This window comes from Pongo abelii, chromosome 12 (assembly GCF_028885655.2).
Source record: "Pongo abelii isolate AG06213 chromosome 12, NHGRI_mPonAbe1-v2.0_pri, whole genome shotgun sequence".
NCBI classification, from domain to species: domain Eukaryota; kingdom Metazoa; phylum Chordata; class Mammalia; order Primates; family Hominidae; genus Pongo; species Pongo abelii.
Window position 1 is genome coordinate 76,634,800 of NC_071997.2, and position 144,179 is coordinate 76,778,978.

The 144,179-nt window shown below is 40.9% G+C and overlaps 2 protein-coding genes and 1 long non-coding RNA gene across 25 annotated transcripts in view; all 3 read left to right on the top strand.

The window, feature by feature from the left end:
- Positions 1-58,284: 58,284 nt before the first annotated feature.
- On the top strand, positions 58,285-116,344 carry PNPT1 (polyribonucleotide nucleotidyltransferase 1). 2 transcript variants are annotated; one of them, XM_009237290.4, is made up of 28 exons: positions 58,285-58,534; positions 64,413-64,473; positions 65,713-65,787; positions 67,129-67,234; positions 68,369-68,418; positions 71,225-71,288; positions 71,381-71,428; positions 72,348-72,461; positions 78,744-78,930; positions 79,778-79,829; positions 80,446-80,503; positions 83,870-83,966; positions 84,728-84,830; positions 90,257-90,327; positions 92,011-92,047; positions 95,795-95,861; positions 95,945-96,034; positions 97,215-97,268; positions 102,811-102,917; positions 103,769-103,840; positions 103,933-103,996; positions 104,817-104,900; positions 105,527-105,610; positions 106,821-106,927; positions 107,033-107,088; positions 109,572-109,650; positions 112,781-112,828; positions 113,982-116,344. In XM_009237290.4, exons 1-28 carry the CDS (start codon positions 58,374-58,376, stop codon positions 114,135-114,137), a joined length of 2,352 nt encoding a protein of 783 aa, XP_009235565.2. In that variant the 5' UTR covers positions 58,285-58,373; the 3' UTR covers positions 114,138-116,344.
- A 22,272-nt stretch (positions 116,345-138,616) lies between these two features.
- The window catches only part of PPP4R3B (protein phosphatase 4 regulatory subunit 3B), a 75,658-nt gene continuing 70,095 nt past the window's right edge, over positions 138,617-144,179 (top strand). For 20 of the 22 annotated variants that reach the window (XM_054546253.2, XM_054546260.2, XM_063713260.1 and 17 more), the window contains exons 1-2: positions 138,743-139,082; positions 140,730-140,785. In XM_054546253.2, coding sequence (XP_054402228.1) covers positions 138,941-139,082; positions 140,730-140,785 — 198 coding nt within the window. In that variant the 5' untranslated portion in view covers positions 138,743-138,940. 22 annotated transcript variants of the gene reach the window in all.
- The window catches only part of LOC129057538 (uncharacterized), an 8,422-nt gene continuing 5,311 nt past the window's right edge, over positions 141,069-144,179 (top strand). The window contains exon 1 of the long non-coding RNA XR_008522130.1: positions 141,069-144,179. This exon is cut by the window's right edge and continues 1,473 nt beyond it. This is a non-coding gene — a long non-coding RNA (uncharacterized LOC129057538).

The window sequence follows — 144,179 nt, forward strand, 5'->3', positions numbered from 1 at the left end:
GAGGCAGGAGAATCGCTTGAACCTGGGAGGCGGAGGTTGCAGTGAACTGAGATCACCACACTGCATTCCAGCCTGGGTGACAGAGCAAGACTCCATCTCAAAACAACAAAAAAAGACATTTAACATTAACATTAAAAAGATGATATTTCTTCCCCAATTTATGTAAGACAAACAGAAAAATAACGACAAATGATTTGAACAACACGATTAACAAACTGACTTACTAGACATACCAGACATACATAGAACCCTGAATCCAACTGTGGAACTTACACAAGAAATATTTACAAAAATTGCCCATATACTGAACCATAAAGCAAGTCTTAACAAATTTCAAAGGACTAAAATCTTAAAAGAATGTTCTATGACCACTATACATTTTGGAAAGATAACTACAAAAATTGCCATTTTTTGAGAAATTATGAAATGGGCCAAAGAAAACAAATAATGAGAGAAATTAGAAAATAATTTAAATTGAATGATAATGTACAAACCTGAACACCAGAACTTTAAGATACAACTAAAACAATACTTGGAGGGAAACGTATAACTTAAACTGAAGATGACAGGAAATTATAAGGACTAAAAATTAGTAAGCTAAGCATTTGTCTCTAGAAATTAGAAAAAGAAAAAGAAAATTGAAGAAAGTAGAAGGAAATAAATAATAAGGAGAGAGTAGATAGATATTAAATAAAAAACAATGGAGAAAAGCCAATAAAGTCAAAAGGGCTTTCTTTGAGAAAAACTAACAAAATTGACAAACCTTTGGTGAAACTGATCAGGAAAAAATAAAGAAGGAATGAATAACAAATATCAGAGGTAAAAAAGGGAACCACTACTAATGCTACACACATTAAACAAATAAGAGCATATTATTGACAGATTTTGTCAATAAATTTTAAAATTTAGATGAAATTTCATAAAAACCTAGAGGAATATCATATATAAAACTGATATCAGAAGAAATAGAAAATATTGAATCCTATAAACATTAAAGAAGTTAAATCAGTAGTCAAAGTGTGCCCACAAAGAAAACTCCAGGTGCAGATAATTTTACTGCTGAGTTTTAAGAAACACACAAAGAATTAATAATTCCCATTATATACAACCTCTTCCAGAGAATAGAAAAATAGAAAATATTGTCCAACTCATCTCTTATGGCTAGCATAATTGTGATACCAAAATCTAACAATGATATTATAAAGAAAAGAAAATTACAGGCCAACCTCACTTATGAGCTATGATGGTTAATTTTATGTGTTCATATGAGTGGGTCATGGAGTGCCTGGATTAAACATTGTTTCTAGGTGTGTCTGTAAATGTGTTTTTGGATGAGATTAGCATTTGGGCCAGTGGACTCAGTAAAATAGATTGTCCTCCCCAATATGGTTGGGTATCATCCAATCCACTGAGGGCCTGAGTAGAATAAAAGGTGGAGGAAGGAGGAATTCACCCCTTTTTCCTGCCTTACTGGTTGAGTTGCCACATCTCATTTCTTTTTTTTTTTTTTTTTTTTTAAGATGGAGTCTCACTCTGTCCCCCAGACTGGAGTGCAGTGGCGTGATCTTGGCTCACTGCAAGCTCCGCCTCCTGGGTTCATGCCATTCTCCTGCCTCAGCCTCCCAAGTAGCTGGGACTACAGGCACCCGCCACCACGCCTGGCTAATTTTTTGTATTTTTAGTAGAGACGGGGTTTCACCGTGTTAGCCAGGATGGTCTCGATCTCCTGACCTCGTGATCCGCCCGCTTCGGCCTCCCAAAGTGCTGGGATTACAGGCGTGAGCCACCGCACCTGGGCTGCCACATCTCATTTCACCTAATCTCATCAGGCCTTTGGACTCAGACTGAATTACACTACCAGCTTTCCTGTGTCTCTAGCTTACCGACAACATACTGTGGGATTTCTCAGCCTCCATAATTGCACGAGCCATTCCACGTAATAAATCTCCTTTTGTGTATATATTTGTCTTGTTTCTCTAGAGAACCCTAATATATGAGCATAAATGCAAAAATCCTGAGCTAATAGTTTTCTCTACTGGATTGGCAAATACAATCTAGCAATCTATAAAAATAGATCACGATCTATTGAGATAATCATGTGGTTTTTGTCTTTGGTTCTGTTTATATGCTGGATTACATTTATTGATTTGCGTATATTGAACCAGCCTTGCATCCCAGGGATGAAGCCCACTTGATCATGGTGGATAAGCTTTTTGATGTGCTGCTGGATTCGGTCTGCCAGTATTTTATTGAGGATGTTTGCATCAATGTTCATCAAGGATATTGGTCTAAAATTCTCTTTTTTGGTTGTGTCTCTGCCAGGCTTTGGTATCAGGATGATGCTGGCCTCATAAAATGAGTTAGGGAGGATTCCCTCTTTTTCTATTGATTGGAATAGTTTCAGAAGGAATGGTACCAGTTCCTCCTTGTACCTCTGGTAGAATTAGGCTGTGAATCCATCTGGTCCTGGACACAGGAAGGGGAACATCACACTCTGGGTACTGTTGTGGGGTGGGGGGAGGGGGGAGGGATAGCATTAGGAGATATACCTAATGCTAAATGACGAGTTAATGGGTGCAGCACACCAGCATGGCACATGTATACATGTGTAACTAACCTGCACATTGTGCACATGTACCCTAAAACTTAAAGTATAATAATAATAAAAAATAATAATAATAATAATAAAAATAGATCATGATCAAGTTGGATTTATCCCATTTATCCCAGAAACGTATGGTTGGTTTAATATTCAAACATTAATTAATGTATTTCACTATGTTAACAGATTAAAGGAGAAAAAAGTCATATGGTCATCTCAATATAGGCAGATAAAAGTACTTAATACACTTTAACATCTATGATTTCATCAAATAAGGCTCTGCGCAAACTAAGAACAGAAGAAATCGTCTTCAATTTGATAAAGGATATTTGTAAAAACATACAATAAACATCATACTTAAATGCTGAAAGTTTTTCATTTGAGATCGAGAACAAGACACGAAAGTCTCCTATCACTGTTTCTAGTCAACATTTCACTGGAGGGCCCAGCCATGAAGGAAAAAAAAGCAAGAAATTAAAGTAAGAAATTAAAGTAAAGGAAAAAACATAATTATGATCATTTACAGCTGATAATGATTATATACAAAAATCTAAAAATATATATAAATAAGTTGTTGGCATTTAGAACAAGAAAGTTTAGCAAACGTATTAGATAATAAATCAATATATAAAAATCTATTTATACTAGCAAGAAATAGAAATTTTAATTTTATAAAAGATACCATTTACAATAGCATTAAAAAATTACCAATTACTTAGGGATAAATCTAATAAAGATGTTTAAGACCTTTATGGAGAAAATTATAAAACCTTGTTGAGAGACCTTAAAGAAAAGTAATATAGAGGAGACTGTCCAAGGATTGGAACAGTCAATATTAAAAATATGGCATTTCTTCCACAATTTATGCATAAATTCAAGGCAGCCTTATCAAAATCATAAGTTTTTATGGAATTTGACAAACTGCTTTTAAAATTAATACAGAAATGCAAAAAGCCAAAACAATCAAGACATTCATATTAGTTTTCTAGGGATGCTATAACAAAGCACACCACAACCAGGTCATACTGGCTTCAAAAAGAAGTTTATTGTCTCACAGTTCTGATGGCTACAAGTCCAAAATTGAGGTATTTCCTGGTTGATGCTTCCTCTGAAGCCTGTACAGAGATTCCTTCCTTGCTTTTTCCCAGCTTCTGGTGGTTTCCTGGCAGTCTTTAATTTTTCTTGGCTTGCAGCTGCATAACTCCAACCTGCCTTCATCATCACGTAGTATTCTCCCTGTGTGTTTCTGTCATCACATAGCCCTCATCTTACAAGGATATCATTTGTGCTGGATTAGGGGCCCACCCTACTCCAATATGTCCTCATCTTAACTAATGAGGACATTATCTGCAATTACTTTATTTCCAAATAAGGTCACATTCTGAGATAAGAAAACTTCAACATATCTTTTTGGAGGAGACACAATTCAGACTATAACAAAACACTTCAAGACAAAGAACAAAGAGGAAGATGTGTGTTACCAGACATCAAGATATATTATAAAGCTATAGTGAGCAAGACAATGTGGTATTGGCACATGGATAGGGAAATAGATGAATAGACACAAAAAGAGAGCTCACAAACAGCTCAGAAACAGACGTGTGAAATTTGATTTATGACAGAGATGGCATTGCAGAGCAGTGGAGACGGAATGGACGTTCCAATAAATAACACTGCACAATGAAAAAATGAAATTAGACCCCTCTTTCACAGCAAAAGTAGAACACAATGGATTTGAGAATAGAATACATACAGGATTGTTTCTTCTTGACCTTGGACTAGGGAAGGATTTCCTAAATGAATACAAAAAGCACTCATAATGACGAAAAAGGCTGATAAAATTAATTTTAGAACTTCTTCTTATAAAAGGCAATACAGAAAGAGCAAAAGGTCAACCCTCAGAGTGAGAAAATATATTTGCAACATATATACGGGCATAACTTTGGAGATACTGCCAGTTCAGTTACAGACCACCTCAATAAAACTGATATTGCAATAATATGAGCCACACAATTCTTTTAGTTTCCCAGTGTATATGCAGTTGTATTTATATTATACATAGTCTATTGAGTGTACGTAGCATTATGTCTGAAAAAAACAATGTACATACTTTTATTTTTAAAAATGCTTTATTGCTAAAAAGTGCTAATGATCATCTAGGACTTCAGCAAGTAATAATCTTTTTGCTGGCGGAGAGTTTTACCTCAATGTTGATGGCTGCTGACTGATCAAGGTGGTGGTTGCTAAAGGTTGGGTGGCTGTGGCAATTTCATAAAACAAGACAACAATGAGCCAGGCATGGTGGCTCATGACTGTAATACCAGAGCTTTGGGAGGCCAAGGGGGGAGGATTATTTGAGACTAGGAGTTTGAGACCAGCCTAAGCAACGTAGTGAGATCCTATCTCTATTTAAAAAAAAAAATTAAATAGCTGGGTTTGGTGGTGCATGCCTGTAGTCCTAGCTACTTGGGAGGCTGAGGCAGGAGGATTGCTTGAGTCCAGGAGTTTGAGATTACAGTGAGCAATGATCACACCATTGCATCACAGCCTGGGTGACAGAGAGCAAGACCCTGTCTCAATAACAACAACGACAACAACAAAAAGACAACAAATGTGCTTTGCTGCATTGATTAGCTCTTCCTTTCACAAAAAAAAAAAAAAAAATTATGCAATGCTGTTTGATAGCATTTCACCCACAGAAGAACTTCTTTCAAAATTGGAGTCAATCTTCTCAAACTCTGCCACTGCTTTATCAAGTAAGTTTATGTAATATTCTAAATCCGTTGTGGTCACTTAAACAATTATTAACAACATCTTTACCAGGAGTAGATTCCATATCAAGAAACCACTTTCTTTGCTCATTCATAAGAAGCAACTCTGCATTTAAGTTTTATCGTGAGAGTCCAGCAATTCGGTCACATCTTCAGGCTCCACTTCTAGTTCTCTTGCTATCTCCACCATAACTGCAGATACTTCATCCACTGAAGTCTTGAACCCCTCAAAGTCATCTATGAGGGTTGGAATCAACTTCTTCCAAATTCCTGTTAATATTGATATTTTGACCTTGTCTCATGAATCACAAATGCTCTTAATGGCTTCTAGAGTGGTGAATCCTTTCCAGAACATTTTGTTTTCTTTTTTTTCTTTTTTTTCTTTTTTTCCAGTGTCTGATGAGAGCTACTCTTTGCTTTAAAGGTGGCATCTTCCTGTTGCATCCTTGCATGGCAGAAGGGGAAAGCAGTCTCCCTACAGCCTCTTTTATAAAGGCACTAATCCCATTTGTGAGGGCTCCATCCCTCTGACCTAATCACCTCCCAAAGGCCCTACCTCCTAGTACCATCACCTTGAGGGTTTTATTTCTTTTTTTTTCTCTCTCTCAACTTGTATTTTAAGTTCAGGAGTACATGTGCAGGATGTGCATGTTTGTTACATAGGTAAACGTGTGCCATGGTGGTTGGCTGCACAGATCATACCCTCACCCAGGTATTAAGCACAGCATCCATTATTCTTCCTGATGCTCTTCCTCCACCAACCCCCCACAACAAGCCTTAGCGTATGTTGTTCCCTGCCATGTGTCCATGTGTTCTCATCATTCAGCTCCCACTTATATATAAGTGAGGACATGCAGTGTTTGGTTTTCTGTTCCTATATTAGTTTGCTGAGGATAATGGCTTCCAGCTCCATCCATGTCCCTGCAAAGGACATAATCTCATTCCTTTTTATGACTGCATAGTATTCCATGGTGTATATGTACCACATTTTCTTTATCCAGTCTATCATTGATGGGCATTTGGGTTGATTCCATGTCTTTGCTATTGTGAATAGTGCTGCAATGAACATGTGCATGCATATATCTTTATAATAGAATAATTTATATATTTTGGGGTAAACAGTAATGGGATTGCTGAGTCAAATGGTATTTCTGCCTGTAGATCTTTGAGAGGTTGCCACACCATCTTCCACAATGGTTGAACTAATTTACACTCCCACCAACAGTGTAAAAGTGTTCCTTTTTCTCTGCAACCTTGCCAGCATCTGTTGTTTCTTGACTTTTTAATAATAGCCATTTTAACTGGCATTAGATGGTATCTCATTGTGGTTTTGATTTGCATTTCTCTAATGATCAGTGATGTTGAGCTCTTTTTCATGTCTGTTCATGTCCTTTGACCAATTTTTAATGGGGTTGTTTTGTTTGTTTGTTTGTTTTTTGAGACGGAGTCTCACTCTATTGCCCAGGCTGGAGTGCAGTGGCGAGATTTTGGCTCACTGTAACCTCCACCTTCCAGGTTCAAGTGATTCTCCTGCCTCAGCCTCCCAAGTAGCTGGGATTACAAGCGTGTGCCACCACGCCCAGCTAATTTTTGTATTTTTAATAGAGACGGGGTTTCACTATGTTGGCCAGGCTGGTCTTGAACTCCTGACCTCAAGTAATCCTCCTGCCTTGGCATCCCAAAGTGCTGGGATTACAAGCGTGAGCCACCATGCCTGGCCTTGTTTTTATCTCGTAAATTTAAGTTTCTTGTAGACTGGATATTAGACCTTTGTCAAATGGATAAACTGCAAAAATGTTCTCCCACTCTATAGATTGTCTGTTCACTCTGATAGTTTCTTTTACTGTGCAGAAGTTCTTTAGTTTAATTAGATCCCATTTGTCAATTTTTGTTTTTGTTGCAAATGCTTTTGGCATTTTTGTCATGAAATTTTTGCCTGTGCCTATGTCCTGAATGATATTGCCTAGATTTTCTTCTAGATGTGTTTTTTTCTTTTTCTTTTTCTTTTTTTTTTCAAATGGAGTCTCGCTCTGTCGCCCAGGTGGCTGGAGTGCAGTGGCGCGATCTCGGCTCACTGCAAACTCTGCCTCTGGGGTTCACGCCATTCTCCTGCCTCAGCCTCCCGAGTAGCTGGGACTACAGGCGCCTGCCACCATGCTCGGCTACTTTTTTTTGTATTTTTAGTAGAGACGGGGTTTCACTGTGTTAGCCAGGATGGTCTCGATCTCCTGACCTTGTGATCCACCTGCCTCAACCTCCTAAAGTGCTGGGATTACAGGCGTAAGCCACCGCGCCCAGCCTCTTCTAGAGTTTTTATAGTTTTGGGTTTAACATTTAAGGCTTCAATCCTTCTGGAGTTAATTTTTCTATGTGGTGTAAAGAAGGTGTCCAGTTTCACTTTTCTAAATATGGCTAGCCAGCACTCCCAGCACTATTTATTAAATAGGAAGTCCTTTCACCATTGCTTGTTTTTGTCAAGTTTGTTGAAGATCAAATGGTGTAGGTGTGCAGTCTTGTTTCCGAGTTCTCTATTCTGTTCCATTGGTCTACGTGTCTGTTCTTGTACAAGTATCATACTGCTCTGGTTACTATAGCCTCATAGTATAGTTTGAAGCCAGGGAGCATGATGCCTCCAGCTTTGTTCTTTCTTTTTTTTTTTTTTTTTTAAGTATTTATTGATGATTCTTGGGTGTTTCTCGGAGAGGGGGATATGGCATGGTCATAGGATAATAGTGGAGAGAAGGTCAGCAGATAAACACATGAACAAAGGTCTCTGGTTTTCCTAGGCAGAGGTCCCTGAGGCCTTCTGCAGTGTTTGTGTCCCTGGGTACTTGAGATTAGGGAGTGGTGATGACTCTTAAAGAGCATGCTGCCTTCAAGCATCTGTTTAACAAAGCACATCTTGCACCGCCCTTAATCCATTTAACCCTGAGTTGACACAGCACATGTTTCAGAGAGCAGGAGGCTGGGGGAAAGGCCATAGATCAACAGCATCCCAAGGCAGAAGAATTTCTCCTAGTCAAAACAAAATGGAGTCTCCTATGCCCACCTCTTTCTACACAGACACAGCAACAATCTGATCTCTCCTTCCTTTCCCCACACTTCCCCCGCTTCTTTTCAACAAAACCGCCATCGTCCTCATGGCCCGCTCCCAATGGTCGCTGTCTCTTGGGAGCTGTTGGGTACACCTCCCAGACAGGGCGGCCGGGCAGAAGTGCTCCTCACCTCCCAGACAGGGCGGCCGGGCAGAGGCGCTCCTCGCTTCCCAGACGGGGCAGCTGGGCAGAGGCGCTCCTCACTTCCCAGACAGGGCGGCCGGGCAGAGGCGCTCCTCGCTTCCCAGACGGGGCAGCTGGGCAGAGGCGCTCCTCACTTCCCAGACAGGGCAGCCGGGCAGAGGCGCTCCTCACCTCCCAGACGGGGCGACCGGGCAGAGGCGCTCCTCACTTCCTCCCAGACGGGGTGGCAGCCAGGCAGAGGTGCTCCTCACCTCCTAGACGGCGCGGCCAGGCAGAGGTGTTCCTCATCTCCCAGACGGGGCGGCCGGGCAGAGACGCTCCTCACTTCCTCCCAGACGAGGTGGCGGCCAGGCAGAGGCGCTCCTCACCTCCCAGACGGGGTGGCCGGGCAGAGGCGCTCCTCACTTCCCAGACGTTGGGCAGCTGGGCAGAGGCGCTCCTCTTCTCCCCAATGGGGCGTCTGGGCAGAGGCGCTCCTCACTTTCCAGACGGGGCGGCCAGGTAGAGGTGCTCCTCACTTCCCAGATGGGGCGGCCAGGCAGAGGCGTGCCTCACTTCCTCCCAGACGGGGTGGTGGCTGGGCAGAGGCGCTCCTCACCTCCCAGATGGGGCGACTGGGCAGAGGCGCTCCTCACCTCCCAGACGGGGCGGCCGGGCAGAGGCGCTCCTCACTTCCCAGACGGGGCGTCCGGGCAGAGGCGCTCCTCACTTCCTCCCAGATGGGGTGGTGGCTGGGCAGAGGCGCTCCTCACCTCCCAGACGGGGCGGCCGGGCAGAAGCGCTCCTCACTTCCCAGACGGGATGGCCGGGCAGAGGCGCTCCTCACTTCCCAGACAATGGGCGACCGGGCAGGGGCACTCCTCACCTCCCAGACGGGGCGGCCGGGCAGAGGTGCTCCTCACTTCCCAGATGGAGCGGCCAGGCACAGGCGCTCCTCACTTCCTCCCAGACGAGGTGGCGGCCAGGCAGAGGCGCTCCTCACCTCCTAGACGGGGCGGCCAGGCAGAGGTGCTCCTCACCTCCCAGACGGGGCGGCCGGGCAGAGGCGCTCCTCACTTCCCAGATTGGGCGGCCGGGCAGAGGCGCTCCTCACTTCCTCCCAGATGAGGTGGCGGCCAGGCAGAGGCGCTCCTCACCTCCTAGACGGGGCGGCCAGGCAGAGGCGCTCCTCACCTCCCAGATGGGGCGGCTGGGCAGAGGTGCTCCTCACTTCCCAGATGGGGCGACTGGGCAGAGGCGCTCCTCACTTCCCAGACGGGGCGGCCGGGCAGAGGGGTTCCTCACATCCCAGACGATGGGCGGCCAGGCAGAGACGCTCCTCACTTCCTAGATGGGGTGGCAGCGGGGCAGAGGCTGTAATCTTAGCACTTTAGGAGGCCAAGGCAGGCGGCTGGGAGGTGGAGGTTGTAGCGAGCGGAGATCACGCCACTGCACTCCAGCCTGAGCAACATTGAGCATTGAGTGAGCGAGACTCCATTTGCAATCCCAGCACCTCGGGAGGCCGAGGCGGGCAGATCACTCGAGGCCAGGAGCTGGAGACCAGCCCGGTCAACAGGGCGAAACCCTGTCTCCACCAAAAACACAAAAATCAGTCAGGCATGGCAGCGCGCGCCTGCAATCCCAGGCACTTGGCAGGCCAAGGCAGGAGAATCACAGGAGCCCGAGGCAGGGAGGTTGCAGTGAGCCGAGATCACGGCAGTACAGTCCAACAGAGGGAGACCGAAAAAAGGAGAGGGAGACCGAAGAAGAGAGGGAGAGGGAGAGGGAGAGGGAGAGGGCCAGCTTTGTTCTTTTTGTTTAGGATTATCTTGGCTATTCGGGCTCTTTATGGTTCCATATGAATTTTAAAATAGTTTTATCTAATTCTGTGAAGAATGTCAGTGGTAGTTTAATGGGGATAGCATTTAATCTATAAACTACACTGGACAGTATGACCATTTTCATGACATTGATTCTTCCTATCCAATGAATTGGAATGTTTCTCCATTTGTTTGTGTCCTCTCTGATTTCTTTGAGCAGTGGTTTGTAGTTCTCTTTGAAGAGGTCCTTCACTTCCCTTGTTAACTGTATTCTTAGGTATTTTATTCTTTTTGTAGCAATTGTGAATGGGACTTCATAATTTTTAAGGGCCCTAGGATTTAGGGAATGGTAAATGAGCACTGGCTTCAACTTAAAGTCACCAGCTACATCAGCCTTTAACAAGTGAGTCAGCCTGTTCTTTGAAGCTTTGAAGCCAGGCATTAACTTCTCCTCTCTAACTGTGCAAGTCCTCATGGCATCTTCTTCCAATAGAAGGGTGTTTTGTCTACATGGAAAATATGTTGTTTATATGGCCACTTGCATTAATTATCTTAGCTAGATCTTCTGGATACCTTGCTGCAGCTTCTCTATCAACACTTGCTGCGTCATCTTGCACTTCATATGTTAAGGAGATGGCTTCTTTCCTTAAACCTTATGAACCAACTTTGGCTGGCTTACAACCTTTCTCCTGCAGCTTCCTCACCTCTCTCAGCCTTCTCAGATTTGAAGAGAATTAGGGCCTTGATCTGGATTAGGCTTCGGCCTAAAGGAATGCTGTGATTGGTTTGATCTTCTATCCAGGCCACTCACACTTTCTCCATATCAGCAATAAGGTTGTTTCACTTCCTTATCATTCATGTGTTCACCAAAGGAGTACTTTAGTTTTCTTCAAGAACTTTCTTTCAATGCACAATGAACTGTTTGGCACAAGAGGTTGGTCTATCTTGGCTTTAAGCATGCTTTCCTCACTAAGCTCAATCATTTTCAGTTTTTTATTTAAAATAAGAGATGTATGACTCTTCCTTTCATATGAATACTTAGAGATCATTGTAGGGTAATTAATTGGCCTAATTTCAATATTATTGTGTATCAGGGAATAGGGAGGCCCAAAGAGATAGAGAGAGAGAGAGAGGGGAATAGCCAGTCAGTGGAGCAGTCAGAACACACCATTTAACTTATATCTAACTTATTTATCAATTAAATTCTCTATCTTACATGGGCATGATTTATGGTGTCCCACAACAACTACAATGTACCATTAAAGATCACTGATCACAGATCACCAAAGCAAATATAATAATAATTTAAGTTTGAAATATTGCAAGAATTACCAAAATGTGACACAGAGACACAAAGTGAGTCCATGCTGTTGAAACACTTGCTCAATATGGAGTTGCCACAAACCTTCAATTTGTAAAAAAAAAAAAAAAAAATGCAATATCTGTGAAGCACAATAAAGCAAAGCTACAATAAAACAAATATGCCTGTAACTGACAAAACATAGTATCCAGAATATGAAGAAACTCCTCCAAATAACAAGGAAAACCAGGAGTAAAACTGGTGAAAAGACTTGAACAAACACCTCAAAAGAGAAAATCCCAACAACCAATACCATATTTTTAAATCTTCAGTGTCATTATATGTCAAGGAAATGTATTTTAAAACCACAACGAAATACCACTACTCATCCATCAGATAAAAAATATAAAAGTCTAATAATACAGACTACATTATACAGATAGAATTAACTGTATTAACTGTAATAACTGTTGAATTATCCAAAATATAGAGCATCAGAAACTTACATAATGTGAATGATGTAAATTGCTACAAATTATTTGTAAATGTGTTGCATTATCTAATCAAGTTGAAGATATGCTTACCTTATGACCTTGAAATTCTACCCCCAAATCTCTATCTTAGAGATTGTATATTTAAATGTACCAGGGTATATATACAAGAATATCCACAGAAGCATTGTTTGTCATCACCCAAAACTGGAAACAATTCAAATGTCCATTAGCAAAAGAATGGATAAATAAAGCATGATCTTTTTTTTTAGAAACAGGGTCTCACTATGTTGCCTCTCTCTGGCCTCAAATTCCTGAGCTCAAGTGATCCTCTTGCCTCAGCTTCCCGAGGAGCTGTGATTACAGGAAGCTCCTCTCCACCCAGCAAGTGTGCACCACTCCACCCAGCAAGTGTGGCTTTAATCAGCAATGAGAAGGAACAATCCATAACTATAAATAATAATAGGAATAATTTTTTTTTTGAGATGGAGTTTTGCTCTTGTTACCCAGGCTGAAGTGCAGTGGCATGAACTTGGCTCACTGAAACCTCCACCTCCTGGGTTCAAGCGATTCTCCTGCCTCAGCTTCCTGAGTAGCTGGGATTACAGGTGCCTGCCACCACGCCCAGCTAATTTTTGTATTTTTAGTAGAGACAGGGTTTCACCATGTTGGCCAGGCTGGTCTCGAACTCCTGAGGTAATCCACCCACCTCAGCCTCCCAAAGTTCTGGGATTACAGGCATAAGTCACCCATCTGACCAGGAATAATTCTTAAAATAAAGTCAATAGAAGAAAATAAAAGTCACACAGAGAATACGTACAATAATGACTCCATCTATATAAACACCATAAACAGGGAAACACAAACTATATTACTCAGGAGTATATACCCAAGTAGTCAGATTATAATGAAAAACAAGAAAAATACTTCTATAAAAGTCAGGAGAGTGATTTTCCCTGGAGAAAGAAAAGGAGCTTGGATTGAGAGGACAATTGGGAAGACAGACACAGGAAGCTTCCTATGTGTCAATAATGTTCCATTTCCTTACCTGGGTGGTAGTTTTCATGGATGTTCACTTTACAGATATTTGTTAAACTATACATATGAGTTGTATGCACTTTTCGTATCCTATATTTCACAATATTTAAATTGTTTAAAAAAATTTTCAGCCCAAATTGTCTGGAAGAGAATAAACAAGTCAATCTTTTAGTCAAGAGAGAAGACTGTGATTTTGAAAAGAGACCCCTCTAAGTGCCATAAATGGATATATCATTGAAGATTTTCTGAGCAGGGAATAATAATATCAGACTTGGGCTTCAGGAAGCTAGAAATGGGATGGTAAGCAGTCTGAAGGCAAGAAAATTGTAGAGAGATGGGGGCTCAGAATTGGATTGCATCTGTTAGAATTGGGTAGGTATGAGAGCTTTTAGGGAGATAAACTATATACAACTTAGCAACTGGTCAGCAGAGCAAAGAATAAGACAGAGAAAAATTAAATATGGCTCCAGATCCCAATCCTAGGTGACTTGCATGGATGGTTCTATCATTAACTCAAAAGGGGGTCATGTAAGGAAGAGCAGATTTAAGCATGTAGATGATGAGTTACATTTTATACATAATGATGCAGAGGTACTAGAAAATATCCCACTGCTGATATTTTGCTGACCATTAAAATCATAGACCGGTTAGATACTGGATAAATATGGAAGAAAAATAGGGAGAGAGATTCATTTAGTAGAGAAGGCTGGGCTGTATATACAGATTCAGGAGCCAACCACAGACAGCTAACAATGGATCCCCATAGACCAGATAAGTCTGAAATTGAATTAAAATGGAGAATAACAAGAAAACAATGCCAAGATGAGATCCTTGAGAAACAAGTAAAGTTATAGAAGAAAGATGAAACAGAAAAGGGGCTAGCAGAGAGATGGGAAAACCAGGAAAATGTAAAGAAGCCAAAAGAGAAAATAAGTGATATGGTTTGGCTCTGCGTCCCCACCCAAATCTCACCTTGAATTGTACTAATCCCCACATGCCAAGAGTGGGACCAGGTAAAGATAATTTAATCCATGGGGGAAGTTTCCCCCATACTGTTCTCATGATAGTGGGTAAGTTCTCATAAGATCTGATGGTTTTATAAGTGGGGGGGGTCTCCCTTTGCTCAGCACTCATTTTCTCTCCTGCCACCCTGTGAAGAGGTGTCTTCTGCCATGAATGTAAGTTTCCTGAGGCCTCCCCATCCATGTGGAACTGTGAGTCAATTAAACCTCTTTTCTTTTTAAATTACCCAGTCTTGGCTGTTTCTTCATAGCAGCATGAGAATGGACTAATACAATGAGTTTCCAGATTTAGACAACAGCAGGGAAGAGAACTGAAAGTTCATTGTACTTAGTCACTGACCAATTCTTAGTCAACTTTATGAGAGTGGTTTGAGCAGATGTTTGGGGGCAAAAGCCAGGCTACAAGTGATTATGGAATTTCAGAATTCTTCTAGATTAAAATAGACGATTCTTTCAAGACATTTTTAATGCCAAGGTGAACTAAAGGAAAGTAACATGAGAGATGAATAAAATCAAAAGAAAGACATTTGTGGTTTTAGGCAGATAGGAAAGCTACCACAAAGAAATATTAAAGAAGCAAGATGGGGTCAGAGTAGATAAGTGAAGAAACAATATTCTGGGAGCTGGAAGAACACAAGTACAGGAACTAGTATTTGAAAGGAGGAAGAACACACCCTTGTCTGAAGCAGAAGACCTTGGATATTAAAGCGTGCAGTGTGAAAGGAAAAGTCAGAGACAAAAGTGTTAGTAATAGGAAAGTATTTTTACTTCTAATGTCTTGTAATGAAGTCTAGTCTAGTCTAAAAGAATTGGCTCCATAAACAAAGCAAACAGCAGATATTTAAGGGGAGAGATGCAAAGTTACCAAGATAACAGTATGCCTATTTATGGCAAAAGCAGCCATTTTCTCACATGGTTAGCATATCAGCAAGGATTGCCACCTATCTATAGATGGCAGAAGTTGGGGTAAAATTGCTTCTAAATATGAACTTTACAGAAAGGACTCAAACAAGGCTTCACTATTTCAGGGCTTATGTTAGACAAAGTGTTCTTGCTTTTTGCTTTGTTTCGGTTTGTCTTTTTTGTGGTTCAAGATGTACTGTTCATGTTGCTCTCAGAGTTGAAGTCATCTGCAGTAAGTATCACATTGAAAAAGTGTTGAGGAAAACACAAAATGCTTGAGAAGGCCAGTGTGAGAAATATGAGAGAGAGTAATTATAGATTTCAAAGATTCTAAAATATCAGAGATGGCCTGTAATTACACCTGTAATTCTAGCATTTTGGGAGGCCGAGGCAGGTGGATCACTTGAGGCCAGGAGTTCAAAACCAGCCTAGTCGACATGGTGAAACCTCGTCGCTACTAAAAATACAAAAAAATTAGCCAGGCGTGGTGGTGGGTACCTGTAATCCTAGCTACTTGGGAGGCTGAGGCAGGAGAATTGCTTGAACCCAGGAGGCAGAGGTTGTAGTGAGCCAAGATTGCACCACTGCACTCCAGCCTGGGTGACAGAGTGAGACTCCTATCTCAAAAAAAATAAAAAATAAAATAAAATATCAGAAATGGTGAAAACAGGAAAGTCATCCAATCCATCCTTATAGATATATGTTTGGGAAAAATGAGGCCTAGAGGAATGACTTACCAAAAAGCAAAGTTTGAACTATAGGGCTATCAACACATAGGACAGTGTTCTTTAAGCCTTACCATATTGCCATGTAAAATCAAAGTCCTTTGGAGCCCAATTCCTTCTTCGTGAGTTATGTAATACATGCATAGGAATGGAATCCTAGCATGAGCAGTAAAACAAGCATTTCCCATGCTTTCAAATGCAAGTGAGGTACCTCGGATTATATTTCTTTTGGTCTTGGCCAGACTTTCTGGTGTGGGGGGTTGGGGAGAGGAACACAGTATTTCTTTTTAAATTGATTTAAAAAGTTAGAATGGATAAATTTAGAAGAAAAAATTGCCTAATAGTATAGCATTTTATATTAAACTGGTATTTTAAAAAATATCTCTAGCTTCCTAATTTCTAAATTAATCAAGAGCTCACTTTGCATTAGATAAGTTAATCCTAAGAATGGCTAAAATAAATGTACTTATTTAATCACAGAAGTTATTAAGATACTATTAAGATATGGAAATTTTCAAATCTCTTGCTAATATCAAATCACATTATTAAGTTGTTTTGATAATGAAAAGAAGTTTAAGTGCAGCTTGAAGACAAGACTAAAAGGATAAAGAAGCACTTTACTAGTCTTCTACCACATTTTAATCATGCCAGAGAATAGTGAAATCTGCTAATATGTGTAAAATGGCCAAATGAGGCTAATCAATTCATAAAAATGAGGAAGCCACAGAAAATATCTGTCTACTTCTCATTTATAGAAGAGCAATCTGAATGTATATTTTAGGAAAAATTGTAATTAGAAAAGGCCCATTTTCTTAGTTACACATTTTAGATTCAAATGTGAAGAATTGTCAAAAATAATATGAATGCAGCTGTTTCCAATTATACTTATTTTGACAACTGAAAATGAGTAAACAAACCAAAAATAGTTTAATATTTTAATCAATGTAGCTTCTTAATACTAAACAAAATAATTATGCTTTATATTAATGACCAAATTAAGAAACACATGTTAATGTTTAAATAGAAAGGAATTATTTTCCTAAGTTCTCAGAAATTCATTTTTATACAAATTGAGGTAAACAAATTTAGGCAGACAAAGTATATCTTCATAAACACAAACATTCCAAAGAAGTCATGCCCAGTCTCTAAGTCAGATATTCAAATTCACTCAACGCAAGTTCATAAAAGGTTTCCACAATATTTGTTATTTGAAAGATAAGTCAAAATAGAATGTCAATACAATAATAGTGTAAATGTGACTCAACTCTCCTAAATATTTTCCATTCTGCCAAAGGTAGATTTCTCCCTAATTCTGAAAAAAAAAACAGCAAAAATAAACAACAAAACTCTTTTATAGTAGGAAAACTTCAACTTTCTTTCTATTTGGAAGGAACGTTTTTTCATATATCAAAACAAACGTACAAATAATAAGGACAAGGCAAAAAGAAGGGAAACATAAGCAAGAGAATTAGTTGTCAATCATATAAAAGAGCTAGAGTAATACTGCAGAAACAATACAGGAATCTGGGTTTTTCTTATCTAGACTGCTATGAAATATTTGGAACAACATTTAAACATTTTGTATTTTTTGGTTAAAACATCTTTCTAATAAGGACCCATCCTTCTTTCATTACAAACCTGCATGTTTCTTTGAAGCTTTAATTAAGACCTTTCAATAGAAGGAATAGGTATTTTTTCTCAAGAGAGAAGAAGTGAAGATTCAAAGGCAGCTCTAACCTTATATATAATATATTATGGGACACTAGAAAACCTGCCTGCTCCCAGACAGGCAGGTTCAATTAGCCTGACATCACCTAAAATTTCCACAAATTTGTTATATTTACAGAATTTCTTTGGGTATCAGAAATTAATTCTAAAAGATTCCTGTTATTAAAGTGCAAAATGGTATATTCCTGCTATTTATCTTTCCAGCAAGCTAGCTGGCTATGCCTAGCTGGGAGCGGATACATAAGGGAAGGGGACACTCAACTATTTCAGGTCAGTGCCCGGGCACGGTGGCTCACACCTGTAATCCTAGCACTTTGGGAGGCCGAGGTGAGCGGATCTGCTGAGGTCAGGAGTTCAAGACCAGCCTGGCCAACATGGTGAAACCCCGTCTCTATTGAAAATACAAAAATTAGCCCATCATCTGGGAGGTGAGGAGCGCCTCTGCCCGGCCACCCCGTCTGGGAAGTGAGGAGCACCTCTGCCCAGCCGCCCATCGTCTGGGATGTGAGGAGCGCCTCTGCCTGGCTGCCCCGTCTGGGATGTGAGGAGCACCTCTGCCCAACCGCCCCGTCTGGGAAGTGAGGAGTGCCTCTGCCCGGCCGCCCCGTCTGGGAGGTGTACCCAACAGCTCCCAAGAGACAGCGACCATCGAGAACGGGCCATGATGACTGACGATGGCGGTTTTGTTGAAAAGAAAAGGGCGAAATGTGGGGAAAAGAAAGAGAGATCAGATTGTTATTGTGTCTGTGTAGAAAGAAGTAGGTATAGGAGACTCCATTTTGTTCTGTACTAGGAGAAATTCTTCTGCCTTGGGATGCTGTTGATCTATGGCCTTGCCCCCAGCCCCGTGCTCTCTGAAACATGTGCTGTGTCAACTCAGGGTTAAATGGATTAAGGGCGGTGCAAGATGTGCTTTGTTAAACAGATGCTTGAAGGCAGCATGCTCTTTAAGAGTCATCACCACTCCCTAATCTCAAGTACCCAGGGACACAAACACTGCAGAAGGCCGCAGGGACCTCTGCCTAGGAAAACCAGAGACCTTTGTTCATGTGTTTATCTGCTGACCTTCTCTCCACTATTATCCTATGACCTTGCCATATCCGAAACACCCAAGAATGATCAATGAATACTTAAGAAAAAAAGAAAATACAAAAATTAGCTGGGCGTGGTGGCAGGTGCCTGTAATCCTAGCTACTCAGGAGGCTGAGGCAGGAGACTCGCTCAAACCCAGGAGGCAGAGGTTGCAATGAACAGAGATTGCACCACTGCACTCCAGCCTGGGCGAAAGAGCGATACTCTGCTTCAAAAATAAATAGATAAATAAATAAATAATAAATAGACTGTTTCAGGTCAGTGGCTATCCATCCTTACCAAGGACGGTAGGGTGAGGAAGAGATCCAGAGCAAGGGGTATGATCTAAAGGCAAATCTGTGGGGGCTTTGAGGGGGATGTCCTTAAACAAAGCCATATGGGAATAGTCATGTTATACCAGAAACTTGGGGACAATAAGAGAACAAAAAAACACCATTTTCCTACTTTACCATTTGATTTCCTAAATACTTTTTGTTGCCAGAGGTGGCTTCATTCACAGTATAACGGTATTGGTTGAATGTACCAGAAAGAAGCAACATGTTACCGTACTGTAAGTTTTGTGTTTCTCCATATTTGGAGAAAGGAGCTGTTTCTTCATATAAATCTGTGCCTTGTTTTCTGCCTTTGAGTAATAATTCTGCTTTTCCCTAATTCCTTATCTGCCTAGTCCTACAGCAGGTCAGGCATAAAACACAGGACCAGTCAGGATCATTCCACCTTAACATTAAACAATCAGGCCAAGGGCAGGATGGAGCCAGGAGTAGCCATCCTTGCATATTTCTAAAACGAAAAGCCATGACTTTGCTTATTTAAAGTGTCAAGCCATCTCATGGACTAACATTAGGATCAAAACCAGATGGTTAGCCTGTTTAAAGATTACCCTGTTTTTCCTAAGAAAAAATAACCCTAGTTAGCTTAAAAAACTATAATCTAATTTTTATCTTAAAAAAATAAAAAGCTCTTGAAAGTAAATTATTTCACACACACAGACCCAAAAACACCACAGTTTACTTGGGTGGAAGGGAGGGGAGGGAAAGAAAAAGAAAAGAGACATAAATTGAGGTTTGTGTGGAGCATAAGTAATTTGAACCCTGGACACAGGCATAGATCTTTACCATTAGTAATTCTTCTGCTATTCCGGGGGAGAGGAGAGATAAAGCTAAGGTTGAAAACAATTCAGGATTGACCAGAGATTAAAGCAGTAATTCCAGTGCGGGTGGGGGATCAGATTCAGAAATACTGGAAAGCTTTGTTTTCCTCACCCTGTGTCTTGGAACTGCCGGATCAGAAGTTGGCAACTCTAGATTAAACATCATAACAGCTGGGATGAGGAAACTCTTCACAGAAGGGCCACCCCAAAAGTCAGGAATGAAAAAATGCTAGAGGAATAAACACAAGGAAATCCCTCAGGAAAACATATCTGGCCACTGGGTGGGTATCAGCTTTGTGTCATATTTGGTATGCACTGGAATTTTTTTTTCCTTTAAAATAAAGATTTTTTTCCTTTCAGAAAATTTTCTCATTTTTAGGTATTCATCCATCTTTCCTAGAAACTTCAATTCTAAGTATATATTGCTTATAAGGCTTTATTTTGAGGTGACCTCTGAGGCTCTTCAAGTGATGTGAAAACAGAGCACTTAGAAAGTATAGCAAGGTGGGAACCAAACCCATGAACAGATAGTCAGAGACCCTGGAAAACAATCCTTGGTCAAACAAGGATCAAAATCAAGGGCAGAGAGAGGGTCTAGAAAGATAATAAAAGATCCTTAATTTAGCTTTTTAACCTTGAAGAGAAATCCAGAAAAACAAAGCTTTCTATATAGTATGTGCTTTTCCCCCATTGAACAACGAATTCTCTAGGTAAATGTCAGACAAACTACCAGAATACCTTCACTTTAGGTTGCCACATAGACAGATACATTTCTTCTGTATACTAAGGAAGAAATAGAGCTCTAGGCCGGGTGTGGTGGCTCACGCCTGTAATCCCAGCACTTTGGGAGGCTGAGGTGGGTGGATCACCTGAGCTTGGGAGTTCGAGACCAGCCTGACCAACATGGGGAAATCCCACCTCTACTAAAAATACAAAATTAGCTGGGTGTGGTGGTGCATGCCTGTAATCTCAGCTACTTGGGAGGCTGAGGCAGGATAATTGCTTGAACCCGGAAGGCAGAGGTTGCAGTGAGCTGAGATCACACCATTGCACTCCAGCCTGGGCAACAAGAGTGAAACTCCATCTCAAAAAAAAAAAAAAAAAAAAAAAGAAAGAAAAGAAATAGAGCTCTAATACAATAGACAACATTGGTATTAGACTTTTTTTTTTTAACTGACTTTAGGGAAACAAGTCACTGGAATATGGCACCAAAATATCTTCTCTGGAAACTTAAAGAATCTAAACTAATAATTGGACAGGGCTACCTGGAAAATCTAGGTGAGTGCTCCTTTAAGCCAGGGAAAGACTATATGTTTTTTAACACTAGCTTGGCAGTCAAGAATATTCTGGATGTGAATTATGCTTCTACCAGTAGCCATATCTGTGATCTCAGGCAAGTTGGTTAGCCTCTAGAAGCAAAGGTTTCCCAGCTATGAAAATGGAGCTAATACTAAGCTCCTCAGCAGGGCTGTTATGAGAATTAAATGAAATGATATATGTAAGTTCTGGTACAAGAAAAACAAATAATAATAAAGCTAAATTGTATCTAGTGATAGCTAAGTATCAGGCATTGTTTACCCGTATTCTTAATTTAAACTTCACAGCAATCCTATATTACATGCTATTAGTAGCCACATTTCACAGATGAGGAAACTGAGGTTTAAGTAATTTGTCTGTGGTCCATCAGTTAGGAAGTAGTAAAGGTAGGACCCAAATCCAACTACTCTTACCCACTATGTAACTACTACCTTTCAATGATCATCAATACCCCCAGTACCAAGCACAAGCCTAGCATATTAGGCATTCAATAAATAATGTCTTGTATTGAATTTAATCTCTCCATATTACTTAGCACTGAGACTGGCAAGCAAGTGAACTGTGCAGGCCAGGCGCAGTGGTTCACACCTGTAATCCCAACACTTTGGGAGACCAAAGCAGGAGGATCGCTTGAGTCCAGGAGTTCAAGACCAGCTTGGGCAACACAGTGAGACCTCGTCTCTACAAAAAAATCCAAAAATGAGGCGGGAGGATCACTTGAGCCCAACAGGTGGAGGCTACAACGAGCCATGATCATGCCACTACACTCCCACCTGGGTGACAGAGCAAGACCGTGTCAGAAAGAAAGAAGAAAGAGAGAGAGAGAGACAGAAAGAAAGAAAGAAAGAAAGAAAGAAAGAGAGAGAAGAAAGAAAGAAAGAACTGTCCAATCAGCCAAACAAATTGTATTCATATTTACAATACCAAAAGGCATGATTGTCATTTTCTTCATTGCTTTTGTTTTTCTTAAGTGAACTGAATGAGAGTTTGGGTAATACAGTACACTCTAATGTTCATGAATGTTACAAGAAAACTATAGACCTGGCAAGGCGCAGTGGCTCACGCCTGTAATCCTAGCACTTTGGGAGGCCAAGGCAGTCAGATCATTTGAGGTCAAGAGTTCGAAACCACCCTGGCCAACATGGTGAAACCCCGTCTCTACTAAAAATAGAAAAATTACCTGGGTGTGGTGACAGGTGCCTCTAATCCCAGCTACTGAGGAGGCTGAGGCAGGAGAATTGCTTGAACCCAGGATGCGGAGGTTGCAGTGAGCCGAGATCATGCCACTGCACTCCAGCCTGGGGGATAGAGTGACACTTCATCTCAAAAAAAAAAAAAAAAGAAAAAATGAAAAGAAAACTACAGACCAATATTGCTTATGGAAATAGAAATAAAAATCATCAACAAAATACTAGCAAACCAAATCCAGCAACATACAGAAAGAAGTATATACTATGATCAAGCGAGATTTATCCCAGAAATGCACAGCTGAAAATCGATGTGATAATCATGAATAGCCTCAAAGATATGACATGCAGCATTTTGTCATTTTACTAAGAAGCAGATTTAAATCACACACAACACAAGACTCGTGTACAGACAGGCATAGGAATGTGCTTGGTGTGTGCACTGAGAAAGGGCCCACTTGGAAGGCAGATTTGCCCTTTTCTATAGGTCATTATCTTGGTAATAATTCCTATGAAGTTGTGGCAGGAGAGGCTTCTTTATGGAAAAGTGGGCCTGAAATGTTAGCCAAAGACAGAGCTATAGCAGTATTCATGAATTTGGGAATTCAAAAGAAGATGGGGAAAATCCCTAGTAGATATCACATGGAATTTGACAACCATGAAAACTAAAATCAGATCAAGTCAGAGCCACCCAGTTGGAAGACCAAATAAATTATCTAACAATTACCCAAAAATTCTGAGGCAAACTTTCAAAATCCAGTTCCTCTTTCTTATAATTTTTCCATAGTTATTATATAAATATGATACATTCATGATTTCCTATGTAATTATCTTCAGAAACTTTTTTAAAAAACTGTTACATTTTTGCATTTTCCATATAGCACAAGGAATCAGATATCAAACCAACCATAATAAAGGATTTAAAACGGACATAAAGAAAATATGAAATTGCTTTGCATTGTAACATGAACTTAACCACATTCCAGAGCAAATATTGTGTTCCCATCCAGAATATCATAAGAGTAAACTAATGGCTCAGAAACAACATGTGTGATCTGACTAAATTAGTGTTACTATGGAAACGTGATATTTTCCATTTCCTGACCCTTAAGGTTAATTTCAACACAACAATATGCTGTGTTTTCCATTTTGCTGCTATAGTTTAGTACAGTAGAAATGTGCACCGCAAATCAAAGTTATTAAACACTCCAAACTACAACCAGGAAATAAAAGTAGGAACAACTATATTCCCTTAAAAAGTTCACTCATATGTCATCTATGGTTCATTCCATAACCCAAGTCCTCATCTGGCTTGTCTTTATTTTTCCCAACAGTTTGCTGGCAGATTAACAAACTCAAAATAAATAGAATTTTTCCACTATCTAATTCTGAATTTGGCAGAGGAACTCAATGATGAATCTATTCCTACCTCAAAAAATGTTTTCTTTTATACATTTCACTCACCCATACTCAAGTCTGTAGACTAGAGGAATAACATAACTTTATTATAGGGGTGTTTCTATCATGATTTTCAGGAATAAGTCAAATGCAAATTAAACCATAATATCTGAAATTTCAAATAGGAATACTCAGTTTTTCTACCATTTTCCATTTTGGATTTCTTCCAGGCCATCTGAGAAAAAATCTCATAGGCTTTATTCCTCATATCCTAAACTAAGAAAAGCCCCTCACGATAGCAGGTAATGCAATGGCTCACAGCTTTACCTATCCCACAACTTGATCCTGTTTAAAGTACAAATGTTTCGCAGCCCATACAAACTTGTAGCTAGCTAACTTATGCAGGACTTACAATAGTAAAATAATTAAAACAATTTTTTATTATTTCCTTCACTCTGCATAAGTAAGTGAAGGATTATAGCTATCCAAAAATGCTTTCTCTAGTAATTTTTTTCTCATTTTTTCTGTTTAAACTTAGTCCCAGTCACTCTCCACCTACCAAGTCTACTTCTATTACAAATCTTTTCAAAAGAGCTTTAAAGCTTTTTCATTCTAGTTCGGAATTAATACCAAGGAAGTGACACAATGTGAACCACCCTGCTTGTTCCACGTAGGTTCCTGGAAACAACTTATAATTTCTATTTGGAAAGAGACAAACCTAGATTATACATGGGCTTTTACTGTGGAATCAGTTAACGTTTCTGTGTCCCCAGGGCATTATTTCAAGGGGATTTATTAATTTATACTGGATAATGCCTCCAAAATTAAGTTTACCAAAATCACGTCATTACCCTATGCAAAAACCTTGAATGATCTTTCTTCCTCCATTGCCTACAGGCTAACATTCCAAAAGGCCCTCCACAATGTGGCAGCAATTAATGATGGGGACCCTACTTTACTCTTGCTACCCAGACTCTCTCTTACAACCAGGGTAGGGAGAACTTAAAATTCCTTTCCAGCAGGATGTAATATATGCTGTGGACCAGGGAAACTGTGTATTGTGGTCCATCCACTCTTCCTAATGAGCGTTTTATTGAAGTTATCCTTTTCTTTATTCACAATTCCATATTAGTTCTGTTAGAAGTGGAGGCCAGGCGCAGTGGCTCATGCTTGTAATCCCAGCACTTTGGGAGGCCGAGGTGGGTGGATCACAAGGTCAGGAGTTCAAGTCCAGGCTGATCAATTTGGTGAAACCCCATCTCTACTAAAAATACAAAAATTAGCCAGGCGTGGTGGTGCGCACCTGTAGTCCCAGCTACTCAGGAGGCTGAGGCAGAAGAATCGCTTGAAGCCGGGAGGCAGAGGTTGCAGTGAGCCAAGATAGCACCACTGCACTCCAGCCTGGGTGACAGAGTGAAACTCCATCTCAAAAAAAAAAAAAAAAAAGAAATGGACTCCTGAAATCATTAGACTATGAAGAGTTGTATCCAGACCTGATGGAGAAGAAAGAACAACACCCAGAGAGCCTGGACTTGGAACTTGAATTAGACTTTGGATTGCCTCATTAGAGAAGAGTTGTAACACACATGACCATGTGACAGTCTTTGGGTAAGGAGGAGGATATAGATGTAGCAAAGTGCTGCGATTACAGGCATGAGCCACCGTGCCAGGCCTGATAATGTTTATTGTGGCCAGGCATGGTGGCTCACACCCTTAATCCCAGCACTTTGGGAGGCCAAGGCAGGACGATCACTTGAGCCCAGGAGGTAGAGGCTGCAGTGAACCTGTTCATGCCACTGCACTCCAGCCTGGGTGAGAGGGTGAGACACTGTAACAACAACAAAAAAAGTTTACTGGCCGGGTGCAGTGGCTCACGCCTGTAATCCCAGCACCTTGGGAGGTCAAGGCAGGAGGATCATTTGAGGTCAGGAGTTCGAGACCAGCCTGATCAACATGGTGAAACCCTGTCTCTACTAAAATACAAAAATTAGCTGGGTGTGGTGGTGGGCGCCTCTAATCTTAGCTACTCAGGAGGCTGAAGCAGGAGAATGGCTTGAACCCAGGAGATGGAGGTTGTAGTGAGCCAAGATGGTGCCACTGCACTCCAGCCTGGGCGACAGACTGAGACTCTGTCTCAAAAATAAACAAATAAATAAATAAATAAAAATAAGAAAGTTTACTGCTTGGCCGGGCCCAGTGGCTCACGCCTGTAATCCTAGCACTCTGGGAGCCCGAGGCGGGTGGATTACCTGAGGTGAGGAGTTCGAGACCAGTCTGGCCAACATGGTGAAGCCCCATCTCTACTAAAAATACAAAAATTAGCTGGACATGGTGGTTCATGCCTGTAATCCCAGCTACTCGAGAGGCTGAGACATGAGAATCACTTGAACCCAGGAAGCGGAGGTTGCAGTGAGCTAAGATGCACCATTGCTATCCAGCCTGGTTGACAGAGTGAAACTCTGTCTCAAAAAAAAAAAAAAGTTTACTGCTTAATCTGCTAAATTTGAGGGTTTTTTGTTATGCAGCAATAGATAACCAATACACCCAGGGAGCCATCTAACAACCAAGAACACCGGGCTGAAGGTAGAGAGGGCAGTGAGGCTCACATAGAAACAGAGCTACAACGCAAATTAACCCACTCCTGCACACTCTACCTCTAGTTCTCTTTAGTTATATGAACTAATAAATTCCCTAATACAAGCCAGTTTTAGTTGGGTTTTCTAGGACTTGGAAAGGATGCTGTTACAGAATTTCTTTGAGGGGGACTCAGTGTCCCCAAATGTGACTTCCCAGCTACCCCGATCTCTGCTCATTTGCTCATGTAGCAGTCGTTTAGTCTTTGCCCTCTTATTCTCACCCATCCTTCATGGCACCATTCGAGCCTCACCTTTTCCAATCAGGCAACCAGTGCAAGAGGGTCTCTAGGTAATCTAAAGTCATACATTACCTTTGCTGTCACTTTGATTCACTTGGCACTTGTCATATGCTGCCCTATCTTTAATGAGTATACATTTATCTAGAGTGTCACCACCTTGAAAGTCGGGAACTTTTTGTGCATGTGTGTGAGATAGGATCATACTCCATCACCCAGGCTGGAGTGCAGTGGCATGATTATGGCTCACTGCAGCCTCAACCTCCTCGGTTCAAGCGATCCTCCCACCTCAGACTCCTGAGTAGCCGAGACTACAGGTATGTACCACCAAGCCCAGCTAATTTTTTGTATATTTTGTAGAGACAGGATTTTACCATGTTGTCCAGGCTGGTCTCGAATTCCTGGACTCAAGTGATCCAACTGCCTCAGCCTCCCGAAGTGTTAGGATTACAGGTGTGAGCCACTGTACCTGGCCAGGACCCTTTTTTATATACTCTTTCATTCTTATGGTATTTGCCATGGAAGGTACTAATTGAATACTGACTGTTTGATTGAATCTATCAGTCTGTCAGTCAGGATTTCTTAGCATCCTGGCAGGTCAGATGCCAACACATCGGCTGGGGCAAAAGGAAAACTCAGAAGAAAAGAGGAGGTTACCTTTTTTTTGGCCCATGTTTTCTTAATTTCATCACTTGGATATGCAATAATTTTTTAAATGCTACTTGGTTCCTGATAACATCATCCCATAAGACTTTCTGCATATTTGAAAAGGATGCAAAGCTATCCATAAATATTGGTTATTATATTTATATATAGACAGAGAGGCATATGTAATGTCTATTCTACACAACCTGAATTCAATAGGGTACAAGTATAAAGTATCCTTTTTTCCCCCAATTACTATCTTAACCGTGCTCCACTGAACCTCCCTTTCTCACCACTTAACAGCATTCTGGGCAGCTCTCACAGCTTTGAAATGAAGAAGTCCAATCCTCCCTTCCTGTAGACAGCTCAGGCATTTGTGGCCAGGACCTGAAATGGAAAAGGGGTCCAGTCTCCACCTTCCTTCCCTCTTGAGTTGTGGGCTTTGAGGGTGGTGGCTTGTAGTAGATGCGGAGACAGAAAGGAACAGTGTCTCATTCAGTGCTACAGCTGTGGTCTTCTCTCGGCTGGTGCCGTCGATTAGTCTCTATGTGGTGGGTGTCCCAACACTGGCTCTTCCATGGGCTACATTAGGGACTTGCAGGAGTCTCCCCAGGGCAGAGTTTCCTGCTGTGGGAGCACCCTCCACCCGGCTCTTCTACTACCCCCTCAGTTGCTTCCCCTGGCATTCCCCCCGACTCATTTTGAGTAGAGTACTGGCAGGTCAGCTCAAGTCCGGCTACTTCCATGGTGGCTTCTTGACCCCTGGAATACCCATACAGCACTGTCATAGCACCAGATGGGTGCAGCCTGCTCCACTGCCTCACTTCTCTCTGCCTCATTATCTCAATTCTCCATTCCCTTACTCTCATAGGCATGTCAGATCAGCTGGTGTGAGCTAAGAAACAAGATGTCGTTCTTCTCATTTAATCCCACTTTCTGTAGGTGGTCCTCAGGGCACCCAGTCTTTGGCTTCAAAGCAGGAGCCACTGTACTTTTCACCAAAGACTTGAGACTCTCATCACATGCCTGTCTTCCCTGTCTAGTCAAAAGTGTAAATAGATTGGGCACGAGGAGTGGTTGAGTCTCAGACGATGATTAGGGGAATGCCCAGTCAGTTTGCCTGACTCTTACTAAACCCTGGAGGAGGTACTTGGCCTCCAATACTCAGAATATGAGGTTCTTGGTGCCTCTTTGTCCTTAGCTGTGGATCCAAGTCACTAATTGCCCACTCCACATTCTGAGACACATCTCAGAGAAAAGGAAGCTAGTGTGGTGAAAAGAACTGAATTCTTGGCTCTGCTCATCAGTGTCAGCTAGCACAGTACTACTATGGGAGTCTTTAATTCTCCGTGTCCATATTTTCTCATCTGTAAAATGAGAATACTATTTACTTAACCAATCAACATCATACATACACAATGTGATACTATCCTAAATGTATAAAATCATACTGATATTATTTAATATTTAGGTTGTGTCTATAGAAGAGCATCCAGGAAAAAAAAAGTCAGTTATGCCAGTTTCTTAGCACTGATTTATAATGCTAGCTTGTCACATATTATGTAAGAGATAATAACACTATTGTGCGGATTAAATGTGATCATGCATGAGGAAGGCTTGGCATAGAGTAAGTGCTCAATTAATATTATCCATCATTATTATGTTTATCTCTGTGACCTTAGATAAGTCATTTAAGTCCTCTGAGTCTCCATTTCCTCATTTTAAATTGAGGGTAATAATAGAGTTCTCAGGATTCTATGAAATCATGTTATCTGGAAGCAATTGTAAATTTCTTTGTAAATGTTAGATATTATCTATGAAACAAGGACATTGAACTTTTAAAGTATTTTCCTCTTCTAAAATGCTATGTGTTTACTAATTGGTGTTACAAAGAAAGAAAAGAAAAATGTTTCTTTTTCAATACAGTGTGTTGGAGTTATTAAAAAATAAAATCAGCAAACACTGCCTCATTTTATCCATGAACTCACAAATTTTCACAGATAGTAAGAGACTGGTCTTTTTTTCTATCATACTTTCAATTCTTACCTGTTCTCCAAGATGTTTTACGTCCTCAATGTATATACATTCCAAGCACCATCACATAACCTAAAACAGAAAGGAAATTATTTAAGATACAATGGAAAACTACTAAAGAATCAATCAATAAAACTTAGTTATAGGGGTTACTTATTCTAATTCTTGGCATCTAAGACCTTGGTGGAAAACTTTCTTTCATCCAACCTTTAAATATGAATATTAATCATATCACAAAGATATTAGCTCCATTTTGGAAATTCCAAATTTTGCCATATTCCTTTCTTGTTGAATAAGGTATAGAGTATATTCAAAAACTAGGGTTTGAGTGGGTTCAGTGGCCCAGGCTTGTAATCCCAACATTTTGGGAGGCCAAGACTGCAGGATCACTTGATCCCAGGAGTTCAAGACAAGCCTGGGTAACACAGCAAGATTCGGTCTCTATTAATAAATAAATAAATATAAATAAGAGAAATTTAAAAGTTGACAATTTATAATTCTATATACGTAACATGATACCAAGTGCTATTATGGTCTTTGAATACAATGTGAAATAATTGAATCAACCTAGCTAACATATACATCACCCCACATATTTAACATTTCTTGGGGTGAGATCATTTGCAGTGTACACTGTTGGCAATTTTGAAATGTACAATGTTCTATTATTAACTATATTCACCATGATACGCAATAGATCTCAAAAATAAACATATTCCTGCAGTGTAAAAAAAAAAAAAAAAAGAATAACACACTATTGTTACAGGCAACAAAAACGGATGAATAACTGAGTAAAAGAAGCCAAGCATAAAAGGTTACAACACAGTGTATGGCTTCATTTGTAAAGGTTTAAAACCAGAAAAACAAGTCTCTGATGACAGAAGTCAGAATAAAAGTTTTCTTCCTGGGGTGATATCTGGAAAGGCATAGGGGGAGGGGCTTCTAAATGCTGGGCATGTTCTATTTTTTTATCTCACTGTTGATTACATTAGGCCTATTTCATTTGTGAACATTCCTCAAAATACTGATGATTTAAGCACTCTTTTGTATGTACACTATACATCAGTAAAAAGCTTATTTTATTAAAAAAAGAAAAAATTGAAAACTAAGGTTTGTTTTTAAAATAATCTATGTCATTTACATTCATTGGCTAGTCTGTCAAAAAATATCTTGACTACCTCAGCACAACGAAATTTGAAAGAAACATAAATCTAAGCTTCTATTGTCACAACATATCATAATTATTTATTGCAATCTTTACAAAATTGGAACAAACTCTACAATATCTGCCCTTAAGAAATAAAGTAGTAGTTAATGTATTTTGGCTACTAAATACATTCAGACTCACAATTATTTCTAATTATTAAGCTTTGAAACGGGAGATTGTCTTGGAAGCAATCAATTTTAAGTTTTAAAGTTAGCGCCTCAGTGCAAATTTAATTAGCAAGTGGCTCCATTTATCTATAAAGCAAAGTATCTTTTGAACAACCTTCTCTACATATTTTTATGGACCTTTGCAATTGAGAAGGGCTTTGTCATGCACTTTTTTATTTAATGTGTGAGATTCTTTGGGAGAGAAGCAGAGTAACTAAGGAAAATGAGGCTCAGTGACTTGCTCGAGATCAGAGGAACTGGTAAAGCAAAAAGCAGAACTTGGGTTTCTTCAGTCCCAGAGGAGGAATCCTTCCGCCATAACAGGCTGCTTCAGACATCCATGGAGTTATCAGAAATCCTGAGAGAACACCTCATCTATCCCCGGACATCCACCAGTTAAAATCACGTCCAAAATAAATAAATAATAAAATAAAATCATGTCCAGTGTGGAAAAAATACTTACAAAATTCTTCATTTACTTATTCACTCATTGAAAAATGATTTGTCGCGGGCACACTATGTGTCCAGCATTGTGCTGGCACTTGGCATCCGACTGTGAGTAAATCAGACACAGCTCCTACTCTCCCAGAGCTTGAAGTTCAGCCACGGACAGAGACAACTCACACCATCACACAGGTAAATGTATAATTACAGACCATGAGGAACGCTGTCCAGAGTGAGCACAGCACACTTTGAAAGCGTCTAGCAGGGAGACCTCACCTTATCTGAAGCATCAGGGTGGGCTGGGATGGGAGGAAAGGGTAGGGAAAGAAGGAGTAACGAAAGCCAGAGAAAGCCGTGCCCGGCCAAGAGAATCACATCTGAAGAAGCCCTGAGGCAGGAAGGAAAATTGAACGTGCGTTATGATAGCAATTTTATATAAGCAAAGGGGGAAAAGTCTAGAAGGAAATACTCCAAAACATTAATGATGTTTTCTTCTGGAGAAGGACTGGAGATGTTCATTTCCTTGTTTATGCTTTATTGAATATTGCAAGTTTTCTGCAATAAAAATATAAGCTTTGTGATCTGGAGGGGAAAAGAATAAAAAATCTCGCTCAAAAGACCCCTGTGTGACAAAAGGAGGGAAAATAGAACCCTCTGCCAGCCACTCCAGAAATCCAGGAGCTGGAGTGTGAAGCTGGAAGTAAACAGTACAAGAACATAATTCACTCTGATGATTTTTTATTTTTTATTATTTTTATTTTACTGTATTATTTTATTTCATTTATTTATTTATGTATTTTTGCCTAGGCTGGAGAACGGTGGCAACAATCACAGCTCACTGCAGCCTTGAAAACCGGGGCCCAAGCGATGCTCGATGCTCCCACCTCGACCTCCCAAAGTCCTGGGATTACAGGCATAAGCCACCAGTCCCACCCCACTTTGACAATTTAAAAGGGTCCTGAATACTCAAAATGTACAAAGCTTTGCAAGAAAGGGAACTAATGTGTATCTAGCCCTATTGAGAGGTGACAGCGTGCTGGCAGTCCTCACAGCCCTCGCTCGCTCTCGGCTCCTCCTCTGCCTGGGCTACCATTTTGGTGGCACTTGAGGAGCCCTTCAGCCCACCGCTGCACTGTGGGAGCCCCTTTCTGGGCTGGCCAAGGCCGGAGCCCACTCCCTCAGCTTGCAGGGAGGTGTGGAGGGAGAGGCGCGAGCGGGAACCGGGGTTGCGTGCCTTCGCTTGCGGGCCAGCTGGAGTTCCGGGTGGGCGTGAGCTTGGCAGGCCCTGCACTCGGAGCAGCCGGCCGGCCCTGAAGGACTTAGCAATGAGGGACTTAGCACCCCGGGCCAGCGGCTGCGGAGGGTATACTGGGTCCCCCAGCAGTGCCAGCCCACCAGCGCTGCGGTCGATTTCTCACCGGGCCTTAGCTGCTTTCCCGCAGGGCAGGCCTGGGGACTGCAGCCTGCCATGCCTGAGCCTTCCCCCGCCTCCGTGGGTTCCTGTGCAGCCGTATCCTCCCCGACGAGCGCCGCCCCCTGCTCCATGGGGCCCAGTCCCATGGACCACCCAAGGGCTGAGGAGTGCGAGCACACTGCGCAGGACTGGCAGGCAGCTCCACCTGCAGCCCAGGTGCGGGACCACTAGGTGAAGCCAGCTGGGCTCCTGAGTCTGGTGAGGACGTGGAGAGTCTTTATATCTAGCTCAGGGATTGTAAACACACCAATCAGCACCCTGTGTTTAGCTCAAGGTTTGTGAATGCACCAATCCACACTCTGTATCTAGCTGCTCTGGTGGGGCCTTGGAGAACCTGTGTGTGGAAACTCTGTATCTAATCTGATGGGGAGGTAGAGAACCTTTGTATCTAGCTCAGGGATTGTAAACGCACCAATCAGTGCCCTTTCAAAACAGACCACTTGGCTCTACCAATCAGCAGGATGTGGGTGGGACCAGATAAGAGAATAAAAGCAGGCTGCCCGAGCCAGCATTGGCAACCCACTTGGGTCCCCTTCCACACCGTGGAGGCTTTGTTCTTTCGCTCTTTGCAATAAATCTTGCTACTGCTCATTCTTTGGGTCCACGCTGCTTTTATGAGCTGTAACACTCACCGCGAAGATCTGCAGCTTCACTCCTGAACCCAGGGAAACCACGAGCCCACCAGGAGGAACGAACAACTCCAGATGCGCTGCCTTAAGAGCTGTAACACTCACCGCAAAGGTCTGCAGCTTCACTCCTGAGCCAGCGAGACTACAAACCCACCAGAAGGAAGAAACTCCGAACACATCCGAACATCAGAAGGAACAAACTGCAGACGCGCCACCTTAAGAGCTGTAACACTCACCGCGAGGGTCCGCGGCTTCATTCTTGAAGTCAGTGAAACCAAGAACCCACCAATTCCGGACACGCTATCATGTGGCTAGAACTACCCTATAACTCTACAGCATTTCCTGAAACAGTAATATACAGATAATGGTGCCTTATTTCCACAATTTACCTTCTGATTGTATTCCTTTCTCTCACACTAACTCTGTTAGATGATTATTATCACCCATATTTTACAAATGAGAAAGAAAGTGAAATTTAAAGAGAGGTTAAGTGACTTGCTCACAGTCAGTCCTATTAGGTGGGAGAGCTGGGATTAAAAAAAAATCCCAGGCTGAGGTGCAATGGCGCAATCTTGGCTCACTGCAACCTCCACCCCCCACCCCACCAGGTTCAAGCGATTCTCCTGCCTCAGCCTCCCAAGTAGCTGGGATTACAGGCACTTGCCATCATGCCTGGCTAATTTTTTGTATTTTTAGTAGAGATGGGGATTCACCATGTTGGCCAGGTTGGTCTCAACCTCCAGACCTCAGGTGATCCTCCCACCTCGGCCTCCTAAAGTGCAAGGATTACAGGTGTGAGCCGTTGCACCTGGCCATAAATTCTTAACTGACTCTCATGGTGCTCTCTATATGTGAATGGTCTATGGACCCTGCTGAGACTGGTGAAAGACAAGTTCTCTTTAGAAACTTGAAGCAGGTAGAAAACCACCTTGACCCTGACTGCCATTTGCCTAAGGGTCTGAGACCTAGCCTGGAGGGAGCCTGTTCCTGATTCTTAGAGAGGGCACTAACTGATAAAACCTGGGCTCTGATTGCCCAAAAGCAGTTTGCCCTGTAAAAACCAAGTATCTAGCTTAGTAGGTCTCAAACTGTAGCATTCATCAGAATCACTCAGAGAAATTGTTGAAATGCAGACCAATGGGTCCACCCTCAGAAGTTCTAATTCAATAGGTCTGGGGTGGGGCCCAAGAATTTGCATTCTAACAAGTTCCTAGGTGATGCTGATGTTGCTTGGTGGGGGGACTGCCACTTTGAGAACCATTAACATAGTCTAATGTAAGGCAGGACTCACAAGAGTGTCAGCGCCTTGCACCAAATTCTGAAACTGAGAGTTTATCTCACCCTGGCCAACCCACCCCACCTCCACCTTCTATAAAGTGGTTCTAGAGTAGGTAAATAATGGAGAAGAAACCGTGCCTCTCAAACCTGTGATGAACCAGGACCAGAAATGTTTGCTGGAAAACAAAAACAATTGATTTGGGGGATGGTGGAAGTTTATTTTTTATTTTTTTCTTTTTGGAGGGAGTTTTGATTGCTGTCATTTGGGTAATTATTTTTAATATGAAAGGAAAAACAAGACACCCCAAAGCTTTAAAATGTTGTTGCTACATTAATCCTAAAGTGTTAGTTAAGTTCACCCACAAATATAAAAATTAAAATTCCATTTTACAGTTTGAGTTTAAGGAGGTCCCAAAAACCTGAAGAGGTGAATTAAGCAACACCTGAGCGCCCTCTAGTGGGAAATGAATTCTCCTAGTGTCCAAAGGCTGCCAGTATGCTAAACAATAAGTGAGATTTCCATTACTTTCTTTTAAACCTTTGAAGCTGGCGAATGGTTTGTGCATTATAAACAAATATAAAGAAAAATAGAAGAAAGCTAGATTTTATATCGTGTAAATATCTGTTACTCTTCAAATTTTCACCCACTAGTTTAAGCATCCACTGATGATTCTTGCTTGCCTCAATCATTTGTGATGGCAGAAAGTATCTTTACTTACATTATAGAATCCAAAGCACTTTAACAATATATTAATTTATTAATATAGAATTCTAGTAAACTCTTGAGATTACCTCAAGTTGTAAATATTATGCTGGTCTCATTTGAAAACATGTAAGACTTTTGTAAAAATCACTGGTCTTGTGGCCGTGCACGGTGGCTCATGCCTGTAATCGCAGCACTTTGGAAGGCCAAAGAGGGTGGATCACCTGAGGTCAGGAGTTCAAGACCAGCCTGGCCAACATAGCGAAACTCTGTCTCTACTAAAAATACAAAAAGGTAGCCAGGTGTGGTGGCGGGCACCTGTAATCGCAGCTACTCAGGAGACTGAAGCAGGAGAATCACGAACCTGGAAGGCGGAGGGTGCAGTGAACCAAGATCGTGCCATTGCACTCCAGCCTGGGCAACAAGAGCAAAACTCCATCTCAAAAAAAAAAAAAGAAAAGAAAAGAAAGAAAAAAAAAGAAATAACTGGCCTTGTTTCCATTTACTTGTCGTTTCGTAAAGCTAACTTTTGCACTTTGTAAGGTGTCTTGACCCACTACATGGATCTCTCTGGATTCAAATTAGTACAGCACGTACCTAAATGTTCAGAGCCAGATCTAGGGGTTCAGTATAAACCTGTTTTTCTATTAGACGCCTTTATTTCTATAGAGGCAGTACCATCTTCTCAATCCCTTGTAATCCAACCATCTTTAACCTTTGACCTGAGCCACACTCTCAAATGCAATAATTTCCCGCTCTTCTTCGTCACTGGTCCCTCCTCTCCATTCCTGTTTCTGGCATCCTGGTGTAGTGTCCTGACTCCTCTCTGCCTTTAATTTTTCTACCTCTAATGTATCTTATATAATACCTGAGATTATTTTTCCTAAAGTGTAGTCCCATTCACAGTATTGCCTAATGCGAAGCCCAATGCAAAGCCCAGTGCTCATTAGAGACAGAACCCCAAAGCCTTTCAGGACTTGGCTCCGACTTACCATGGTAGCCACATCTTCCTCATCTGGCTTTAGCTTACTCTATAGTCACAAAAACAGGAAGTCTCAGTTGTTCCCAAACAATATCCTGAGGGTGATTGTGCCTTCACTTGGACAATTCCCTCCCATCATATCCCCATATCCAAATCTTAGCAATCCTTCAAGGCCTAGACCAATCCTTCTCTATGATTCTATCTTTCCTAATTCTGCAAACCAGAAATTAATTATCCTCTTCTGAGTCCTATTTTTATTTTATTCCTCTGAGTTCTATTTCTGTTTCCTCTGTGTCATTTATTACTTTCAACCTTGTGTTACAGGACAAGGTGGTTAACAACTACCTCAGACTTGGCATGACCAAAAACTGACATCATGGCCGGGTGCGGTGGCTCACGCCTGTAATCCCAGCACTTTGGGAGGCCAAGGCAGGTGGATCACCTGAGGTCAGAAGTTCGAGACCAGCCTGGCCAACATGATGAAATCCTGTCTCTACTAAAAATACAAAAATAGCCAGGCGTGGTGACAGGTGCCTGTAATCCCAGCTACTTGGGAGGCTGAGGCAGGAGAATCACTTGAACCCAGGAGGCAGAGCTTGCAGTGAGCCAAGATCATGCCACTGCACTCCAGCCTGAGCAACAAGAGCAAAACTGTCTAAAAAAAAAAAAAGACATCATTTTCTCTCACACGCTAAATCTCTCAGAAATCTGGGAGTCATCCTGGAGTCCCACCTTCCCCTCAGCCTTTACTGTAATCATAAACCAAATTCTGGATGCCCTGAACATCTCTAACATTCACACCCATTCTGCCCTCTTGCAATGCTCTAGTTCTTGTCATCCTCATCACCTCATCACTCACGGAACTACAGCAACTAGTCTCTTTCTTGTCTTCTGATCTTACCCCCTCAAGTTCACCCTCCACACTACCACAGGAGACATCTTTTGGAAATTTAGAGTTTTACATCTCTCTCCTACTTAAACCCACCTATAGTTCTCCACTGCCTACAGAGTGCAGTCCTGGATCCACAGCACAGAATCCCCCATCCTGTAGTTTTGCATCTTACCACTTTCCACCTACAGTTTACAGTACGGTAATAGCAAACTGATTCCAGTTCCCTAAACACACTCTGCTGTTTTACAATTCTCCACCTCTGTTCTGCCTGGGCTGATCTTCCCTTCAAGACCCCTCTTCCAGAACTGCCCCCATTGCATTACCCCAGGAGCGCTAGTCATACATTATACAATGAGTCGGGCCAGGAGTGGCCTTTGGCACCCACAGCTCCACTTCTGTACCTAGTGATGTCATTCTGGTTGAGTTCAAAATTCATCTTTCTCAGGAAGCTTTCCTGGAATTCTTCAACAAGCAGAAGTCTGTGCACAGGGCTTCTATCATAGCACCTTGCCATGTTTTTTTGTTTGTCTGTTTGTTTTGAGAGTCTAGCTCTGTCGCCCAGGCTGGAGTGCAACGGCGTGATCTTGGCTCACTACAACCTCTGCCTCCTGGGCTCAAGTGAGTCTCCTGCCTCAGCCTCCAAGTAGCTGGGATTATAGGCACCCACCACCACGCCCAGCTAATTTTTGTATTTTTAATAGAGATGGGGTTTCACCATGTTGGCCAGGCTGGTCTCAAACTCCTGACCTCAAGTAATCTGCCCACCTCCACCTCCCAAAGTGCTGGGATTATAGGCGTGAGCCACCATGCCGGGCCGCCATGGTTTCTTTTGAAGCTACCTGGCTGTGTGTTTGCTTCCTTCATTACCAGAGTTAAAGGCAAAGTCCATGACTTACTAATCTTTATAGCTCCAACTCCTAGCCCAGTGTCTCATACATTCAATAAATGTTGGTTAAACTGAAATGTTATATTCATGCCATCTCACTTTCAGGACTGATTTGCTAGAGAGGAATTCTGACTTATATTACATATCTTTACATCATCTATAGTCATCATACACAAAGCTGGCTAAATATCAGAATCTCCTGAAGAGTTTTTTTGTTTTGTTTTGTATTAAATATAGCTTCCTGGGCCAGGCACGGTGGTTCACACCTGAAATCCCAGCACTTTGGGAGGTTGAGGCAGGCAGATCATTTGAGGTCAGGAGTTCAAGACCAACCTGACTGACATGGTGAAACCCTGTCTCTACTAAAAATACAAAAAAATTAGCCAGGCGTGGTGGCACACACCTGTAGTCCCAGCCACTCAGGAGGCTGAGGCAGGAGCATCGCTTCAACCTGGGAGGCAGAAGTTGCAGTGAGCTGAGATCATGCCATTGCGCTCCAGCCTGGGTGACAGAACGAGACTGTCAAAAAACAAAACAAAACAAACAAACAAACTATATATATATATATATATATGGGAATTGAGTGTATTACAAAGATGCCATTTCATATCATGGGGGAATGGATAGCAACCATTTCTCCAATAGTGCTAATTTTAATAATTTCCCTAGGCCATAATGTGATCAGTAGTTTAATAATTTGATTGTGATAGAGAACTAACGCTGACTAAATAGACAACATGTATACAAAGCATAGGACACAGAGCCACTTTGCTGGAATGAGTGGCTACTCTCAGGTATTTATTCACCTGGGCAATGCGTTTGCTCTTACGTTTACCTTTGATGTTTATGAGGTATGCTGCAAGTAAAATTGCCAGGTCAAGGCCAAAGATTAAAGAACAGAATAAGTGGAGGGAGTGGAATGTAATGAAAGTGAAGAAGTTTATTTTGTCAGTTTTAATATAATTTATTATTTTTAGCATCTAATAACTAAATATATTTATATTCAAAATTCCTTTATTATTGAAATCCCTGCAGCAAAAATAACTTTGATATTGTCCCTCTAAAAATTCTAACTCCTAATTTCCTTAATCTCCGGAAACAATGGTTTTGATAATATACTTTTCGTAGTGATAAGCATCTTAGGAATGATACTATTGGCTTACAACAGAATAAGTTATATTTAATAAATAGTATTGCCTGACCTTATGGAACTTACAGATGAAGGGAAGAAGAAACCATTAAACAACATCAACATGACCAAACCTAAACTCACCTTTTTTCTCCCAAATCCAGACTTCTTCACATCTGTTTAAGAGAAGCATACCATGTCTTACTCAACTCTGGCCACTACATATTTCTCCAGCCTCATCTCTTGCCACTTTTTCCCTCAAACATTCCTTTCCAGGCCATGTGCCGTGGCTCACACCTGTAATCCCAGCACTTTGGGAGGATGAGGCAGGTGGATTACCTGAGGTCAGGAGTTCGAGACCAGCCTGGCCAACATGGTGAAACCCCATCTCTACTAAAAATACAAAAATTAGCCAGGCATGGTGGCAGGTGCCTGTAATCCCAGCTACTCCGGAGGCTGAGGCACAAGAATAACTCAAACCTAGGAGGCTGAGGTTGCGGTGAGATGGCGCCACTGCACTCCAGCCTGGGTGACAGAGCAAGATTCCGTCTCAAAACAACAACAAAAATTCCTTTCCAGATACAATAAAATCACTTCACTTTTCTCACTTCCTGGTTTTTATATATGTGTTGCCTCTGCTTTAATCACCCTTTTCTACCCCTTTGTCACTTGCCTACTTAGCAAGCAGCTCTTCACCCACTCTAGGAAGCTTGACCTGACACCCTCCTCACTAGTTTTTGTTGGCCTCTTATCTCTCTGCTCCCTATGGCACCTGCACTATGCCCATCATAGCTGCTACTACGCTGAATTGTATTTATCTGTTTACTTCTCTCCTTCACCACCAGACTATAAACTCGCTGATGGTAAGGATTGTGCCTATTATGTTTACTCCTATACCTCTAGGCTTAACACAATGCCTGGGACATGGCAGGCATTCAATAGTTCATTGGTTAAATGGATGGATGGATGAATGAATGAATGAACAGTGTGATAAGTGTTATAGAAAAAAATTATCAAAAAGTGTCAAGATCACCTTCAGGTTTGATGATTCACTGGAAGGACTCACAGGACTCAGAAAAGCTATTACACTCACAATTATGGTTTACTACAGCAAAAGAATGCAGACTTAAATCAGCAAAAAAAAAAAAAAAGGTACATAGGGCAGAGTCCATGAGAAACCAAGAACAAGCTTCCAGTTGTCATCTCTCAGATGAATCTCACAAACAGCACTTAATTCCCCCAGTTAAACAATGCGTGATAACAAGCGCAAAGTGTTGCCAACCGGGGAACCCCACCAAAGCCTTGATTCAGAGGTTTTTATTGGGGTCAGTCACATAGGTGTGGAATACCTGCATGACCAACTCTAGTTACTCTATCTCCAGCCTTCATCCAGAGGTCAAACTGATACAGCGTGGCCCAGGGCCTCAGTCACACAAAAACAGGCATTCATCATAAATGACATTGTTAGCGTAAACTATCCACGTAAACCAAAGTCTCAGGTACACAAAGACAGTCTTATCAGAAAGGATATTTCAAGGGCTCAGAGGTTACCTCCCAGGAACCATTCAAGGACCCTTCCTGAAGACCTTCGGAATGTGCAGAATTTGAAGAACCCAGGCCTACTGAGTTAACCCTTTACTTATTACAGAAACTTGGTAGACTCGGGTAGGCTAAAGCAGGCCTCCCAACAGAAACATCAGCTGAGCCGCATACAAATGTAGAAGCCGCATACAAATGTAGAAGCAGCATGAGCAAAATCACTGAGGCACAAGTGAATATGGCTCTTTGGGGGACTGAAAACTCATTCAGCTCAAGTCTCCTCTATTACAGATCCTCAAGTTTCAAGTCCCTATGACCACCCCTCCCCAACCTGCGTTTATCTTCTCTCTAGGATGTCTTTTCAAAATACTGGAAAAATGCTCCTCACATCATTCCGTATTCTTCTTAATCTAATTTTTATGGCATGCAGAACTTTATGCCCCTTGTCTCACAAAGCATTTCTTTCAAAATATGGTCTGTATCTATTTTGAAACTCAAAAAGTATTTATTATTTTCTTTCTTCTTTTTAACAATCTCTCCTAGGGGCACTTAAAGTACCCTAGTTACTTCCTAGGTTAGGGAGAATGGTAGGATAGCATAAAATATTAGGAGAGAGGAATAAGTTTATATCTCAAAATATAGTCTCATTATACTCATATGTCTCCTTGCAAATTTCTCAAGAGAAAACAGTCTTGCCGGGTGCAGCGGCTCACGCCTATAATCCCAGCACTTCAGGAGGCCGAGGCGGGTGGATCACCTGACGTCAGGAGTTTTAGACCAGCCTGGTCAACATGGTGAAACCCCCTCTCTACTAAAAATGCAAAAAAATTAGCCCAGTGTGGTGGCGGGCATATGTAATCCCAGCTACTTGGGAGGCTGAGGCAGGAGAATCGCTTGAACCTGAGAGATAGAGGTTGCAGTGAGCCAAGACCACACCATTGCACTCCAGCCTGGGCAACAAGAACAAAACTCCGCAAAAAAAAAAAAAAAAAAAAAGAAAGAAAGAAAGAGAGAGAGAGAAAGAAGGAAAGAAAAAAGAAAGAAAGAAAGAAAACAATGTCTTATATATCACTTGAATTCCCAGTTGCACATTGCTCATGAATTTATATTAGGCCATGTCTGCATGGCCATGCTCTACAATTAAATAAAATGATAAATGTGAATAGTGCTGCAATGAACATACATGTGCATGTATCTTTGTAATAGAATGATTTATATTCCTTTGGGTATATACCCAGCAATGGTATTGCTGAGTCAAATGGTATTTCTGGTTCTAGATCTTGAGACATGGAATCAACCCAAATGCCCATCAATAACAGACTAGATAAAGAAAATGTGGTACATATACACCATGGAATACAATGCAGTTACAAAAAGGAATGAGATCATGTCTTTTGCAGGGACATGGATGGAGCTGGAAGCCATTATCTTCAGCAAACTAACACAGGAACAGAAAACCAAACACTGCATGTTCTCACTTATAAGTGGGAGCTGAACAATGAGAACACATGGACAAAGGAGGGAAACAACACACACTGGGGCCTGTCAGGGTGTGGGGTGGGGGAAGGGAGAGTATTAGGAAAAACAGCTAATGCATGCAGGGCTTAATAACTAGGTGATGGGTTGATAGGCACAGCAAGCCACCATGGCACACGTTCACCTGTGTAACAAACCTGCACATCCTGCACATGTACCCCGGAACTTAAAATTAAAGTTAAAATTAATTTTTAAATGATAAATGTGAAAACAACATACTGCCTACATTCAACATATTCAATAAATCATTATTGAAACCAAACCCCAATATTTTAAGCATCATTTCCAAATTTACCTCTTCATCAAAAGGGATAACAATTTCAGTGTGTATAGACCTCAAGTCTTTTTTTTTTTTTTGAGACGGAGTCTCGCTCTGTCACCCAGGCTGGAGTGCAGTGGTGTGATCTCGGCCCACTGCAACCTCTGCCTCCCGGGTTCAAGCAGTTCTCCTGTCTCAGCCTCCCCAGTAGCTGGGATTACAGGCACTGGCCACCATGCCTGGCTAATTTTTGTATTTTTAGTAGAGACAGGGTTTCACCTTGTTGGTTAGGCTGGTCTAAAACTCCTGACCTCAGGTGATCCACCCTACTCGGCCTCCCAAAGTGCTGGGATTACAGGCATGAGCCACCACACCCAGCTAGAGCTCAAGTATTGAGTAAAGTATACTTTCTTAACATTCAGAGTATTTAAAAAATTTAATTAGGAGGTCATTAGGCTGAAACAACTCCGGCACCTTGGGTCCCCTACTAGTAAACCAAAACCTAACTCAATGTCAACAGTAAAATGAAACTTAAGCTTAACCAATCAGAAACCACCAACTAACCTCTAACTAGGAACTTTCCACTTCAACCAATCAAATATTTTCTTTGTCTTGCTTCCACAAACACCTTATAAAAGTTTTCCCATCAAACCCCCTTAATGGAGTCCTGGACTGCTTAAGATCTGGTGCTGCCCAATTCATGAATCTCTGCCTGCACAAATAAATTCTTCCAAATTTTAATGTGCCTAAGTTTATCTTTCAACAAAAGCAACCAAATTTTACAAAAGTTAAAAACTAAAACTAAAACTAAAATTTTCCACAAGAAAATACTGGGGCAGGGGAGGTAAATTAAACTGGGCTATGTAGCTAAAGCCAAAACCAAATTAAACGAGGCCTAATGAGAACCAGGCAGAAGCCTAAGAAAAATCTCGTACACCCTTTTCACCCTGGCATTGCTTTGCTTAGAGTCCATCAGAGTCCGTATTTAAAGGGATAAAACGTGAACACATTTACTAAAGAAATTGCTCTGCTTTCTCACATAATGATATAGGCTCCATGCATGGTTAGTGATATTGAGAATGATGCATATGAGAACCAGGAAAAAAAAGAGATAAGGATTGCTAAAAGAAAGAGAAACTGCAAATGTGGGTGAATTCCTGTGAACTCAATAATTTTTGAAAGCTATATGAGAGACTGAAAAGGACAATAAAATATTAAAGTTGACCAGGCACGGCGGCTCACATCTGTAATCTCAGCACTTTGGGAGGCCAAAGCGGGCGGATCACCTGAGGTCAAGAGTTGGAGACCAGCATGGCCAACATGGTGAAACTTCGTCTCTACTAAAAATACAAAAAAAATTAGCTGGGAGTGTGGCGCGTGCCTGTAGTCCCAGCTACCCGGAGAGGCTGAGGCAGGGGAATTGCTTAAACCCTGGAGGTGGAGGTTGTAGTGAGCCAAGATTGTACCACTGCACTCCAGCCTGAGCAACAGAGGGAGACTCTATCTCAAAAAAAAAAAAAAAAAAAAAAATTAAAGTTGATATTACTGCTCAACTTCAAAGCCATCTCTCTCATAAGATTGATTCACAAGAATAAGCAGAGGCTTTATTTATTTATTTATTTATTTATTTTTTGAGAAGGAGGCTCACTCTGTCACCCAGCTGGAGTGCATTGGGGTCACTGCAACCTATGCTCCCCAGGTTCAAGCGATTCTCCTGCCTCAGCCTCCCAAATAGCTGGGATTACAGGCAACTGCCACCAGGTCCAGCTAATTTTTGTATTTTTAGTGGAGGCAGGGCTTTCACCATCTTGGCCAGGCTGGTCTTGAATTTCTGACCTCGTGATCCACCCGTCTCAGCCTCCCAAAGTGCGGGGATTATAGGCGTGAGCCACCCTGCCCGGCCCTCGAGGTTTTATTTTAAATGTAAACATTTCAAAGACTACAGCATGACCTTGAACATCATCTCTTTAAAAGAAAACAAGCTGTGAGAAGCTAAAAGCTTGTGATTTTAATGAGGGTTAACGATGATAATGTAAAGCTTCTTTGCATATAATAATCCATTTATTACAACAGCTCATGCTTGTCTGCTGAGCCACCTGTTTCATATCCAAGACACAGTAAGCATATTTTAGTAGAAAGTCTTAAGTTACTCTAAGACATTCTAAATTTGGCTCAATGTTATCATCTTACACAATGAGCCAAAATTCAAATGTATGGATTGCTTCTCTCCCAATCAGACTTATGCCAATTGTCAAAGGAAACCAGAGAATATTGGGTGAAGGATGGTTTCCACATTATCCCTGAGCTAACATTAAAGATAGCCTATTCCAGCTGGGCGCGGTGGCTCACGCCTGTAATCCCAGCACTTTGGGAGGCCGAGGCGGGCGGATCACGAGGTCAGGAGATCGAGACCATCCTGGCTAACACGGTGAAACCCCGTCTCTACTAAAAATACAAAAAATTAGCCGGGCGAGGTGGCGGGCACCTGTAGTGTCAGCTACATGGGAGGCTGAGGCAGGAGAATGGCGTGAACCCAGGGGAGCGGAGCCTGCAGTGAGCTGAGATCGCGCCACTGCACTCTAGCCTGGGCGACAGCGAGACTCCATCTCAAAAAAAATAAAAAATAAAAAAAATAAAGATAGCCTATTCCAAAATCAGGTCAAAGACATAATTATTCTGTTAACAAAACACAGAAACACAAAACAATTTTAAGGAGCAAGAGAAAATGTTAATATGTTCTGAAATTCCCACTAGCATAATTGACCAAAACAATTCCAAAATTCCCCAAATTTTAATTCACATTAATTACAAATGACAAACACAATGAATATAAACTGTAATGGTCTAAACTAATTTGACTAAGCATGCAATGCACTGTTGGCAAGGTCAGGCTTTTGTGCTCAATTACTGTTCATTCATCCTGATTTTAAAGAAACTGTTTTGTTTTGTGAGAAGAAACAACGATCCCACTATCCTAAGAACAATTAACCAATGTGAAAAGTTACACAACAATCCAGTGGCATGGGGTGTGGAGGGGGGCACTGCATTTAGTTAAAATCTAAAAACACACAAGTAAACACCAAAGACTACTTGTGAATTGATTCTGTTTATCACAAACCGTAAAACTTTCTCCGTAGCAGTTTGTGACTGAGTTGCATGTACGAAAGCATCAGGAGTGTGGTCAGCACAAGAAAAATCTATTCCCTAGGAATAATGACAATGATGGGTGGTGGCAGAAGTAGCAAATAACCAAAATGGTCATTGGCGGTGGCAAGACACAGAGCAACACTTATGACACTGAGGGTCTAGACATTGAACCTTGCTGTTTTAAGATCTGGAAAAATTAGAGGTGATCCTTTTTGGAGGCAGACCCTTTCTGATTCTCTTGTGTTGGAATGAAGGAAATGTTCAGTATACCAAGAGACAAAAACAGGCTGAAACAGATTTTTACTATCCCTTATTGTCAATTAAAAACAAAAAAACTGCAGCAGCAAGTATCATCCAGGCATATCTAACCTGCTGCTACCTTCTGCCTTAAAGTGGGAGTTTTTAGTTATCCAATTGGCCCAGAACCCCAGAAATGTGCAGTTTGTTCGTTCTTAGGGAAGATACAGAAGAGATATCTGCTACCTGCACCAGCAGAGCTGGGTGACCATTCCAAAGGAGGGAAATGTTCTAACCTCTGTTACTGCTTTCCTCAGAGCAGAAACTGTGGGCCAGCGGTGCCATCTAGTCACAGCTTTCTTACTGAACCCATGACAATGAGGAATAGGTGTGTTTGTTTCTTAAAATATATATATTAAAAAGTAAAACACAAAAATTAAGTAAGAAAGCATAATTTTTAGATAAATGCTTACTTTTCACAGACAATGAAAAGAGCAGTAGCAGATATATTTTCTGTATCTTCCCTAGGGACAAAGAAACTGAGCAGTTCTGGGGCTCTGGACCAATTGGATAACTCAATGTGTGAATGTACTCTTCCTTGATTTTCCCAAGTACACAGTCTGTATTCTGGATAGTGCAGCAGTGTCCATTATATATATAATCCCTATAAAAACTCTGTGCAATTGACATTGTTATGACATTCACACTCACCAGTATGTGAAACTTTTTTAACTGCAAATGTCAGAAGCCCAATAAAAATTAACTGTGCAAAAAAAAAAAAATCCAATAATTCACATTTCTGCAAACAAACTAAATGTCCATCAGCTGATAAGTGGATAAAGAAAACATGGTATATCCATCCAATGAAATATTATTCAGCCACAAAAAGGAAGAATGTAGTGATATATACTATAACACGAATGAACCTTGAAAACAACCACCACCTTTTTATCCTCATTGCTATAATTCAACATTTGATCCATTGGTCCCACCATTTCTCACTATTCATCAACTTTCTCTTGGCTTCATGTACACAGCGCCTTGTCTAGCCTAGATTTCATGGTCCCCTCCTTATACTCACTCTTCTGCAAACATCCATAACTCCTTTGCCCCTCTCTCCTTCAGTCATCGTTGCCTAGTGTATTAGTCAGCTTGGGCTGCCATAACAAAATACCGTAAACTGGGTTACTTAAACAACAGAAATGTATTTTCTCACAGTTCTGGAAACTAGCAGTCCCAGATCAAGGTCTGGCAGAGTCTGTCCTTGGAAAAGGCTCTCTTCCTGGCTTGTAGATGGCTGCCTTTTCACAGTCCTCACGTGATGAGGAGGGAGGGAAAGCCCAAAAGCTCTCCGGTGTCTCTTCTTATAAGGAAACTAATCCTATCAGAGCTCCTCCCTCAAGATTTCATTAAACTTAATTACCGCCTTACTTCAAACACAGCAACATTGGGGGTTAGAGCTTCAACATACAAATTTTTTTTTTTTTTTTTTTTAGACAAGGTCTCGCTCTGTCCCCCAGGCTGGAGTACAGTCACTCAATCTTGGCTCACTGCAAACTCTACCTCCTGGCCTCAGCCTCCTGAGTAGCTGGGATTACAGGCATACGCCACCTCAGCCAGCTAACTTTTTTGTATTTTTAATAGAGACAGGGTTTCGCCATGTTGGCCAGGCTGGTCTCAAACTCCTGGCCTCAAGTGATCCTCCTGCTCAGCCTCCCAAAGTGCTGGGATTACAGGCATGAGCCACCGTGCCAGCTGAGCTTCAGCATATGAATTTTAAGGGTGGAGGGACACAATTAGTCCACAGCACCTAGAAAACCCCAACCCCAGATGAATCCTACCATTCGCTTTTTCCATGCCTGCACCAAACAGGTACAATTTGCTAGAAAAAAAAGTCACCCAACTGAATAGACTGGTTTCTCTTGAAATTCATGATCACAAACTTCAAAGGGCATGTAGCAAGGCACCACTGTCCAGCAATCTCACTGTGTTTCTTGAGTGGACTTGCTCTTCCATCCCCCAAAATAACTTCTTCCCTTAACTTCACATACCTTCTTTCCCCCCTTCCTCTCAGCTGCTCCCCTTGCCTCAAAATTCACTAGAGACTGAAGCCAAATAAATTTTTCCCATCCTCCCTTAAGCAAATCTTCTAATTCACCTGCATCTGGCTGGGCACAGTGGCTCATGCCTGTAATCCCACTACTTTGAGAGACAGGTGGATCACCTGAGGTCGGGAGTTCGAGAACAGCCTGGCCAACATGGTGAAACCTATCTTTACTAAAAATACAAAAAAAAAAAAAAATTAGCTGGGTGTGGTGGCACACACCTGTAATTCCACCTACTAGGGAGGCTGAGGCAGGAGACTAGCTTGAATCCAGGAGGTGGAGGTTGCAGTGAGCCGAGATCGTGTCACTGCACTCCAGCCTGGGCAACAGAATGACACTCTGTCAAAAGAAAGGAAGGAAGGAAGAAAGAAAGAAAGGAAAGAAGGGAGGGAGAGAGGGAGGGAAACTAATTCACCTGCATCTGTTCTCAGCCTTACACTCTCTGCCATCCCAGTGAAAGAAATTTTCCTCCTCCTCTGTGTATAACTGGATGTTGAATGAGTGCTTTTCCTATGGTTTCAGAATTTGAGTTAAGGCTCTAAAACTGAAAACAATGAGTAATAATTGCCCCAACACTCTATAAAATCTAAGATAGCAGAATTAGTGCATAATTATCAACTCCTATCACTCATTCCAGCCAAAAAGCAGAATAGTAGAAATTTGGAACACAGATTGATGAGAGGCATTGAGGTAGAGAGTTGCCAGCCTAGTTAGAAATGATGTGACATTTTTCTCACCTCTCTGTAGAGGAAGTTAGAGTCTCTCTTCCCTATCTTCCCCTCCAAACTAAGCAATGGGAGCCTAAGAGAATCACAGTAGAGAATGAGGAAAAGATTGGCATCTCCCTCTCCAACTAGACATTTATTAAGCTGTACAATAGTCCTGTGCTATCATGAGTTAGAAGCCAAGCCCAGGCCCAGGAAGAGAGTTATCAGGAAGTCTTGCCATATGTCCCCTAGAGCTAGACTAAGCCTTAATAGAGTTTAAATCCATTTTTTGATGTCTGATTCTTGATCATTTTTAACGCTCACCACTTCCTCTTCCCCTTGTGGCCCCCATCTGGGCAAGCTGATAAGAAAGCTCAGGTGCTCCCTCCTTTGGCACTTGTGGGAGATTCTAACCACCGAAGCCTCTGCCTACCCATACTCAGGGACCGTCTCCCAACCCCACCCAACTACCAGAAGAAAAACTCCAAGCCAATCTCCTTTTCCTACTCTCTAAAGTCACCTTTAGACCAGTTTGTGAAGCCTGTCCTGCTCTCCCCAAAAAGCCTCATTATGAAAGAAATACACCTGGCCGGGTGCAGTGTCTCATGCCTGTAATCCTAGCACTTTGGGAGGCCAAGGCAGGCAGATTGCTTGAGCTCAGAGTTCAAGACCAGCCTGGGCTACATGGTGAAACCCCGTCTCTAATAAAATACAAAGAATTAGCCGGGCGTGGTGGCATGCGCCTGTAGTCCCAGCTACTCAGGAGGCTGAGGCAGAAGAATTGCTTGAACCCAAGAGGCAGAGGTTGCAGTGAGCTGAGATAATGCCACTGCACTCCAGCCTGGGTGACAGAGCGAGACTCCGTCTCAAAAAAAAAAAAAAGAATACACCTTTTCACACCCTTTTGATGTGTGTGTATGACATCATCAGTCTTGACATCGAATAAGAATGTTGGGTGAGAGTCTATCCTGCTATTGCAAAGTGGCCATACCAGGAACATTTAAGAATATGGACACTATTGCCTGCTTCCCACAGAGAATTTGGAAGACAGAGGCTACCTGAAGCCACCAGAAATGGCAGAGTAAGAATAGAGATCAATAGTTGAAACAAGCTATAATTTTACCTATTTGGAGGACAAGGATGTGTGAGTTTGTGGTCCAAAAGAACCCAAGAAATCCATTTTGAAGGTACTTCACTTAAGAGAGCTAAGAGCCAAGACAAGAGGATCTCAGCAGTTAGAAGCTGTGCAATAGGGCCGGGTGCAGTGGCTCATGCCTGTAATCCCAGCACTTTGGGAGGCCAAGGTGGGTGGATCACCTAAGGTCAGGAGTTCCAAGACCAGCCTGACCAACATGGAGAAAACCCATCTCTACTAAAAATACAAAATTAGCCAGGAGTGGTGGCATGCACCTGTAATCCCAGCTACTGGGGAGGCTGAGACAGGAGAATCGCTTGAACCCAGGAGGCAGAGGTTACTGTGAGCCAAGATTGCGCCACTGCACTCCAGCCTGGGCAACAAGAGCAAAACTCCATCTCAAAAAAAAAAAAAAAAAGCAGCACAAGTACAATAGACCACCAGGAGCAGAGGCTGGGAGAGTCACAAAAGATCACCCAGAGAGCACTCACACTGGGAAACGGCTTTAGTTTGGCAGTCCTAGCAGAGGTCACCCATGTAAACCATACCTATAACCCATATCATGGCCAGATTTTGGATGTCTGTAGTAATGGTAGAAATGGAAAACATCCAATGTTGGTCAAAGAAGAATTCCATTGGCTCCAAAAATTGAATTATTTCATTCCTTCCTCTATTCTATTTTCCTGTGTCCCAATCCTGGAAGAGTCATAAGAATTATTGAGGCAGGAGGAGGCAAAAAAAAAAAACTTGTGAATGAACAAATTAGACTCTTTCTTCACCTCCCTGAGTAGTAGAGTGGAGAGGTCTTGAATTGCATGAGAGGCCTGTGGCTTCTGCTTAAGCTGTAGAAATCTGGAAAGAGCATCCCACTCTTCGAGCAACAAAAACAATCACAACAGTAACAACAACAAAGCCAGACCATCGGAAAATTCACAACTCTCTTCTTGAGCGCATCAGAGAGCTGAAGAGACAGAACAACCTACTAACCGGAAATCTTAGGAAAGACGGGCACCTGCAAAGAGAGCTGGGGCATGAGCTCTTGCCACCTGGAACAGTCACCACCAAACACTGGCAAGAAGAAGAATTCAACCAAATACTTTAATTGCTAAAACCTGAGTATGGGCTATTACTGTGCACTGAATTGTATCCCTCCACAATTCATATTTTGAAGCCCTAATCCCCAATATGATAATGCTTGGAGATGGAGCCTTTGGGAGGTAATTAGGTTTAGATGAAGGTGTGAGGGTATCTTCATACAGGGATTAATACCCTTATAAGAAGAGACCTGGGAACTTGCTCACGTTTTCTCTCTCTCCCTTCCTTCCCCTTCCTTCCTCCCTCCCTCCTTCCGTCTCTCTCCTTCTCCTTCCCTGCTCTCTCTTTCCCCCTCCCTCTCTGCCTCTCTCTCTCCCCTATAACCCTACTCTCTCTTTCCTTGTAAGGACACAGAGAGAAAGTGACCAACTACAAGCCAGAAGAGGACCCCTACCAGGAACTGGATTGGCCAGCCCCTTGATCTTAGACTTCCCAGCCTCCAGAAGTATAAGAAATACATTTCTGGGCCAGGCGCGGTGGCTCACACCTGTAATCCCAGCACTTTGGAAGTCCAAGGCGTGCGGATCACAAGGTCAGGAGTTCGAGACCACCCTGACCAACATGGTAAAAGCCCATCTCTACTAAAATACAAAAATTAGCCCAGCATGGTGGCGTGCACCTGTAATCCCAGCTTACACAGGAGACTGAGGCAGGAGAACCACTTGAACCCGGGAGGCAGAGGTTGCAGTGAGCCGAGATCACTCCACTGCACTCCAGCCTGGGCAACAGAGCAAGACTCTGTCTCAAAAAGAGAAAGAAAGAAATACATTTCTGTTGTTTAAGCCAACCAGTCTATGGCCTTCTGGCTCAAGCTGACTAAGACAGCTACCCAGAGAATATAGAACCCTTGGGGACCATAGACACAAGAGGAATTTGCAATCACTCAAAAGCTTGTCTCCATGGACCTCACTGGACCTTACAAAAAAGACTCAGGTAAGAGCAAGAATCCTGAGAGTGTCCCTCGTGGTGTAGCCCTGGGGAAGGGGGACACAGTCACTGTGGGAATGGCAGAAGCCTCACTGGATGCTTCTTCCCCGTCTCTCCAAAGAAATAGAAGCCTTAGGTGCTGTGGGAAGGCAACAAACACCATTAGCCTAAGACATTGTGAAAAGCAGCCAGGCACAGTGGAGCATGCCTGTAGTCCCAGCTACTCCAGAGGCTGAGGTGGGAGGACCCCTTGAACCCAGGAATTTGAATCCAGCCTGGGCAACATAGTGAGACCCCCCCCTCCCCCAAAAGAAAGAGAGAGAGAAGGAAGGAAGAAAGGGAAGGTGGGAGGGTGGCAGAGAGGAGGGAAAAGAAAGGAGAAAGGTGAGGGAAGGGGAGGGGAGGGGGAGGGGAGGGGGAGGGGAGGGGAGGGGGAAGCTGGTGGGGATGGGAGAGGGAGGGAGGGGGGAGGGGGGAGGGGAGGGGAAAAAAAGAAAAAGAAAGAAAAAGCTGTGGAAACTGATTGCAGCTCAGGGAAGAAACAGAACAAGACTCTCTACCCCTAGGGAAGGGGCAGAAGGAATGCTGGGCTCAGAATGACATCTGGGATGGGGCTATGAACACAGAGAATGCCACCAGCACCCAAGACCCTGAGACATAGTGCCTGCCTGAGACTGAGGGTTAATCAGAACAACAGACAGCACAAGCCCCTGACTTCCCACCTCCAGGCTAACAAGCTGCTAGTGACAACTAACAATGACTTCCTGCGAGGAGAGAGCATGGAGAGGCATCTCTGAGGTGGCAAGGGAAGCAGGAAACAGATTGCACATTCAAGTGAATTCTGAAGAGAATTTTAGGAAAGTACTAGTTACAGAGTGGCAGGTAGATTCCAGGACTAACAAGAGTGCTGCAGCACTGAGGCATTAGCACCCATGGGGAAGTGTTAAGGCCAGAGCAGCAAGGAGGAGAAGCAGCAGAATTGGAGTGAGAGCTGGAAGCGGGCAAGTAGGTCCTGCCCAGTAGCAGCCACAGTGGCAGAGAAATACAGCCACTGCCTCGCCATAATGAATTATGGCTTCCTAATTTTTAGTGTGTCTCTCCTCTTGTATCTCCTGCTGGTACTTCCCATTGGCTAATCCAACCAATAGCCAGAGGGCCAGGGAGTTGGGGTGTTGCAATCCATAATGGGGCACAGAGCAAAGCCAAGGAAGGTAGAGAATGGATGGATGGGAACAAATGGAAAATACTAGCATAATACATTCTCGCGCTCCTCCTGCATCAACACAACGCTGGCTCCAACTTCATAGCCATGCAGCCTCTCCCTCCTCAGGGTTCAAACCAGGCCCTCTTCTCTTTTCTCTCTACTCACTCTCTCTCTAATCTCTACTCCCACAGTGATTACTTTTATATTTACATTAGCCTAGTCCTCTCCACTGCGTCCTGCGCTCAGATCCAACTATCTGCTGACAGCTACACTCTGGTGTCCCAGACATTGCATTTCTGACCCATCTGAGCCTATTAATGGTCTTAATTCTTCTCTCTATATATCCAATTCATCAGCAAGTCTGATCAATTCCACCTGTAAAATATATTCCAAACCTGCCCATCCTTCCTTCTTGTCACCCCTGTCACAACATCAGTCCATGCCATCACATTAGTCCTAATCACAACATTTCTCTCTTGTCCTCCTCTGATCCATTCTAGACCTGGCAGCCAGAGGGGACCAACTTAAAATGTACACTAGATCATGCTACTTCCCTGTTTAAACTTTCCGCTGTTTTCCCAAACCCCATGCTATGCTCTGCCTTCCTCTTCTACTTCGTACCCACCTGCTTACTACTCTCCTGCTTACTACTCTCTAGTGACACTGGCTTTTCCACATCCTCAAAGAAGCCAAATTCTCTCCTGACTCGGGGCACCCCTCCTGCTACAAGTCACTGCTCCCGCCTGGCCCCCATGTTTCAGAAGGTGTCTTCTTCTCATCCTTCAGATTGGCTAAGATATCTCCTCAGGAATGTATTCCCTGGCCACTGTTTTTGAAGTTTGTTCTCTCTCCATCCCATTATTCTCTTTTTACCTAGTTTATTTCCTTCTTAGTATTAACCACATTACAATTTATCTGTTTATGTTTGTGTTTTTGTCAGTCTCTCATTAGAATGCAAGCTCCATAAACCACATTCTAATTTATCTGTTTATATGTTTGATTGTGTTTTTGTCAGTCTCTCGCTAGAATGCAAGCTCCATAAAGCAAGGATTATGCCCTGTGGCTCTCTTGACATCTCTATGGTCTCAAGCCTAGCACAGAGCCTGGCATAAAGTAAGTATTCAATAAATATTAGAGCACCTTATCGTGCTTTCCATGTGCCAGGGACTATCCTTAGTTTCATAAAAATAAGACTGCATTAAGTCTGCATAACAACCCTGGGAGGTAGGTATTTACTATCATTCCCATTTACAAAAGAGGAAACTGAGGCATAGAAAGGGTAAGTATCTTATCAACAGTCACATGTTTAGGAGGCGAAAGAGGTTAAGATGCAAACCCAGGCAGTCTGATGCCGGAGCCAGCACTTTTAACCACTATGCAATACCTATTCCCCCATTCACTTCCACAGATGAATTAATAACTACATAAATACATTAATAAAGTGGAAGGACAGACATAGATTGTATCCATAAGTCTGCCTGGGGAAGGAAAGAGGATAGTACTGAAGACTGAGTTTGTCTGATTGATACATGTGAGGAGCGTGTGCCAAGCACAGAGAATCATACCTGCAAAGCAACAGAGGCAGGAGAACGTGTTGCAAGGGAACAAGCAGTTCAGTTTACTTGGAGTATAAAGTGAAAAGGGGGAGGGAAGGAAATAGGGTAGGAAGAAAAAGTTGATGAGGCCAATAGGAAAGGAAAAGTTTATAGTCCATACAAAGCAGTTTAAATTTTATCCTTAAAGACTTAGGAATCCACTGAAAAAATTTAATCAGGATGGAGACACAATTCTATTTGTGATTGAGAAAGATCCTTCTGGTAGTGGTGTAGTGGGTGTAGTACAGACTTTCTTAAAGTTGAGTAGGCTACATTCTTTCAAGAGAAGAATTTTTTCCTGAACACTTCAGGGTCTGCTGATACTTTTAATTATAATGTTACTATATAACAAAATATAACTTCCATATTGTTAGAGCTTTTAGTCATAAAAGCAATATAAATGTATACCCTGTCTAAACTAAACTACAAACTAAATTAAAATATAGTTAAAGGGCCGGGTTCTGTGGCTCACGCCTGTAATCCCAGCATTTTGTGAGGCCAAGGCAGGCAGATCACCTGAGGTTGGGAGTTGGAGACCAGCCTGGCGAACATGGTGAAACCCCGTCTCTACTAAAAGTACAAAAATTAGCTGGGCGTGGTGGCGCACGTCTGTAGTCCCAGCTACTTGGGAGGCTGAGGTAGGAGAACTGCTTGAACACAGGAGGTGGAGGTTGCAGTCAGCCAAGATTGTGCCACTGCACTCCAGCCTGGGCCACAGAGCAAGACTCCATCTCAAAAAAAAAAAAAGTAGTTAAGCATAATTTAATGCAGTGGTGTTTTACTTAACGTAGTTGCTTATTCAGAACATGCAGTGGTATTAACTGTTTTGATGCAGGTTCATTGGAGTTTGAAGAAAAGGGAAAAGGAGATCTGAGAAGTTGCTGGTGGATTTAAGTTGGATCATTTTTAATGTCCTTCAGCAGTCATAGGTAAATAAATCCCTTTTAAATTATATTTTGGCCGTTGAACTATACTTGACATAACTCTACTTCCAGAATAACATCTCAGACTGAACCTCATGGATTATAGCTTCAGTAGTAACAACTACAAGAATTTAAACTTTTTATATTTTTCTTTCTATGCTAATCTAAAAATGCTTAATGTAAACATATAAACATATTCTGTATCATCTATATCTTCATAACAAAGCTCTGCTACAAGATTTTAGTGCCTACATTTGCTTTTGAGTTTACGATCCAATTACTACTATTTGAATTATATCAGATTTGTGTGAGGAAATGGGGGTGGGGGATTCTTAATAGGTAAATGCTCCTTTCCATCATTTCTGGCTGGGTGAAAGCTAACCGATTCAAGGAGTTCAAGGAGTTCTGAAGAAGAGAAAAATGTTCAGAATACCTGGAAACTGGAGGAAGAATTAAGAAAAGGCTGGATAAGCCTGGGCGCAGTGGCTCATGCCTGTAATCCCAGCACTTTGGGAGGCCGTGGCGGGTGGATTGCCTGAGGTCAGGAGTTCAAGACCAACCTGGCCAACATGACGAAAACCTATCTCTACTAAAAATTCAAAAAATTAGCCAGGCATGGTGGCAGGAGCCTGTAATCCCAGCTATTTGGGAGGGTTGAGGAAGGGGAATCACTTGAACCCAGGAGGCGGAGGTTGCAGTGAGCTGAGATCACACCACTGCACTCTAGCCTGGGCAACAAGAGCAAAACTCTGTCTTAAAAAAAAAGAAAAGGCTGGATGAAAGCTAAATTTACCATTTATTGAGTGTTGACAAAGTGCTAGGTACTATTATATCATCTGACACTTTTAATCCTTACAAAAACCCTATTAGATTCATATTACTATCTGTTTTTGTGGGGAAACTGAGGCTCAGAGAGCTAGAGTCACACAACTGGTAATTAACAGAGACAAGATTGGAACCAGCTGGGACTAACTCCAAGTCTATGCTCTAAACTATTAGGCAATACTGTCTAAATGAAAATGATTACATAGTACTTAAGTATATTACCAAAAAGATGATTTTGTATTCTTACTCTATAAATCAAAAGTCATGTTCAATTGTGGCAAGTAGGTTTTCTGAGACATTTATCTTCATGAGAGATTTCAATAGATTGATTGGTCTTGAAAACTGTGGCAACTCAAGGTAAAGTAAAAGGGAGAAGACGCAAAAACTGCTTTAACACCAAAAATCTGTAAACAAAGTTAATGGTAATCCCTCTATTGGAATGGAAATCCCAAATCAGTAATAATAGCTCATGAAAGCAAGGTGTCAGAAAGCTGCTTTGCCACCACATCATTTGTTTGTTTAGAGCTCATCATTCTTTTTTCTTTTTTAAATCATCACGGATCAACATTTTTAATTCTTTTTTTTTTTTTTTTTTTTTTTTTTAGATGGAGTCTCTCTCGCTCTGGAGTGCAGTGGCGCGATCTCGGCTCTCTGCAACCTCCGCCTCCTGGATTCAAGTGATTCTCATGCCTCAGCCTCCAGAGTAGCTGGGATTACAGGCACGCGCCACCACACCCAGCTAATTTTTGTATTTTTAGTAGAGACGCGGTTTCAGCATGTTGGCCAGGATGCTCTGGGTCTCCTGACCTCGTGATCCACCCGCCTCTGCCTCCCAGCGTACTGGGATTACAGGCATGAGCCACTGCGCCCGGACTTTTTTTTTTGAGACCGAGTTTCACTCTTGTTGCAATGACGCGATCTCGGCTCCCTGCAACCTCCGCCTCCCGGGTTCAAGCGATTCTCCTGCCTCAGCCTCCCGGGTAGCTGGGATTACAGGCATAAACCACCATGCCCGGCCAATTTTGCATTTTTAGTAGAGACGGGGTTTCTCCATGTTGGTCAGGTTGGTCTCGAACTCAGATGATCTGCCCGCCTCGGCCTCCCAAAGTGCTGGGATTACAGGCGTTAGCCACCGCGTCCAGCCAACGTTTTTAATTCTTAAAACTGTGTTTGAATGAGTGTTGGGTTTTTGTTGTTTGGTTTTCTTTGGGGGAAGGCGGTTATCACCTTACACAAAAAATATACATCATAATATGAAAATGCCCATTGGTTCATTCAAGGAAAAACATAAAGAATTTCTAACAGAATGGATTAATGGGGTGGAAGAAATTTATCCACTCTCTAAAAATTTTTCAAATCCCAAAAACTTTTTTTTCATATTACAAAATATTTACTTCAAACAGTAGCTGGCATTTTGCATTTAAGAGTTCGACCAAAAGGGACAGAAATATAAATTGCTAATTATTAGCAATGGAAATGAAAATGAATCAGAAGTGACAATAAAGATTTCTAAAATTACAAGTCGATGAAAAATGAATTTACTGTAAATTGGTTAACACAAAGCTGTAGTAACATATCTGCTATGTGAAATTTATAAAATAAAAACCAGGGCAGAGAAAGGGAGAAGGAGATCTCTTTCCAAGGCCCACCACCCAAATTCTAATTCTTAGTTCACAGAGCCAAATAATAATAATGTGTTGTTCTATGACTTCTAGTATTAAAAGTAAATATAAATTTACTCTGCATATTAAACATTTACATTATTCTAGGACTTCTCCTTTAAATTACAATAGTACACACACAAAAACCTTATTTATCTAATTGCCTTTCGTTGGCACGTAAAGGCAAAGATCGTTTGCAACATAATCGCGTTCTGATAGGTTTGACCCTCTCTAGTCTTCGTAGAAGGTGGCCAAGGTTTCCGGTACCCCGGCGTCCCTCGGGCACCGCGGAAACGAAACTGCATCAGGCTCCGCCCCTGATTGCGGAGTGAGCCAGTCAGGGCACAGCCTGAGTTGACCGCGTGCCGGGTGTCATGGCGGCCTGCAGGTACTGCTGCTCGTGCCTCCGGCTCCGGCCCCTGAGCGATGGTCCTTTCTGTCTGCCAGGGCGGGATCGGGCACTCACCCAGTTGCTGGTGCGAGCACTATGGAGTAGCACAGGGTCTCGAGCTGTGGCCGTGGACTTAGGCAACAGGTAAGGAGTGACGTGCGTTCACTGTATTGTCATAAGGCGTCTTGTCCAGCCAGCTTGAGCGTATTCATCTCCCAGGGTAGAAACCCAGTATCCCAGGTCTATTTAATTTCTCCTTACCCTAAATCTAAATTCCAAATTTCCCTTTCCGGGTTTGGAATGTGTCTCCTCGGACCCTCCTTCTTCCCGCGCTATGTCGTGCTCCCTGTTGGTGTGTGCCGGACTTCTTTGCACCATCCGACTCTGTCCGTCCACCTGACTTCCGATCTCTTTACTTTCCGGGACCATTGGGCTCTTAAGTGGGAAACATTCCACCTAGGGATAACGAGTTGACGTGGGTGAGACGAGGCCCCCCGGGATGCTGGCCTGGACCCTGGAAGCTGGGGCTCTGATGCCCCTCGAGCTGGGACACAGACCTCAGCAGAGGCTCCGGGTGGCTAGTGCACCACGGGTCCCCCCCGTCCCACTCCTCGGGCTCCTTCAGCCTCCTCTTCACCAGGAGCCTGCCTTGTAGAAGTTGAACACCAGGTCCAGCTCACAGACATTGTGGAAATATTCGTTTAAGACCTGGGAGAGGAAGGCAGAGATGGTAAGAGATGGGCAGGGAGAGAGCCACACACGTACAGAGATAGGAACAAGGTCATCAGAAAGAGACCAAGAGGGAGGCAGGGGAGAGAGACAGACAGTGACAGGGAGAGAGGCAAGGGGACACAGAGAAACAAAAGTAAAGATCGATGCAAAGAGATGGCAAAAGGTCAGGCGCTCACACCTGTAATCCCAGCACTTTGGGAGGCTAAGGCAGAAGGATGACTTGAAATTAGGAGTACAAGATATTATGTCATCCAATCTAACTGATTGCCTAAAGTGTGGCCACTATGACCCTGGGTTAGGAGGAAAAGGAAAAGTCAGCGTTTTGAACGCCAGTTATATGATCCTCGCAATCTTTTTAAACCTGTCGTAAAGGTACTATTACCCTCATTTTATAGTTAAGACTACAGAGGCTCAAAAAAGGTAAGATAACTTTCTAAGAGTCAATAAAAAAGTTAGTATTATGGGACTAGGTGGTTTTTGAATTTCTGTTTCTTGCTTACAAAGCCCATACTTTTTTTTTAAGGGACCGTTTTAAAAAAAAAAAAAAGTATGCTTTAATCGTTTTTGGAATAAATGGAATTGCTAATGCAAACTTCATATATCTAAATTTTTTATGTGTACTTTGAAAAAATTTGGACCCCAGTTCATACAAAAAGCAAAAAAATCATTTTGAATCCAGGTCTCCCACTCTAACTTTGATAAGTAATTGACATTGAACAGGTTAATTGACCATTTTCTTGTGCAAAGTGTGGAGACTGGATTCCATCAAGGGTCTGGAAACTTTTTCTATAAAGGACCAGATAATATATATATTAGGCTTTTTGGGGTACACACTGTGTGTATGTGTTTACAAACCCTTTAGAAATATTTTTAAAAACGGCCGAGCACAGTGGCTCACACCTGTAATCCAAGCACTTTGGGAGGCTGAGGTGGGTGGATCTCCTGAGGTCAGGAGTTCGAGGCTAGCCTGGCTAACATGGTGAAACCCCGTCTTTACTAAAAATACAAAATTAGCTGAGCGTGGTGGCAGGCACCTGTAATTGCATTTACTTGGGAGGCTGAGGCAGGAGAATCGGTTGAACCCAGGAGGCAGAGGTTGCAGTGGCTGAGATCGTGCCATTGCACTCCAGCCTGGGTGACAAGAGTGAAACTCTTGTCTCAAAAATATATATATATAAAAAAAAAATTTTAATTGAAGAGTAATACAGAAATAGGCCACGAGCCGTAGTTTGGTCGCCCCTAGACTAGATTATCTCTAAGGCTCATTCCACTCCCAGCATTCATTAATTCTGATTTTTGAGGAAAGAGGACATCTCTTCCATTCTTCAAGGACTACACATGCTTCGAAGAAATGCCCAGAACATTTCATTCAACAGACACGTACTGTGAGATAGGCACTAGATACTGAAAACAAGATGCAGCTGCTGCCCTCCATATTTTCCATAAATAATCTACTTTGACTCTTTCATTTATTAATCAACTTGTTCCTCTTTTGTAGGTAGTTCTTTTTAAACTCGTGTCATGTATTGAAATAACTAGACTCATAAAATATCATACCTGCTGGATAAATTCTTTCATTTTTGTCTTGTTTGCCATTGGCAACATTTATTGAGTGACTACTATGTACCAGGCACATTATATTTGTTATCATATGTATTCTTTACTGCATTCTGGAAGATTATATAATTATTGTAGGTGTTTTTCGGATAGTATATTTAATGCTCACAGTAACCTTGGAGGCAGGTGTTTAATTTTCGTTTCAGCAAGCTTTTATTGAGCATCTACTATGCATCAAATCACTGAGGATATTCAACAGAATATGCCACAGTGGGCAAAATGCTAAGGCAGTAGCCCCATTAGTAGAGTAGAACTGTAGCTTTCACAGTTTTTCTTCCCTGTGTTTTGGGCCCACTTCCGTCTAGTTAAAGATCCTCCACTCCCCTTCACAGAGATCACTTAGGTATTCAGAATTTACGTTGGTAGACAGAATGCCAGTTCCTGGTAGGTTTTGAGAAGCACTGGTGGCATGTTACTCAGGGTTAAACAAAATTTCAAGATGTCAAATTTACATTTGCCACATGAAACCATTACTTAATACTGATTTCAGCTATACGTTGTTGTAGGTCTGTGATACTACACAGTGTGACTGGTTTTGAGTATCTCATTCCTTCCATCTACTCCACGTATTAATCCAGCATCAGCCTCCTCTCTGTACCTCATTCCCATCAGTCAGAGGAGACCCATTTTATTGTAGGCTTTCATCATTATAACATCTGTGTTGAATAAATAGAAACCCAACTAGAATTTCTCAAATATTCCCTGAGTTTTTAAAAAAACTAATATTTCAGAGTCAAGAATTTGATACTACAAAATCATTGTATTTATTAACATATATTAAATGTACATACTTTGTTCTGACTTTCAAACTTAACAACATGAGTCTAACTGAATAGATAAATATGCTTTTCATTAACTCAGACTTCTGGCAAAGGTATTTAATAGGTGAAAATATTAAGGGTTGTTCCTTCATCTCTTTGGTATGTGAAGGACAGAATAATCTTACTTGGGGTAGGGCATTGGGCCTCTCTACATGCTTGTGTTTGGTTTGTGCATTTTCAGCACCAGACTATGATAGAATGTTGCCGAAGCTGAGTTCACGTGACAGAACATCTTCCTCTGTATCTTCAGGGGTCACTGACTTGGTTTCATCTCAAAACACCTTTTGATTAATCTTGAGCTCTTTGACAAGTTTTGCTGGTCTGTTTCAAGACCTCATTAACCTCTTTTTGCATTCTCTGCTGAAACTGGGGAATAAGGCTAATAGTGCTGCCTATTTCATGTATGTAAGACACCTTTATTAAGATATAATTCACATACCATACAGTTCATTTAAAGTGTACAACTCATCTGGGAGCAGTGGCTTATGTTTGTAATCCTAGCACTTTGGGAGGCCAGGGCAGGAGGATTGCTTGAGTCCAGGAGTTTGAGACCAGCCTGGGTAACATAGTGAGACCTCATCTCTACAAAAAATTTAAAAATTAGCCCAGCGTGGTGGTGCATACCTGTATTTCGAGCTACTCAGGAGGCTGAGATGGGAGGATCACTTGAGCCTGGGAGGTCAAGGCTGCGGTGAGCTGAGACGGCACCACTGCACTCCAGCCTGGGCAACAGAGCAAGACCGTATCTCAAAATAAGTAAATACAGATAAATAAAGTGTACAATTCAATGGATATTAGTATATTCAAAGTTTTGCAGCCATTACCACCATCAATTTTAGAACACTTCTATCACCCTAAAAAGAAATTCATTAGCAGTAGTCACTTAGCGTTTCTCCCCAGCCCCAGGCAACCACTAATCTACTTTCCATCTCTGGATTTGCTTATTATGAACATTTCTTACATGGAAACATAGTCTTTGGTGACTGCCTTCTTTCACTTAACATAATGTTGTCAGTGTTTATCCATGTTGTAACATGTATTAGTACTTTCTTCCTTTTTATCGCTGAATAATAGTTGTATGGATTATACCACATTTAGCTTATCCATTCATCAGTTGATGGACATTTGGGTTGTTTCCATTGGGAACTATTATGAATAATGCTACAAAGAACATTCATAACAGGTGTCAAGTGGTATTCATTGTGATTTTGATTTGTATTTCCCTGATAGTTAATGATATTGAGCATATTTTTATGTACTTACTAGCCATTTGTCTTTTTTGGACACATGTCTGTTCAAGTCCTTTGCCAAGTTTTAAAATTCAGTTGTCTTTATTGTTGAATTGTGAGCATTCTTTAAATATTCTAGATATTAAAACACAAGTCCCTTATCAGATACATGGTTTGCAAATATTTTTCTCTTAATCTATGGCGTTTCTTTTACTTTCTTAATTAAAGTTTTAAATTTAGATGAAATCAGCTTAACCTATTTTTTTCTTTTGTCATTTATGCTTTTGATGTCATATTTAAGACTTTGTGTGGCCCAAGTCTCTGAAGATTTACTCCTGTGTTTTGTTTCTAAGACTTTTATCGTTTTAGCTCTTACGTTTGGGTCTAGGATCCATTTTGAGTTAATTTATGAAGACTCATTCTTTTTTGCATCCGGTTGTCCACTATTGCCTCAAAAGACTACTCTTTCCTCATTGAATTGAAGATTATTCTTTCCCTTCTGTTGGACATGAAGGTCCTTATAGGCAATATTTAGAAGTTTATATTTTGTCCTAAAAGCATTGGGAGAAATTCTAAAGTTTTTGTTGTTGTTGTTGTTGTTGTTGTTTTTGTTACAGAGTCTCACTCTGTAACCCAGGCTGGAGTGCGTTGGCACAATCTCGGCTCACTGTAACCTCCCCCTCCTGGGTTCAAGCAGTTCTCTTGCCTCGGCCTCCGTGGTCGCTGGGATTATAGACACGCACCACCATGCCCAGCTAATTTTGATATTTTTAGTAGAGATGGGATTTCACCATGTTGGCCAGGCTGGTCTTGAACTCCTGACCTCAGGTGATCAGGCCTGCCTCAGCGTTTCAAAGTCCTGGGATTACAGGTGGGAGATAACACGCCTGGCTAAAGGATTTTTAAGTAGGGAAACAATCCTGTTTGTATGTTAAAATATTACTGTAGTCAACAAGGTGAGAGATGATAAGAGACTTTACTAAAATGGTAAATGGAGCCAGGCACAGTGGCTCACACCTGTAATCCCAGCACTTTGGGAGGCCAAGGCGGGAGAATTGCTTGAGGCCAGGAGTTCAAGACCAGCCTAAACAATATAGTAAGATCTCATCCATACAAAAACTAAAATTAGCCAAGTGTAATGGTGTGCACCTGTAGTCCCAGCTACTCAGGAAGCTGAGTTGGAGGATCGCTTGAGCCCAGGTGTTAAGGTTACAGTGAGCTGTAATTGTGCCACTGCACTCTAGCCTGGGCATCAGAGCAAGACTCTGTCTCAAAAAAAAAAAAAGAAAAGAAAAAGAAGATACAAGGCACAATGACCACCCCCCCACAAAAAAATGGATGGTACATGGGTATTAACATTTAGGGAAGCAGTTAACTTCTGAACCTCCAAAAGACTTTCCTGTTCACATCAATCCTGTGCCTTAGTTTCTGTATTCTTCTTTAAGCCACTCTTAAATTCCACTTTTACTTTTGATAATGATCATGGATTCTGCTCCTTTTTGTTGGTGGAGTGGGTGGGTGGGGGGTTAGAATCTTCCCTTAGAATCTTTTATTATTTTATACTAAGCAAGAATTGTACAGATGACCTAAGTCTTCTTGTATTGCATTTTTATTTTTAAACAGGAAATTAGAAATATCTTCTGGAAAGCTGGCCAGATTTGCAGATGGCTCTGCTGTAGTACAGGTAAAAAGTCCAGATTTTTAAAATTCATCTTAAAAATGGTTACGGAGACTCATACTAAATATGTAACTACAACATCGTGTAACTACTTAGAATTTTGGTACTGGAAATTAATTCAGATACTATTAAGATAATTTCTATTGTAAGAATCATTCCAAACAACCAGAGTCCAGAGAGCTGCATGTATTAAGTGACCTATTTTTTGTTTGTTTGTTTTTTTGAGATGGACTGTTGCTCCGTCTCCAGGCTGGAGTGCAGTGGTGCGATTTTGGCTCACTGCAACCTCTGCCTCCCGGGTTCAAGCGATTTTTTTTGCCTCAGCCTCCCGTGTACAGCTGGGACTACAGGCGTGCAGCTGGGACTACACGCGTGTACCACCACAGCCAGCTATTTTTTGTATTTTTAGTAGAGACAGTGTTTCACCATGTTGGCCAGGATGGTCTTGATCTCTTTTTTTTTTTTTTTTTTTTTTTGAGATGGAGTCTCGCTCTGTTGCCCAGGCTGGAGTGCAGTGGCATGATCTCGGCTCACTGCAACCTCCGCCTCCCGGGTTCACGCCATTCTCCTGCCTCAGACTCCCGAGTAGCTGGGACCACAGGCACCTGCCACCACGCCCAGCTAATTTTTTGTATTTTTACTAGAGTCAAGATTTCACTGTGCTAGCCAGGATGGTCTTGATCTCCTGACCTCGTGATCCGCCTGCCTCAGCCTCCCAAAGTGCTGGGATTACAGGCGTGAGCCACGGCACCTGGCCTGGTCTCAATCTCTTGACCTCGTGATCCACCTGCCTTGCCCTCCCAAAGTGCTGGAATTACAATTGTGAGTGACTGCGCCCAGCCATATTAAGCGACCTTTAACATCCTTTCCAAACTTGGGCTTCTGTTTCATGCGTTAATAAATTCTGTTGTGCTTTTCTAGAGAAAGTGATTTTGGTATTTTCTTCTATAGTAATAATTGGGGAATTTTTCCTTATGTATAGCCACATAAGAAGTAGAGAATACTATTCAATTCATTGGATATGACTAAATTACCAGTTAATCTTTCCTTATTTTGATTGAATAGCTTTTGAAAAGCTCAGAGATCAAGATTGGACTACTTGTGAATAATTTTTATTTCATAATCATGTCATAGAATTAGATATCTTTTCTTGAGTTTAATTGGAGTAAGGATTTATTCAGTTGCTACTTAGATGATAATATCTGCTTTCAAAGGAACTTACCAGTGTTGTTCTTTATGTTTAAGTCAGGTGACACTGCAGTAATGGTCACAGCAGTCAGTAAAACAAAACCTTCGCCTTCCCAGTTTATGCCTTTGGTGGTAAGTATTTGCTGATTTATCTAAACTGTAATATGGTCTAAGTAAGTGTAGAACATATAATATTTTTGGCCAGTGTCTAGTGAGTGGAAAATACAAACTTGCAGGACAAAGAATTTTTTGTAGTTTTTTGATACTGATTGATTAAAAGAGTATAAACTGCTTCATAAGCAAATGCTAGGATTAAGCATACTTTAGAATTTGGAACGTCCAAGTGCATAAGTTGACAAGAAGATTGGAAGTGCATGAGTACTTTGACATTGAATAAGCAATGAATTCATTGCCCTCATAGTTTCCCTTCAGTATGACTCTGCAAGTACAGTCAGCCCTCCATGTCCTTGGGTTCTGCATCCATGGATTCAACCAACCAGGGATCGAAAATATTGGGGAAAAAATTGCATCTGTACTGAATATGTACAGACTTTTTTTCTTGTCATTCCCTACGCAATATGGTATAAAAACTATTTACGTAGCATTTACATCTTATTAAGGATTATATGTAATCTAGAGATGATTTAAAGTATATGAGAGGTTATACATAGGTTATAAACAAATACTATGGTGTTTTACATCAAGGATTTGAGCATCCATGGATTTTGATATCTACAAGAGGTCCTAGAACCAATCCCCCAGGGATACCAAGAGACAACTGTATATGTTTAGTAATGAGCTCATTAGAATTTTATAGCTCCCTTCTATTATGAAAATGGGGGTACAATTATATTTAACAGAGTTGATACCAAAAAAAGCAATGTTTGACTTGATCAGAATGAGCATCTGTGGCAAATAGTGAGTCTTCCACTCTTGCTGTTGAGTAGAAGACTTTTTTTTTTTTTTTTTTTTTAAGAGACAGGGTCTTGCTCTGTCACCCAGGCTAGAGTTGTTCAGTGGTGTGATCGTAGTTCACTGCAGCCTCAAACTCCTGGGCTCAAGCAATCCTCCTCCTTCAGCCTTCTGAGTAGCTAGGACTGTGGGCGCAGGCCATTGTGCCCAACTAATTTTTTTTTTATTGGGGGTAGAGACAAGGTCTTTCTATGTTACCCAGGCAGTTCTAAAACCCCTGGCCTCAAGTGATCCTCCTGCTTTGGCCTCCCAAAGTGCTGGGATTACAGGCATGAGCCACTGCACCTGAACGTTTTTTAAAATCACTTTGCAGAAACATTTGTATCAACTTTCCTCTCCCCAAAAGATACAAGATGCTAAGTAAATAACATTTTCTACTTTGAGTCTAGACTGTGTTGTTAGCAACCTCGGGAGAATTAGCATTCATATAGTAGTTCTTACAGTATAGTTTGTTTCTGCAAAAAGAATTATATGAACTTTTTTTTTTAATTGCTGCTTCAGGTTGACTACAGACAAAAAGCTGCTGCAGCAGGTAGAATTCCCACAAACTATCTGAGAAGAGAGATTGGTACTTCTGATAAAGAAATTCTTACAAGTCGAATAATAGGTAAGATATTAACATAGAGGCATTCATCTTCTCTGATATGCCTATGTTAGCATCTCTTCTCTTGCATCTGTGTTCTACAATATGCCTTAAGTTTTCCTTCATAGCATTAACACCACCTAAGATTATTCACTCTTTCTCTTCCCTCACTCAAATGTGGGCACTATGAGAGAGAAAAGCTTTTGTTTCTTCACTGTTGAATCCCTTGTACCTGTTATAGTGCTTAGCACAGAATAGGCATTCAATTAATATTTGTTGACTAAATGAGTAAATCTCTATTCAGCATATGAATTTTTTGGCCCTTGCCTCTACTCTGTTGAATCTATTCCTAGTACATTTTTTCATGTTCAGAATAGTAATTCCTAAACATTATATTCATCAGCTACTGAAATATGTCCATAATCTTTCCAATCTTTAACATCCCTACATATTGTGGGATCATATGTAATTTATAGCTCTTCTACCCAGAAATTGCTTTTTTTTGAGACGGAGTCTTGCTCTGTCACCCAGGCTGGAGTGCAATGGCGCGATCTCAGCTCACTGCAACCTCTACCTCCCAGGTTTGAGTGATTCTCCTGCCTCAGCCTCCTGAGTAGCTGGGATTATAGGCGCCCACCACCATGCCTGGCTGATTTTTGTATTTTTAGTCAAGATGGGGTTTCTCCATGTTGGTCAGGCTGGTCTTGAACTCCTGACCTCATGATCCGCCTGCCTCAGCCTCCCAAGTGCTGGGATTGCAGGCGTGAGTCACTGCACTCGGCCAGAAATTGCTGTTTTATGTATATTTATATACAGTCTTCAGACACAAAGTAGCAAGGAAGCATTTTCTTTTGGTCTGCTATTGATCTTAAGTCTCTTTGCTCTGCTTATATATGTAACTGTTGCCTGTGGAACCAGAATGAAAAATTGCTCCCCAATCTTTATTGTTAATGTGCTCCTTCTGTGTTTGTTTTTTGTTGTTAGGGCATGGTATGTAATAATGGAAGCACTGACATTTATCTGTGTCCCTCTTAGTAAATCAGTCCAAGGGGATTTTTCTTGAAAACATATTGAATGGCTATCTGTATTAGTTCAAAAGTTTTGAACTGTAAAGCAACTCTGTCAGTACGGTTTAATGTCTTTTTTTTCTTTTGGCAGATCGTTCAATTAGACCGCTCTTTCCAGCTGGCTACTTCTATGATACACAGGTAGATTCTGCTTTAGGTTTTTTAGTTGCCACATCAATCAAAAATTACTTATTGAATCTCTGTAATATTTCCTAGACTAAACATTATAAAGAACATAAGAATTTTTTATGATGCTGTTATATTTTACATTAAGTTTTTGAAAAAAGATAGTACTTTTTTTTTTTTTTTGAGATGGAGTCTCACTGTATCGCCCAGGCTGGAGTGCAATGGCACGATCTCAGCTCACTGCAACCTCCACCTCCCAGGTTCAAGTGATTCTCCTGCCTCAGCCTCCTGAGTAGCTGGGATTACAGGCGCGCACCACCATGCCCAGCTAATTTTTGTATTTTTAATAGAGACCGGTTTTCACCATGTTGGTCAGGCTGGTCTTGAACTCCTGACCTCGTGATCCACCCACCTCGGCCTCCCAAAGTACTAGGATTACAGGCGTGAGCCACTGTGCCTGGCCAAAAGATATTACTTTTAGAAAGCTAACATTTATTTAGTGTCTGTTTGAGTTGACACCTGAATTTGAGTAGGAGTTAGCCAACCAAAGTGTGTCAGGGAAGCATTGAAAGCCCAGAGGCAGGAAAGAAATTAGTGAGTTTAAAAAGAAGATCAACGTGACTAGAGTGAGTGGAGACCAGATCAGGCTGGGAATAGGACAACCAACATAACTAATTTTTATTACCTAATTTTATTGCTGGATCCTCTGAACCTCTACTTTATTATATGTTAATACTTTCTGAATAATATTTTCTTTCAGGATAATGACACATATACTTAAGTAACCATTTCATTCATTTGAAATAAATAAATACACCTTGTAAATATGCCTTTGCAAGAATATCACAGCCTCAGCCTCAGGAAGTTTTCTTGTGTGTTTTTTTGTTTTGTTTTGTTTTGTTTTGAGTCAGGACCTCTGTTGCCCAGGCTGGAGTACAGTTGGCATGATTATGGCTCACTGCAGCCTCAAACTCCTGAGCCCAAGTGATCCTCCCAACTTAGCCTCCTACGTAGCTGGGACTACAGGCACAAACCACCATACCCATCTAAGTTTTTTTGTTTTTTGTAGAGAGGGGGTTTCACTGTGTAAGCCAGGCTGGTCTCGAACTCCTGCTCTAAAGCAACCTTCCTGCCTCAGCCTCCCAAACTGCTGGTATTACAGGCATGAGCCACCACACCTGGTCACGGAAGTTTTTTTCATAAGTGCATGACATGGGCACATTATTGCAGTATAAAGTTTGTTTCATCTATGCTTATAAACAGAAATTTTTTTTTTTTTTGAGACGGAGTCTCCCTCTGTCACCCAGGCTGGAGTGCAATGGCACGATCTCGGCTCACTGCAATCTCTGCCTCCCAGGTTCAAACCATTCTCCCTGCCTCAGCCTCCTGAGTAGCTGGGATTACAGGTGCCTGCCACCACACCCAGCTAATTTTTTCTATTTTTAATAGAAATGGGGTTTTGCCATGTTGGCCAGACTGGTCTTGAACTCCTGACCTCAAGTGATCCCCTGCCTCGGCCTCTCAAAGTGCTGGTATTATAGGCCTGAGCCACTGCACCTGGCCAACAGAAATTTTTTGTTTGTTTGTTTGTTTGTTTTTTGAGATGGAGTCTTGCTCTGTCGACCAGGCTGGAGTGCAGTGGCGTGATCTCGGCTCACTGCGAGCTCTGCCTCCCAGGTTCACACCGTTCTCCTGCCTCAGCCTCCTGAGTAGCTGGGACTACAGGCGCCTGCCAACATGCCTGGCTAATTTTTTGCATTTTTTTAGTAGAGACGGGGTTTCACCGTGTTAGGCAGGATGGTCTCGATCTCCTGACCTCGTGATCTGCCCTCCTCAGCCTCCCAACATGCTGGGATTACAGGCGTGAGCCACTGCGCCCAGCCTTTTTTTTTTTTGAAATGGAGTTTCGCTCTTTTTGCCCAGGCTGGAATCCAATAGTGCGATCTTAGCTCACTGAAACCTCTGCCTCCGGGTTCAAGTGGTTCTCCTGCCTCAGCCTGCCCAGTAGCTGGGATTATAGGCGTACGCTACCAGGCGTGGCTAATTTTTGTATTTTTAGTAGAGACGGGGTTTTGCCATGTTGGCCAGGCTGGTCTTGAACTCCCGACCTCAAGTGATCCGCCTGCCTTGGCCTCCCAAAATGTTGGGATTACAGGCATGAGCCACCATGCCTGGCCTAGAAAATATTTTTATATGATAGAAATAGCTAACATTTACTGAATAGTTGCAACATGCGAGGACTGCGATAAGTGCTTTACCTACAGTATTTATCTAATTCTCATAGGAACTCTTTGGGAAGATGCCATTATTTTTCCCATTTATTTATTTATTTAGAGACAGATTCTCTCTCTGGCACCCAGGCTGGAGTGCAATGGCGCGATCTCAGCTCACTGCAACCTCTGCCTCCTGGGTTCAAGAGATTCTCCTGCCTCAGCCTCCTGATTAGCTGGGACTACAGGCACCGGCCACTACACCCGGCTAATTTTTGTCGTTTTAGTAGCGACAGAGTTTCACCATGTTGATCAGACTAGCCTCAAACTCCTGACCTCAGGTGATCCGCCCTCCTCAGCCTCCCAAAGTGCTGAGATTACAGGCATGAGTCACCACGCCTGGCCTGTTTTTCCTTTTTAAAGATGAGGAAGCTTTTGTGGTTTAATTTAAGTAATTTATCCAATGTCAAGCATTTAGTTAAATGATAGCCAAAATTAAGAGGTTTGGCTACAAAGCCCCTGCTTTTAGCCATATAGTGCTCTTGTATTTTAGGCCAGGAGGTTAACCTAAATGATAACCCTTCCAAATCAAATTTTTTCCCTTTTACCAGGTTCTGTGTAATCTGTTAGCAGTAGATGGTGTTAATGAGCCTGATGTCCTAGCAATTAATGGCGGTAAGTATAAAAGTAGAGATTAAATTATCAGTGTTGATTTTTTTAAAGCAATGAAATTTTAATTTCGGCCCTTATTTTTCTCCTTTTTTAAGCTTCCGTAGCCCTCTCATTATCAGATATTCCTTGGAATGGACCTGTTGGTAAGTTAGGATTTAAAAGTAAGAAATCATATGTGTATTTTTTTCAGTAAGTAGTAGTGACCATGTTACAGCAATGGCATATGGCTCTGATGTATTACCTCTTCATGAATTGAAGTAGATGACGTTCTAAGTCTCCTTTCAGGTCTTTCAGACATTTTCATCCTTGTCTTGGGTTCTGTTTCTAATAGCATATGTTACGGTGTTACAGATTTTATGCCCCTAGATATTTTGACTTCATAATTGTCTCTTTCTGTTAGAGGACTTCTTTTTTTTTTTTTTTTTTTTTTTTTTAACTGGGAAATTGATATATCAGAGTATGTACTCCTTCAGGATGAAATTAATGTAACTTATGGCTGTTACAAGTTCGTAATCATGCAATATAAAAATGACTCATTGAGTAAATATCATGTGTCCTAGGCAGAGCAGGCCCTAGCAATACAACGATGAAAGATGCAGTTCTTGCTTTCAGCATAAAGGAGACATATAATTATTTATAATCAGTGTTATTATAAAGACATAGTCAAAGTGCTAAGAATATGATAGAGAAGAGCAGGTTTGATTTTGTGTGGTCAGGTTGTCAAGGAGTGCTCCCCAGAGCAGTCATTTGTGTAAGCTGAACCTTAGTAGGATCTGGTGTTAAGCATTTGCCTTAGAGAGAATACTGGCTAGACCAGAGGACAAACATGAGCATAATCCCAGAGGTGTGGAAGAAGTGGTATATTTGAGCAGTTCAGAGTGGTCCAGTGAGGCCAGAAGGTAGGGTGGGGTAGGATGTTCTGTGGGTCTCAAATACCGTGGTAGAAACATGGATTTTATTCTGTGGTCACAATCAAAGATAGGGTTGAAGCCATGACTGGAATAATGTCTTGAAAACTGGGAATTTCCATTAAACAGTTGCCAATATTCTAATACATTTTAGGGGCAGTACGAATAGGAATAATTGATGGAGAATGTGTTGTTAACCCAACAAGAAAAGAAATGTCTTCTAGTACTTTAAATTTAGTGGTTGCTGGAGCACCTAAAAGTCAGATTGGTAAGTTGTTTTAAATACCACATTTGTTCTGGATTTTACTTACAAGTTCTGGCTTCTTAAACTGAATTTAAACTCTGTGTGTATGTTTTGTTGGTAGCCATAAAAATTTTTGTTATGTTTTATCTCTGTCCTATTTCTGTAGTGCTCTTGCTTCATATCAAATGATACCTAAAATTATAGAATTTTATTCAATTTTATTTAAAATATACAAAAATATTTACCAAGATCATTTCAGTAATTATGTTTAGACTAATTTTTAGTCTAAAAATAATTTCAGTAATTATGTTTAGACTAATAAGTTATTAGTCTAAATAACTTAGTTTAAAAATAGAAGTTCTAAGTCTGGTAGTAACCATTTTATTAGTTTAAATATTATAACTTAGCTATTTCATTCTAAGTCTGCTTGGTATCCTCTTGAGAAATGACCCGTTTCTACTAGGTGGAAAACTGGTAATAAAATAGAAGAAATGCATTGACCATGGGCCATTTTCACTTACTCCTTTGACAGAAATGTCATACTTACATGAACGAAAATCAGGTCCTTGTTCTGTGGAAGGAAATGGGCTTTAGCAGTCAGAATGACCTGGATTTGAAACCTGTCTCTGCCCCTATAATCATGTGATCTTGGACAAATTATTTAAGGGCTTTTATTGTTGGTTTATTCTGCTATGTGATGTTTGATGTGTGGGACTTTTTGACATAGGGTCTTCTGATGTGGGAACATTTTGATGAAACAAACTATTCAACTTTTACTGCGTTTTTGTACAAGTAATATGTGAAACATCTCATTTCCAGCTTCTTCTTCTGGTATGTTAGCCACTGATGAAGTTAAAATTAGGTTCTATAAGTTAGAAAAATCCCCACATATTAGTTGGGGGTTGTGTTGTCAAACCAAATAAACAAGACTTAAACAAGGTGGAAACTTTATTTTTCTCTCAGGTAAAAGAAATTCAGAGGTGGTAAATCTAGGACAGTAATAGTGTTTACATGACATCTTAAAAAATCTAGATTCCTTTTAGCTTTCTCCTCTGCTATCCTCAAGATGTGGCCTAATCTTCACGCTTATGAACTGGCATGAAGAGCTCTGGCCAACTTATCTGACTTATAGGCAAGAGGAAAAAAAAAGAAGGGAATAGCAAAAAGGTGTGTGGCAGTTGAGTAAGTCAACCTGCGTTTTAAGCAACTTTCCCAGAAATCCCCACACAGCAGTTTCTACTTACATCTCATTGAGCAGAACTGTGGCACATGACTATACCCTCGACTGCAAGCGAGGCAAGGAAATGATTTTTGTATTCTGCCTCCAGAAGGTGGGATTCGTACTGTGAGTAACTGTCAAAATGTAGAGAGGATATTCCAAAGAATGGGGAAGCCATGAATAATAGATGATGTCTACCTCATGTTTGAGCATCTCGGAGCCTTGAGCAAAGTATTGGTTTCCTGTTCATCTGCATCTGAATTTTTGCTGAAAGTTACGGCGTTTGTTTATTCGCTATTAGTAAACTAGTCTCATTACTTTACAGGGTAGTTATGAAGATAAGAGTCAAGATTTGCAAAGTGCCCAGCATGTTACTGGTACCTAATAAGCATACAGTTAATACCTGCCATTATCATTAAGACACAGAAATGGCCGGGTGCGGTGGCTCACGCCTGTAATCCCAGCACTTTGGGAGGCCGAGGCGGGCAGATCATGAGGTCAGGAGATGGAGACCATCCTGGCTAACACAGTGAAACCCTGTCTCTACTAAAAATACAAAAAAATTAGCCGGGCGTGGTGGCGGGTGCCTGTAGTCCCACCTACTGGGAGGCTGAGGCAGGAGAATGGCATGAACCCGGGAGGCGGAGCTTGCAGTGAGCCGAGATCGCGCCACGGCACTCCAGCCTGGGCAACAGAGTGAGACTCTGTCTCAAAAAACAAAAACAAACAGAAAACAAAAACGACACAGAAATAAACCTGCTGCTAATTGGTCATATAGCCACTATCTGCCTTAAAGTTTGAACCCTTCTAATTGTAAGTAGACATTAGAGGAATGAACTAATAATCTTTTTTTTTTTTTTTTTGAGGCATAGTCTCGCTCTGTTGCCCAGGGTAGAGGAGTGCAGTAGTGCGATCTCAGCTGCAACCTCCGCCTCCCAGGCTCAAGTGATTCTCCTGCTTCAGTCTCCCAAGTAGCTGGGATTATAGGCGTGCACCACCACACCCAGCTAATTTTGTATTTTTAGTAGAGACGGGGTTTTGCCATGTTGGCTAGGCTGGTCTTGAATTCCTGGCCTCAAGTGATCTGCCCGCTTCGGCCACCAAAAGTGCTGGGATTATAGACGTGAGCCACTGCACCCAGCAGAACCAAGGAATCTTTGCTGCACATATGGCATGCCGTAGATACCCCATAGGCCGACTTCCAGCTGGCTCTTCTCACCTGTTGCTCTCAGGAGGGAAGAATGAGACTCTAGAGTGCATAAATTTCGAGAGTAGTCTTGGGTCGAGGGAGGCTGAGAGTGATTTCAGAACCAACCTGTAAGGAGATGGTTTTTAGGAATTACCAGCCTCCATTTTATGACTTTTGCATCACTATTTCCATGCAGCTATTCAGCCAGCTCTCTCTGCTTTCATAAAGATGCATCAAATATGCATTTTAACCCCTTGTTTACCTGTTAAAGTTAACATCGGGTCCAAGTGAAATACCACCATCATGGAACTTCTTTGATACAAAAATATAAAAAAGTAATTGCTACTATTTCATTATTAAAATATTTAGTCATTTAGTCATCCAAATCTCTTTTTTTTTTTTTTTTTTTTGGAGACCAGGTCTCTCTCTGTTGCCCAGGCTGGAGTACAGTGGCATGATCTCGGCTCAGTGCAACTTCCTCCTCCCAGGTTCAAGTGATTCTCTTGACTCAGCCTCCTGAGTAGCTGGGATTACAGGCGTGCACCACCACACCTGGCTAATTTTTGTGTTTTTAGTAGAGACAGGGTTTCACCATGTTTGTCAGGCTGGTCTCAAACTCCTGACCTCAGGTGATCCACCCACCTCGGCCTCCCAAAGTGCTGGGATTGCAGGTGTGAGCCACCACTCCCGGGCAGTCATCCAAATCTTTAGAGTATAATCTTATAGGGCAAGAATAATTACTCCGTGCTGTCAGCTGCCGGATTACTTCAACACCAACATTCTGAACAGTACCATTTAGATGCTTGTTTTCTACTGGTATATTTAATATCACTAATATTTCTGTGTGTGAGAAGATATAAGTCAGGAAAAAGTATACCAGTAACATGTTTTTAGAAGATATTTTGGGTCTAGAATTTATAGCTTCAGCTAATCTCAAAACTCCTTCATCTTCAACTGCTAAAATGGTTGACAGTTTATAGCAATCTTCTTTTTTTTTTTTTTTTGGTTGAGATGGAGTCTTACTGTGTTGCCCAGGCTGGAGTGCAGTGGCGCGATCTCGGCTCACTGCAACCTCCATCTCCAGGTTCAAGCGATTTTCTTGCCTCAGCCTCCCAAGTAGCTGGGACTACAGGCGCGTGCCACCACACCTGGCTAATTTTTTATTTTTAGTAGAGATGGGGTTTCAACATGTTGGCCAGGCTGGTCTCAAACTTCTGACCTCAGGTGATCCACCTGCCTTGGCCTCCCAAAGTGCTGGGATTAGAAGCTTGAGCCACCATGCTGGGCCTATAGCAATCATTTTGACAAGCTTTTCTGTTTAAATTTTTAGCATCGATGGCAGTGTTGTCCAGTAGAACTCTGCAGTGAAGGGAATGTTTTATATCTGATCATGTGGCTACTTAGCACTTCAGATGTGGCTAAAGTAACTGAGGAACCAAAATTTTAATTTTGTGTAATTTTAAATAATTTAAATGCAAGTAGCCATATGTGGCTAGTAGTTACCATATTGGACAGCGCAGCTCTGTAGACTCAACTGTAAGGAGTGTTCTTTCTGTCTTTTTTTTTTTTTTTTTTTTTAAGACAGTCTCACTCTGTTGCCAAGCTGGAATGTAATGGTGTGATTATACATCACTACAGCCTCAAACTCTGGGGTTCAAACGATCATCTGTCCTCAGCCTCCTGAGTAGCTGGGAATCCAGGCACATGTCACCACACCTGGCTAAAGGAATTTTCTTAGAAAGTATTTTTTAAAAGGAATTGCATTAAAGTTTAATGAGTGAAAACAGAATTTATTTGGGGGGTATCCATTTTTCTTTGTCATATTCTATTTTTTTAATTTTACCTTTATTTTTATTAGATATAGCATCTCACTGTATTGCCCAGGCTAATCTCCTGGCCGCAAGCTATCCTCCTGTCCTGGCCTCCCATAGCACTGGAATTACAAGCATGAGCCCCATGCCCAGCTATATATATATTTTTTTGAATCTGGTTCTCAACTCTTCTCAACTGTGTTGTCCAGACTAGAGTATGAGTATAGTGGCGTGATCATGGCTCACTATAGCCTAGCCTCAAACTGCTGGCCTCAAGTGATCATCCTGCCTCAGCCTCTAGAATAGCTGGGATTACAGGCACACCACCACAGCTGAGTTTTTTTAGGAACAGGACCTTGCTGTGTTGCTCAGCCTAGTCCCAGACTCCTGGCCTCAAATAATCCTCCCACCTTGGCTTCCCAAAGTACTGGGACAATAGGCGTGAGCCATCACCCCTGGCCACATATTTGATTTTTAAAAGCAATTTATTGAGATATAATTTACACCCATTAAATGAATTTTTAAAAATCCCCAGTTTAATCCTGTCAAAGTGAGAGGATATCCTGGAAATATAGATGAGAAAAAGAATATAGCCATCTCAGTATCATGGTATCAGAGGAAATTTCTTCAGGCCTGGTGCAAAATATGGAAACCTTATTTCCCTTTACCCTCTCCCATTTGGAATGCAATTGTTACCATTTTCTTATACAGTTAGAACTGTATCAGGCAGTGTTACAATTTTTGCTTTTGCTTCAACTGTCAAACATAATTTAGAAAACTCAAGAGGGAAAGAAAAGCTTATTGCTCTGTATTTACTCTTTTTCTCTCTTTTTTATTTATTTATTTTTTTTTTTTGAGATGGAGCCTCATTCTGTCACCCAGGCTAGAGTGCAGTGGCATGATCTCAGCTCACTGCAACCTCCACCTCCTGGGTTCAAGTGATTCTCATGCCTCAGCCTCCTGAGTAGCTGGGACTACAGGTACCCACCACCATGCCTGGCTAATTTTTTTGTATTTTTAGTAGAGACAGAGTTTCGCTATGTTGGCCAGGCTGGTCTCAAACTCTGACTTCAGGTGATCTGCCCACCTTAGCCTCCCAAAGTGCTGGAATTACAGGTGTGAGCCACCACGCCCAGCCTCTATATTTATTCTTAGTTTGCATACTGATTTTCTTTCCTTTCTAACAGTCCACGATGTCTTCTCTTATTTTTTCATTTCTGTTTAGAAAACTTGCTTTAGCTATTTCTAATGCAATAGAAAAAATTCTATTATTCAGTCCTTTAGTTGGCTTACTTGAAACAGGATCACTGCAGAGATTTCCCCATCTGTGCAAGAATTAGACAATATGACAATTAATTGTTAAACAGGAAATATTTATTAGATTCCTATTGTGTTGGATATTTTTACATTTTATTTAAAATATGTATTGCCGGGGGCGGTGGCTCACACCTGTAATCCCAGCACTTTAGGTGGCCGAGGCGGGCAGATCACGAGGTCAGGAGATCGAGACCATCCTGGCTAACACGGTGAAACCCCGTCTCTACTAAAAATACATAAAATTAGCTGGGCGTGGTGGTGGGCGCCTGTAGTCCCAGCTAGTCGGGAGGCTGAGGCAGGAGAATGGCGTGAACCTGGGAGGCAGAGCTGGCAGTGAGCCGAGATCATGCCACTGCACTCCAGCCTGGTCGACAGAGCGAGACTCCATCTCAAAAAAAAAAAAGTATTAAAAACAAATGCACTTGTATACTTTAAAAGATTTAATTTTTATTTTACGTGACTTATAGCTCAATAAAACTTGTTTTTAAAATATATATATAATTTCTCTTTTTTTTTGTTTCATTTTTTATGGGAAATCCCTCCTTAAACTTAAAGAGAATATAAACCTAAATACAGATATCAAGGTGTCTTTATTCATTTGCCGCTGCTTACATTTTGGAAATATGTTGATTCTGAGGAAAGAAATCAAGGTGGATCTATCACTAAGAAGTAAAATTGATCCATAATATTTATGTCATGTCATGGTAGTTGAAAATGTATTACTAAGAGCTTCGATGGCAGTCATTTTTTTTTCTTTTTCCTTTAAATAGTCATGTTGGAAGCCTCTGCAGAGAACATTTTACAGCAGGACTTTTGCCATGCTATCAAAGTGGGAGTGAAATATACCCAACAAATAATTCAGGGCATTCAGCAGTTGGTAAAAGAAACTGGTGTTACCAAGAGGACACCTCAGAAGTTATTTACCCCTTCGCCAGAGATTGTGAAACATACTCATAAGTAAGAACATCTGTGCAAATGAAAATATGAAATTGTCATCAGATTTAATTTCCTCATGGGAGAGAAACTTCCCATGGAAGCACTGCCCATGCATTACTTCATAAATAGCACTTTTCTGTTTTAAGAGTCATTCCCATAAATATCTGTTTACTCCCTTAAAAAGGATAAGCCCACATCACTCTTGTAAGACCTAACTTTGAATCTCAAATGAAAGAGTGTGTTTATTGGTCAAGATTCAGGTAATCACCACATCTCTCCACGTCTGGGAAAAAGAGAATAAAACATAAGATATTTGAATATCTAAGGAAACTGTTGGAATTCTCAAAAAGAAATCAGATGTAATCACTGTTACATGCCCAGTGCTTAGAACGTTAGGTGGACACTCAGTAAATGTAAATGAATCACTGGAAAATTATTTTATTTGAAAAAATTGAAAAGGTTAATACTTTCCCTTAATGTCAGTTGCACAGCCATGTGTTGGAAATTAAATTAACTCTTCCTAGCAAAAGAGTTTCATGTGATAATTGAGCCAAAATGGGTAGAATGAAGAAAGGAAGAGGTTAAAAAGAGTATGTGAAAGGTGAAATTAATTGAACAATTAAGAAGAAAAGGACAGGATACCACATGTCGTTTCCCCTGAGAGAGTGGGAGAAAGAAATTTGTGTTCTATACCATAAATAGTAAACAGATTAGCAATGATAAATAGCAATATAAATTTTTAATTCTTTCTGAAGTATTTATTAAAGTTTTAGCTGATTATTATTAAATATTTCAGTTTTGTTTATAATAGAAACTGCCTCATGTTTCCAGATATTATTATGCTAACATTTATTTTGTGCTTAAATAGACTTGCTATGGAGAGACTCTATGCAGTTTTTACAGATTACGAGCATGACAAAGTAGGTATACCTGAGTTTTGTCTTCTATAATTGCCCTAGGAATACATTTTTGTCATAACTCATGTAATTTTCTTTATGAATGCTAGTCCTATTTTTATTAAAAACCTCTAAATGAAAAGCTAACAAAAGCCTAATTGTTTCTCCATTCTTTTGTTTTGTTTTGTTTCTGAGACAGTCTCTCTCTGTCGCCCAGGCTGGAGTGCAGTGGCGTGATCTCAGCTCACTGCAACTTTCGCCTTCCGGCAATTCTCATGCCTCAGCCTCCCAAGTAGCTGGGATTGCAGGTGCACACCACCACACCCAGCTATCTTTTGTGTTTTTAGTAGAGACGGCCATGTTGGCCAGGCTGGTTTCGAACTCCTGGCCTCAAGTGATCTGCCTACCTTGGCCACCCAAAGTTCTTTTCTTTTTAATATAAGTTTTAGGGGAGTGTACAAATGTATTTGAATGAATTAACATGCAGTGTTTGTCATAAATCAAGAACCAATTCCAATATTTTAAAGAATATTAAAGAAATCTGAGTAATTCACAATGTGTTCATTGTATAATAATTAGAAAACAGAAATATTAAATGTTGTCATGTATATGTAATAACTGAACCTCAACTTTCCTTTAGGTTTCCAGAGATGAAGCTGTTAACAAAATAAGATTAGATACGGAGGAACAACTAAAAGGTAAATTTCATTTTATTTTATTTTATTTTTTTGCTGAGGGCAGCTTTAATAAGGTATGGCCTGACTCCTGCTTCTTGGGATTAAAGGTCAAAGAGGAGAGGCATCACATCTGTAAAAAAGAAGAATTCAAAGGACTTTGAACTTTGCAGCTGCTGTTCTCTAGACCTAGAATGCTCTCTCATAGCAGGTGGTCTTCTTCTAACCCAAAGTTCAAATGCCACCTCTTCTCCAAAGCCTCCCAGAACTGTTTCGGGGAAAGAGAAAGTCCCCTTTGCACAGAACCACTATTACTATGTGTTTTTTAATTTTAAAAGCGTTAAAAGAAATAATAGACTTTTTTTTAACTTTGGTTGAAGATCTCAAATAAATGTTACTCTCATTGCTTCTCAGCTTTATTTTCAATAAACTTGTAATAATGATAGCTCACAGGGTTACTGCTAAATTAACTTCTATGAATGTAGCTAGCACTACATTTGATGCAGAGTAGGTACCTAGTAAATGTTGAATGTGAATGTTCCTGATCTTTTCTGAATCAAACTCTTACCATACAAGAAATGTAACCTGGTATCTTGTCATTTGAAAACCCAAATATATTCTTTAAAATTCTAGAGCTCTTGATCTGTGAAATTGCAGTGTTAATAATACCTGGTTTATGGGGATTAAATGAGTGAATCATTTTCATCTGTGCTTGCCACACAGTAAGTGTTCAATAAATGTTAACTGATGCTATTCTTAGTACCTAGTGGAATCATAAGATACAGAACTTAGGTAATTTAGCTCTCCAGAAATTATTAAGCAAAGGATCTTACTGTATAATATCAACCTCTGGCCAGGTGCGGTGGCTCACGCCTGTAATCCCAGCACTTGGGAGGCCGAGGCAGGCGGATCACGAGGTCAGGAGATCAAGAGCATCCTGGCTAACACGGTGAAACCCTGTTTCTACTAAAAATACAAAAAGTTAGCTGGGCGTGGTGGCGGGCACCTGTGGTCCCAGCTACTCGGGAAGCTGAGGCAGGAGAATGGCGTGAATCTGGGAGGTGGAGCTTGCAGCGAGTCGAGATCGCGCCACTGCACTCCAGCCTGGGCGATGGAGCGAGACTCTGTCTCAAAAAAATAAATAAATAAATAAATAAAATAATAATAATATTAACCTCACACAAACTGAATATAAATGAAGTATGACATAGTTTTTGTTAATTTTTGTAATAGACAAATATACTCTCACATGAATATTTATAATATTTATTTTAAGATAAAAAACTGGCCCGGCATGGTGGCTCATGCCTATAATCCCAGCACTTTGGGAGGCCAGAGTGGGTGGATCACTTGAGGTCAGGAGTTCAAGACCAGCCTGGCCAATATGGTGAAACCCCATCTCTACCAAGAATACAAAAATTAGGCGGGCGTGGTGGTAGGCGCCTGTAATCCCAGCTACTCGGGAGGCTGAGGCACAAGAATCGCTTGAACCTGTTAGGCAGAGGTTGTAGTGAGCTGAGATCTCCACTGCACTCCAGTCTGGGCAATAGAGCAAGACTCCATCTCAAAAAAAAAAAAAAAATGCTGTTAGCATTGATATTAAGGCCATTAATTGTAATTGTCATTGAATAAGTTTAGTCCTTTCTCACTACATTTCATCCTATTTGGTAAGAAAGAAATTTTATAGCGAATTTTGTCTTATTTTAAAAGAAAAGTGACTTTTTGTTTGTATTATGCATAGTAGAATATCTTCATGACCGTCTGGGTTGACAGGATATTTTAAACGTTTTGGTACTGATTGTTTTCCTTTCCAAGTACAACTCAGTTAAAGCAGAAAAGATATTAAAGTCTAATATTAAAAATTATTCTTATCTGAGGAAGATACAATCTAATATATCTTTCTGTGACCATTTCTTGTGTTTTGGTTACTTTGGAGTTATGTTTAATAAACCATACACATGAGAGAATAGTACTTAAAACTTGGCATAAATTAATTGATAGGGTAGAATAGCTTAACATCTAAACCCTAAGCTAAAAATAAAATTAAATTAAACCATAAGCCTTTGAGGCTGACAGATCTGTATTCAGGTCACAGCTGTATCAGGTACTACCTGTGTGGTCTCAGGCAGTTTACTCCACCTCTTTATTTTTTATTTATGTTTTTTTTAAACTCATTGGTTATCTCTTACACAGTACTTCACCCCTTTAAGCCTCAGTTTTTTCTTCTGTAGAATGGGAATAATAAAATTTAGTTCATACGTTATTATGAAAGTTAGAAGCATTAAAAAACCAATAAAGTGCCTGGCTCATGAAAGCATTTGACAAATATTAGATAGAAAACAGTTTGTGGGGATTTCTAATATATTTTTAAAATTTTTCCCCAATTTGCAGATTTAGATTAAAGGCAAAACAGTGAGGGTGTCTACTCTTAAAACTGTCAGTTAGGCTGGGCACGGTGGCTCACGCCTGTAATTCCAGCACTTTGGGAGGCTAAGGCAGGCGGATCACCTGAGGTCAGGAGTTCGAGCCCAGCCTGACTAACATGGAGAAACCCCGTCTCTACTAAAAATACAAAAATTAGCCAGGTGTGTTGGCACATGCCTATAATCCCAGCTACTAGGGAGGCTGAGGCAGGAGAATTGCTTGAACCCAGGAGGCGAAAGTTGCGGTGAGTTGAGGTCATGCCATTGCACTCTGGCCTGGGCAACAAGAGCGAAACTCCATCTCAAAAAAAAAAAGACTGTCAGACCTTTTCCGTAAAGGTTGGCTGTATTCTTCTGGTAACATAATAGAAAAGGGAACTGATGGGCCAGGCGCATTGGCTCAAGCCTGTAATCCTAGCACTTTGGGAGGCTGAGGCAGACAGATTGCCTGACTTCAGGAGTTCAGGAGCAGCCTGGGCCACATGGTAAAACCCCGTCTCCACTAAAATACAAAAAAATTAGCCAGGCATGGTGGTACACGCCTGTAGTCCCAGCTACTCAGGATGCTAAGGCAGGAGAATTGCTTGAACCCAGGAGACAGAGGTTGCAGTGAGCCAAGATTGCAGCATTGTACTCCAGCCTAGACAACAGAGCGAGACTTTGTCTCCAAAAAAAAAAAAAGAAAGAAAGAAAAGGGAACTGATTTCAAAGCACTGTCATTCAGTCATTCAGGTAGAAAGCAAACTAAGTTCACAATAACAACACAGTTGTAGTACTTGGTACTTGATGTGTCACAGTTGGTTGAGAACATTTAATTTATCTACTTTGTTTGCCTGAGGACTAAACGTTCAGAGTCATCTCCCTTGGTTGATTCCTGTAGTTAGTTGATATTATACTGTGAACTTTAGAGAAATCCTGTCTCCTAAAAAAGTAAAAATCTTTGTTTTGGTTTGTCTTTTTTCTATAGAAAAATTTCCACAGGCCGATCCATATGAAATAATAGAATCCTTCAATGTTGTTGCAAAGGAAGTTTTTAGAAATATTATTTTGAATGAATACAAAAGGTAAACATACCCTTTTTTGTTGAAATTAAAGTATGCACTGTCTCTGCAAGTTGCCTTGAAAATGGAAACTTGATCAAGGAAAGTTGTTTTTTTTCAAGTGAACAGTAAAGAATTATAATATTTGCTATATAAATGGACACCTATGGAAGAAAAAGTACATGACATGTGACCATCTGTCTTGGGCCTGGTGTATAAAGCAGTGCCTGCCAGCCCTGACTGCACTTCAGGGTTACCTGTAGAGGTTTTTTTTTTTGTCTTTTTTTTTTTTTTTGAGACAGAGTCTCGCTCTGTCACCCAGGCTGGCGTGCAATCTCGGCTTACTGCAAGCTCCGCCTTCTGGGTTCACGTCATTCTCCTGCCTCAGTCTCTCGAGTAGCTGGGACTACAGGTGCCTGCCACCACGCCCAGCTAATTTTTTGTATTTTTAGTAGAGACGGGGTTTCACCGTGTTAGCCAGGATGGTCTCGATCTCCTGACCTCGTGATCCGCCTGCCTTGGACTCCAAAAGTGCTGGAATTACAGGCGTGAGCCACCGTGCCTGGCCTACCTGTAGAGCTTTTTAACAACACAGGAATATAGGTTCAATCAGACATTCTGATTCAGTGATATTCAGGATAGTGCTCAAGTTTCTATTATTTTTTAAAGTTCCACAGGGGGTTATGATACACAACTGAAATTGAGAACTTCCTGGGAGGGATAAAGACATGTGATTTTTCTGTTTCCAGCATTACTTCATGTACTTATTTCTTATATCACTATAGGTGCGATGGTCGGGATTTGACTTCACTTAGGAATGTAAGTTGTGAGGTAGATATGTTTAAAACCCTTCATGGATCAGCATTATTTCAAAGAGGACAAACACAGGTAATTTATATAAAAAGCTCTAATTATTTGCTGAATTAAGATTGTTTAATTAGATCTAATAGAAGCACATTAGTAGATGCTGTAGGTTTTGTCATATGGTGTATATTATTTATTTAAATTAATATCTGGCAGTTCTTGTTTGTTTTGTTTGAGACAGCTTCTTGCTTTGTCACTCAAGCTCCAGTGCAGTGGCACAATCATAGCTCATTGAAACCTCTATCTCCTGGACTCAGGCGATCCTCCCACCTCAGCTTCCTGAGTAGCTGGGTCTACAGGCGTGTGCCACTATGCCTGGTTAATTGAAAGCTGTTTTTTGTAGAGACAAGGTCTTACTATGTTGCCCAAGCTGGTCTCAAACTCTTGGCCTCAAGCAATCCTCCTACCACAGCCTCCCAATGTTCTGGGATACAGGCATGAGCCACCATGCCTGGCCTTTGGTGTGTTTTTTATGTAATTTTAACAGTTTTTTTGAGGTGTAATTGCTATTCAATAAACTATGCTGTTTAAAATGTATGATTTGGTAACTTTTTCACAAATATGCAACTGAGAAACCAGCCAAGATAATGAACAGGCCAGGCATGGTAGCTCACGCTTGTAATTCCAGCACTTTGGGAGGCCCAGGAGGGAGGATTGCTTGAGGCCAGGAGTTCGAGAGGTTGCAATAAGCTATGGTCATGCCATTGCACTCCAGCATGGACTACCGAGCGAGACCCTGTCTCTTAAAAAATTTAAAAATGAAAAAGATAATGAACATATCAGTTACCCCCAAGAGTTTCCTCATGCCTTTTTGTAATTCCTTCTTCCTGCCCCTACCTCCTCAAGAGACTACTGATCTGCTTTTGTCACTATAAATTAGTTTGCATTTTCTAGAATTATCTGGTATTTCTGTTGTATCTTCCTTTTAATATTGGGTATACAAAATTGAGTAACTCAGACTCCAGTTTATGGCGTATTGTCATTGTTGACCTGTTCAAGGCCCTCATTTGTTTTCTCCATTTAGCCTGTACAGTTCTATTCTTTTTCTATTCTTTATTCTTTACATAGGCACCCACTCTTGTATTTAACAGGTAGCCTTGTGGTTCTCCTTCTGTTCATTTATTAATATTTACCTACATCTGTATTCATTGTTCTGTGTACCATATTATGCTTAATACTCCTTTCCCACATTGTTTCTTTAATTGTATCAATCTGATGGGTACCAAGTACTAACTTTTTGCTTTAATTTGTATTTTCCTGATTACTAGTGAGGCTCATCATTATTTATATAACAGCCAGTCAACATGGTCACTGCATAAACCATGCCCTGGGGAACTGCACACCTCCAGGGCACTATTTTCACATGGATGTTGTCCCCTAGAGTTGTGCAGTGTGGTGGCCCTGCCTCAGGTTTGCCCTTTTATGAATTTTCTGTCCATATCCTTTGGCCAGTTTTTCTTTTTTTAATATGGTTTACTGTATTTTACCTGCTATTTTGTAGTAATTTCTTAAGTGTTTTAAATATTAATTCCTTTTGGTAACAAACTTTACATATATATATGTCTCCTTTATTTATTGCCTTTTAACTTTGCCTGCAGTAGTCTACTATGTTTAGAGTAAACCTGAAAACTTTAGTTCTGATATAAATTCTTCTGTACCTCAAAGTCACAAAGTTACTCACCTACTTTTTCTATTAGCTTTCTAGTTTTAGCTGTCAAATTTAGACCATTAGTCGATCTTTGAATTTATTCCTACATGTTGTATGAAATGAAAACCTCCATAGTGAGCCAATTTTACATTATTTACTAATACTTTGTTTTTCTCAATGACTTGTGATGTCACCATATGATAGTCAAAGTTTATAAATACATTGTTAAACTATATCCTTTTTCATTGTTATGTGAATTTTCTGGGCTACTGTCAAACTATTTTAATTATTATGATTTAGGGGTATATTTTAATATCTGAGAAGCAAGTCATCTTCCCTGTTTGTTTAATCCCCTCAAAATTATCTTAAAATTTAGATACATTTGTTCCTTTATTTGAATTTTAGTATTATATCAAGTTCTCAAAATATCCTTCTAGGATTTATAATTATAATTGTACTAAATTTTTATATTAATCTGAGAGAAGAATGATACTTTTACAATTTAAGTTATAGTCTACAATGAATATAGTCCTGATTCAGGTTTTCTTTTATGCTCTTTAGTCAAGTTTTTAAAATGCCTTTATTAAGATGTTCTGCATACTTTTGTTATCCATTGTGACAATCTCTGGCTTTGTAACTGTAGTACTTAGTCCGTTCATGTTAAATTTAATCATTGATGTGATTGAATTTACCATCATTTTATTATTTGTTTTTCTTTCGCGTTCTGTTTTTTGTTTCTCTATTTTTTACTTTCAGCCTTCTTTTTGAATGAATTGAATAGTTTTTAGAATTTTATTTTAATTTGCCTATTTATTTTTTAGCTGTACCTCTGAATTATTTTCCAGTGATTACTATGGAAATAACAGTATACATCCATAACTTCTCACAACTTTTTATTTATATATTTTAAAAATTTTTTGTAGAGTCAGGGTTTCGCCATATTGCCCAGGCTAGTCTTGAATTCCTGGGCTCCAGCAGTCCTCCTACCTTGGCCTCCCAAGGTGCTGGTATTACAGGCATAAGCCACCATCCCAGGCCCTCACAGTCTTTTTAGAATTAATTTTGTACCACTTAACATAAAATGAAGAAACTTTGCAACCATTTAGGTGCATTTCCCACCCCTTCTATCCTTTGTATTGCAGTTGTCTTATCAGTTACATCTATATGTGTCATAAACCCTCACAAGTCAGTGTTATAACTTTCATACAATCAGGTATTTTAAAGAAGTAATAAGAAAAAGATAGGCTTTTATATTGGCCCACATATTTACCATTTCTGGTGCTTTTTATTCCTTTCTGAAGATCTAAGTATGGATCCAGTATCATTTCCCTTCATTCTGACAAGACTTCCTTTAATATCATCCTATGAGTTTTCTTTTTTTGGGACGGAGTCTCCTTCTGTCACCCAGGCTGGAGTGCAGTGGCGCGATCCTTGGCTCACGGCAAGCTCTGCCTCCGGAGTTCACGCCATTCTCCTGCCTCAGCCTCCTGAGTAGCTGGGACTACAGGCGTCCACCAACACGCCCAGCTAATTTTTTGATATTTTTAGTAGAGACTGGGTTTTACCATGTTAGCCAGCATGGTCTCCATCTCCTGACCTCGTGATCTGCCCGCCTTGGCCTCCCAAAGTGCTGGGGATTACAGGCGTGAGCCACTGCACCCAGCCCATCCTATGAATTTTCTAATAACAAATTATTATCTTTTGTTTTTCTGAAATGTCTTTATTTTGCCTCTGTGTACAAAGAATCTTTTTGCTGGGTATAGAATTCTGGGGTGAGCATTTTTTTCTTTTAGCACCCAAACATGTTTCAGTGTTTTTTTGTTTTGTTTTTTGTTTTTTTTTTGAGACGGAGTCTTGCTCTGTCGCCCAGGCTGGAGTACAGTGGCGCCATCTCGGCTCACTGCAAGCTCCGCCTCCTGGGTTCATGCCCATGCCATTCTCCTGCCTCAGCCTCCCAAGTAGCTGGGACTACAGGTGGCTGCCACCACACCCGGCAAATTTTTTTTTGTATTTTTTAGTAGAGACGGAGGTTTCACCATGTTAGCCAGGATGGTCTCAATCTCCTGACCTCGTGATTCACCCGCCTCGGCCTCCTGAAGTGCTGGGATTACAGGCATGAGCCACTGCGCCCAGCCGTTTCAGTGTTTTTTGTTCTCCATGTTTTCTGATGAAAAGGACCCATTCAAATCGTCATTCCTTATCTATTATTATTTTTTTTCATGTGGGTGCTTTCAAGATTTGCTCCTTATCTTTGCTTTTCAGCATTATGATTGAAAGGTGTGGTTTCCTTTGAATTTATCCTGCTAAAAGTGTCCTGAGCCTAAATCTGTACATTGATGTCTTTCACCAAACTTGAGAATTTTCATCAATTATTTCTTCAAATATTTTTTCATGCCTCATTCTCTCTCTTCTTCTAGAATTGCAGCTGCACATATGTTATCCTTTTGTTACTGTCCCATAGGTCACTGCAACTATGTTCTCTTTCTTCTGCAAATTGGGCAATTTCTGTTCATTCATCTTCATGCTTACTGACTCTTGCCATCTCCTTTCCATTATGAGATATTAAAGTTTTCAATTCTAGAATTTCTACTTACTCTTTTTTATGTCCTTTGAGTATTGTTATAATAGCTGTTAAAAATCTTTTGTCGCCGGGCACAGTGGCTCACGCCTGTAATCCCAGCACTTTGGGAGGCCAAGGCGGGCGGATCACGAGGTCAGGAGATCGAGACCATCCTGGCTAACACAGTGAAACCCCATCTCTACTAAAAATACAAAAAAATTAGCTGGGCATGGTGGCATGCACCTGTAGTCCCAGCTACTCAGGAGGTTGAGGTAGGAGAATCGTCTGAACCCAGGAGGTGGAGGTTGCAGTGAGCCGAGATCGTGCCACTGCACTCCAGCCTGGGTGACAGAGTGAGACTCCGTCTCAAAAAAAAAGACAAAAAAATCTTTTGTCTGCTAATCCACCATCTTAATCAACTCAGAATCAGCCTCCATTCCTGGTCTTTCTTCTTGAGAATGGGCCCTATTTCCTGTTTCATTGTAGGTTGTTTTCTGGATGTTGTGAATGATACATTGTAGAGTGTCTGGATTATGTTATGTCTCTACAAAGAAGACTGATTTTCTTAATTTATTTTTCTTTTCTTATTTTTCTGAGACGGAGTCTCGCTCTGTTGCCCAGGCTGGAGTGCAGTGGTATGATCTTGGCTCACTGCAACCTCTGCCTCTTGGGTTCAAGCTATTCTTCTGCCTCAGCCTCCGAAGTAGCTGGGACTATAGGCACACGCCACCATGCCCAGCTAATTTTTGTATTTTTAGTAGAGACAGGGTTTCACCGTACTGGCCAGGCTGATCTCGAATTCCTGACCTCGTGATCCGCCCACCTCAGCCTCCCGAAGTGATGGGATTATAGGTATGGGCCACCACGCCTGGCCTGATTTTTTTTTAAGTTTAAGCAGGCAGTTGTATTGGCTGAACCTGTATTGAGGCTTCCTCAGCGTACTCTCATACATAGTTCTTAAAAATATTGCTTTCTCTTCCTGCCTTCCTTCCCCAGCACTCCTAGAGCAGTGCTTTACATGTGTAGTCTAAGTGATGTTAGAACTTTGGATTATTGAGGTTTACACATAGTATGAATATTTATAGAATAAATGAGTGTTTACTGCAGTTAGTAGCATGGCAAGCTTTGTGGAGGATGTACTTATCTCATTTTTTTAAGAGTTAGTTGGATTCTTCAAGTATTTTTAGTTTTCATCTTTGTGGTTAGTATATTAAAGCCTGAGGAATTCTTTTTCTTTTTTAGGTGCTTTGTACCGTTACATTTGATTCATTAGAATCTGGTATTAAGTCAGATCAAGTTATAACAGCTATAAAGTAAGTTATGTTTTTATGATGTTTGTTATGTTTTCTGATGTTCTATTATATAATTAAAGCTTATGTGGTATATTATTAATTATTGTTACTTCTTTTAACCTGTATTTTTGTACTTCATTTTTCTGTTTACATCATCATGATTTCAAAGGATTTTGTGTGTGTGCTAGATTGTCTTCTAAATCACTGATTTGGAACAAATATTAGTAAAGCATTTAATTCTTTAATGTGAGTATATCTAGTTTGTTCTCTGTCTCTAGAATGATTTCTTAGGACAGACTTCCTTGGTAATCTTGAATGGATTGGTTTTTCTATTAGAAACAAGAGAGCAAATGAATACACGAAAGCCCCCATTGCTGAAAATAATCTGGAGGCTGTTAATGAAAAACCTTGTTAATGAAAAGCCTTGTCGAGTCCCAAGCCACGTTGTGATTTTGTGTTCAGAAATACTTGGCTGTCCTCCTCTGCCCCTAAAAAGTCAACAGTAAAATCATGCTAATCAATTCTGATGATAAGAATCTGTATTGCAGGCCTGTAATCCCAGCACTTGGGAGGCCGAGGTGGGTGGATCCTGAAGTCAGGAGATCAAGACTATCCTGGCTTACACGGTGAAACCCCGTCTCTACTAAAAATGCAAAAATTAGCCGGGCGTGATGGTGGGCACCTGTAGTCCCAGCTACTCGGGAAGCTGAGGCAGGAGAATGGCGTGAACCCAGGAGGTGGAGGTTGCAGTGAACCGAGAGATCGCACCACTGTGCTCCAGCCTGGGCGACAGAGTAAGACTCTGTCTCAAAAAAAAAAAAGAATCTGTATTATTGCATAGAGTCTTGACACTCATAGCCAGTTCTTTATTTTCATCAGTGCCTAGTAGGGCTACTTCCTGTTCCTGGTTAAGGGTCTCAGAAGACCACAGGGCCCGGCCTTCCTTTTCCTGCTGCCCAACTGATGAGGATAATTCCCAGTAGCTGCTGTAATTGTTTTTCATGTATCTGATAGAATTGACAGTGCAGGTGTGTGTGTGAAGGTGGAATGCAGAACACTGGGCTTGGTCAGGGTACCTCCATATATTCTAGTCTTAGGTCTATAACCTGTGTAAATAAAGGGGCACACATCATCACTCAGCCACACTGGCCTTTGGTTTCTATTTCTTATCAAATGAACTGGGCCAGTGACCTGCTATAATCCTCTCTGGCTTGCAAAATCTGTGATTCCTTTAGTCCTCTGAAGGAGTTTGGTTTTTAGATTTCTTTTTCCAAAGCTACAGTTTATGATCATGCAGATTCTGCCCCATCCCAGGACTTTTTCTTCATTTCACATATTGACTGGGAGAAGCATTGTAGCTCTGAGATTTAACTAAGGTGGGTATAGCATTTAGGATTCTCTCAGTAGTTATTAATGCTTAAAAATACGTCTATTGTCTTGTCTTAGTATTCAAATCTGGATATTTAAGGGCTTATATTTAAAGTAAAATTGGTTTCCTAAATCTGTACAATTCATTCATAAGCCCCAGAAGAAAATATCATCTCACAATCATCCTTCTAATTAATTCTTTGGTTTTCAGTTTCAGTCTGATTTTTCATTAACACCTAGTTCTTTTGTAAGATCCCCTTAAATCTGTTTCAGTTGTGTTTTGAAATAAATGTTTTTTCCCTATGATGTTTTTAATATTATGCCTTTTATTTTTAGTGGGATAAAAGATAAAAATTTCATGCTGCACTATGAGGTAAGGTGAATTTTTTTCCTCAAAATTTTATTTTATTAATTTTTGTGAGACAAGTTCTCACTGCCCAGACTGGAGTGGAGTGGTGCAGTCTCAGCTCACTGCAACCTCTCCCTCCCAGGCTCAAGACATCCTCCCGCCTCAGCCTCCCAAGTAGCTGGGATTACAGGCTTGTGCAACCATAATTGGCTAATTTTTCTGTTTTTTTCTAGAGATGGGGTTTTGCCATGTTGCTCAGGCTGGAACATTTTATTTTTAAAAACTTCCAGGGTACAGTAAAGTTGAAAGAACTTTACAGTGACTATCCATATATCCACTACCTGGGTTTTACCAATAATATTTTACTTTTCTAGTTTTATCATGTATCTATTAAGGTCAATTTGGGGCTACTGTTTTATTGCTTACAGAAGTCATCGCAAGCTTTGTGTAGAATGATAAGTAGAGAGAGATGTAAGTAGTATTTTTAGAGAGTACTTTAGCACTCTCTAAAGTACTACTTTAGAGAGGTAAGAGATAAGTACTTTAGAGAGAAAAGTAGTATTTTTCTAATCAACAACTTCCTGTTCTAAGTCATACATAAAAGTTAAAGAAAGTGTAGCAGACAATATCGTTTTAGGTAAAATAAAAAAAAAGTCATGCCTGTATACACGTGTGTCAAACAAAAGTAGAGTTTTTTAAGTACCTCAACTGACAAATCACCTTCTGTTCGCTCATTGAAATGTTCATATTTATACTCAATTGATTAGTAGTAAGAGATGACACATTTAATATTAAGTTACTTTATATGAGATGATTATAGATAATTGAGTTTGTGATTAACTTTATTCACAACAAATCCTAAGGGACCAGACCTAATATAAAGTACTTTTAATTTTATTATTTGAAGAATGTACATGGAGAGCAGGGCGTGGTAGCTCATACCTGTAATCCCAGCACTTTGCGAGGCCAAGGAGGGAGGATTGCTGAGCCCAGAAATTCAAGACCAGCTTGGGCAACATAGTGAGATCCTGTCTCTACAAGAAGATCTAAAAATTAGCCAAGCATGGTGGCATGTGCCTATAGTCCCAGCTACTCGGGAGGCTGAGATGGGAGGATTGCTTGAGCCCAGGAGGTTGAGAATGCAGCAAGCCATTATCACCCCACTGCACTTCAACCTGGGCAACAGAGTAAGACCCTGTCTCTAAAAATAAAAAGAATACAACATGTGAGACTTATGTAAAGTAGCAAGTCATTTCATTTTTGTGTAACCCTTGTTGGCTGCCCAGAATCCCAGCATTTCACTCTCGCTGAATCTGCTGTAATCAATAGAGAACTTTTTTTTGTAGAAAGTATATGCTACAGAATATCCATAAACATCGAGATTCATACATGTCTTGAATCCCTTATAAATATCCTGTTCTGGATGTACCCTGGTGCTATAGAAGCCAGAGAGGAATTATAATTGAGTAAAGCAGGTTCTTTGTCATGAGCTGGAGAGCATGTGGCAGTCTTAAAAGGGCAGCTGTGCAAAATGGAGGTCTAGCTGATTATTGGGTAAGGGGGTTGGGGAGGGAGCTGGAGAAGGATATGGGCCATTATTGCCATATTTTATTTTTGTAAATCTCTTTATTATAAAATAAAGCATAGGTACTGAAAACTGTATAAAACAAAGGATGGCTTAATAAGTTTTTATAAGGCAAATACCTTTGTAACTACCACCCAAGTCAGGAAATTTAACATTGCCAGCCACCTCAAAAGTCACTCCATGTTTTTCATCCCAATCTCAATACCCTTCGTCTCTTAAAAGTAGGTAACTACTCTCCTAAGTTTTACAGTAATCATCTTGGATTTCCTGGCTCCATTTTTAGATACTATAGTTTGGTCTTGTTTTTTTCTTTGAAACGTTTGGTATTTCCTTTTTTGTTTCAGTTTGTTTGAGACAGAGTCTCACTCTGTCACTCAGGCTGGAGTGCAGTGGCACCATCTTGGCTCACGGCAACCTCCATCTCCCAGGCTTAAGTGATCCTCCTGCCTCAGTCCACCAAGTAGCTGGGACTGCAGGCACCACCACACCCCCGCTAATTTTTAGATTTTTTACAAAATGGGGTTTTGCCATGTTGCCCAGGCTGGTCTCAAACTCCTGGGCTCAAGCAGTCTGCCTGCCTCAGCCTCCCAAAGTGCTGGGATTACAGACATAAGCCACTATGCCTGGCCTGATATTTCTTTAAATCTTTTTAAATCTATACATTTCTCCTCCATTACATTCTTTCTTTTTTACAGTCTATCTATTGAAGCCCCATAGCCATTTGACTTATAGTCTCCCACAGTCTGGGTGTTGCTGATTGCACACTCGTGGTGCAATTCAACATGTTCCTCCACCCTCTCTATTTCCTGCAAATTGCTAGATCCAGAGGTTTAATCAGATTCCTGCTCCATCCACTGCTTTTAAGAGTGGTGGCTCACGCCTGTAATCTCAGCAATTTGGGAGGCTGAGGCGGGTGGATCACCTGAGGTTGGGAGTTCAAGACCAGCCTGACCAACATGGTGAAACTCCGCCTCTACTAAAAATACAAAATTAGGTGGGCATGGTGGCGCATGCCTGTAATCCCAGCTACTTGGGAGGCTGAGGCAGGAGAATCACTTGAACCCGGAAGCGGAGGTTGCGGTGAGCCGAGATCACACCATTGCACGCCAGCCTGGGCAACAAAAGCAGAACTCCGTCTTAAAAAAAAAAAAAAAAAAAAAAAATTATTGTTAATCTGGAATTACAGATATTTGGGGGAATTTTTTTTTTTTTTTTTTTTTTTTTTTTTAACAACGAGGTCTCTGTTCCACAGGCTGCAGTGCAGTGGCGCAGTCTCAGCTTACTGCAACCTCCACTTCCTGGGTTCAAGCAGTTCTTGTGCCTCAGCCTCATGAGTAGCTGGGATTACAGGCATGTGCCACCACGCCCGGCTGATTTTTCTATTTTTAGTAGATACAGGGTCTCACCATGTTGGCCAGGCTAGTCTCAAACTCCTGAGCTCAAGTGAGCTGCCTGCCTTGGCCTCCCAAAGTGCTGGGATTACAGGCATGAGCCACTGCGCCCGGCCTGAAATTACAGATTTTTATGGGAAGTCTTCCTATTGTCAAATGATCACAACTAATTCATATTCCTTCAAGGTAACATATCCACCAAATAAAACAGTTTGCAACCATTGGCTAAAATAAAACCCTTATGGAAAAGAGCTGTTTCCTCCATACATTTTTGTCATTATGTTTTGCTTGAGAAATACTTCAAAATATGCAACTTTCCCATTCATGTATTTTGTTTCATATCTGAAAAAGGTAGTGGAGAGAGATAACTCTAAAAAGTATCGGTGTAAATTAAATTTCAATTTAGTGAAATAAATGTGGGCTTTGCTATGGAAAAAAAATCTGTGATTCTTCAATGTGTACTTTTTAAATATGTACATATTTTTACTTATTACAAAAATATAACTTTTTGTTATTGTTAATAATTTAAACGTAATGGAAATTTATGGTGTAAATCCCCATACCCATCCAGTTCCCACATCCTAATCCATTTACACACTTGAAATAGCTTACTTTTAGCAATTTGGTATGTATGTTAAATTTATATCATACATTTTCTGTATATTTATGAATGTACTTTTTTAAAAAACAAAAATGAGATTATACTGTTCTATAAGTTGTTTTATTATTTTGGTAATATAACTTGGACATCTTTCTATGTCAATTGTATATGTGTGTTTGTGTTTTTTTTTTAAGTTTCCTCCTTATGCAACTAATGAAATTGGCAAAGTCACTGGTTTAAATAGAAGAGAACTTGGGCATGGTAAGTACAGGTCTGTAAACTTATATGGTATTCTTACAGAGACTTAATACATTTTTTACTTATTGTTTTCTATTCTAATTTAGGTGCTCTTGCTGAGAAAGCTTTGTATCCTGTTATTCCCAGAGATTTTCCTTTCACCATAAGAGTTACATCTGAAGTCCTAGAGTCAAATGGTATGGTATTGAAATACTTCTTCCATAGTAGAGAAGACCATATTCCCTATTCTATTATTAAGTTTTCAAATGTAATGTTACATTTTGTTTATTACTACAGAACCCAAGTTTATTGCAAGAGAAAAATGTATTGAGTTAATCATATACTTGTCTTAATCTCTATTCTTAGCTAATGAATTGTTTTGAAAGCAATATAAAACAAATGTTTTTCTTTATCTGTTATAGTAGATCCAGTTTGGCTTGTTTCTTTATTTTTACCAAAAAACCACAGAACAAGGTTAACAGAGACAGGAAGGGCCAAAATAGAGTGATCATTAGGCAGGGGATACCTGTCACATATCCACATGAATAATAAGTGTACATCACAGAGGGAGTCTAGGCCAAGAGGTCACATTTAAATAAAAAATTAGTCCATGGGTCAAGGTACGGTGTAGTCATTAAAGGCAGAAAGGTCATGGAGTTCTTAAAGGTGTAACAGACATAAATCAGATAGTCACAGATTTTGAGGGAAAAATACCAAGGTAAACTCAGAATTTAAACTAAAGACTTTGTGGTTCTCTACTGGGTGTGACTAAATTAATGGGCTTATGAGAGTGAGAGAGCCAAAGCCCTGTATCTTTAACTACTTCTGATAAGCAAGAAAAAAGATATTCCCTAGGAAGTCTATTTAGAATATCTGTAGCAATACTGCGCAATAGAACTTTTTGTGATGGGCTGGGCTTGGTGGCTCACACCTGTAATCCCAGCACTTTGGGAGGCCGAGATGGGTGGATCACGAGGTCCAGAGGGGCTAACATGGTGAAACTCTGTCTGTACTAAAAATACAAAAAATTAGCTGGGCGTGGTGGTGGGCTGAGACTCCGTCTAAAAAAAAATAATAAAATAAAACTTTTTGTGATGATAGAAATCCTCTTTATCTGTCCTATCTAGTTGAAGAATTAAATTTATTTTAATTGATTTAACTTTAAGTCACCACTTATGGCTAATGGCTACCATATTGGACCTTGCAGCCCCGTAGTTTATAGCTTAAAAGACCTTGCCTTAGGTGCTTTTAAAAAGAAGAAGAGACTATTGAATATTTGTATTGTAATTGAATATTTATAAGGAAACAACCAATAGTAACACTTTTCTACATTAAAAAAATGAGTATAATATAAAGCAGTTATTTTTGTTTCTATAGGGTCATCTTCTATGGCATCTGCATGTGGCGGAAGTTTAGCATTAATGGATTCAGGTAAAAGAATTATGTCTCAATACTTCTGATATTGCTCATGCCTATAATCCCAGCACTTTGGGAGGCCAAGGTAGGAGGCTCACTTGAGGCCAGGAGTTCAAGACCAGCCTGGGCAACATAGCAAGACCTCATCTCTACAAAAAAGATTAAAAAAAAATGCTAACCTTTTATACACACCTGTTAGTATAAAATATAAGATTTCTTTAAATTTGGATTTTAGTAAAACTCAAAGTCAGATTACAGATGACCAAATCAAGCCAGAGGCAAGATGGTTGAAAAGTAAAGCTTCAGATATCTGGATATCTGCTGGAATTCTTATTTTTAGCTAAAAGCAGTACACTGAAAAATTTTTATTTGCATTGGTGACCTAGTAAACTTTATTTCCTTCCAAAAGGTAGAGAGCTCCAGAATTGATTCCAATTACCAAGGAAGTTTTGATTAGTAAGTACTATTAGGAATCATAAGAGAAAGCAACTGTAATCTTTCAGTCGATTTATACAGGCCAAGAGAACAATGCCACTCAGGCATGTACACACAATTTTAGGAAGGCGGACTACAAATGGTTCATTATAATCCCCAGGTCTGAAATGCCAAAAATGAAAGATTATGCTAGGAGATTTTTTTTTTTTTTTTTTTTTTTTTTTTTTTTTTTTTGAGACAGAGTCTCGCTCTGTGGCCCAGGCTGAAGTGCAGTGGTGCAGTCTCGGCTCACTGCAACCTCCGCCTCCCGGGTTCAAGTGATTCTTCTGCCTCAGCCTCCTGAGTAGCTGGGATTACAGGCGTGTGCTACCACACCTGGCTAATTTTTGTATTTTTAGTAGAGACGGGGTTTCACCATATTGGCCAGGCTGACCTCGAACTCCTGACCTCGTGATCCACCCACCTTGCCCTCCCAAAGTGCTAGGATTACAGGCGTGAGCCACCGCGCCTGGCCGCTAGGAGATTCTTAAAATCAGTTCGTGCCAAACTGTCATCAATGCTGCTATTCGAGAAGATAGAGAAGGAGCCTAAAGACACTAAAGAGGCCCCAGAAGGAGTTCTCTGATAACTTAACACATTTACAGTACTGGCATGAAAGATAGAAAAGAGGGCCATAACAAAGGATTAAATGAAAACATAGTTTGAATATATAATAATATTATCTAGAAAAATTAAAACTAAAAACAGGCCAAAGCAAAAAATGCTAAAGGTACTTTTGTAATTCATTCAATAAAGGAAAACATAATCTGATATTTAAGGTAGCTGGTAAAATACTGCTGCTACTATTTTCATCTTCATTCTTTCACTCTACAAATCTTTACTTTGTGGCACCTATGTGCCAAGCACTGATCTAAGTTCTTAGGACATGGTGATGAACAAAACAGTCTTAGACTTCATGGCACTTGTGTTTCTCAGTATTCCAAATCTCATACTGGAAAACACTGAACAAATCTTGAAAAAAGTAAACTGAAAAATAAAAGATGACATCATCATGGGAGAGTCTTTACCTGCCATTTTTAAATGAATTCAGATCTTTTGGTCTAGACAAAAGCTCATCCTCGATTATAATGAGAACTTCAGGATTAGGTTACTGAAGTATGATGGCAGTCATTGAGAAATCGTGGAGACTAGTATCCCAAGGACGGAAAACGTTCTTATTATTGGAAGAGAAGAAAAGTATTTTCTATAAAGTATAACCCAATGAACTTGATCGTGACCCTCAACAAGACTCTTAAGAACTTATAAAAAGAATGGTTTATAAGTAGTTTAGAAAGGAAAGGGGCCAGGCACAGTGGCTCATGCCTGTAATCGCAGCACTTTGGGAGCCTGAGGTGGGTGGATCACTTGAGGTCAGGAGTTTGAGGCCTGCCTGGCCAACAACAGTGAAACCCCTTCTCTACTAAAAATACAAAAATTAGCCGGGCGTGGTGGCCCACGCCTGTAATCCCAGCTACTTGGGAGGCTGAGTCAAGAGAATCACTTGAACCCAGGAGGCAGAGGCTGCAGGGAGCCAAGATCGTGCCACTGCACTCCAGCCTGGGTGACAGAGTGACTCTGTCTCAAGAAACAAAAAAAAAAAGGAAAGGGACTACAGAAAGAAGTCAGAAGGGACTTCTCCAAAATAAGTCATGCCATAGTTAATTCACTTTCTTTTTTGAAGAAATTACTGCATTTGCAGTAGAGGGTATTGCTGTTGGTGTGATGTATCTATAATTCAGCTTTACTGTTTATGATATCTTTATGATATCTTGTGTAAATGATGCAGAAATTTAGACTAGATAATAGGTGCACCATTCATACTGGTTAAGGGATGGGCAAAGGGACTGCTTAATCTGATCAACAGGTCAGAGAAGGATCTCGAGTTGAGGACTTGAGGATGCTTATTTCAGCCCTGTCTGTTTCAGTGTTGACTTGACTGAGAACACTGGCCTGCCAGTAAAAATACTGCCAATAAAAATACTGATTAAAAGGAATGGGTAACTGACAAAATTGAGCAGGATAAAAAAATATGGAGCTTAATAGTTTAAAAATTAAATTTGAAGCGTTAAAGCCAAAAACCTCAAAAAAATTAAATTTGATAAGAATGAATGTCAAGTCCTGTGGGATGGGCCGATACAAGGTAGACAGTTCAATTCAAATATGAATTTGAATTGCTTGAGTAGGGCTTGCCCTGCCCTAAGTCAGGCACTGTCCTGTGCCCTGGGGATACAAATTGTACCCAGTTTTTGAAAAAGCTTAAAGGTTTGAAAACAAACAAAAAGATACTAATAGATTAAAGAGGTAATAGTACAAATATGTGTAAGGGTGATTGTTGAACTAGGCTAAGCATAATTGGCTGAGAGAGACTACTACATTTCATCTGATTTTGAAGGCTGAGTAATTGTTGACTGGGCATATTAGGAGCAGGGCCTGTATTTCACATGAAAGGACCAGCATGTGCAAAGTTAAGAAGTTACAGTGTAGTGTGTTTCAGGAATGTACTCGAAAGAGGTTTTAAGGTAATAAAGTAGAACCATATGTTGAAGGTTATTGTTATGCTAAGGAGTTTGGACTTAAAGCCAGCATTTTTCCAATTCAGTATTCCATGGAATAGTGTTCCACAGGACATTGATTATTGTATACCATGAAAAAGTTTATTCTGTTCTCAAGTTAAGTTTCAGCAGGGTTTGGCAGGTTTATTTAATGTGGATTAAATAGACTTTAATAAGCTAATCCGAATGCTGACTCTTTAGGAATAGGACATGTAATATTTTTCCAAATTTATTTGACCACAGAATCTGTACAAAAATTTCCTGAAAGTAGGCAATGGGGAGCTTGAAGGATTTTGTGGAAAACAGTGGCATGATTTGAATCTGCTTTTGTTTTTTCCAAATAGTTTTTCCCAGCTTAAGTGATGAGTAGCCCTGGGGAATGAGATGGGAGAGACTAAGAAGCAAAGAGAGAAACTAAAATCTGGGAAGCCAGACAGGGAGATTGTTGCCAGGGCAAGAAATGATGTGGACTCAGACTAAAAAGTAACAATAGGTATTTTAATATTTAAGGTAAAGGACAGCTTTCTAAAAAATAAACAGATCTTTGTGACTTGATGGGATATAGAAAATGAGGAAAGAAATGTTGATTCTGGCATGAGTGTCTTAGTTGCTTTCAACCAAAGAATGCAGGAGGAAAAGGATTTTTTGATAGTGATTGAATTTTGAACATATATGTATTTCTTTCATCATCATCATCATTATTATTATTTATAGAGATGAGGTCTCACTATGTTGCCCAGGCTGGTCTCAAATTCCTGAGTTCAAGTGATCCTCCCACCTTGGCCTGCCAAAGCGTTGGAATTACAAGCATGAGCCACTGGGCCTGGCTCAATTTTGAATATATATTTAAGGTGCTTTGGGGACATTTAGCTGGAGATGTCTGACAGGGAGTTTACTAATACAGGTCCAGGGTTTGGCACAGAGAGCTTGACAGGAGGGATAGATTTTTAAGTCATCAACATTATAGATGGTTGTTAAAATCATAAGTATACATGAGGTTGCTTAGAGAAAATTAAATGAGATCCACACTCCTTTATACCAAAGTAAATTCCAAGTGATCAAAACTTAAACATTTTTAAACAAATGGAAGATGGTAGGTTTTATCAAAATCTTGGATAAGAAAAGCTCTGCTAAGCAAAACCCAGAAACCATGATTACATAAACTAAAAATCCTACACAGAAAACTAATGACCATAAGCAAAGTCAACGAACTAGGAAATAAAATATTTTATATTTATATGTTATTAAACATAACATTTTATCTTTACATTTTAATAAAGATCTGTCCATATTGAAAGAAAATCAGTAATAAAAAGAATGCCAACCAAGTAGAAAAGTGTTGAAGGCCATGAACAGGGAGTTCTCAAAATAAGACATATAAATAGGTTTATGAACATGAAATAGTTTTCAACCTCAGTCATAAAAAAACAAGTCAGATTTAAAATAACCATTTTTTACCCTTTAAATTGAGAAAAATCAAAAGATTTGACAAGAATTAATAAGAATATAGAGTAGCATGTACCTTCTTACACCACTGGTAAAAGTTTAAAATGCTATGTCTTTAGAAGGCAGTTTCACAGTCTAACAAACGTAAATGCACATACCTTTTGACTCAGCAATCGCACTTCTGTGTGTGACTTATAAAACATACAGGGAGTACTATGCAACTATTCAAAGGATAGAGTAGAGCTTTGTGTGGTGGTATGTGTCAATATCCAAGACATGTTATTAAGTGAAAAAGGCAAGGTGCAGAACAGTAAATGCATAGTCTGCTGCCACGAGTAAAGAAAACAAAAGATTATATTTACATTTATACTTGTGCACAGAAATTTTCTAGGAGGATACACTATTGTTAGCTGCCATGGGGAGGTAAACTGAGGGGTTCAGGCTGGAAGAATTTACCAAATAGATGCTTACTTTCCAACAAAAAGAAAATAAGACACCTGAAGCAAAAAAGCAAAGCAATGGATAATTTAAGTTATAAAGTTTGCTATTGTTAGAGAAGTTTTTGCTGGATATAGTACTTGTTTACATTGTTTTAGGGAACTTTATTATATGTTCAAAAACAAATGAAGTGGTCAGATGACCTCTTAAGACTTCCAACTCAGCTTCGGTGATTGTCAATTTAGACAACAATATCCACTTACATTAAAAATAAATGTCTGCTGGGCGCGGTGGCTCACGCTTGTAATCCCAGCACTTTGGGAGGCTGAGGATGGCGGATCACCTGAGGTCAGGAGTTCAAGACCAACAGGGCCAACATGGTTGAAACCCCATCTCTACTAAAAATACAAGCAAATTAGCCAGGCATCTTGGCGGGCACCTATAATCCCAGCTACTGGGGAGGCTGAGGTGGGAGGATCGCTTGAACCCAGGAGGCAGAGGCTGCAGTGAGCCAAGATCATGCCACTGCACTCCAGTCTGGGCAACAGAGCAAGACTCCCTCTCAAAAAAAAAAAAAGTTGATAGATAAATATTTGTTTTAGGCTCATGTACACATTACCGACAGAAGTTCTTTTTTCCAATTATAGGGGTTCCAATTTCATCTGCTGTTGCAGGCGTAGCAATAGGATTGGTCACCAAAACCGATCCTGAGAAGGGTGAAATAGAAGATTATCGTTTGCTGACAGATATTTTGGCAAGTATATTCCCGGTTTCAAATATTTAATAATGAAGGCTAAAAATAAATAAATAAAAATTAAAATATAAAAACAAATAATGGTGAAGACTATATGTACTTTGCACGTAGCATATGCTTAGAAGAATGCTAGTATTTGAAGAACAGGTACTTGTTCTTCCCTTCCTCCTCTGCTTATTCACCTTGTATCTTATAGGATATGAATTTAAAATAGATATTATATTAATAGTAATAGACCAGGCACAGTGACTCATGCCTGTAATCCCAGCACTTTGGGAAGTCAGGAGTTCCAGACCAGTGTGGCTAATGTGGCAAAACTCCATCTCTACTAAAAATACAAAAATTAGTCTGGACATGGTGGCACACACCTGTAATCCCATCTACTTGGCAGGCTGAGGCAGAATTGCTTGAACCCGGGAGGCAGAGGTTGCAGTGAGCCAAGATCGTGCCACTGCACTCCAGCCTGGGCAACAGAGCAAGACTCTTGTCTCAAATAAAATAAAATAAAATGATTACTTTAAAAAAGTAGTAATACTTACCCTTAAGTATTGCAGTGATACTTACACAATGTAAGTATTCATAATGGCTCACTTTAGGATGATCATAAATTCATTCTCAGGCATTTATGAGGGAAAGGAATGATCTAAAAATAAAATGATGTTTCTGGTGAAAATAATTGTAGCTTAAAAAGTCACAAATTGGAAGTGGTAGTTAATGTAGAAAACATTGCTTTGTGTTTGGACTTAGGATATGGTTTACTTCTAAAGCTGTTTTTTGAAATGTTTCTACAGTGAATATGTTGACTTTTGTTTTTGTTTCAAACTATGTCATAACTTTTTAAATTCCTGAAGGGAATTGAAGATTACAATGGTGACATGGACTTCAAAATAGCTGGCACTAATAAAGGAATAACTGCATTACAGGTATTTTTAAAACCCATTTTGTTTCATTTTTGTAACGTTTAAATAATGCCATGAGTCAATATTTATATAATTGTTTGACTTTTCCATATTAGGCTGATATTAAATTACCTGGAATACCAATAAAAATTGTAATGGAGGCTATTCAACAAGCTTCAGGTGAGCTAGTGTGCTTGATTCTCCCTTCATTCTTTTCCACTTTGCTAATGGGAACTACGGTTCTCATTAGGCTTATTATAAAATATTGCTTTAAAAAGTGGAATTTCATATAACTTAGATCAAGAAGTACTAGCCAGGTGTGGTGGCTCACGTCTGTAATCCCAGCACTTAGAGAGGCCGAGGCAGGCAGATCACTTCAGGTCAGGAGTTCGAGACCAGCCTGGCCAACATGGTGAAACCCTGTCTCTACTAAAAGTACAACAATTAGCCGGGCATGGTGGCGCATACCTGTAATCCCAGCTGCTCAGGAGGCTGAGACCAGAGAATCACTTGAGCCCAGGAGGCAGAGGTTACAGTGAGCCGAGATCACGCCGTTGCACGCCAGCCTGGGTGACAGAGAGAAACTGTCTCAAAAAAAAAGTACTAAGTAGCCAGGCATGGCATGGTGGCTCATCCTAGCACTTTGGGAGGCCAAGGCAGGAAGATTGCTTGAGCCCCAGGAGTTCAAGACCAGCCTGGGCAACGTAGTGAGATCCCATATTTATTTAAAAAAAAGAAGAACAACTAAGTTTTTGGGACGCATGAATAAACACCAAAGTGGGTTACCAGTGAAATTTCAATTTTTACAAATTAAGCAACTCTCTTTAAGATAGGATTTATGGAGAAGAGAATATGAGTGAATTTTCAAGGTAATAGGGATGTGGAAAGTTTCAATTATTAAGCTACAGGGTTTAGATTGTATACCATGAAAACTAAGAGTGTAGTATTTCAGATCATATTTGTTTTATGTAGTTATAATTTTTGTGTTTTTCTCTTCTAGTGGCAAAAAAGGAGATATTACAGATCATGAACAAAACTATTTCAAAACCTCGAACATCTAGAAAAGAAAATGGACCTGTTGTAGGTAATACATTAAAATTTTAGTGATCGGCCGGGCGCGGTGGCTCACGCCTGTAATCCCAGCACTTTGGGAGGCCGAGGTGGGCAGATCACGAGGTCAGGAGATCGAGACCATCCTGGCTAACACAGTGAAACCCTGTCTCTACTAAAAAATACAAAAAATCAGCCGGGTGTGGTGGCAGGCGCCTGTAGTCCCAGCTACTCGGGAGGCTGAGGCAGGAGAATGGCATGAACCCAGGAGGCGGAGCTTGCAGTGAGCCGAGATCACGCCACTGCACTCCAGCCTGGGCGACAGAGCGAGACTCCATCTCAAAAAAAAAAATAAAAAGTTTTAGTGATCATGGTAAGATAAACATTAATATATGAACGAATATTACTGCTTTTAGATTGTTTTTACCCAGTGCACAAAATGAAAATATTTTAAATACTTTTGTAGTTAAAATGCTTTAAATTTTAGGGAATATTCTTTAACAGTTTTCAGTAATTTTAATCATCTACTTTTCTGTTTTATAGTAAAATATTTTTACATGTGTCTAGGTCAAAAAAAAAAAAAACTCAAGTGACCATGGCATGTTTTAGGTTCATGTATGTAGTTGAATTGTTTATATATTTGTCTGTATTACATTCCAGAAACTGTTCAGGTTCCATTATCAAAACGAGCAAAATTTGTTGGACCAGGTGGATATAACTTAAAAAAACTTCAGGCTGAAACAGGTAAGAGTTGTATGAAGTTTGGGGTTTTTTAATTAAATGCTAGACCATAAAAGTTTGCTATTTCATCTCTAGTATGTTGCTTTAAATATATATTTATTTGAGAAATGAGAGAAAGACCAGGAGAAAAGGATATGACATGTCTTGACTGTGAGTTTTCTGTGTGCCTATTAATAAATTAGCAAATGGTCATTCTTAACTATATTCAAGAAGGATTACAAAGAATTCATCAGGACTTTTTTGCAACATTTTATAGTTGAACATCTAGAATAATTTTTAGTTTTTAACTTTAGAGGAATCATTACTTAGTTACTTCTTTTTATTCTGCTACGTTCACTTAGTTTTAACTCTTTTATTTAAAGAGTAATATTAAAAAAAATGCTTTAATTTACTTTTCCTGAAGCAGTGTTTGAATTACCTCATACTTCAAGGTTTGAGGTTATTGCAAGAGAGTGAGAAGCAGAGTCACCTTAGCCATTTGCTAACATTGAGAAACTGATGTGATTTTGTCCCTTATTCATTTATTCACCCCTCCCTTTAAGAGTAAGCGGGAGAAAGAAAAAAAGGTAAGGAAAGGGTTCTATTATAGTTTCTACTCGTAATTAAGAGAGCAGAACCAGACTCTCCAAAATTTGTATAGATATATTTGATTTCACCAGATGGTGAATTTCAAGAAATCAAGCATATTGGCTCACCATTGTATCCCCAAGGCCTACCTAGTATAATGCCAGTTACCTAGCAAGTATGCAGAGTGTATTTGTTGATGAATGAATTCCTTCATTCCTAAAGTAATGATTAAATACAGCATAACTCCACCCAGCTACTAATAGGTCCCTCCTGTTCTCACATCTATCTTTAAGACTAGTTTCCACTGGAATGAGCAAGTTAACTTTTTTTTTTGAGACGGGGTCTTGCTCTGTCACCCAGACTGGAGTGCAGTACACAATCACAGCTAACTCCAGCCTTGACCCCTAGTCTCAAGTGATCCTCCCAACTGTGATTCCCAAGTAGTTGGGCACATGCTACCAGGTCCAGCTAATTTTTGAATTTATTTTTTGTAGTAACAGTCTCTCCCTTTGTTGCCCAGGCTGGCCTTGAACGCCTGAGCTCAAGTGATCCTCCCACGTCAGCCCCCCAGAGTGCTGGGATTACAAATGTGACCCACTATGCCCAGCCAAGTTAACTTTAATATGTTACATTATGTTTTTAAAAGGTGTAACTATTAGTCAGGTGGATGAAGAAACGTTTTCTGTATTTGCACCAACACCCAGTGCTTTGCATGAGGCAAGAGACTTCATTACTGAAATCTGCAAGGATGATGTAAGTATAGATCACATTAATTACATATCATATAGCTATATTTGTTTTTTCTACTTTTTGTTGATGTTTTCTTTATGAATCTGATGGCTTATTTTGCACTTACAGCAAGAGCAGCAATTAGAATTTGGAGCAGTGTATACCGCCACAATAACTGAAATCAGGTAATATCAAGTAATATACTATGCTGAGCTTTTTCCTTTATTTCTTTAGAGACACGGTCTTACCAGCCACCCACAGTGGGATGCAGTGGTGCCGTCGTACCTCACAGCTGCCTTGAACTCCTGGGATCAGGCAGTTCTCCCACCTCAACCTCCTGAGTATTTAGGACTACAAGCACACACCACCACACGTGGCTGATTTTTAAATTTTTTTGTAAAGACATGGTCTCACTATGTTGCCCAGGTTGGTCTTAAACTCCTGGCCTCAAGCCATCCTCCTGCCTCAGCCTCCCAGAGTGCCAGGATTATAGGCATGAGCTACCGTGCCCAGCCCTGTTTTGGTTTTTAACAGATTCCTATTATAAACCCAATTTAATTTTACATTTACTTTATTTACTTTGAAATCATAAGGTGTTTAGATTACATGCCAATTGCCATATAATCATTACTTTTTAAAGTATGGTATATTTTATTTTCTATATCATTTTATACAATTTCAGTAACAGTTCTGTGGTTCTAATTATGATAGGTTCTCTTAACTGAATTCTTTTTCTTTTTTTTTTTTTGGGATGGAGTCTCGCTCTGTCACCCAGGCTGGAGTGCAGTGGTGCCATCTCGGCTCACTGCAATCTCTGCCTCCCGGGTTCACGCCATTCTCCTGCCTCATCCTCCCTGGTAGCTGGGACTACAGGCACCCGCCACCACGCCCAGCTAATTATTTTTTGTATTTTTAGTAGAGACAGGGTTTCACCTTGTTAGCCAGGATGGTCTCGATCTCCTGACCTTGTGATCCGCCCCCCTCGGCCTCCCAAAGTGCTGGGATTACAGGCGTGAGCCACTGCGCCCGGCCAACTGAATTCTTTAACCAAATTTTCTACTAGTAATTGGTGAAACCCCAAATTAATTTTCCCAGTAAATATTAAATAGGCCCAAAATAGACTTAGCAATATTTCCTTATTTCTTTTTTTTTTTCTTTTGATGGCTTATTTTAAACATATCTGAATGCTTAACTGGCACATATTTTTAAATCCAATTTCGGCCGGACACAATGGCTCACGCCTGTAATCCCAGCACTTTGGGAGGCCAAGGCAGGTGGATCACGAAGTGGGGGTTCGAGACCAGCCTGACCAACATGGTGAAACCCCATCTCTACTAAAAATACAAAAGTTAGCCAGGCATGGTGGTGCATGCCTGTAATCCCAGCTACTCAGGAGGCTGAGGCATGAGAATCGCTTGAACCCGGGAGGCAGAGGTTGCAGTGAGATGAGATCGCACCACTGCACTCCAGCCTGGGCGACAGAGCGAGACTCCATCTCAAAAAAAAAAAAAAAAAAAAAAAAGCCAATTTCAATCTCAAAGCATTTTTTTTGACCGGCTAAAAGAGCCTGTTTTTTTAGGATAAGAAAATCCCTTTTTTAAGAAAAAAGAAATTATCAAATGTAGCAAAAATGTTCAAAGCTATTTGAAATAAAATAAAAGGCAATGAGATAATTTGTTTAATATTGCAGGTGAAAAATAAGAAATGGGATGGCTTATTTTCATAGACTAGAGAAAAAAGGGAAGATTAGTTTTTTAATGAAATAAGTATCCCATTTTACCTGACCACCTTCCTTAAATCCTTACCTTACAGGTTAATCATATGATATTCTATACTATTTTTAAAATATTTAATGTCATTTCGAAAATTTTTGGAACATCGAGACCAGCCTGGCCAACCTTGTGAAACCCTGTCTCTACTAAAAATACAAAAATTAGCTGGTCATGGTGGCACATGCCTGTAATCCCAGCTGCTTGGGAGGCTGAGGCATGAGAATGGCTTGAACCTGGGAGGCGGAGGTTGCAGTGAGCCCAGATGGCACCACTGCACTCCAGCCTGGGTGGCAAAAAAAAAAAAAAAAAAAATGTTTTTGGAAATTATAAAGAGAAATACAGAAGAACATATATTCTAAAAGTTTTTTTTGTTGAGACGGAGTCTCGCTCTGTCGCCAAGTTGGAGTGCAGTGGCACGATCTCAGCTCACTGCCACCTCTGCCTTTCGGGTTCAAACAATTCTCCTGCGTCACCCTCCTGAGTAGCTGGGATTACAGACACGCGCCACCACACCCAGCTAATTTTTGTATTTTTAATAGAGATGGGGTTTCACCATGTTGGCCAGGATGGTATTGATCTCTTGACCTCGTGATCTGCCTGCCTTGGCCTGCCAAAGTGCTGGGATTACAGGTGTGAGCCACCACACCTGGCTCTAAAAGCTTTTCTATTGCATGTTTTTTCTTTATCTTTTCTTCATTCTTTGATTCACACATATTTATTTATAGGGTATATTTTCAGTTGAAAAGTATACTTTTTATAGTTCTAAAAACGTGCTAGAATGGTTTCTTTTCATTTTTTACTTTTTCCTCATATGAAAACATAATGTTTTATTTGTTAATGGATATACAGATACTTATTATTTTAACCAGGCTTATTATTATTTTTTTTTTTTGTAGAGATACTGGTGTAATGGTAAAATTATATCCAAATATGACTGCGGTACTGCTTCATAACACACAGCTTGATCAACGAAAGGTAAAAAGACGATGTTATTGTTACCATTTTTATAACTGCCTTGAAACACCGTATTGAAATTACCTAGGTTGGTAAGAATTATACACTTTGCCTACTACTAGCCTAAACAGAGAAAACAAGTGGCAGAGATGCTGCTGGCAAAAAGTTTTACATTGTTTAGCATAAAGAAAAATTGGCTGGGCGGAGTGGCTCATGCCTGTAATCCCAGCACTTTGGAAGTCTGAGGCGGGTGGATCACAAGGTCAAGAGAAGGAGACCATCCTGAACAACACGGTGAAACCCAGTGTCTACTAAAAATACAAAAATTAGCTGGGCGTGGTGGCGTGCGCATGTAGTCTCAGCTACTCGGGAGGCTGAAGAAGGAGAATCACTTGAACCCGGGAGGCGAAGGATGCAGTGAGCCGAGATTGTGCCACTGCACTCCAGCCTGGCGACAGAGTGAGACTTTGTCTCAAAAAAAAAAAAAGAGTGTGTGTTTTACCATATATTAAAATATATTATAAAGCCATAGACAATAAAATAGTATATTACCGGCCCAGAAATAGATAATCCATGCAACAAGAAAACAAAAACCAGAAATAATATACATGGGATTATAATATATGCTAGAAGTTGTATTATAGTCAGTGAATAAAGATTATTTAATAAATTATGTTGGTACAGCTGGTTATCTTAAAACAGGATCTCTACTCATTTTTATACCTAAATCCTGTCTGGATCAAAGAGCTAAATGTGCTTTTTAAAAAAGGTGGTAGGAAAAGATAATCTTGTTGGGGCAGGAGGGTTTACTAGAGGAAAATTGGATGTTTTAATAAGATTAGTAGTAGAGAACTCCTCAACATGATATCAAAGCCAAAAAAGTAAATAAACTTATAAAATTTGACCCCATAATTTTTTAATTATATGGCAAAAATTTCAATAAGGTTAAGAGAGAATCAGCAACCTAAAGGAAAAATGCTTTAACATATGACAGAAGCTTAATTTACAAAGGGTTTTTGTAAATCAGTAAGAATGATGAATATCAATAGAAAAATAAGTAAAGAACATGAACAAATTATTTTTATAAAAAGTCAACCAAGATATTTAATATCAGCAGCAATTTTTGAAATGCAAATGAAATTAAGATATCAGTTTTAACTTTCAGATAGTTTAAAATTCTCAGTGTGTATAAGAGAAAAGATGGACATTTTCATACACTGTTGATGGGGGTGTGAATTGGCACAAACTTTTTAGAGGGTGTTTGGTAAATGTCTATGGACCTAGACATTGTAGGATTTTATTTGGAGAGGATATTTAGAGTAGATGAATTCATGACCTGTGCTACATTTCAACTTATTTTTTTTTCACCTTATTATTTTGAAAAGTTTTTAATGTACAAAGAATTTGAAAGAATAATACACTAAACCCTCATATATCTTTCTCCTGTATTCATCAATCATTAACATTTGGAACACTGGAATTTAAAACAAATTATTGTCTTTAGGTGATTGTTTAAATAAACTATATAGTTTGAAACTTAATGGTAATTCTTAATTTTTTGATATGAAAAGATGTCCTTGGGCCAGGTGCAGTGGCTCATGCCTGTAAGCCCAGCACTTTGGGAGGCCAAGGTGGACGGATTACTTTAGGTCAGGAGTTTGAGACCAGCGTGGCCAACATGGCAAACCCCCGTGTCTACTAAACATACAAAAAATTAGCTGGGCATGATGGCGTGCACCTGTAATCCCAGCTACTCGAGAGGCTGAGGCAGGAGAATCTCTTGAACCTGGGAGGAGGAGGTTGCAGTGAGCGGAGATCATGCTACTGTACTCCAGCCTGGATGACAGAGCGAGACTCCATCTCAAAAAAAAAAAAAAAAAAAAAAGATGTCCTTAAGATATACAGTAAGCACAGAGGGTCCATTTTTATAAATATAGTACACATACACTAAATAGACATCTGAAGGGATACTCATTGGAATGTTAGCAGTAGTTATCTACAACTTGAGAGGGTTTTGAGACAGGGTCTTGCTCTGTCACCCAGGCTGGAGTATAGTGGCATGATCACAGCTCACTGCAGCCTCAGCCTCCCAGGCTCAAGTGATTCTCCCACCTTAGCCTCTGGAGAAGCTGGGACTCCAGCCACAAACCGCTACACCCGGCTAATTTTTTGGATTTTTTTGTAGAAATGGGGTATCTTCACGTTCCCCAGTCTGGTTTAAGCAGTCCTTCCACCTCGGCCTCCCAAAGTTCTGGGACTACAGGTGTGAGCCACTGTACCCAGCCTGTTTTGGATAATTTTTATGTTCTTAATATTTTAAGAACATATGTTCTTAAAATTTGTTCTAAATATTTTAAATATGTTCTAAATATTTTAAATCTTTATAATTAACTGATTTTTTTTTTTTTTTTTTTTGGAGACAGAGTCTCACTCTGTCACCCAGGCTGGAATGCAGTGGCACAATCTCAGCTCACTGCAACCTCTGCCGCCCAGATTCAGGCAATTCTCCTGCCTCAGCCTCCCGAGTAGCTGGGACTACAGGCATGTGCCACGACACCCAGCTAGTTTTTGTATTTTTAGTAGAGATAGGGTTTCACCATGTTGGTCAGACTGGTTTCGAACTCCTGAGCTCAAGTGATCTGCCTGCCCCGGCCTCCCAAAGTGCTGGGATTACAGCCTCGAGCCACCATGCCCGGCTAACTGATTTTTTTTTTTTTTTTTTTTTTTTTTTTTTTTTTTGAGACGGATTCTCGCTCTGTCGCCCAGGCTGGAGTGCAATGGCGCGGTCTCGGCTCACTGCAAGCTCCGCCTCCCGGGTTCACGCCATTCTCCTGCCTCAGCCTCCTGAGTAGCTGGGACTACAGGCGCTCGCCACCATGCCCGGCTAATTTTTTGCATTTTTAGCAGAGACGGGGTTTCACCGTGTTAGCCAGCATGGTCTCAATCTCCTGACCTCCTGATCCGCCCGCTTCGGCCTCCCAAAGTGCTAGAATTACAGGCTTGAGCCACCGTGCCCGGCCGCTAACTGATTTTTTTAATCAGCAAAACGAATAAAGCTTGAGGAAAAAATGTGTACTTCCATGGACACTACATAATTATGCACAACAACTAATAGATTAACATGGTTGGTTTTTTGTTTTTTTTTTTTCAGATTAGACATCCTACTGCCCTAGGATTAGAAGTTGGCCAAGAAATTCAGGTACTTGTATTCCACCTTTTAGCCTTGAAGTTGTAAATTGTTCTTGAAGCTTCCATTTTTTTCAAAAAGTTGAAAGAAGAGTCACCATCTATGATGTTTTTTATTTGTATGCAGTACTTCATTTTTAATCTTAGAATTGCTTGAACAGACTCATTAAGGATTTAAGACACAATTCTTTCCCTCAAGGAGCTTGCAGCTTGGCCAAAATGGTGGTCACCGTTAGTTCATTTAAAAAATACATGAGCATGTTAGTGTTAGCTATGCAGACTCCATGATTTGGAGACTGACATAAGAACTCTGATAAGGTAACTTGTTGAAGTCTTTGAATGTCATCTTTGAGGAGGTGAGACTTTGTTTCTCCACTACTTAAAGTTTTTGAGCTTGGTAAGAGCCATGTTATTCAGGCCTAGAATGCGTATAACAAAATTGGCCCTTTCTTTGTAGTCCTTTATGAGTGGATGAAAGAAGTCATTGCCAGTCAGTTTTTTCGGGCTCCACCACATTCTCTTTCACTTACGCTAATACCCATGACCTGAGTAACTAAGGTTTCTGGTTTATTCCCAATCTGTAGTCTTACTGTCCAAGTAGCCTCCAGGGGAAGATAAGTGCTAAGATACAGTATCTCTGTATAAGATTGAATTTTTGGTTTATTTGTTGTTGTTCTTGTTGTTGTTTCCACATCAGAAGGAACTTTAAACCTTCGCATTTGTCCCTGACTTTCATTTTCCAAGGTGAAGCCAAATAAACACTAATGTGATGGTCCTTTGAGCAGTAGTGAAAATCCAAGTGACCTAAGCATAATCCTGTATAGTATATAACACAATTAGGCTCACAAAGCACTTGTCTAGAATCATTCACTATGCCTGTGACTGTTCCCCCAGTATAAGGACTTGGCCTGGTGAGAATAAAAAGGCACAGATGAGTTCAGCGGCAGATTATAGTTGAACAACTAATTGCCCTGTCTCTTTTCTTTTTTATAATGACTATTTATATATATTAAGTGTATACCTCCACTTAGCACTGAACTATGCTTTCAGTGAACAAGTAAAAACAATCATTGCCTTATTTGGACCATGTAAATTTAAATGTCTATTAGTTTAGATGTCACTCAATATGCTGTAACTTTAAAGGAAGATCTGTTTCTTTAACACAGGTGAAATACTTTGGACGTGACCCAGCCGATGGAAGAATGAGGCTTTCTCGTAAAGTGCTTCAGTCACCAGCTACAACTGTGGTCAGAACTTTGAATGACAGAAGTAGTATTGTAATGGGAGAACCTATTTCACAGTCATCATCTAATTCTCAGTGATTTTTTTTTTTTAAAGAGAATTCTAGAATTCTATTTTGTCCAGGGTGATGTGCTGTAGAGCAACATTTTAGTAGTATCTTCCATTGTGTAGATTTATATATAATATAAATACATTTTAATTATTTGTACTAAAATGCTCATTTACACATGCCATTTTTTTAATTCGAGTAACCCATCTTCGTTTAATTTTATTTACATTATAAATCAAGAAATATTTATTATTAAGTCATTTATACATCTTAGAAAAAATTACATACTTTTGTTTTTACAATTCTGAAATATATGAAAAGCTTAGATAGAATATGTCATATGTTATTATAACGGATCTCTTCCTACATCTTATTTTTCTTCTTTGTATACAGTAGTGACAGTTTACCTTCAATCATCCTACAGGTCACCTCTTTGCCCAACAACTTTACTTGCCTACAATGGTTCACAAACTGGAACAGGCCATATTCAAAGCCAGTGCCTATTTCTTCAGAAATGTTAATAGATATAGTGAGTTGAGGGAGCTAATCTGATACACTTTTGATAATATAATGCCTTTCAAATTAGTTACCAAATCATAAACATAGTGGAATAAATATAAATGAGATTCTAACTAGGATGAATGTGGTAGTAATGATGTATATTTTTCAAATTTACCTAAACAGAAAAATTATTGGCTGGGCATGGTGGCTCATGCCTGTAATCCCAGCACTTTGGGAGGCTGAGGCAGGCGGATCATGAGATCAGGAGATCGAGACCATCCTGGCTAACACGGTGAAACCCCGTCTCTACTAAAAATGCAAAAATTAGCCGGGCGTGGTGGCACATGCCTGTAATCCTAGCTACTCAGGAGGCTGAGGCAGAAGAATCACTTGAACCCATGAGGTGGAGGTTGCAGTGAGCCGAGATCGCGCCATTGCACTCCAGCTCAGGCAACAAGAGCAAAACTCTGTCTCAAAAAAAAAAAAAAAAAAAAATTTACTTGTCAAATTGAACTAGGTCACTTTGAATATGTATATTGCGCTAATGTATGGAAGTTCTTAGTGTAAGAGCTGAAGGATCATGACTTTCGGTTAATCAATGTTTGAAATAGATGTTTAGAGGTTACTGATACACATGTCAAGTTGTTCATTCCCATCATTTAAAATATCACCTTATAATTCCACACATAAGTAAATGGTATGTGTACATCATAATTTAGAATGTGTAATCCTTTTTAAAATCTTACAAAAATACACTGGACTCAGTGGTACGTGCCTGTAGTCCCAACTACTTGGAAGGCTGAGGTGGGAAGATCACTAGAGCCCAGAAGTTTGACACTGTAGTGTGCAACAATCATACCTGTGAATAGCTGCTGTACTCCAGCCTGGGCAACATAGCAGGACTCTTATCTCTAAAAAAAATTTTAAATCTTATAAAAATGTGGGTAAATCTGGCCAGGCATGGTGGCTCACACCTGTAATCCCAACACTTTGGGAGGTCAAGGCGGGTAGATCACCTGAGGTCAGGAGTTCGAGACCAGCCTGGCCAACATGGTGAAACCCCGTCTCTACTAAAAATACAAAAATTAGCCGGACGTGGTGGCAGGCGCCTGTAATCCCAGCTACTTAGGAGGCTGAGGCAGGAGAATCTCTTGAACCTGGGAGGCAGAGGTGGCAGTGAGCTGAGATCGCACCACTGCACTCCAGCCTGGGCAAAAAGAGCAAAACTCCATCTCAAAAAAAAAAAAAACGTTGGGCACAGAAGCTCTTGCCTGTAATTCCAGCACTTTGGGAGGCCGAGGCGGGTGGATTACCTGAGGTCAGGAATTCAAGACCAGCCTAGTCAACACGGTAAAACCCCATCTCTACTAAAAATACAAAAATTAGCCGGGCATGGTGGCAGGCACCTGTAATCCTAGCTACTCCGGAGGCTGAGGCAGGAGAATCACTTGAGCCTGGGAAATGGGGGTTGCAGTGAGCCGAGATTGCGCCATTGCCCTCCAGCCTGGGCGACAGAGCAAGACTCCGTCTCCAGAAAAAAAAAAAATAGGTAAATTCATGACTCAGGGTTAACTAGTTCATAAAATATTACAAATTTATCTGGCTAAACCAAAGATTTTTAAGTCAATAAACATTGATTATATATTGTGTGTAAAATAGCATGTTAGGCAATGTTGATATACTTCTGAAATATTAAAGATTAATTGAAAATGAAAGATTAAATTTATTTGCTTTCTACACTTGATAGACTATTATTTAATAACAGTAACAAAAGTTTTTATTCTCACTTCTGCTTTCTGTTTAAGACATAATTCTTACTTTAAGATATCGTCCTTAATGGTAGAATTTCAAAATTGCAATTTGTGTTTTTCTTAAATTTTCTCTTTTCTTTTTCAAAGGAACTCCCAACTCCTAATAATATGGAAAATGAAGCCAGTTCTTAAACAAACTCCAGAAACCTGAACTGACATAAAGTACAAATATAGCTTACTAACTGCAAACCACCAAAAGAACACCATTTCTGCTTAAACCAAGAGCCTACACTTTATGTCTGGACTTTTCTTATTTTTGTCTTCATTTAAATGTTGGTAGTTTTCCCTACTCTCCAATGAAGTTTTTCTTTTTCTTTCCTTCTTTCTTTCTTTTCTTTTTTTTTTTTTTCTTTTTGAGACAGAATCTCACTCTGTTGCCAGGCTGGAGTGCAGTGGCGTGATATTGGCTCACTGCAACCTCCACTTCCTGGGTTCAAGTGATTCTCCCTCCTCAGCCTCCCTAGTAGCTGGGATTACAGGCACCCTACGCCTGGCTAATTTTTGTATTTTTATTATTTTTTTTATTTTCTTATTTTTTTGAGATGGCGTCTTGCTCTGTCGCCCAGGCTGGGGTGCGGTGGCGCATTCTCAGCTCACTGCAAGCTCCGCCTCCCGGGTTCACTCCATTCTCCTGACTCAGCCTCCCGAGTAGCTGGGACTACAGGCACCTGCCAATATGCCCGGCTAATTTTTTTTTTTTTTTTTTTTAGTAGAGACAGGGATTCACCATGTGAGCCAGGATGGTCTCATCTCCTGACCTTGTGATCTGCCCACCTCGGCCTCCCAAAGTGCTGAGATTACAGGCATGAGCCGCTGCGCCTGGCCCCAATGAAGTTTTTCTATGACGGCTATATTATTTGGTGGAAACTCTAATTTGTAATGAGTCGGATCAAATTGAATGCCATGTTTGGTGGTTAGCTCAATTCAAGTACTTATAAGACTTTTTTTCCCATGACTTTTGTTTTGATACACAAACACACATACTGCATAAGTTACTGTTCTATCACAGTACAGTTTTTATATAATCATTTTTTCTTCTCTTACAGAATATCTCACATTCTTGGATCTAAAATGAAAGCATGAATGTCTTTCTTAGTTCAGTTCAGCCAAGCATAGCATTCTTTTATTCATCATTTAACATGTGCCAGGCATTATAAGGTATGCAGGGGATGTGTCAGTAAATAAAAGACCTAAGTTAGGCCAGGCACAGTGGCTCACACTTGTAATCCCAGCACTTTGGGAGGCTGAGGTGGGTGGATCACCTGAGGTCGGGAGTTTGAGAACAGCCTGGCCAACATGGAGAAACCCCGTCTCTACTAAAAAAAAAAATACAAAAATTAGCCAGGCGTGGTGGCACATTCCTGTAGTTCTAGCTACTCGGGAGGCTGAGGCAGGAGAATCACTTGAACCCGGAGGCAGAGGTTACAGTGAGCCGAGATTGTGCCACTGTACTCCAGCCCGGGCAACAGAGCAAGACTCCATCTCAAAAAAGAAAGAGGAAATACCTGAGACTGGATAATTTATTTTATTTTGTTTGTTTGTTTATTTTGAGGCAGAGTTTTGCTCTTGTTGCCCAGTCTGAGTGAGTGTGGATGTGTGTGTGAGTGCACCCTGCAATAGGATGGCTGTCCTGTCTAGTATCACTTCCCACCTGGCACCCTGAACTGCCAGGATGGGCTCCAACCACCCAAAACCCTGAACTGTTGTAATTTGATAAATCATCTTGTTTTTATTCATCTTTCTTAAATGTTGTCTAGCTCACATTTACTTCAGTGTTTTACATTAGAAATGTTTTGGTCTTTATTTGCAAGCTTGGTTTTTTTTTTTTTTTTTTTTTACCAGAAATGTGCCATAGGATCTTAACTCTTGTTTATATCAATTAGCCTGTGGTAAATTTGGTTTCATTTTATGTAGTTTATCTTAGAGTTACAGTTTGCAAGAACCTATCGAAGACATTAAGTTAGGACTTAACTGTACAACATGTCAGGTACTGGTAGGTACCTTAAAGAAAAAAAACTAGATAAAGGGATACAGTGAGAAAAGTTACTATTTAATATGAAATGATCCAGAGTGTCTTCTCTGAGTAGATAACATTTCAGCACAGACTTAAATGAAGAAGAGGAAAAAGATGTGCAGCTATTTGGGAAAGAAGTCTAGATAGAGGGACTAACAACTTCATTTTCACTTGGCATTGCGTTGAATTGTTTACAAGATACAACAGCCTTTCAATTTATAACCCAGTTTCACATAGTCTTACTCCTTAATCTTGTGCTTGTTCTTCACCGAAATTAGAAAGCAAAGTAGTGAAGTTTATTAACAATTATGAAACGAGGGGTGGCCAGTACAATATGATATTTTCTTTTTTTTTTTTTTTTTTTTTTTTGAGACGGAGTCTCACTGTGTCGCCCAGGCTGTAGCACAGTGGCGTGATCTCAGCTCACTGCAACCTCCACCTCCCTGCAAGCTCTGCCTCCCGGGTTCAAGCTATTCTCCTGCCTCAGCCTCCCGAGTAGCTGGGACTACAGGCGCCCGCCACCACACCCAGCTAATTTTTGTATTTTTAGTAGAGTCGGGGTTCCACCATATTGGCCAGGCTGGTCTCGAACTCATGACATCAAGTGATCCGCCCACCTCGGCCTCCCAAAGTGTTGGGCTTACAGGTGTGAGCCACTGCGCCCGGCCTAAGATGATATTTTCAAAGCATTTAATCAGGCAAGAATATTTTGGTTACTTACAAGGAATGGGTAGACACTGGAATCATGTGACAAGTTTATCAGGCTTTTGCAAAATTCCAGACTCATGAGAGTTGAGACTAGAGTGGTAGACAGTGGAAATGAAAAGAGAGCTGTGTTAGTTAAAGATTCTTGCTAAAGCAAAGAGGGAAAATGATCATGGGACCATGAGTTTATTTTATGGAAGCCAAGTCACACCCTGTGGAAGACTGGAATGAGGACTAACAAGCCATTAAGAACTAGAGCAGTTCATCTCTGCTTAATTATGGAGTCTCATGGCCTCTTTTGTGCTTCTTTCCACAGAACTGCTTTTTTAAATGTTTATTTATTTGTTTGTTTTTATTCTCTGCAAACCTGTTTTCTCAGCATAGGGCAAAGGATGGCTGTCCCACAGGACGTTACCTGTCCTTAATAGGGTTGTGTTCTTTTGGAGGAAATGACAAGCTCAGCTTGGGAAAAGTGTTAAACCTGATTGAGATTGCCAGATAAAATAATGTTGCCAAATTAAATTGGAATTACAGATAAACAGATGTTCAGTGTAGGTCCCATGTAACACTAAAAGATTATTCCTTGTTTATCTGAAGTTCAAATAATTTAACTGAATGTCCTATATTTTTATTTGCTAAGTCTGGTAACCATAAGCCAGATATAAGCAACTGGTCAGACAATTGTCTATATATTTATTTGCTAAATCTGGTAACCCTAAACCTGGTATAAGCAACTAGTCAGAAAATTACCAAGAGCTCACTTCTTAGAAGAGAGTGTATTCAGAAAAAGTGGGCTGGGCACATACCAAGATGTTGCAGAGCAAATATAAGGGATAATGGATGGACTTAACCCAGATAAAACAGGGAGTGAGTGGAAAGTGGAAGGAAGAGAGAAGCAGTTATGACTAAGGATTTCAGGCTGAGGATTGTGAGGACAATAGGATCTGTTACATAAATAGAAACTAAAAGGGACAAAATAGGGTTGTTTTTGTTTTTGAGATGGAGTCTTGCTCTGTTGCCAGGCTGGAGTGCAGTGGTGTGATTTCGGCTCACTGCAACCTCTGCCTCCCAGGTTCAAGCAATTCTCCTGCCTCAGCCTCCTGAGTAACTGGGATTACAGCTGCACGCCACCATGCCCAGCTAATTTTTGTATTTTTAGTAGAGATGGGGTTTCACCATGTTGGCCAGGATGGTCTCAATCTGTTGACCTCGTGATCTGCCCACCTCAGCCTCCCAAAGTGCTGGGATTACAGGCATTAGCCACCGCACCTGGCCAATGGATAAAATAGTTTTAAAGAGTTTAAATAGTTTTAAATAGTTTAAAGATGGCCTGGGTGTGGTGGCTTGTAATCCCAGCACTTTGAGAGGCCAAGGTGGGTGGATCACATGAGCCCAGGAGTTCAGTACCAGCTTGGGCCAAATGGTCACACCTTGTTCCACAGAAAATAAAAAAATTAGTCTGGCGTGGTGGTGCGCACCTGTAATCTCAGCTACTTGGGAGGCTGAGGGCTGAGGTGGGAGAATTACTTGGGCCCGGTAATTCAAGGCTGCAGTGAGCTATGATTGTCCCACTGCACTCCAGCCTGGGCAACAGAGCCAGACCGTGTCTCAAAAAAGAGAGAGAGATGTCTGACTCATTAAATATGAGTATGAAGTCATCAACCAACAGATAGGTAAAATGGTCTAAAAGACAATTTGGTAATAAGTGACTTTTGTACAGGTAATATTTAAAGCAATCTCAGTTTTGCCATCTCAAGCATATCTCAGATCATTGCAAGAGGCTTCAATTTAACTGAAATTTACAAAATTAATTTTAATGTAATAAAAACTTTAAAACTACCTATTAGGAGCACAGTACTCTGCTGTGGAATAGTTTGTTTCCTTCAGGGACTTAAATATAGTCTAAAACAGAGTTACTAATTAATGAAAGGCAGGTTGGTGAGCACTCTAATGAAGGTTTTTAAAAAGTCATGCTATAAAAAGAAGAGGTAAACTAGAAGGAAAAATGAAGGTTTCTAAGAAATGGAATTTGAATTGGATTTCAATATAAAGAGTTAGTATTTGAGCTGGGCTTTAAAGGACGATTATAAAGGGAAAGGCAGTTTGTGGAGTAGGGACAGTTTTATTAATGGATGAAGAAGCCAGTAAATAAAGGTCAGGTTGTGTGGGAGTTTACAATATGAGATTTAGTACTCTGAGTTTATCCTGCATGGGATGGGAAGCATTGAAAAATACCCAGTGTTTCATGAAAACCAAAATTGAGTTGTTGACTATAAATAGTTTTTTTAATACTGTGGTTATAAAATTTAATGCAATTGCCTAGGACTCATAACCTAGAAGAGATTATTAAAAAAAGAAAGCAAACGTAAAAATTTATAGATCATTATCATTTATGAGAACAGTTATAAATTGTCATAATATTAAGAGAAAACCATATGGTCACCAGATGCAAAAAATGGTCCTGTTTTTCTTTTTTTTTTTTTAGAGACAGGGTCTTGCTCTGTTGCCCAGGCTGGAGTGCAGTGGCAGGATCATAGTTCACTGTAGCCTCAAACTCCTGGGCTGAAGCGATCCTCCTGCCTCAGCCACCTGAGGTGCTGGGACTGCAAGCATGCACCAGCATGCCAGCAAATTTTTGTTGTTGTTGTTGTTGTTTTAGAGACAGGGTCTCACTATGTTGCCCAGGCTAAAAAGAGACTTTTTTTTTTAATAATTCAATATCCATTTCCTAGAGAGTTTAGAATATCAGGAAATGTCCTTAGCGTCACCAGTGGTATGTATCAAAAATTAGGAACATGTATACAACACTGGAAACATGGCCATTAAAGTCAGGAACAAAACAAGAATCACCAGTGTTCTGGATGTCCTAATCAATGTGATGAGATTAAAAAGGGATACAGGGAAAGAACAAAAATATTTGCAGATGATCATCTAAAAACCACTATTTATTTTTTAGACAGGGTCTTACTGTCACTCAGGCTGGAGTGCAGTAATATAATCATAGCTTACCACAACCTTGAACTCCTAGGCTCAAGGGATCCTCCTGCCTCAGCCTCCCAAGTAGCTGGTACTGCAGGCATGCACTACCATGCCTGGTTAATTTTTTTTTTTTTTTTTAATTTTTAGTAGAGGTGAGGTCTCACTCTGTTGCCCAGGTGCTGATCTCAAACTCCTGGGCTCAAGCAATCCTCCCACCTTGGCCTTCCAGAGTGCTGGGATTACAGGCGTGAACCACCATGTGAAGCCTAAAAAAAACACTTTTTAAATTGGTATAAAACAGGCCAGGTGGCCGGGCATGGTGGCTCACACCTGTAATCCCAGCACTTTGGGAGGCCGAGGTGGGCGGATCACAAAGTCAGGAATTTGAGACCAGCCTGGCCAACATGGCGAAAACCCATCTTTGCTAAAAATACAAAAATTAGCCAAGTAGAGTGGCAGGCGCCTGTAATCCCAGCTACTCAGGAGGCTGAGCAGGAGAATCGCTTAAACCCGGGTGGTGGAGGTTGGAGTAAGCTGAGATCATGCTATTGTACTCCAGCCTCGGCAACAAGAGCAAGACTCCATCTCAAAAAACAAAAAAACAGTCCCGATGTGGTGGCTCACGCCTGTAATCCCAGCACTTTGGGAGGCCAAAATGGGCAGATCACTTGAGTCCAGGAGTTCAAGACCAGCCTGGGTGACATGCGGAAACCCCATCTCTACAAAAAATGCAAAACTTAGGAGGCTGAGGTGGGAGGATGGCTTAAGCCCGAGAGATAGAAGTTGCAATGAGCCAAGATTGCACCACTGCACTCCAGTCTAGACAACAGAATGAGACTATCTCAAAAAATAAATAAAAAGTGGTTACAAAACAATTGGGACTAGTAAGTGAGCAGTAACCACATAAGTATGCCAAAATAAATAGCTATCTTCTCCTCAAGTTAAAAGCTGCCATGGTGTGAATTCATTTCCACTTTTTCAAAGCCATCACCTTTTCCAGGCTTTGAAAAGCTAACCTCGGGACTACTTGCTGAGGTTAAATCTGTCCCAAAAAAGTACCCCCCACCCAAGTCCATGAAGTCTTGCTTATCTCGTCTTAAATTCCAGCCCCCTTAATTGAACACCCTTAAAATCCAATCCTAAGTGTACTTCTCTGGCTCCTGATAGTCATGCTAACTTAATTTCAATTCCTTCCGTGTGTAATCTTGCCTTTCTTATCAGGGCCCAACAGTTCCTAGGCAGATGATGCTGAGATGTTAAATTAACTCCAATTACCATGGCTTGGCAGCCAGGAGAAAAACTGAGAACAATTATGGAAGAGGTCTTTCTGTAATGAGGGAAGTGCTTGCTCTTACTAGGAAGTATGAGCCAGTTCTGTAAGCTCTTGAGTGTCCAGAGGTATCTACAGAGCCAAAATCCTCAGGGGCACCCATCCCATGTTTCAAAGCTTCAGGCTGGTTTCCCCAATCAGGGCCCTGACTACATACTGGATCTCCCTAGGCTGAGCATTCAAATATCTTTAGAGCTCTGTGACCATCCAATCCCATTTCTGCTCTTCCACTGCAGGAAATAAAAGCTTCTTTGTTAAGCTCCAGAGAAGCCCCCTGGCTCCCACACTTAGCCTTTAACTGTTTAAGTGCCCTCAGTTTCTCATTATCCATCTGCAAGGCATTACTTGTCTTAGTAACAGTTGGCCAGCTCTGCTGTCTTTGTAGGCATCGTATTCCCCCTTTTAAATGCCTGAATTGCACGAGCAAGAGGATTTCCCTTCTCTGGGATGTTTTCCTAGGTCACTGCTGGCTAAATCAGGACTAAAATGGCTGCTTTGTGCCAGGGACCAAGTAAGCCATTGCCCAAAACCCATCTACTATCTGTTTTCTTGCACCACTTGGTAAACCACCTGTCTGTTCTGGTCCTCAGAGAAGCAGATGCCAAGAAGGGATTAGACATGTAAGATATTTATTGGGGGACATGTTTGTGAAGGATAAAGTGGGAAGGCTCAGGAATTGGCAGAGAGCCTTCAGACTGTGGTGCAGGTCTGACTTCTGTAAAAGGAAGAAGAGAAGGAAATATTGGGTAGAAAGAGCCTCGACTACACTGTAGTTCTAAGATAGTCTCATCCAGGCTGATGAGAAGTTCCCCAAGCCAAAGTTGCCCATTAGAGGAGTTCTGCACTGGACAAGAAAGAAAAAGTTTAGTACTCCTGCTGTGCTCAGCCACTATCTGGGGGCGACTCCAGAGATATGTGGCATTGACATGAATGCATGGTAGTTCCAAAGGGGTGGCAGCTGGATGTCAATCACCTGTAGTCCCCAGAATAGGTTCTCTTGAAGATCTGAGTGGAAACTTATATGGCCACAGTCAAAACGCAATCAAGGGCCAGGTGCAGTGGTTCATACCTATAATCCCAACACTTTAGGAGGCCGATATGGGAGGACTGATTGAGCCCATAAGTTTGAGACCAGTCTGGGCAAGATAGACCCTGTCTCAAAAATAACCCCATAATCATTCCGAAACTGTAGCAATTAAAACTCTGTCATACTAGAGGGGAGGAGCCAAGATGGCCGAATAGGAACAGCTCCGGTCTACAGCTCCCAGCGTGAGCGACGCAGAAGACGGGTGATTTCTGCATTTCCATCTGAGGTACCGTGTTCATCTCACTAGGGAGTGCCAGACAGTGGGCGCAGGTCAGTGGGTGAGCGCACCGTGCGCGAGCCGAAGAAGGGCGAGGCATTGCCTCACTCAGGAAGCGCAAGGGGTCAGGGAGTTCCCTTTCCAGGGGTGACAGATGGCACCTGGAAAATCGGGCCACTCTCACCCGAATACTGTGCTTTTCCAACAGGCTTAGGAAATGGTGCACCAGGAGATTATAGCCCGCACCTGGCTCAGACGGGCCTACACCCACGGAGTCTGGCTGATTGCTAGCACAGCAGTCTGAGATCAAACAGCAAGGTGGCAGCGAGGCTGAGGGAGGGACGCCCGCCATTGCCCAGGCTCGCTTAGGTAAACAAAGCAGCCAGGAAGCTCGAACTGGGTGGAGCCCACCACAGCTCAAGGAGGCCTGCCTGCCTCTGTAGGCTCCACCTCTGGGGGCAGGGCACAGACAAAAAGACAGCAGTAACCTCTGCAGACTTAAATGTCCCTGTCTGACAGCTTTGAGGAGAGCAGTATTTCTCCCAGCACACAGCTGGAGATCTGAGAACGGGCAGACTGCCTCCTCAAGTGGGTCCCTGACCCCTGACCCCCCGAGCAGCCTAACTGGGAGGCACCCCCCAGCAGGGGCAGACTGACACCTCACACGGCCGGCCAGGTACTCCAACAGACCTGCAGCTGAGGGTCCTGTCTGTTAGAAGGAAAACTAACAAACAGAAAGGACATCCACACCAAAAACCCATCTGTACATCACCATCATCAAAGACCAAAAGTAGATAAAACCACAAAGATGGGGAAAAAACAGAGCAGAAAAACTGGAAACTCTAAAAAGCAGAGCGCCTCTCCTCCTCCAAAGGAACGCAGTTCCTCACCAGCAACGGAACAAAGCTGGACGGAGAATGACTTTGACGAGCTGAGAGAAGAAGGCTTCAGACGATCAAATTACTCCGAGCTACGGGAGGATATTCAAACCAAAGGCAAAGAAGTTGAAAACTTTGAAAAAAATTTAGAAGAATGTATAACTAGAATAACCAGTACAGAGAAGTGCTTAAAGGAGCTGATGGAGCTGAAAACCAAGGCTCAACAACTACATGAAGAATGCAGAAGCCTCAGGAGCTGATGCGATCAAATGGAAGAAAGGGTATCAGCAATGGAAGATGAAATGAATGAAATGAAGCGAGAAGGGAAGTTTAGAGAAAAAAGAATAAAAAGAAACGAGCAAAGCCTCCAAGAAATGTGGGACTATGTGAAAAGACCAAATCTACGTCTGATTGGTGTACCCAAAAGTGACAGGGAGAATGGAACCAAGTTGGAAAACACTCTGCAGGATATTATCCAGGAGAACTTCCCCAATCTAGCAAGGCAGGCCAACATTCAGATTCATGAAATACAGAGAACGCCACAAAGATACTCCTCGAGAAGAGCAACTCCAAGACACATAATTGTCAGATTCACCAAAGTTGAAATGAAGGAAAAAATGTTAAGGGCAGCCAGAGAGAAAGGTCGGGTTACCCACAAAGGGAAGCCCATCAGACTAACAGCAGATCTCTCGGCAGAAACCCTACAAGCCAGAAGAGAGTAGGGACCAATATTCAACATTCTTAAAGAAAAGAATTTTCAACCCAGAATTTCATATTCAGCCAAACTAAGCTTCATAAGTGAAGGAGAAATAAAATACTTTACAGACAAGCAAATGCTGAGAGATTTTGTCACCACCAGGCCTGCCCTAAAAGAGCTCCTGAAGGAAGCACTAAACATGGAAAGGCACAACCGGTACCAGCCGCTGCAAAATCATGCCAAAATGTAAAGACCATCGAGACTAGGAAGAGACTGCATCAACTAACGAGCAAAATAACCAGCTATAACATCATAATGACAGGATCAAATTCACACATAACAATATTAACTTTAAATGTAAATGGACTAAATGCTCCAATTAAAAGACACAGACTGGCAAATTGGATAAAGACTCAAGACCCATCAGTGTGCTGTATTCAGGAAACCCATCTCATGTGCAGAGACACACATAGGCTCAAAATAAAAGGATGGAGGAAGATCTACCAAGCAAATGGAAAACAAAAAAAGGCAGGGGTTGCAATCCTAGTCTCTGATAAAACAGACGTTAAACCAACAAAGATCAAAAGAGACAAAGAAGGCCATTACATAATGGTAAAGGGATCAATTCAATAAGAAGAGCTAACTGTCCTAAATATATATGCACCCAATACAGGAGCACCCAGATTCATAAAGCAAGTCCTGAGTGACCTACAAAGAGACTTAGACTCCCACACATTAATAATGGGAGACTTTAACACCCCACTGTCAACATTAGACAGATCAACGAGACATAAAGTCAACAAGGATACCCAGGGATTGAACTCAGCTCTGCACCAAGCAGACCTAATAGACATCTACAGAACTCTCCACCCCAAATCAACAGAATATACATTTTTTTCAGCACCACACCACACCTATTCCAAAATTGACCACATACTTGGAAGTAAAGCTCTCCTCAGTAAATGTAAAAGAACAGAAATTATAACAAACTATCTCTCAGATCACAGTGCAATCAAGCTAGAACTCAGGATTAAGAATCTCACTCAAAACAGCTCAACTACATGGAAACTGAACAACCTGCTCCTGAATGACTACTGGGTACATAACGAAATGAAGGCAGAAATAAAGATGTTCTTTGAAACCAACGAGAACCAAGACACGACATACCAGAATCTCTGGGATGCATTCAAAGCAGTGTGTAGGGGGAAATTTATAGCACTAAACGCCCACAAGAGAAAGCAGGAAAGATCCAAAATTGACACCCTAACATCACGATTAAAAGAACTAGAAAAGCAAGAGCAAACACATTCAAAAGCTAGCAGAAGGCAAGAAATAACAAAATCAGAGCAGAACTGAAGGAAATAGAGACAAAAAAAAACCCTTCAAAAAATTAATGAATCCAGGAGCTGGTTTTTTGAAAGGATCAACAAAATTGATAGATCGCTAGCAAGATCAATAAAGAAAAAAGAGAGAAGAATCAAATAGACACAATAAAAAATGATAAAGGGAATATCACCACTGATCCCACAGAAATACAAACTACCATCAGAGAATACTACAAACACCTCTACACAAATAAACTAGAAAATCTGGAAGAAATGGATAAATTCCTCAACACATACACCCTCCCAAGACTAAACCAGGAAGAAGTTGAATCTCTGAATAGACCAATAACAGGAGCTGAAATTGTGGCAATAATCAATAGCTTACCAACCAAAAAAAGTCCAGGACCAGATGGATTCACAGCCGAATTCTACCAGAGGTACAAGGAGGAACTGGTACCATTCCTTCTAAAACTATTCCAATCAATAGAAAAAGAGGGAATCCTCCCTAACTCATTTTATGAGGCCAGCATCATCCTGATATCAAAGCCGGGCAGAGACACAACCAAAAAAGAGAGTTTTAGACCAATATCTTTGATGAACATTGATGCAAAAATCCTCAATAAAATACTGGCAAACTGAATCCAGCAGCACATCAAAAAGCTTATCCACCATGATCAAGTGGGCTTCATCCCTGGGATGCAAGGCTGGTTCAATATACGCAAATCAATAAATGTAATCCAGCATATAAACAGAACCAAAGACAAAAACCACATGATTATCTCAATAGATGCAGAAAAGGCCTTTGACAAAATTCAACAACCCTTCATGCTAAAAACTCTCAAGAAATTAGGTATTCATGGGACATATCTCAAAATAATAAGAGCTATCTATGACAAACCCACAGCCAATATCATACTGAATGGGCAAAAACTGGAAGCATTCCCTTTGAAAACTGGCACAAGACAGGGATGCCCTCTCTCACCACTCCTATTCAACATAGTGTTGGAAGTTCTGGCCAGGGCAATTAGGCAGGAAAAGGAAATAAAGGGTATTCAATTAGGAAAAGAGGAAGTCAAATTGTCCCTGTTTGCAGACGACATGATTGTATATCTAGAAAACCCCACTGTCTCAGCCCAAAATCTCCTTAAGCTGATAAGCAACTTCAGCAAAGTCTCAGGATACAAAATCAATGTACAAAAATCACAAGCATTCTTATACACCAATAACAGACAGAGAGCCAAATCATGAGTGAACTCCCATTCACAATTCCTTCAAAGAGAATAAAATACCTAGGAATCCAACTTACAAGGGATGTGAAGGACCTCTTCAAGGAGAACTACAAACCACTGCTCAAGGAAATAAAAGAGGATACAAACAAATGGAAGAACATTCCATGCTCATGGGTAGGAAGAATCAATATCATGAAAATGGCCATACTGCCCAAGGTAATTTACAGATTCAATGCCATCCCCATCAAGCTACCAATGACTTTCTTCACAGAATTGGAAAAAACTACTTTAAAGTTCATATGGAACGAAAAAAGAGCCCGCCTCGCCAAGTCAATCCTAAGCCAAAAGAACAAAGCTGAAGGCATCACGCTACCTGACTTCAAACTATGCTACAAGGCTACAGTAACCAAAACAGCATGGTACTGGTACCAAAACAGAGATATAGATCAATGGAACAGAACAGAGCCCTCAGAAATAATGCCGCATATCTACAACTATCTGATCTTTGACAAACCTGAGAAAAACAAGCAATGGGGAAAGGATTCCCTATTTAATAAATGGTGCTGGGAAAACTGGCTAGCCATATGTAGAAAGCTGAAACTGCATCCCTTCCTTACACCTTATACAAAAATCAATTCAAGATGGATTAAAGACTTAAACGTTAGACCTAAAACCATAAAAACCCTAGAAGAAAACCTAGGCATTACCATTCAGGACATAGGCATGGGCAAGGACTTCATGTCTAAAACACCAAAAGCAATGGCAACAAAAGCCAAAATTGACAAATGGGATCTAATTAAACTAAAGAGCTTCTGCACAGCAAAAGAAACTACCATCAGAGTGAACAGGCAACCTACAAAATGGGAGAAAATTTTCACAACCTACTCATCTGACAAAGGGCTAATATCCAGAATCTACAATGAACTCCAACAAATTTACAAGAAAAAACAAACAACCACATCAAAAAGTAGGCAAAGGACATGAACAGACACTTCTCAAAAGAAGACATTTATGCAGCCAAAAAACACATGAAAAAATGCTCACCATCACTGGCCATCAGAGAAATGCAAATCAAAACCACAATGAGATACCATCTCACAGCAGTTAGAATGGCAATCATTAAAAAGTCAGGAAACAACAGGTGCTGGAGAGGATATGGAGAAATAGGAACACTTTTACACTGTTGGTGGGACTGTAAACTAGTTCAACCATTGTGGAAGTCAGTGTGGCGATTCTTCAGGGATCTAGAACTAGAAATTCCATTTGACCCAGCCATCCCATTACTGGGTGTATACCCAAAGGACTATAAATCATGCTGCTATAAAGACACATGCACACGTATGTTTATTGCGGCATTATTCACAATAGCAAAGACTTGGAACCAACCCAAATGTCCAACAATGATAGACTGGATTAAGAAAATGTGGCATATATACACTATGGAATACTATGCAGCCATAAAAAATGATGAGTTCATGTCCTTTGTAGGGACATGGATGAAGCTGGAAACCATCATTCTCAGTAAACTATCGCAAGAACAAAAAACCAAACACCGCATATTCTCACTCATAGGTGGGAATTGCACAATGAGAACACATGGACACAGGAAGGGAAACATCACACTTTGGGGACAATTGTGGGGTGGGGGGAGGGGGGAGGGATAGCATTAGGAGAGATACCTAATGCTAGATGAGAAGTTGGTGGGTGCTGCGCACCAGCATGGCACATGTATACATATGTAACTAACCTGCACATTGTGCACATGTACCATAAAACCTAAAGTATAATAATAATAAATAAATAAATAAATAACTCTGTCATACTAGAACTGACCAACTACAGCAATTGAAACAGTAGTGAATTCAGACTCAAACTCAGATATATGTATGTATGTATATGTGTATGCATGTAAATTTAGTAAATAATATGATAAGATAGCATTTTCAATTTGTTTTTTCTATACATGATGTTGAGACAACTGGATATCCATTTGGAGGAAAAATTTTAAATTAGCATCCTACTTCATATATATTTTTAAAATTCCAACTGGATTAAAGAACTAAACATTTAAAAACCATGAAAATATATTAGAACACCAGAATACATGGAAAATTAACCATACACAGTGTGTCATCTCTTTGACAGCTAAATAAATTTTTAAAAAGTGTAGAGCCCAAAAGGCAAACAAAATACAAAAGAAATTTCAACAAATGGTTGTATGACAAGCCGATGGAAGAGTAGTAGTAGACTTCACAGCAAAAGGCACAATCTAAAAGCCTCCACAGGTGATTAAAGAAAAAAAGAGAGCTAAGGCCGGGTGCAGTGGCTCACGTCTGTAATCCCAGCACTTTGGCAAAGAATATAAACAGTTCACAGAAAAGGACATACATGTGGCCTTTTAAAAGTATAAAAAGATGCCGGGTGCAGTGGCTCACGTCTATAATCCCAGCACTTTGGGAGGCCAAGGCAGGCAGATCACGAGGTCAGGAGATCGAGACCATCCTGGCTAACACCGTGAAACCCCGTCTTTACTAAAAATACAAAAAATTAACCTGGCGTGATGGCACACGCCTGTAGTCCCAGCTAGTTGGTAGGCTGAGGCAGGAGAATCGCTTGAACCTGGGAGGCAGAGGTTGCAGTGAGCCAAGATCACACCACTGCACTCCAGCCTGGGCAACAGAGCAAGATTCCATCTCAAAATAAAATGAAATAAAATAAAATAAAATAAATTAAATTAAAAGAGCTAATTCTTTCCACAAAAAAATTAGAAAGGATCAGGGCAGAAAATTTTAGGGAAGGGTGAAAGCCTACATAAAGAACACCTACATCCCTGGGTCTATTCCCCAATCCCATATAACCAAAGGACTGCCACCCCACACACACACACTCATACCCACACGTGCCCCTATAACCCCACCACCACATCCCAGGAGCCTGATTTATTTTCTAGAATGGGAGAGACTCTTGACTTGAGAATATTAGTCACAGTAGATAGTAGGGGATTGTGAAGCAGAGCTAAAGTGAGCATTAAGTGAAAGCCTGAATGCCAAACAGTGGGACCCCTAGCCTCCTTCCTCTGCCTCCTTCTAGAATATCTTTACCCAGGAAAGATATGGGGGAATCCCTGAATAAACTATTACTGCCCCCTCTCTACTCCCTGCAAGAGAAAAGACTTCTAAAAACTGATATTTGATGAGTGGTTGGGGAGGGACTGTGATTGAAAGAGAAAGATCACCCTGAAGAAGGCCAGAAGTCTATAGTTTTGCTCTTGAGAATAGAAAGCCAGATGGGGGCCAAACCATGAAGAGCTTTGAGTGGCATCATAAAGAACTTTATCCTAAAAGAAATCAGGAACTTGAAAGATATCAAGGGAATATAATATGGTCAGATTTATTCCTTGAATCTTACTCAGTGGTGTGTCAAGAACTGACTGCCTGGAGATAGAAATTAGAGATCTCAGTCTGGGACTTTCAAATATGTAATATAAGTCTGATATGGTAGCTATTAAATTGCCTGCTAAAGGTAATGTCAAATTGAGTAGTAAACTTCTAAGGGAAGTTTCATTCTTTCAATAGTTATTGAGAACCTGCTATGTTTGACACCCTGTGCTAGACTAGATATACAATGGTGAGAAAAAATGCAGTTCCCTGGACTAATAGAGGTTTTTCATCTAGATGAGAAGACAGTTATTAATCAGAAATCATACAAATAAATATAAAGCTACAAGTATGACAGGTGCTACAATGGAGGGGTGCATGGTGCTATGAGCATGTAATAGGATATAATGGATTCTCTGATTGTATTCCTAGCATCGATTTTACCGATACCTCATAGAGTAACATTCATGGGATTTAGGTGGGATTAACGTAACTTCCAGTTCCAGGGATAGGCCCTGATTTGCCCCAGCCAATCAGTGCTTGACATTCTCTAGACCACAAAACTCTAGGTTTAGGGGTGGACATGTGACCTAAATTAGTTTAATCACATTGAAACTGTGAAATATGTGAAAGAAACTCTCTTTTGATATGGACAAAGAACTACATAACCTTGGGAGATCCTGGCCACCATTTTATGATGCAAAAGGAGTAAGCCTTAGGATGAATCTGACAGCAGAAAGAAAATTGAGTGGTAGAAGGAAATCAAGTTCTTGCTGATACTGTGAAGTCACTCAGTCAAATCAACCTGCGGTTCACCTTATCTTCAGACTTCTCATTTATGAGAGCCAATAAATTCTCTTATCATTTAAAATAGTTTAAATTGGACTTTTTGGTAATTGTAACATTCCAAGGGGAATTTGTTCGAATGTGGCTTTTGTCAAAGAAAAAAAAAAAAAACCCAGGGGATTTGAAATAAGGAGTCCAAGAAGGCTCCTCCAAGGAAGTGATAATAGTGGCAACATTTAAAAGATAAAATGGGAGTTATTAGGAGATGATTGGTGAGGAAGAAAGCTCCAGACAAAGGGAATACCTGTGCAAAGACAGCAAGCACGGGCATGAGTCTGAAAAAAGAGTGTGCGGGTTCTAAGATGCAGCTGGAGAGGTAGGCAGAAGCAGGATGAAAAGGGCTTTTTAAGTCATTCAAAGGATTCTGGCCACTGAAATATTTTTCATAACATATAGGGGTGGATAGGATACATCGTATAACGCACATGACAGCCCCTCACAACAAATTATCCAGCCCCAGATGTCAGTGGTGCTTAGGTTGAAAAACTTTGCTCTAGGAAATTAACCTACAAAGATATTGGCATACATAAAACAACTTTTGCACAATCATTTGTTTGAAATTACAAACCACTGGAAATGACACAAATATACAATAAATGAGTTAAATAAATTAGGGTACATTTGTACAGTTGACGCAGGATTTTTCTTGGCCACTTTGACAGCCGGAGACCTCCGGCCGGCAACACCCCATCTACTCGGCCCACCAGGACGTGTCTGGCTTGTGCTCAGGCACGAATCCCGCAGCCACCATGGCCTCAGCCCCTGGCAGGAGGGGGTGTGTGAGTGAACGAGTGCAGGGCAGGAGTGGGCTCTGTGCGGGGCTTGCGGCTGGACCAGGTGTGTCACATTGAGGGAAATGTGGTGGCACCCAAACAGGAGTGCTCATGACCCTGAAGCCCCAGAGGGGATGTTACAGTATGCTAAGAGCTCTTTTAGTTCCGCCGTCTGCAGCCCAATGGACAGTGGCATGTTAACAGCTCTATCAGTCCCATTGCCCCACTTGGGCCCCTGGCTTCAGGACTGGCTCTGCCCCACTGCTGCTTCCCATCGCATTGTGTGGGACGGTTGCCCTCCACCAGCAGAGGGCAAAGGGCCACAGTGTGTACAGCCTTCTTTGTATCTGCGTTTGGTGGGTCCCGAGTTTTTGTTCCGCGTCCAAGAATGAGGTTACGCTGACAATCAAAGGGTTAGGAGGGTGGAGAAGAGTTTTATTTGAACTATGAAACAGCTCTCAGGAGAGAGAGGATGCAAGGGTGGTCCCTCACTCAAAGTCAGGTGGTCTCTCAGTGTGGCTGAGTCCACAGCTTTTTTTTTTTTTTTTTTTTTGTGAGATGGAGTCTCGCTCTTGTCGCCGAGGCAGGAGTGCAGTGGCGTGATCTTGGCTCACTACAACGTCCGCCTCCCGGGTTCAAGCAATTCTCGTTACTCAGCCTCCCAAGTAGCTGGGATTCCAGGCGCCCATGACCACGCCTGGCTATTTTTATTTTCATTAGAGACGGGGTTTCCCCATGTTGGCCAGGCTGGTCTCGAACTCCCTACCTCAAGTGATCTACCCGCCTCGGCCTCCCAAAGTGCTGGGATTACAGGTGTGAGCCACCGTGCCTGGCCGAGTCCACAGCTTTTATGGGCTCAGAATGAAGGCGTGCATGCTCATTGGTTTATGAGTATGCAAAAAGGCTAAAACAACAGCACCACTCAAAGGTAGGCACGACAGTGTAAAAAAACAATTAGGAAAGGGTATGTGTAAAATAGGTGAAGGGTGGGGATCAATCAGAAGAAAGCACGCCAAATGGGAAGAGAGGTTCTCAATCTGGTCTGTGGATTTATCCTGGTCTTGTGGCTAGCCTTTAAACTGTCCTCAGCTTGAAGGGTTTCACCAGGGACCTGCCCCTGTCTGCCTAGGATTTGTCTGCCTTTTGTGGCTATCACAGTGGGATACTATGCAGCCATTAAGTAGAATGAGTTAGCTCTATATATATACTGACCCAAAAAAAGGCTGTCCCGGGCGTGGTGGCTCATCCCTGTAATCCCAGTATTTTGGGAGGCTGAGGCAGGTGGATCACCTGAGGTCAGGAGTTTGAGACCAGCCTGACCAACATGGTGAAACCTCATTGCTACTAAAAATACATAAATTAGCCAGGCCTGGTGGGGGGCACCTATAATCCCAGCTACTCAGGAGGATGAGGCAGGAGAATCGTTAGAATCCGGGAGGCGGAGGTTGCAGTGAGCCGAGATGGCACCTCTGCACTCCAGCCTGGACTGTGTATGAAAAAAAGAAAAAAAGAAAAAAAAAGTGGGGGCAGGGGTTCAGATATGGTGGCTCACACTTGTAATCCCAGCACTTTGGGAGGTCAAGGCAGGCAGATCCCTTAAGCTCAGGAGTTTGAGACCAGCCTTGGCACCAACATGTAGAGACCCTGTCTCCACAAAAAATAAAAAGGAAGGAAAAGAATAGTATTCCATTACAGTCATGTGTCCCTTAACAATGGGGATACTTTCTGAAAAATGCATCATCAGGTGATTTTTTGTTGTGTGAACATCATAGAGTGTACCTAAACAAACCTAGATGGTGTAGCCTACTACAGAGGTCCCCAACCTTTTTGACACCAGGGACTGGTTTTGTGGAAGACAATTTTTCCATGGAAAGGGGGAGTTGGATTCTCATAAGGAGTGCACAGGTTAGATCCCTTGCATGTGCAGTTTACAATAGGGTTCTCGCTCCTACCAGAATGTAATGCCCCTGCTCATCTGACAGTGGGCAGAGCTCAGGCCAAAATTCTGGCTCCCCTGCCACTCACCTTCTGCTGTGCCGCCCAGTTCCTAACAGACCCTGTACCACTACTGGACCCCTACATACATATTTATATATAGTTACCTGTATATGCATAGAATATCTCTGGAATAGGACTAGATACATACTTTGTGGGCCCAGTGCAAAATAAAACCGCAGGGCCCTTGTTCAGAAACTTTTCTGAATTTCAAGTTAGTGATAGCAAAACATTAAACCAAGTGCCTATCTGTACAGGTCACCACCATGAAGCCAGCCCTGCTCTGGCAACATACACAGGAAAATGGAATAGAGGTGATTCCAAGAGGAAAATTCCATGAGTGGCAGGAGACAAAGACTAAAAGAAGACTTAGTTTTCACTATATATCTTTGCCTTTTTTTTTTTTTTTTTTTTGAGACAGTCTATCACTCTGTCCCCCAGGCTGGAGTGCAGTGGCGCAGTCTTGGCTCACTGCAACCTCTGCCTCCCAGGTTCAAGCGATTCTCCTACCTCAGCCTCCCAAGTAGCTGGGATTACAGGCCCCTGCCACCACACCCGGCTGATTTTTGTATTTTTAGTAGAGACAGGGTTTCACCACGTTGGCCAGGCTGGTCTCCATCTCCTGACCTCAGGCAATCTGCCCGCCTCACCCTCCCAAAGTGCTGGGATTACAGGCGTGAGCCACCATGCCCGGCCTCTCTGTCTTTTTAATTTCATATGTGTAAAGGCATTACTTATTCAAAACAACAAAAAAGGAAGGTTGTGGGCTTATTTGGTTAGCAACTCTTTGAAGTGAAACTTTGATGACTGCCTGAAGCAAAGAACATCTGCTGGGGAAAATGTGGTTATGGGGGGCCCTCAGACTTGGACAAGCACTGGGCCCTGTGCTTTGGAGGGGTCTGAAATCCATGGAATCATGGGACTATAGCCACCTGCAGCCCACTTTCCCTTTTTCAGACCATGCTGTGGGCACTCTAGAATTCCCTACCCCAAAAGCCAAGCCTGACTCCAGGGTCTGCACAATCCTCTTCCCAAGTTCAGTCTTCCTGAGGAGTAACCAAAGGGTGAGGCTTGGACAGAAGGCTGGAGAGTGTCTAACATCAGGCTCAAAAATCTTGTGAAGCATTCTCTGACTCTTCCAAGGCAGAAATGTTATTTTCCCTGAGGTCAAAATACATTTTGTCCACATTCATCACATCAATTAACTGGCTCTATTGTTATGTACTATATTATGATGATTTAGTTCAAGTACATTTTCTGAAGTCTCCTGTAGATTAAAAAAAAAAAAACTATGAATCCAGATTTTGAAATTATTTCTATCAGCATGTGTTCTGTACACACCCACGTTGTAGTGTACTGCTGAAGGGTGTCCACACTTAAGCGATCTGGTCAAAACATAAGCACGTTTTAACAAGACCATTGATTAGTTATGACTACAACTCCCAAGATGCACTGCAGGGTCAGTCAGTGTGTGCGTCTCACCTGGTTTTCACCCATCAGGCTAATGAGCTGCACAGAAGTGGCAGCTGAACAAGCTGAGAGACTGTATTAAAGAACGAATATAGCGAGTATGGGGAGCGGGCGTCTATGGTCCCAGCTACTCGGGAGGCTGAGGTGAGAGGATCGCTTGAGCCCTCCAGGCGGAGGGCTGCAGTGAGTCGAGATAGCGCCATTGCACTCCAGCCTGGGAAGCAGAGAAAGACTATCAAAAACGACAACAAAACGAATAAAGGGATTCTACCAAGAGTGAGCTGGACTGAAATAAACGACACGCTACTACGACCCAGCGCGTGACTATATCCACCGCACAATGTGCGACAATAGCCTCAATGCAGAGAGAATTCCTCCTTTCCTTATTCAGTGCAAGAGAGCCCTATAGAGAACGCATGAAATGCCCGCGAGAAACTCAGAAGTATCAAAACAATCACAGATATGTCAGGAAAGTAGCTCCCCGCCACTTCGCTAAACTTATCTGCAGATTTACTTTCCAAGGTTACAAACACAAGAAGAGCACTGTATTTTCATGAAGCGGAAAATGTGCTTTACAATCGCCAGCTAAGAGCCTTAACGGTGAAGCGCTCTGCGAGAAACAGGAAATCGTCAACACTTTCTGCATGAATTGCCTGGAGAGTTGTGTCCATAGATAATTCCCGGTTAGATGCTTAATTGTAACGGACTCCATAACGGGGTTTAGCGGGTTTCCATTCGGCTGAAAGGGCTCAACGTTCTTTCTTTTTCACAGAAAGGTTTAAACTTATTTTTCCTCCTCAGGCGGACGGAGCCAGCTTCCTTCCGTCAAGGTATGAGAACACTTTTCCTTCCTTTCTGTCCCTGGTTACTCCGGTTCAAGGCTACGTACTTCCCCCGTTTGCTTTGCTTTTTCCTCAGAGCTAAGTTCCTGGGAACGTCACATACTGGTGCCAGCCAACAACCTGACGAAGTGCGGAACCTGAGTCGCCTTCCACCTAGCGGCCTCTCGCGGCGCAGGCGGGGACGGGGAGATCGCCACAACCTCTCGCCCAATTGCGACTCCGCGCCAGGAGGCGGGGCCGAAAGAGGAGGAAGTCTCGCCAAAGTACTCCCGCCCCAGTCGGGTACCCCTCCTCGCGAGAGCGCCGAGCATTCCGGCCTGGGAGGCGCGTGTAGAAGCGGAGGTGCTGTGCATGGGACTTGTCGGCCGCCGTAGCCCCTGCTAGGACAGCCCGTGCGAGCCTGCTGGAGGAGGAAGAGAAAGGCAGAGAGAGTCGGGTTACAAGATGGCGGATCTGTAGTAGTTACCGCGGCGGCGGCGGTGGGAGAGCGAGCGAGCCCTGGGGGGCAAAGGGACGGGAGAGTGGGTGTATGCGGGGGTGAAGTGAGAGGTAACGGGGCCTCCGGGCGGAGAGGCCTCAGTGGCTCTTGTCACCCCTTCTCGCGGCTGAACCTTTGGAGCCATGGTGAATTCGGGCCTCTCCGGAGCCGCCGCCGCCGCCACCACCGCCACTACTGCCTCTACTGTCTCCCAAGAGTGAGGGGTACGGACGAGGTAAGCGAGGAGGCGGCGGCTGGAGCGGTGGAGTCAGCAGCCACCATGTCGGATACGCGGCGGCGAGTGAAGGTCTATACCCTGAACGAAGACCGGCAATGGGACGACCGAGGCACCGGGCACGTCTCCTCCACTTACGTGGAGGAGCTCAAGGGGATGTCGCTGCTGGTTCGGGCAGAGTCCGACGGTAAGGTTATCCGAACTGTAGAATAGGGGATAGTGCCTCTGGTTGGGGCACAGCCTGGGATTTAGGGTCCTGGGCCCGTTACCGTTGCTACTCCTTCGGGACAGCGCGTTGGTTCTGAACTGGCTCTTGTGTACGGCAAAAATAAAGTATTGTACTTTTGACTGGACTTATCCTCAGAGACCGAGACTCTGTCCGCCTCCTATCCCTCTTAAGGATTGGACTCCTTCCTTTCCAGTCCCTCCTCTTTTGAAGAGGGGAGAGTGTGAGAGAGAAGGGAGGAAGTAGTGAGAGACTAGGTACTGATGCCGCGCTAGGAGCTGACACCCTCCTCCCCCTTTATTCCTTTATTTTCCTATCCATTATACCTCTAGTACAAACGGTTTAGCGAAACTTTTCTTTCCGACTGTCGTTAAAAAAAAAAAAAAATTGTACCAACGGGCCCCAGGTGCCACAGTCGACAGGTGTTGGGGAAAACCCAAAGGCACCTTTTCCTGGCTGTATTGCTGACTGTTGCCACGATACATGGACACACAAGCACATACATCTTTAGTCTGGATTTCTTCGGGCTGCCTTTGTAGAAGGCGCTATGAGAAAGTGAATGCCTTACAATCTAAGCAAGTTGGGACACCAAAGCAGGTTGTAAACTGCTGTATTCTTTGGTTTATTGTAGTCATGTGAAGTATTTTAAATTACAAAATGTAGAGCCGTAATTAAAATGCCTTTCATAGTGTAATCTGGACTTGATTTGAACAACTGATATAGGCAGTTAGAAAAATAATCTTTGGTTTATTGTTGACATGTTTTGTATTCTTGCTCGTTCCCTTTTATTTTAAATAGTCATCACTTATTTCTCCAGAAGGTGTTCTTTTGTTCTTAATGAGGAAAGGATAAATGCAGCACTGTAATTTCTATACTAAGTATTTAATTCCTGTCATGATGTTTTTGTTTTGTAATTTGCATTATTTGTTAAACTGGGAATGCAATAAAACAACTTTTGTTAAAACGAATGGCTTGAAGTGGTCATTTAGACCTTAAAATTTTTATTTCAATAAAATTTTAATAGTCATCTAGTCTCCTCATTCCTTGGTTTCAAAGTTGGTTTTAGATGAATTTTTTCTTTAAGGGTGTACGGGAATAGGGTGAAATATTTTAGATTAAATATGAAGCCTAGATTTGGAGAGAAAATGTGAATTCGAATACATTTTATTAAGATTTCCAACTCGGTAAAAAGACATGAAAAGTTTGCGGGAGTTGGTTTAAATGTGTGTTTTTTTGGTTTTGTTTTTTTTTTTTTTTTTGGAGACAGAGTCTTACTCTGTTGCCAGGCTGTAGTGCAGTGGCGCGATCTGGGCTACTGCAACCTCTGCCTCCTCTCTCTCTCAAGCGATTCTCCTGCCCCAGCCTCCCGTGTACCTGGGACTACAGGCATGCGCCACAACGCCCAGCTAATTTTTGTGTTTTTAGTAGAGACAGAGTTTTACCATGTTGGCCGGAATGGTCTGTATCTCTTGACCTCGTGATCTGCCCGCCTCCCAAAGTGCTAGGATTACAGACCTGAGCCACCGCGCCCGGCCTTAATGTATATTCTTTTTTTTATTCAGGGTTTTATCATTTGAGATTTATGATGTATTATTTTGTATCTTTCAGGATCACTACTCTTGGAATCAAAGATAAATCCAAATACTGCATATCAGAAACAACAGGCAAGTAGTTGTTTATCTTTAATTTGAAAGACTTCATCTGTGATCAAGGAAGTATTAGTCTGAGAAAGGTGGGAAAGCTTTCCTGACAAGAAAAAAACATGTTTGGTAAACAAAGATCATGTGTATTTCTCTTGCAGGTTAAAAGTTTCAGACTGAAAAGTGAAAGTTTTTGTACTGGTGATAATTATCATTTTTGGATTGGGCCACTGTCGGTTTATTCTAAGATGTATTTATTAGTATTATTTAACTGTAGTTAGCCAAGTCTCTTCTATACCTTGTACATGAAACCTTTTATTCTGAGTCATGTTTAAAGGAAATGACATAGAATAAAATTCAAAGGGATACTCTTAAAGCAAGGAAAGCCTGTTTGTGGTGTGAAATTAAATCCTTTGACTCAAGTAAAGGTAGAGGTTTTGAAGTAGAAGCATTAAATCCTGCTCTTTAATTGTTGTGTATTTTTTAATATAGTAATCAATGGATACTTTATAAAAGTGTACATTACCAATTATGTAATTAACATTTTCTGTTAATATTTATTGTCTTGTTTGGGAAAGAAAATGTGTATTGTGTTTTAGCATGCCTGATTAATCTGAAAATGGTAGCAGTGATTCAATCTTTTTTATTCTGTGAATGTTTTTATTTTTATGAAATATATTAAAATTGAAAAGTATAGAGAATAACGGGTGTCTACTGTAACACCACCAGATTTAACAATGTTAACGTTATGCCATATTTGTTTCAAATATTTTTGTAATATTGAACATTATGGATAGAGTTAAAGCTTGTTTGTATCCATCCCGTTCTTTACATTCTCCATCCCCTACATAGGTAACCACTATTCTGAAGTTGATGTGTATTCTTTGTGTACATGCTTTTATACCTTTTCTGCATATGTATGTATCCATAAATAATATGTAGTCTGTTGTGTGTTTTTAAACTTTACACAGTGGATATCGTACTCTTACATGTATTCTGCAGCTTGCATTTTTCACACATTCATTTTGAATATTTGTTCATGTTAACAATGTAGATCTAGTTTTCTTTTTAAACTCTGTATAGTATTCTTATGTATGACATACACCTGTTGTTATACATTTGAATTATTCCCAGGTATTCTTTTTTGTGTGTGGTATGTAAAGTCACGATGGCAGAGATTTTTGAAGGAAGATAAATTATCTTAGGATTACATTTACAGCATCAGTGCCCACTTCAAGGTTTATGAAAATTTGGATGCCCAGAAACAAGTACTTCGTAGTTGGAGGAATAAAATTCTGTCTGTTGTGCAGCTTATTATTACAAAGTCTTACTGTTAAACAATTAATGTATATAACACATTCTTAATCAGTTATTTGAAATACTTTAAAATTTTCAATATTCAATTCATAGCTTTTTTCTCTGTTTAGAAAATATTGTGTGTCTTTTTTGATGGAGAAGCAAATTAAACATTTGTCCTGAATTGAAAACCTGAAGATGTTTCCTATACCTTAGACATTTTAAGGTAGACATTTAAGTAAATTTAATTTCTCAGTCAGCCAGGCAGCTCTTACTTTCTGTCTTTATACCGAATTTTTACCAGGTAATCACTTTTAGTTTGTTTTTGTTTGCTTGCTTCTTTGTGGGGAAAGAAATACTAATTTTGTTTTGTTTGTTTTTTTGTTTTGTTTTGTTTTGTTTTTTTACCATATTTCCCTTATCTGCATGAATATATAGTTATCAGGAACTTTGTTCTTAAATGTAACTAAGTCATAAGTCATAAACAGTTTCCTACAAATTTGGTTATAATAATGGATTCTCCTCAGATTGTATATAAGATCTTTTAGCTGTTGTTACTTTGGAAGCATCACATTATGGAGTAGGTTTGTATTTAAAATAGTCGCCCAACATAAGTTAAAAATACACAGTGATTCTGTGAATAGAATCATTAGGATATGTAGGTAATTTCATGTATAATGTTGCTCTACTAGAAAATTAGTTCTAGATAATTAGCATTTTTGTATACACTTAGTATAAAGTGTTGGAAAAATTGCATTATTTAAAAAAATTACACTATTTGGAAATGTTTTCTGTAATCACATTTAAATAATATACTGTTTGGGCTTTTTGGGCTTTTGTAATAGTTTATTTTTTCATTGAGCTTTTTTTTTTTTTTTTGGCAACATAACATTCAGGTGTATAAGAGAACTCTGGTAATGAGAAGAATACCGAAACACTGTAGAAGAGTGAAAAACTTGTGTGAATGATGTTACCTGTTTATTTTTGTTTAAATTGAGTACACTTTTCTAATTGAAATCATAGGGCCATTTAGGGGTTATGTTAAACTTAGTTTCTTTGTAATAGATATGGTTTTTCATATTTTCACCCAAATCTTCAATTTGCACTTCTGAAAATAATTTTTTTGAGAGGGTCTTCTTCTGTCCCCTAGGCTGGAGTACAGTGGTTTGATCACAGCTCACTGCAGCCTCAACCTCCTGGGCTCAAGCGATCCTCTGATTTCAGCCTTCTGAGTAGCTGGGATTATGGATGTGAGCCACCATGCTTGACTAATTTTTTTTTTTTTTTTTGAGATGGAGTCTTGCTCTGTCACCCAGGCTGGAGTGCGGTGGTGCAATTTCTGCTCACTGCAAGCTCTGCCTCCTGGGTTCACACCATTCTCCTGCCTCAGCCTCCCAAGTAGCTGGGACTACAGGCGCCCGCCACCATGCCCAGCTAATTTTTTGTATTTTTTAGTAGAGACGGGGTTTCACCGTGTTAGCCAGGATGGTCTCAATCTCTTGACCTCGTGATCCTCCTGCCTCAGCCTCCCAAAGTGCAGGGATTACAGGCGTGAGCCACCGAGCCTGGCCAACTTGACTAATTTTTTAAAAAGTTTGTAAAGATGGGGTCCCATTATGTTGTCCAGGCTAAATTTGCACCTTTAAAAAATTTATTACAAAACTTTGTTGTTGTTGTATTTGTAGAGACAGGGTCTCACTATGTGGCCCAGGCTGATCTTGAATTCCTGGCCTCAGGTGATCCTTTTGCTTGAGCACCTCCACGGTGCTGGGATTACAGGTATGAGCCACTGTATTCAGCTTAATTTGTAGTTATTTGAAGTTACACAAATTGAGATTTCCAAATACAGTAACATTTTTCTATGTTTGTTAGAATTATCCTTTGTAAAAGGCATCATTTAGGTTATTCAATAAATTAGTCTAGAAAGTTATTAATTTCCAAATATTACATGAAGTCTGTTGTTCATTAGTGGAGTTAAAATTTAAAAAAAAAAATTGTTTTCAGAGATGGGATCTTGCTATGATGCCCAGGCTGAGCTTGAACTCGTAGGCTCAAGTGATCCTCTCATCTCAGCTTCTCCAGTAGCTGGGACTGCACTAATGGGTTAAATTTTTTGTTTCCA

Bases quoted from the DNA above. Each gene is read 5' to 3' on its own strand.
- PNPT1 (XM_009237290.4), top strand. From the start codon at position 58,374: ATGGCGGCCTGCAGGTACTGCTGCTCGTGCCTCCGGCTCCGGCCCCTG. The intron at 72,462-78,743 runs GTAAGTTGTTTT...TCCTTTAAATAG, and splicing joins AGCACCTAAAAGTCAGATTG to TCATGTTGGAAGCCTCTGCA. The intron at 103,997-104,816 runs GTGAGCTAGTGT...TTTCTCTTCTAG, and splicing joins GGCTATTCAACAAGCTTCAG to TGGCAAAAAAGGAGATATTA.